The 141,265-nt window shown below is 39.0% G+C and overlaps 11 protein-coding genes, 6 non-coding genes and 1 pseudogene across 27 annotated transcripts; 9 read left to right on the forward strand and 9 right to left on the reverse strand.

The window, feature by feature from the left end:
- Window positions 1-2,705: 2,705 nt before the first annotated feature.
- LOC122666196 (maspardin-like) lies at window positions 2,706-13,361 on the reverse strand. Its single transcript, XM_043862342.1, has 8 exons — window positions 13,233-13,361; window positions 12,370-12,504; window positions 9,273-9,371; window positions 5,577-5,719; window positions 4,946-5,054; window positions 4,493-4,600; window positions 3,320-3,460; window positions 2,706-3,228 (listed from the first exon to the last, which is right to left on the reverse strand). Exons 1-8 carry the CDS (start codon window positions 13,302-13,304, stop codon window positions 2,803-2,805), a joined length of 1,233 nt encoding a protein of 410 aa, XP_043718277.1. The 5' UTR covers window positions 13,305-13,361; the 3' UTR covers window positions 2,706-2,802.
- A 3,804-nt stretch (window positions 13,362-17,165) lies between these two features.
- LOC122665346 (probable calcium-binding protein CML13) lies at window positions 17,166-18,022 on the reverse strand. The gene has a single exon (XM_043861467.1). The coding sequence runs from the start codon at window positions 17,885-17,887 to the stop codon at window positions 17,444-17,446; it is 444 nt and encodes a 147-aa protein (XP_043717402.1). The 5' UTR covers window positions 17,888-18,022; the 3' UTR covers window positions 17,166-17,443.
- A 4,587-nt stretch (window positions 18,023-22,609) lies between these two features.
- LOC122666197 (LRR receptor-like serine/threonine-protein kinase GSO2) lies at window positions 22,610-25,566 on the forward strand. The gene is made up of 5 exons (XM_043862343.1): window positions 22,610-23,129; window positions 23,479-23,739; window positions 23,833-24,705; window positions 24,859-25,347; window positions 25,385-25,566. Exons 1-4 carry the CDS (start codon window positions 22,700-22,702, stop codon window positions 25,338-25,340), a joined length of 2,046 nt encoding a protein of 681 aa, XP_043718278.1. The 5' UTR covers window positions 22,610-22,699; the 3' UTR covers window positions 25,341-25,347; window positions 25,385-25,566.
- A 3,128-nt stretch (window positions 25,567-28,694) lies between these two features.
- LOC122666198 (putative transferase At4g12130, mitochondrial) lies at window positions 28,695-34,642 on the reverse strand. Its single transcript, XM_043862344.1, has 5 exons — window positions 34,152-34,642; window positions 29,749-30,002; window positions 29,515-29,613; window positions 29,157-29,315; window positions 28,695-29,078 (listed from the first exon to the last, which is right to left on the reverse strand). The coding sequence occupies exons 1-5, from the start codon at window positions 34,628-34,630 to the stop codon at window positions 28,828-28,830; spliced, it is 1,242 nt and encodes a 413-aa protein (XP_043718279.1). The 5' UTR covers window positions 34,631-34,642; the 3' UTR covers window positions 28,695-28,827.
- A 3,243-nt stretch (window positions 34,643-37,885) lies between these two features.
- LOC122666475 lies at window positions 37,886-38,018 on the forward strand (annotated as a pseudogene).
- Window positions 38,019-38,650: 632 nt separating this feature from the next.
- On the forward strand, window positions 38,651-38,846 carry LOC122666340. The gene has a single exon (XR_006333533.1). It is a non-coding gene; the product is annotated as a U2 spliceosomal RNA (small nuclear RNA).
- A 2,324-nt stretch (window positions 38,847-41,170) lies between these two features.
- LOC122666464 lies at window positions 41,171-41,331 on the forward strand. The gene has a single exon (XR_006333649.1). It is a non-coding gene; the product is annotated as a U1 spliceosomal RNA (small nuclear RNA).
- Window positions 41,332-42,846: 1,515 nt separating this feature from the next.
- On the forward strand, window positions 42,847-43,042 carry LOC122666478. Its single transcript, XR_006333660.1, has one exon. It is a non-coding gene; the product is annotated as a U2 spliceosomal RNA (small nuclear RNA).
- A 1,361-nt stretch (window positions 43,043-44,403) lies between these two features.
- LOC122666467 lies at window positions 44,404-44,564 on the forward strand. The gene has a single exon (XR_006333652.1). It is a non-coding gene; the product is annotated as a U1 spliceosomal RNA (small nuclear RNA).
- Window positions 44,565-47,254: 2,690 nt separating this feature from the next.
- On the reverse strand, window positions 47,255-51,606 carry LOC122666199. 3 transcript variants are annotated; one of them, XM_043862345.1, is made up of 7 exons: window positions 51,540-51,606; window positions 50,791-51,251; window positions 50,523-50,701; window positions 50,364-50,444; window positions 50,089-50,164; window positions 49,908-50,000; window positions 47,255-47,503 (listed from the first exon to the last, which is right to left on the reverse strand). In XM_043862345.1, the coding sequence occupies exons 2-7, from the start codon at window positions 51,230-51,232 to the stop codon at window positions 47,328-47,330; spliced, it is 1,047 nt and encodes a 348-aa protein (XP_043718280.1). In that variant the 5' UTR covers window positions 51,233-51,251; window positions 51,540-51,606; the 3' UTR covers window positions 47,255-47,327. The 3 variants fall into 3 exon arrangements, with proteins under 3 accessions (XP_043718280.1, XP_043718281.1, XP_043718282.1); XM_043862346.1 differs by having other exon boundaries at window positions 50,523-50,686; window positions 51,540-51,590; XM_043862347.1 differs by having other exon boundaries at window positions 47,418-47,513; window positions 49,919-50,000.
- Window positions 51,607-53,270: 1,664 nt separating this feature from the next.
- Window positions 53,271-53,466, reverse strand: LOC122666481. The gene has a single exon (XR_006333664.1). It is a non-coding gene; the product is annotated as a U2 spliceosomal RNA (small nuclear RNA).
- A 2,576-nt stretch (window positions 53,467-56,042) lies between these two features.
- On the reverse strand, window positions 56,043-56,203 carry LOC122666463. Its single transcript, XR_006333648.1, has one exon. It is a non-coding gene; the product is annotated as a U1 spliceosomal RNA (small nuclear RNA).
- Window positions 56,204-58,117: 1,914 nt separating this feature from the next.
- LOC122666201 (probable protein S-acyltransferase 14) lies at window positions 58,118-66,783 on the reverse strand. Its single transcript, XM_043862348.1, has 8 exons — window positions 66,733-66,783; window positions 66,435-66,674; window positions 65,901-66,147; window positions 65,697-65,788; window positions 60,312-60,435; window positions 59,840-59,925; window positions 59,631-59,696; window positions 58,118-58,722 (listed from the first exon to the last, which is right to left on the reverse strand). The coding sequence occupies exons 2-8, from the start codon at window positions 66,642-66,644 to the stop codon at window positions 58,597-58,599; spliced, it is 951 nt and encodes a 316-aa protein (XP_043718283.1). The 5' UTR covers window positions 66,645-66,674; window positions 66,733-66,783; the 3' UTR covers window positions 58,118-58,596.
- Window positions 66,784-75,558: 8,775 nt separating this feature from the next.
- LOC122663935 (IRK-interacting protein) lies at window positions 75,559-77,504 on the forward strand. The gene is made up of 3 exons (XM_043859607.1): window positions 75,559-75,670; window positions 75,721-75,878; window positions 75,967-77,504. Exons 2-3 carry the CDS (start codon window positions 75,789-75,791, stop codon window positions 77,380-77,382), a joined length of 1,506 nt encoding a protein of 501 aa, XP_043715542.1. The 5' UTR covers window positions 75,559-75,670; window positions 75,721-75,788; the 3' UTR covers window positions 77,383-77,504.
- Window positions 76,254-95,246, reverse strand: LOC122663934 (deoxyribodipyrimidine photo-lyase). Of its 2 annotated transcripts, XR_006333248.1 has the most exons (10): window positions 94,801-95,246; window positions 94,377-94,717; window positions 94,038-94,278; window positions 93,704-93,861; window positions 93,545-93,581; window positions 92,969-93,027; window positions 90,280-90,361; window positions 90,112-90,183; window positions 89,770-90,018; window positions 76,254-76,265 (listed from the first exon to the last, which is right to left on the reverse strand). XR_006333248.1 is itself a non-coding variant. In XM_043859606.1 (9 exons), the coding sequence occupies exons 1-9, from the start codon at window positions 95,191-95,193 to the stop codon at window positions 89,827-89,829; spliced, it is 1,575 nt and encodes a 524-aa protein (XP_043715541.1). In that variant the 5' UTR covers window positions 95,194-95,246; the 3' UTR covers window positions 89,681-89,826. The 2 variants fall into 2 exon arrangements, 1 of the variants encoding a protein (XP_043715541.1); XM_043859606.1 differs by lacking the exon at window positions 76,254-76,265 and having other exon boundaries at window positions 89,681-90,018.
- LOC122663936 (hypersensitive-induced response protein 4) lies at window positions 82,072-87,931 on the forward strand. The gene is made up of 5 exons (XM_043859608.1): window positions 82,072-82,299; window positions 83,638-83,758; window positions 83,849-83,940; window positions 84,681-84,777; window positions 87,261-87,931. The coding sequence occupies exons 1-5, from the start codon at window positions 82,105-82,107 to the stop codon at window positions 87,626-87,628; spliced, it is 873 nt and encodes a 290-aa protein (XP_043715543.1). The 5' UTR covers window positions 82,072-82,104; the 3' UTR covers window positions 87,629-87,931.
- A 1,421-nt stretch (window positions 95,247-96,667) lies between the features above and the next one.
- LOC122664426 (heterogeneous nuclear ribonucleoprotein Q-like) lies at window positions 96,668-114,013 on the reverse strand. 8 transcript variants are annotated; one of them, XM_043860231.1, is made up of 12 exons: window positions 113,715-114,013; window positions 113,455-113,462; window positions 106,426-106,925; window positions 106,227-106,316; window positions 105,761-106,000; window positions 100,485-100,703; window positions 100,051-100,411; window positions 99,719-99,921; window positions 99,566-99,639; window positions 99,409-99,479; window positions 97,632-97,693; window positions 96,668-97,007 (listed from the first exon to the last, which is right to left on the reverse strand). In XM_043860231.1, the coding sequence occupies exons 1-12, from the start codon at window positions 113,909-113,911 to the stop codon at window positions 96,933-96,935; spliced, it is 2,100 nt and encodes a 699-aa protein (XP_043716166.1). In that variant the 5' UTR covers window positions 113,912-114,013; the 3' UTR covers window positions 96,668-96,932. The 8 variants fall into 8 exon arrangements, with proteins under 8 accessions (XP_043716166.1, XP_043716168.1, XP_043716167.1 ...); XM_043860233.1 differs by having other exon boundaries at window positions 96,668-97,004; window positions 99,430-99,479; window positions 100,048-100,411; window positions 113,715-114,012; XM_043860232.1 differs by having other exon boundaries at window positions 99,430-99,479; window positions 100,048-100,411; window positions 113,715-114,012.
- A 3,436-nt stretch (window positions 114,014-117,449) lies between these two features.
- LOC122664802 (transducin beta-like protein 2) lies at window positions 117,450-139,218 on the forward strand. Its single transcript, XM_043860783.1, has 10 exons — window positions 117,450-117,683; window positions 117,787-117,892; window positions 119,507-119,567; window positions 119,698-119,993; window positions 121,835-121,974; window positions 122,521-122,595; window positions 128,328-128,418; window positions 132,613-132,816; window positions 137,737-137,781; window positions 138,794-139,218. Exons 1-10 carry the CDS (start codon window positions 117,450-117,452, stop codon window positions 138,877-138,879), a joined length of 1,338 nt encoding a protein of 445 aa, XP_043716718.1. The 3' UTR covers window positions 138,880-139,218.
- Window positions 139,219-141,265: the final 2,047 nt, after the last annotated feature.

The raw sequence follows: 141,265 nt of genomic DNA on the forward strand, positions 1-141,265 counted from the left end.
TTCATTTGATCTAAATTTATACCATCTCGTCGAAATCAGGGATTTGTTCCCAACCAACTCGAGTTGGTGGTTTTGAGGCCCATAAATGTATTTTTTTCCCTCTGGTTTTTTCTATACAACCTTTTTTTTTTTTTACATTATAAACACAATGCGTGAACAATTTTCGAAAAAAAATAATACTTTTGGTTATTGACCCAAGTTTACTAGTATATGTTGAATGATCTTGTACAATGTACTAAGAACCATAGTTGTTAGGATGACACTTATTTATGCCAAATATCATTTAAGTAAATGATTTGCTATTTCATTTACTTAAGATATTATTCATAAATAAGCAAGCACCTCATATTTGAATAAAATGAAAGGGTAATAGTTAAAAATTAAATTTCAAAAAAGATAAAAAATAAACCCCCTAGTTCAAGAACAAAAATTGGATTTTCGACGGTAGGTGGAATTTTCAACTTTTAAATGCTAAGTTTTTTCTCAAATCTAAGAATTTCATAAATCTTAATATGATAAAACATCGATAAAAACCAAAAGTGTGATAAAACATTCATTTGTTTTGATATTTATAAAAATATTTTTCGTTCATAATGATTTTGATAGCATTCATGCACACCAAATAAGGTTTGCAGAAACATAACTCCTTCCATATAAATCAACTATCAAACAAATCTTTCCACTACGTCCATGCCACCCCCCTAAGGATGTCAAATTCCAGCCCAAGTGTTTTGGACCGATCGAAACCATTCAATTCCGTCTGAATGAACCCTTATGGGCTTGGTTTCATTTTGTGGTTTAATGGATTGAAAAGCCAATATTTTCTAACGTATATAACGTTTACCAGCCACAAATGGAATACCTAAATAAGTGTCCATTGTCTTTTGAGAGAGGAGGGCCCATTCCGACTAAACTGGGGCCCGAAACTGAAAAGGGGAAGTGTTTCCTGTGGGGGAGGGTGCCTCCCTTGTGAGGGGAGTGCATGCGGAAGAATCAAGGAGGGGGTTTTCACCTTTCATGGGGGGAGGGTGGTCATTTCTCCCCCCTCCATGTTTGGATGCAGCACACACGCTCGCACACAGAGTTCTTTTTTTTTTTTCTGGCAGAAAAGAAGGCTATGCATTCATGCGTGCCCAACGCCAAACAAAGGGAAACAAAATACATAAGATAGATAGAGAGCATGATAAACACGAGGTATGAATATACGGTATCCAAAACCAAGGAGTGGAAATTGACCCGGTCTCACATGCCATTGACCGGGTCATCCAGAGTAGGATGGATTATAACCATATCCCTAGAGAAAAAGCTGTAGACACAGCTAAAGATAAGCGCATGCACAAACGTGCCAATAGAAGGGGGCCCATACGTGCTGAACAGACCAAAAACACCAGATTTCCCACGTGTGTTGACATGCTGCCACAGTCTACTTTCAAACAGACTTGCTAGAAAGACAGAGTTCTGCTGGATCGATGAGTGGAGCTTCAATAGACAGTTAAAAAACCATCTGAAATGTTGCCACAGCCTACTTTCGAACAGATCTGTAAGGATCTGCTGGATCGGTGAGTGGAGATTCAGCCGGCGATAGGAGAGGTACGGTGAAGGTTGAACGGGGGCTAGAGTTTTTGAGTCGACGATAAACTCAGTGCCACCAGCACTAGGGTCAGCAACACCTGCAAATAGACAAACAAAGAAAACGGAAAAGACGGGGCGGTGATGAACCGTGAAGAAAGGGGTGGGTTCGTCGTCATCATCGTCGGTATCGTCACCAACGGTTCCAAGGATCATGGTGAATGGAGCAGAGAAGGAGAAGAGAAGTAGTACATGCACAAACGGCGGAGAAGAGGCACGCACAAACGACGGAGAAATGATACGCACAAACGGCGGAGAAACACAAGCACAAATAGCAGAGATGGGTAGAAACCAGATAAGAAACCAGGAACTCGCCGATGACAACGATCAAAGAGGTTTCGTGCAAGAAACCAGCTGGCGGCCAAACCTTTAATTCATAAAGAGATAAAAAAACAGGCATAGCAACAACAGGAAGTTAAGATCGTCGTCGTATTTTGACGGCGGCCAAGCCCCCAATGCTCTTTTTCAATACCTTTTACAAGTTACACCTTAGAGCAATTTAGATCCTTCATTGCCGAGCTGCCCGACAGGACCTACTGCCAAGACACAGCAAGAAGATAAATGACCGCCTTACCCCCACTCGGGCAAGGCGCTCGGGCAGGGATAAGGTGGTAAGTTACTGCCTTACTGTGTCTTGGCAGTAAGGTCCTACCGGGCAGCTCGGCAGTAGAGTATCAGGGTCCGGTTGAGAGAAGTGCTTTTTAATGGGTGTAACAGACGGAGTTCTTTTTATGAAAAAACGAGACCAAATTGGTAAAAGCCTGATAATGGCGTAATAATATCCCATTAATCCAACCTGCTAAAAGACTGAATCTCACAAACCGGGCTTTGTCATAATAGTTTGGTACTTTGCTTTCGATTTAGCCCATAACCAGGCCGAATCCAGTTCATCCTCCTCTAGAGTAATGGAGGTGTGCGAAGGTAGGCTCAAGCGTCTATTCTGCTCGTGAACGTAATGGTATAAGCCTGCCTGACTATGAGACCGACTGGTCAAACCTTATTTGAAAAATAGGACAAGCCAATCATTCCAATATGATCGTTGTGCAATCATCTCTGGAACTTAATACTGATAACCAGACTAAATTAAATTGTACAACAATTGCTTGCAAGAGAAAATGATCATGGTTGATGGTTTATAAGCACATATAAACTACGGAGTGCACGAGTCATATATTACACACATTGCCTGAACTTCCTACATTTTTTTTCAGCTAAATTACAATGCCCCATCACCACATTGAGATAAAGAAATGAAAATGCACAAGCAAGTTGGAGAATGGTATCAATGTCCAATCCATGTTGCTTATCCACAACTGTGAGAGCAAACAGGAGTGGTGTTAAATATTCATGATTCAGGATGCGAAATTTTGCATTGTTGAGGACCTGGTTATTCAAATCATGAGAATTTGTAGCATCAGAAGCTGGGGGTAAATTATCTTCTGTGGTAGGGTTTAAAGTACCTCCCCCGACATCCTTAGACGGGTCATCCGCATCTTCTCTTTCATCATTTTTGTTGCTGGGACTCCCTGCTCCACCATCCTTTGGAGTGCCTGGAACCAATTCTGGCCTTGCTTCAACTCCTACCCTCCGCAGATGCAGCTGTGATATTCCAGTTTCCAGTTGAGGAATACAGGAGCAATTGTCAAATATGAACCAGGGAGCAAATAATTGTAGCACTATTCTCCAGTACCTGAAGATGTAGATTGACTTCATCTGGGCGAGAAAGAAATGGGAAATCACCTCCAGTCTTGATGTATGCTTGCCTTGCCCCAGGGTACCTTTCACCCAGTTGATCTTTCAGTTGTTGAGGGGTGGCACAACAGTCATTCGTCTACAATCAGCAGCGAGTCATATTGAAACAATCAATAGGATTATCATCACAATATCTGCTCTTTTTATTCCAAAAAGCTTCCAAACAGGACGACATAATAAAATTGTTCTACAACAAAATAGGAAAAATAGTTTCAAGAATTAGAACTTATTGAAAGAAATTTGCTCAAAATTACTATGGCTTTTGAGCTTTGACTAGCACTAGCATAATAGCTACCAGAGACTTATAAATAGTACAAAACAATTATTGTTTGGTGAAGAAAATCTTACTAAAGTTTATAATCAATGAAGAAACAAAAGAAAAAATATTTAACTTGTCGAGATTCATAGATTCACAATACAATTAAATCCTGCATCTAGGAATAACTAATGCACCTCATATCAAACATTTTCATTTCTCTCAGAAAGTCTATAATCACTGCCCTTTTTTAACGTCTGTGAGAAAAATTCTAAGAGATTATGAACCCTAGTCATGATAAAACCAAATATTTTCTTCTCACAAGAGAGAATATGTAATTTATTGTACAATAAAGTGACTCTCAAAACCGTAGACTTATCCATCATCCAACAAATATATATTGAAATGTAAGCCGAACGAGCCACAAAAGTCCAGCTATGGCAGTCTAGATATTTTGCGGTTATGCCGCACCAAATACTTGTGAACCATCTCAAGGTCTAGCAGGGATTGCTTGGAATCATAATTATGGACAAATTTTGAGGCAATATCCATTGTAAGCCTGGATAAAACCAGACGAAACAACAGTGGTTATAGTTTATTGCATGTCAGCAAGGAAGGCAACCATAAGTTTGAGTTCTCCCAGCAGCCTTTTGATATTTGAAGAAATCTAAAAAGAAGTATGTATGAGCAAAAGCATACCCTTCTCTAATTGTCAATTATACAGTTCCATATATGAACTTCAGATTTTTTCTGTTGTTTTGTCAGAAATTTGAACAAAAAATATTTATTTGTTTCGCAAAGAGATGTGATTGATGAAATTGCAGATAGCATCCATGTGGGTTTCAGATTACATACATCCATTAGAGTGATAAATGAATCTGAAAGCAACAGAGGTTCAACTGATGCAGCATCTGCAGTCAATGTTAACCTTGAAGCTAGGTCTTCCCTTGATAGTGTCTCAACCTGTCAAGATATTCAAGTGCAGAAAAGTAAGGAATAAATGAGCTCTGGATACAATAAACAAGGATGCAACTTAATTTCTCCAAAGAAGTTAGACTTTCCAATATTAAGAGAAAACCAATGTTTTTTTTTTTTTGGATGAAAGAGAAAACCAATGTTAGTGCACAAGAATACAAAAAAGGCACCAGCTAATCCTCTCTGAACATGACTTGTATATAAATTTTAGAGTTACATTGAAAATAATTTGACAAGTAAGATTTTTAAAAAGTTGCTTCAGGAAGTTGATAAGGATTACTGACAAAAAATAGCTATAACTTGAAGACTAGCTTAGAATGCATTTGACATTACTTGGCTGACAACAAAGTCGACAGAGTCTGCAATAAATAGTTCATGTGGACCATTCTGAAGTCCCATTAAGACATGTCGCTTCAGCAAAAAAGAAGGTGCAAAGCTGACACTGCAAAGAAGACAACAGACAAATTAAACAACTTCTGTAAAATTGAAGAGGAAAAATGGAGAGATGATTCTTTAGAATAATTTGATGGCAAGGTATAAACCTCCTATACAATATACTTGAGGTAAGATTCTGGGAAATAACAGGAGAAAGTAATGCCAGGACAAATAGTTAATTCACTTCAGATCATAGAGAGCATACATTTCTTTCAGGGTTGTCAGAAGCCTGAAATTTAATTTTACAAATCAACCACAGCAAAATGCAATTCTAGAAGAATTTTAAAAAATCTCTATGGACAACTTTCTTTTTCGTTTTAAAGGAGAGGTAAAAGAGGGATCTAACCAATGTATTTCTTTGGATCACTTGCTATAAGAGGATTAAATCTGCCATGAATTTGATAATTCTGCTAATGAGAGGTGAAGGTTCAAATTCTTAGCATAGTGTAATAGCCATCATGCTTGCAGTGAGAACTAAATGGATGCGATACTATGCAAGAAAATTAACTATTAGAATTTAGAAGAATACATGGGAGCCCATGGCATAGAATCTGCAAAACCGCGTGTCTCCAAAAAAGAGTTTGAGAGTATCAATGATTTAACACGCCTTGGACGATGCTGAGCAAACAGTTGAGCTAGGAAGCCTCCCAATGATGTTCCGTAAAGATGTACCTGTTTAAATAAGATTGATCAGCTTTTCTAAGAAAATATCTGAGCTGTTGGGAACTAAAGCCATGGTAAATCAGCACAACTATGCAACAAAGTACCATTAATATCACTTATCCTATTACAAACTCTGTACATTCACTAATCTGCAAAGTCTAACTTCCTAACATCAAGATAACAAATTCTTTCCTGGTTCAATTTTTAATTCTCATAATCCACATTTAAGTATCACATAAAAGTCAAGTGGGTTGAAAGTTAAAAAGGTTAATGCGCTCATACAAAGGTTCCACCATCTATGGTTTTTGAACTGTTTTTTAAGGCAGACACCATGGACTGCAGGATGTTCAATATCGGCAGTTAGAACCTGAAATACAGTAGGGATCGTTACATTTACTTGATGTCAAGGGTTACTTTTTAGTAATTGATCAAGTAATTCTCTTTCCAAATGAAACTTTCTTCAAGATAATGTTTTAAACATGTGTTAAGAAAAATTCAACAATTAACAACTGACCTACTCAAAGTCTCAAAGTTACAGTGAACAGAACCAAGGTATAACATGACCTGATTTCCAAATAAACACTTAAGTGAGTCATGTAGAGCTCGTTGAGACCTTCAAAATGATACGTACTTCGACATATGTTCAGTTCTGGTCCAACCCTGACTGGGTGGTCATTTTTGGGTTTATAGGGGCATTTCTATACTTTTCTGGGTTAGGGTTTTTCTATATAGTGCCCTTATCTCGTTGAGAGAGGTGTGTGAGATTTGAGGGTTTTGTAGCCTACCTACTTGGGGGTGAACCACGTAAAATCCTTTGTTTTATGTGTTTTTATTTTGATCTTCTCTTTATCTCCATATTTCTTCTGCAAATCCCATTTTTGGGCGTTGTTTTTCTAACACACTGTCCTACCAATACAATTCATTATCAAAAAGGAACTTACTTACCAACGTAATGCACTAAGTCTTCAGCAAGACTTCTGAGTTCTACAGGTAGTATCATTAAAATGCTCATGCATCTGGTTATGCTCAAGTTGAAATTTTCATATTGATGAAATATTGTCCCAGAAAAGATAACTAGGATAAACTTCCATTAGAAAACTTTTGAACTAAAGGAAAACTTGGGAAGATATATAAGTTACAATTGAAAATTAAAGCAACTAAAAAAGGCATTGTTACATACTTAAGGAGTTAAAAGATTACAACCCCCCCCCCCCCCAACAAAAAAAAAAATCCCACAGCCAAAAAAAAAAGAAATAAAAGAGGAAAGCAAAGTTGTGAAGAACAAGTAGTATGAGATTATAGAAATAACCTAGGCACAACGAAACCGGAGAGAAGATAAAACCAGTACCATCTCAATTAATTCAGTTATATTCAATAGTAATACAATGCAAATAAATTAACATGACATGCTAAAATGAAGCAAACATGAAACACCATTTCCAACTTGCCATTTCTTTTACATTTATCTATATAGTTTAAACGATATCATATTTTTATTGAAATAACCATAGGAAAATTCTTAATTTTGTATGAATATTTCATATATGACATATATAGACCTGGTCACTGTATGGTGGCATATCCTCAAAAAAAGTTTCAAAGGAGACTGATAGATGGTGGGACAGCATACAGAAATAAGCACTGTATATTTTGTTGTCCTTTCTACAAGTTCCTGTAGGATATTATTATTATTTAGATACTTCCTGTATAAGATACATAATACCAAAGGCTCAGCCAAGGGCTTTAACATATGCATACCTTGTAATATTTTCTAACAATTTTAAGTGTTTTTGAATAAGTTTTTCTATATTTTGTTAAGCAAAATAAAAATATATTCATTTGAAATGACAGCACATGCACAAAGGGTGGATAGAACAATAATATAGTCCCCAGTTGTCAAGGCGATGCCTAGGCATCCAGGTGTCCAGGTGCCTTGGTCGCCTTGTTGTTGTTGCCTTCCAGGCCCTCTCCAATGCCTTGGGTCGCCCTAACGCCATGAAAACTATGCAAAAGTCTATGGACAAGAAAAGCTATAAAAGGAAACCAGACCCAAAAGTACAAATCCTAGAAACCCCCTTAGTCCTTGCAGGAAACCAGCTACTCATATGGTTCTTAAAGTCCTTGTTGCTGGAAGCCAGAAGCCAGAAGCCAGAAACCAGTAGTCTTGAAAATTATCAAAGACCACGCAGTACATTCTTTTGAGATTTTGAAGATCCTTTTTGTTTCTCTCAGACCACAGTGATCAACAAGTGGCAGCAGGACATATATTCCATGAAATACTCCCTCTACTGTTTAAACCATAACTCCTTTAGATAGTAATTAGGATGGAAATATTAAGTGGAGATGCTCGTAGAAAAGAAGCTTCCACAACAATACTCCAAACCTTCAAAGAACTAGTGCAAGTTAATAGCAGGAGGATAACATATCCAGCTCCACTCCCACAGAGGCTGCACCTGTTTGGGCTTGTTCATCCCTACTGATAGGTGATCTACTCATTTACTGTAAGGAATTCGTTTTCACAAACCCATTAAATTTTTCAATCAATTTCTCATCTTGTTGGGAACCTTCACCTTCATTTTCCAAATTTCAATGAACATGGAGGCCTGATCCAAAATCACCTATCCAGGTATTACTAGTTCATCCATAATGGTCAGCCGTTATGACTTACTCAGCAAAGATCAACACCAGAGAAACAGCGGCCCAATAAATTTCTCCTGCAAGGGTTTGCCTCAAAGTGTTTTGTCCTTTCTTGTACCCTCTGATGAGTGGAGCAAACATAGCTCTTTAAATGGGGGGGGGGGGGGTGCTCTTTTCTTTTATCTAATTCTTGGAAGTACGAACAAAAGTATAGACCTTTTGAAAAAGGAACTACTACTATTACTGTTTATTTTTCCTCTTTTCCAGTATGCTTAGTTTAGAAAAAAAAAAAAAAAAAAACAGCGTCCCAGTGCACGAGGCTCCCGCTACTGCAGGGTCTGGGAGGGGCAAACGTACGCAGCCTTACCCCTGCCTTGCAGGAGAGGCTGTTTTCAAGTTTTGAACCTGCAACCGAGAGGTTGCAATAACGCAACTTAACCGTTGCCCCAAGGCTCGCCCACTTCCAGTACACTTAGTTTCAAAGGCTAAAACTTCTTGGTGCTTCTGCTCCTTTATAAGCTATCAAACCTGCTCCATTTACTCATCATTGTTGGCTTTCACTTATATCCAGTTCTACCAAACCTATTCGAATTCATAAGTTACAAAATTTCTTTATCATAATGAATACTTTTGCCAGCGCATTCTGTTCTCCAAACTAGAGCACCAAGCGAATATCCATGGTAAGACAGAATCTTGAGGGTTTTTCCAAGTCACTGGAATTTCTAGTTGATCCTTAGTTGTTGTTGAGCCACATTTAAGTGCATGGATGAACCAAAAGATTTCTTCATTTTCATGAGCATAATTTCTTCTATAAATCAATAAGAAGCTCAACCATTATAACCATATGCGCACTTTGTATGAATGAAAACCGACTCTGAAGAACAAGATGCCTTGAGAAAAGTACAAAAGCCAACTAGTTTCTTACATGGTGAACATTGATAGAATCCAAAAACTTTTCAAATGCTAGAACCCACTCATTGTGATTCCATACGCACGGTATGTCAACAGAAACCACTCGATAACCCTGAAACAAATTCACAAAGGTCTCATTAATAAGTTAAAAAAAAAAGGGGTACATGATAGACCCGAACAAACCGCAACAAAAGTACACTTTAGTAACAGTCAAAAAATAATTGCTAACAACTGCTGAAAAATACACCGAGAACCTTCCCTGATTTTTACTTTTTTTTTTTTTTTTCCTTCCACCTGATTAGTGATATAATCCCCACCCAGACAAAAAGGAGAAAAAAAAAACAGGTACACATAAACAGAATCGGTGGGAATCGGCCAGATTGGTCACGTTCAGTTCTGATCTGAATCAGCAGATTCACCAATACAATTCCCGATTTTTAAAGCTGTGCATCGGTCATGTCCAATTCTGATCCAAATCTGCCGATTCTCGATTTTCAAAACCACACCCGACCTCGCCCCCTCTCTACTATCCACTATCCTTTTCTATCTCTCTCTCTCCATGTTACATAATTTATTCTGGAAATAGGCATACCAAACCTATTTCTCATTATATAATCTTTTATGTGAAATAGTAACCAAATAATTGTTATTTATGGCCCATAACTTATTCTCATAAATGATTTATCAGGAAAAGATCATAACTACAAATAAAAAGCATACCAAATAGAGCCTTAGTTAGAATAGAAGCTGTTTTAAGTCTTTTACGGGTCAATTAAGTAGCTATTTTGATTACGGGTTGGTTTAGGCTATTTCTCGTCATGTTAGGAGTCATATGTTGAGAGCCATGTAGCCAGCCATTCAGGCACACGAATTTATGAAATAAAGATATTCGATTTTCTGAATTTTGGCTGTTTTGTGTTCAGTGCTTACTGCTGTGGATATAGTGGTGTTACTTGGTGGATTCCAAGTGAAAACTAAGGTGGATTTTCTGAATTTCGGCTGTTATATGTTCAGTGCTTACTGCTGTGGAAATAGTGGTGTTACTTGGTGGATTCCAAGTGAAAACTAAGGTGGATTTCTAGTAGGTTTTAGTGGATTCCTAACCTGAGGTTTAGGTGGAATCCTAACATGTTATTCACTTTTCTCTCTATCCATTCTTCTATCTTTCAATTAAAGAACTCAGGTCAGATCTATCCCTATTCCGTTACTGCGATTTCTATACTATTCTTATTCCGGTTGTGAAATTACCATATTGCTGTTCAGAATTTCTGAACCTGTCACTCAATTACTGCAGTCTGATCTAGTTATCACAATTCCTTATTGCAGTAGGACTGTGCTAGAACTTACAATCGAGCCATCAGAATTTGATACTTTTCCATTAAAACAAATCATCGACTGGAGTTTGAGCTTGATCTGATCTTGTTTGACTAATCCCTAACACAGTAAGATTCTTCAGAAACCTACTGATCTTTTATCAGAATTTAATCAAATTTTGTACACACTTAAAAGGCTCTGTTATCTAAACATGTCAAACTAGGAGCATAACCCTTGTTGTACTCACGTATATCCACACCTAAACCACCAACAGGCCACCACCATGGACACAAGACTGACAATAGCAACAACCCAACAAGGCACCGACTGGGGCATATAGGTGTACCCATGATAATATTGTCAAAAAATAATTAAAAAAAGGAGAGGAGTAAATAAAGGGGCATAATCCAGTGGAAGTCCCATTTTTGCAGGTCCCAGGAAGGGTGCACTAGAGATGTTCCTAACCTTCAGCAACTTTTTCATGAAGTGATAGCTCTCAGACTCAAAACCCATCTTCATGCTGACAGCACAAGCTTTTACCATCACAAGAAGCGATGGCCCCTAAGAAATTTGCTGAAGAATTTAGGTAATGTGGTTCAACAAATCATGATACATTATAACTACCAAAACATAATATTTAAAGGCAATACAAATAATTTAGCTGTGCAAACAAACATTGAAACCCAAATAATTGATTACTCCAATACTATGTACAGAATTGTTTATATAAAGGGGGAGGATTCCTAAGCAGCCTGCTTGAAAAGGAATCTCCAGGCAGCACCTAAATATCTGCCATGTGGCAGTTCAGGTGGAGCCCAAAATGTGTGGATAGGTAGATCCCAAGGTCCCCAACATTATTTAACCCTATCCACCAAAAATAGAAAAACATTATTTGACCTTACTCTAAAGATCTTCACCTCATCAGAACCACTTCAAATAGCACAGCTCCCCTCCAGTTTTTCTCACCCCTCTGTCACAGGAATCATGAATAATATTTTTACTGTACAGGTTCAACAATCTCAATACTTCTTAAAGCTTAAAGAGAATATTCCTCCTAGTCAACCTTTCGTTGGAAAGTTCAATCAATCTGTCTCTCTCCTCCAATCTATGGAAAGGAAAATGACAAAGGCAGTAGTATTACCTCCAATTAAAATGGTAAATTCAATGCATACTTTATCTATGACGGGCAAATTTATATCCATCTTGTCTTCAACTTAAGATAGTACACCGTAGCCTTTAAAAGTGAGTAAAATCTGTACACTGAATCACTATGAGACTGCCAATATTTGTCGCTAGTACGTTCAACATTCATGCAACACACAAACAACGAGCTTCTTCAAGAAAGTTTTAAAATGCCAAGAATCTGATAGCAAGATAGATTGTCATCTCATTAAGAGCACTCTCACAGTTAAATAGAATCATTTTTTGGCTCCATTTTCAAATTGGTCAATGTATAATATGAAGAATTTGCCTATAATAAACAACAGTAAATACCGTAACTGAGATGCCGTACTACTCTTCAAAGTAATAGCTTCCTGATTTAGGTCATTCTTCAACCTCATAAAACAACATTCCTGAATGTTCAGCACCCAACATTTAATCGCTGTCATTTGAAATCAGGATGTTGAGTTACTTAGAGGAGTTGTACTACTCAGATGGGTTCTTAAACATGAAATATTTTAATTGGGAAATCATTCTAAGGCTCTTGCAGTGTGTATTTGGAAAACAACAAACTAAAAGAGGTATGAGCAGTATGCAACCGAAATATAAGAAGGTTACAACCTCAGATTCACTACCTTCATGGACAATGCCATTATCTGTTTGTAGTAGACGTCTGCGGTTCCTGCTGTACCGGGGATACAGATAAGTGGAGGCATCACCTTTGGCCCGAAGTCATAATACCGCCACCGTTTTGAGTTTTTTGTCCCAATCTACAAGAAACAAGAATTTATGGACAGGAGAACAATTAGGCATCAGAACTTCCAGCACAAGTACTCTTTCAAATTCAGCAATATCTTAGGACCGCGGGTGTGTTCTTCAAAAATCCAAAACTGTGTTGATCCCCAGTTGCAAGAGAGGAAAAATCAGTAAACAACATATAATATACAAGCCTCAACAACGAGGCCAGAAACCACTTATTTATTTATTTATTTTCTAAATAGTAACCATCATTTCAACAATTGTATCAACTGATATGCTGAAAAACCGAGTTAAAAAATTAAAATTGGGAAAGTATATGAAACTATGAATTTTAATTAGATATGAAAGACATTCAACAAACCGACTTGGAACTGGAAAGCAAACCCATTTGAAATTGGTGGCCTTTAGTGTTAACAAGATTATCAACAACGATGAATCATGAACCGAACAAGAGTAGTGTCCTTTTGAACGGGACGAAGCCAAAACAACATTTCAAAGTATGGTCGAAAGAGCAGATTTTTAGTACTAACACCAGTAGAATTAGATTTAAATGGAAAAGTTAAGTTCGAAACCCAATATATCAAATGATCAGAGAGATACATACAACAGTATTTTCAACGAAGACAGGGGACCAGCTTAATGGGAAGAGACAACCAATGACGATATGAAACTACAAAATTGCATAAACAATAAATAAGAATTGGGCGAGGAGAGATGTGAAGGAGAAGGAGAAACAAACTGTAATCTTTTGGAGCGGTACTTTAGACTTGAAGTGGATGTAATCTCCAGGCGCCGAAAAGACGCTTTTCATTGCTGCTCATGACCAATTTCGCCCATCATCACAAGAACACTGATTTAATCGATGGATTTGAGATCTCAACCAAAATTCAGTAATTTATTCCGTTGGACACGAAGATGACACATGACATCCATGGCTGACGGCCATTCTCCTCCTCCTCCATAGTCGTCACGTCAACACGAATTGGAAATTTGGAATTGCTCTTCCAAGTTCCAACAACTTGTCAACACAAGCACCACTTGGTTTATCGAACCAAACACATCCTAACGTGTAAATCCTCTTGGGCTAGACCCAAAGCGTGTCCAAACTCCTAACTCTATATTTTCCAATGAGTCCGATCAGTAAGTTTCCTAAAACAAATGGCTTCTGTGTTATTGGAATAGGGAGGAGCGTTTCCGATCCTGCACAATAGAGGGGGTGAGAATGAAATGATAGAGAAAAAAAATCTAACCACAAAGTCAAATCACTAACAGTGAAGGGATTCATTCTTCCTTCTCCACGGATGAAGGAAAACTCTTGCCACTTTTATTTTTTGTTCGAGGCCTTTGAACGGTGTACATAGGATATCGTGCAACATTGAGGGTATTTTTTATCATTCCAAAATGGTGGATAGATATTTATGGCCATTGATGGCTGTATGATCCCTTCACTGGCGCAGGCAAGGAAAACTCTCTATTGTAATGAGTTAAATCTAGAAAAGTTTGTCACTTGTCATTTTCAGTCTTCAAAAGAGAACATGTTCACTATCTAAGAGCGTGCCCCTACATCCAGACAAAGGGGTATACGAAATGACCACCACACCTTTCTTGCACATGCTCTTTCATTGGCCGGGCACTGGCACAAGAGCTGCACTCCCAGACAATTCATCCCCCACTCTAAAAACAAAGCCTCAAAATTGATTTAATAGCGACAAACGTTATATAAGGGAAAAGGTCCACATACCGCCCACATGTGAATTCTTTTGTAGGCCTTCTCACAAAAATGAGTACCCCACACATGTATTCTTTTAATTTTATTTTGGGAAATAGATCTCTGTCCGGGAGTGGCCTCCATCAACACTCCCATGAAGCTATCTGTTCTCTCCATATTAGAAGAGACTTCTACCCCCTTTGTTTTGGAGAGAGAGAGAGAGAGAGACACACATGGGAGTGCTGGGTCACATTCCCTGACAGAAAACTACTTCCCTTTTATTTTATAGATCCTACATGGTTGATATACCTTTTCAGAACATTAAATGGTGAAAAGTGCAGATTCCTTCCCACAGATGGCAGCAAGGGAAACCCTCTCCCAATTGTATATTTGTATATATGCCACAAGATTCTATATAACTCTATACAACTGAAATAACATTCTTACAAGGGAAAAAGATCTTTGTCCGGGAGTATGTCCTACGCCCAACACTCCCATGAGTCTATCTCTCTCTTCCCCATGTGAAAAGACACATCTACCCCCTTGTTTTAAAGAGGAGAGAGATAGACACATGGGAATGCTGGCATAGACCACACTCCTGGACAGAAAACTGCTTGCATTCTTTTTTTATCAATAACCCCAGCTTGTTTCAAATTGAAACTAGTGAGATAGACATAAGGTTTTCTATCACATGGATCCACTTACATTCATCGATGTGCAAGTGACAAGTGGTGCCCAAATCTGATGATGACACCTAGACCGGGTTCACCCATACACTAGATAGAAGAACCATAAAAATGAACCTGAGCCAAGAAACCAGGTACGCATGTCTGAATGTATTTGTGGAACCTGGGTTGCGCGCTCCATAATATGAGCTATTGTTATGGTATCTGATTGTAATGAATAATAGAAAACACAAAACCAGAATTTCTCAAGTTGGGCTTTGCTTAGGAGCTCAGGTATTCCAACCCAGTTACATTCATGAGGGAAGAAAATAAAGAGTAACAAGCTCTTATCTATAAATATGATATAATACTCGTATAAGCATATGTTTGTATTTCTTTTATGATATACCAATTTTCCAACGTTTTGTTCTGCCAAACTTTATTTAGACTTAAAACTCAAGGAGCCATTCGTTATTCATTGCAAAAGTTTTCTGGGTTCACTCACCTCTAAAGTTCTTTCTGGTCCGGGCCAAGCTGCCTCTATGCTCTGTATTGTTTTCAAGATTAATAGACTGAACTCTTTTTTCGCAGATAATCTTAATGGACGAATTTTCACCAGCCACATTTATGAGAATATCATCCAAATCTAATTACTGCTAGCAGAACAAATTAAGGGGAGTGGAACTTAGATCTGCAAATACGTTAAAAAAAGATCTAATAGCATATACAAACCATACCTTGCCCCAAAAAAAAAAAAAAGCATCTACAAACCACATAATATATATGAATGATAGAAGTGTGAATTAGAGAATCAAGATAAACTACACATACTAGTCTATTCGATCATCCATCCTGTGGATGGTTCTCAATTCCCTCCTCATGCAAGGGACAAACATTATACAACCACAACTCATCCACCATGTAGGCAAACAGAAACCCAAAGTTCTCTCACAAAGGCACATTAGGCATCCACTATTCCACTCAATGCAAAAGAAATCCGCCATTAAACACCCACTGTCATGAACTTCTTCCAAGTAATCCAACCTCCAAAGAGGTGGATGAGGTAACAGATTCCAGTGCTACAGTTGCAACTTTTTGTTTGGGTTGTGCTGATGGCTTTTGTGATACCAATACTTGATCCTTGGCTTCCTTGGTACAAAACTTTAAGCTTGTGACCATTGAGGCAACCAAAGGTATTGATTACAGTTGCAACTTTTGCTCCCCTAGAATTCATGTCTTTCCAATTTCTGTAACTGGCAGCAATTATGACACTAATCAAAAGAACATGTGATAAATCAGAGACTTCCCCTTCAGAAAGATCATAATTTCAATTCTTTTTTTTTAACTGCCGATGACACCCACCAATTTTCTATTCAATCTTTCCCCACTTGTTTCGGTTTGGCATCCTCTTCTCTCACATCATGCCTCCTTATTCTTGTTTCATGTACAAACCTCAAACTCATAGCCCACTTGCTAAAACAATGATTAAGAGCAAAGTAACAACAGTTCAAAGTATTTTTGGGCTAATCACTTTATTGAATCGAATACTGAAGGCCAAAAAAGAAAAAAAAATTCAGATCACTATCAATGCCCCCCCTGAACCCACAAGCAAAATAAATATCAAGGCTTTCATGACACGGAAAGAAATGAATTGGAAAAATCATTCACTTCCATAACACACAAAGCATGACAGAGGAAATCACCATTCACAACCTGTCGCTTCAAACAATGATATCAAAACTAATTAAGTTGATAAGGTGCACCATAAGCAAGACCTTGCCATTTTCACGATAAGCAACAGCAACCTGCTTCTGCAATTTCTTAAAAACTAAATAGCAGTAATTGGTGGATGAGGACTTTTGCCAACAAAAAGAAGTTCAAAACAGGATGGGGAAAAGACAAACATCTCACAGTAATCTGTGCCTTCAATATGGTTCCAGTACCATCTTGCTTTCTTCATTTTGATGTGCAAAAAACGAATATTTTTTGGACTTTGTTAGGGACCCTCTATCCCCCCCCCCCCGTTTTTTTTTTTTTTTTTTTTGGGGGGGGGGGGGGGGGGGGGGGGTGTTATCAAGCCACCCAAAGCTACCATGAACAAACCCACTTTAACAATCCATCAATAGAAGTTAGATGATACAGAGAACATAACAAAGAAAGAATAGTGGAAATGCATGCATGGAGTTACCAATCAGAGAAATTGTTTACAGCAAATGATAAACACAACCAAATCCATCAAAACAAGAGAACAGTGACTATAAGTATACACACAAAACAAACCCTCATAAAACGAAAGAGAAAAAAGTAAAATGCCTCAAATTTTTTCTGTTAATTGCCAATAGTTCAATCGCCAATTAACCATCCCCAAAAGAACCAGCAACAACATTTGCGATAGGGGGGAAAATCCGCAAACACCACCACTCCTATTAAAAATCATAAAGAAAGGAAGATACCCTAAGCCCGAACCAGAAAAAACATCACAAAAGAAAGCAGAGCTTACAGAATACAGACTACTTGCAGGAATTAATCGATTAGGGAGAAGATTTGTATATATCAACAGAAACAACATGCATTACATTATTTGGCGACCATGCGAACGATGAAGTCTTCGTATTTGATTCTACCATCGGATCCAACATCGACCTCACGAATCCACTCATCGAATTCGGCAGGGTCAAGCTTCTCGCCGATGCTGGTAAGGACGTGGCGGAGTTCGGAGACGGAGACGTAACCGGTGGAATCCTTGTCGAGTACCTTGAAAGCGTCACGGAGCTGGCGATCGAAAGGCTCGGGTTTCATGTGTTTCTTCATCAACTCGAGGAAGCGTGGGAAGTCGAAGGGGGAGGTGAGATTCTCCTGTGCGACGATCTCTTTGAGCTGCGCTTGTGTGGGGTTCCCACCGAGAGATCGCATCAGGATCCCAAGCTCCGATGCGGCGATACGACCATCACCGTCTGTGTCGAAGAGAGTAAATGCCTCCTTCATCGACGCCACTTGGTCATCGCTCAGATCCTTCCCCATGGTTGCTGCTCAATATCTGCTGAGGTGATTATCAGATCTCTTTCTCTCTCTCTCTCTCTCTCTCTCTCTGCTCTCGCAAAATCGCTGTTTTTGTTGAAGGAAATGAGATTTTGTGTTTTCTTGTTGGTTCGTTTGCATTTGTTTAGGATCGTTACTTTACTGTCTTAATGACTGTTCCCTTCCGTGGTTTGGAGCTAATTATCATTAATTAACAATGTAAATTAAGAACTCATTTATGCTCTCGGCTCAATTATCTATTTCCTCTTTCGAATTTTAAATTTTTTGTTTGGGGAGAACATGGTGACCAGGATTCATGGGCTGGTATTGGGCTTCCCACTCCCAGCCCAACTAGTAAATTACCCACCAGCTAGGAACCTAATGGGTTACTACTCTACACTTCCTCAGCCCATGGATAAAGGATTTAGAGTTTGGAAATGGGGAGAGGTTCGGCGGCCACCGCCAATTTTTTATTCTCAGTTTAACTCAGCCTGAGATCGGCAAGGTCGGATTAAAGTCCATCAAAATACATGTTCCTACATCCGAGGGGATTGCCGAGTCAACTAGAGTTCAGTCGGTAGTTATGGCCCATCCAATACAATCCTTCAACCCATGCCTCAACCTCACATGGACCTATTTGATTTAGAAGACTGGCTCAGCCCAGCCCAGCCCAGTTGAGCTCAGCTCAGCTTGGGCCCATAGAGAAAGCCCAAGTTTCAATATTGTCTTGCTTACAAACACAAATTTAAAGACCCAATAATAACACATAGCAAACATAGAATCACAGATTTACTTACTCAATGGCAAATGTGATATGTAGATAACTCTAATACATAAAACCTATCTTACATATGTATGTATGCTATTCTTCGGGTGGGTTTTGGGCCGGCCGGGCCGGGCCTAGCCTTGGTTCTTTCCATCGTGTGTATTTCCACGTATACGATGAAATCCCACATCGGTTTGTTTAGGTCATTAATTTCTTCATAAATTCTCTACAAATAATGGATTCAAATGTTGAGTTGGTCCCTCCAACAAAAACTTTTTACTTGTTCTTAAAGCAAGCAATAATGCAATATTAGAGGGAGAAACACTATAAGGACAAGTTTCAAGTATATTACTTGAAATGTCCCACATAGATTCAAACAAATGGAAATCTCTTTCTTTTGTGAGGACTGTACAAGCAATCAATCTGGAATAAAGCAACACTAAAAGATGAACACCATTTCCTTTTATTTTCCTTTTTGGTCCTAACACTCAAATTTCTTAAAACTTTTGGCAGCACCATGACTGGCCTATGTTGTGGGAAACCTTATTGGATGAGATCAAATTGTTTTGTTTTCTTCTTCTTTCTTTCTTTCTTCCTTTTTTCTTTTTTTTTTTTTTGTCTTTTTAACCCAAACTTCTCTGGGACCCGCAACAACCCCTAAAATTGTTTTGTTTTCTTTAATGGAGAAGTAGGTCCCAAATAACATGATAAACCTTTTGCATAAAGGTTCACAGAAAAGGGAAAGGAAGAGCACCCATGAGCTGTGCATTGCTTCACTTAACTTCAAGGCTGCCTTTCTTCACTTTTGTGAGTGCTAATCAAACCTCATGGCCTAAGAAAAATGAAGGAAAATTGCGTAGATCAGTTGCACACAAATGTGAACTTAATTTGTCTACTAGCACATTTCTTAGTATACCATTATACAGCTATCTCCGTTTAATGCCTTAAGGTTTTTTGTTGAACTCCCAAATTGTATTTTGCGCATTATCTCACTTTATTCAACAACTCATGCCCTTGTATTAGTGTGATGGGCAATATATAACTCAACATTAAATTTTGATAGAAGATGCATGAAACTATTAAGGATTACAACTTTAGGGTGCAAACATTGGATTCGTCATGTATGATTAAATGTTATTTTAAGGTAGTATACTGGTATGCCTTAAAGTGATTATAAAAGAATTGTGGAGATGCCTAATCCCTTTGTGAAGAGAACAGAAAGTGTCAAAAGGGATAAAAAAAAAAAACTATAAAAGAGAACAGATAGATCTTCTTACCACTTTATGGGTATGCTATATCTTTACATAGCACACCCATAAGGAGAGGTTGTGAATGAGAAGTGAGAGAACCTTATTCTTGCTTTTCAATGGCACATGTGATGGGAACCCTACATCTCTAATTTGCAAAGAGAAGAAGGATAAATACTTCTACAGTGAAGTTTAGAATTTATAATACTTCTGGTAGGGCATTGAGAGAGAGAGAGAATCCTATTCGTTGATGCCTTAAAAGGTGAACAGTGAAAGTAACATGGAAAGTGGTGATTTATGCTTTTTATGTAAAGAAATGGAAACTCACAAGGGGTTACCTTCATTGGTTAATGGAAAGTGATCTCCCCTAACATTTTCTGTTCATCACAGATAGATAAATAGATCGACAATTACATTACCCAAAATATTCCAATTTAAAGCACCTTGTCTCACTCAGATGGCTTGTTTATGGAGAAGAATTTTTTAAGCCCTTGGGAGAGAGAGAGAGAGAGGAATAGAAACTATGTCCACGTGGGTCGATCCCACAAAGACATAGGTCCCACTGCCATTAACTATTCTGGTGGAAGTTAAGATAGAGGGAGTACTTCCCTTTTAAGGGTTATAAGCATGAAGTATATGTGTTTTAAGGTATGTGAGAGAATGAGAGTAACTAACTAATATTCATTATCAAGAAGGACTTTGATGGATACTCATCATTCTCATCATGGCAAATAAGACACTTGAAATTTAGAGTCAAATGTTCAATCATATGGTATGGACTCTTTTATTTTATTTGTGGGGTGGGGGGTTAGGTGAGGTCCTCCAACCTTTGGTGCATTGTATTCTGTTTCTATTGTCTTTCTCTACCTATTTCTGCATTAAAAGTCCTTTTCATAGTTACATGTTTGAATTTTGCAGTTGCTGGTTATCTTTCTCAATCTAATTGTGCATTCCTTGACTGTGTGGGCTCTCTCTCTCTCTCTCTCTTGTTCACCCATCTAGAAAGGTGAGAGAGTCTTAAGGAGCAGCATCAGTTTTCAATGAAAGAGCATAAATTTCTTTGCTAAATGGACATGGACCACCTTCAAACCATTTGCTCCATTAGTCATTAGTTCAATTCTCCTTGAGGCCTACCTCTCCCCCCCCCCCCCCAAAAAAAAGGGGTTAACTGACCCATGATATAAGCAATAGTTTTGATGGGTTTCAACCCAAGTTTATGAAAATTGGAATCGGGAATCGAATCAGTCGGTGCATGTTTGCTGATTTTGTTTTAGTTTGAAAAAAAATAGTCTCAGAAACCATGGAGTTGGCCTCTCGAATTTGAAAACCCACTGATCCGATGAGAAAAGCCCTAGACTCGATTGAATCGAAATGTACATAATAGTCACATTCGATTCCAATCCAATTCCAAATTTTGAAACAGATCCTACACTTATAGCTCCGATATGGTTCATGTGTAGTTTCATTATTTATTGAGATAAACTGATAAATGAATATAGTTTTGAACCATAAAACATCCAAATAGTTTACTGATAGTTTGATATCATAGTCCGAGTCAATCTGGTTTGAGATGTATTTGGTATGTATTCTTGATCCATTTCATATTCTCAAACAATAAAAATAATTATTTTTATCACTTAAGAATACATAATTAACCTGAAATGCATTACAAGAATCTATACCAAACACAACATTAATATTTCTTGTATGTATACTGATGATACCATGTATCGGGCAAAGTGATGGATAAGAATGATTACTTGCTATTTTGTTGCCTAACCTACGACTTCCAAGCCTGTCCATTGAAAAAAAAAATTAAATCTCAACCTAACACGCCCAACACCCATTGTCCCTTCAAACAAACACGACCTTATTGGGGGAAAACACAATATTGCGCTTCCTGACAAGAATTGGTGCCATGTGGCACTCAGGACCACTCACGAAGGTATTTATTATTCCCCATTTTACCCCCGAACAATAACCAAATTCAAGAACGAGATAACGGAAATAAATTTGAAATTTGAAACTCTCTCGGTCTCTCAGCTTCTGATCCTGTAAGAAGCTGTGAAATAAATATACATTTCAAAACAACATATGAAATAAAAAATTTAACCCAAAAAAAATTCTGAAATAAAAAACAAATTTCTTCACGCGATAAATCGGCTAAAGTCCGGTACACTCACGAGAGTTTCAATAAATATGTCGCTTTGTGTAAAAAGTATAACATATATGTACCAGGCGTTGGGCCCTAAAAAAGATTAAAAAAGATTTTCCTTTTTACAGATCAAAGGGTGTTCTTGTAATAATACAAAAAACAAAGGATTAAGTTGCTAGGTTAGTCAGTAGGGGGGTGGGCGTTGAAATGGTCCTTTCATGTCAGAGATCAGAGTTGACAGAGATACAAGAAAAAGTAAAAAGCTTAGCTTTAAGGCACTTCGAATTCGAATTTAACCCTTCCAAGTCCCACCAAGGAATCTCTATACGACTTATAACGCAACCGTCTATCTTCGCCGTCAAGTGATCTATTAAACAGATCAGACGGCTATGCTTAACCAATACTGGGTCCCATCTCCGTTCCCATTTTAAGACTTCAAGTGTAGCAGAGATGATAGATTATGCTTTTTGTTTACTGTCCTCTTTTTAGTGCATCTCTGGTTCTCACTATCTCTACTTTGGTTCCATCTCCTCCCTCTTTGATCGGTAACTTCTGGTTCTCTGCAAGCCTTCGTCTCAAGATTCGAACTCTCGATGCCTGCTTAAGAGGAAGAGGGTCTCTGGGTTCGTTGGGCGGCGGGAACAAGGATGGGTGGTTATGCTTTTTTCTTCTCTCTTCTTGCTCTTTTTTCATTTTTTGGTCTGCAACTGGTTTACGGGAATGTGGAGCTGAGAGCGCTCATGGAGATGAAAGTGGCTCTGGACCCTGAAAACAAGTTCCTTTCTTCTTGGACTAGTGATGGTGATCCATGCAGTGGCTCGTTTGAAGGTGTTGCCTGTAACGATCATGGCAAAGTAGCTAATATCTCTTTGCAGGGGAAGGGTCTTTCTGGCAAGGTTCCTTCTGCTATTGCTGGCCTTAAATGCTTGTCTGGTCTCTACCTTCACTACAACTATTTGTCTGGAGAGATACCCAGAGAAATTTCAAATCTAACTGATCTCTCTGATCTGTATCTTAATGTCAATAACCTCTCTGGGAGCATTCCGCCTGAAATAGGAAACATGGCTAGTCTCCAAGGTTGGTTATATTCCAAAACTTTTTAGAAACAAATAGTCATTCTTTGCTCACTGATTTCATCTTTTCTTCAGTCTCAAATCCCGAGTTTGGAAGTCGGTTTGTAAGTTTTAGTTTTTTAGAACGATTAAGCCTCCATGGTTAGTTGCAGAGCTTAATGTAATGATTAGGAAGCTTCAGTCCTGCTAAAAGTCTAGTGCAGGCATGAAATGGAACAGTTATGAACTAACGATTGATGTTTTCGGTAGAAACTAGATGTCGAAAGCTTTGATCTTGCTTAGGAATTTCCGCTGACCTTCGTTTTTTCATGATATCATAAACTCTGATCACTATGGTTCTCTGGGTTTTGTAGTTCTTCAGCTTTGTTATAACCAGCTGACTGGGAGCATACCGACACAGTTAGGGTCTCTGAAGAAGCTAAGCGTTCTTGCTCTGCAAGATAATCGATTAACCGGTGCGATTCCTGCTAGCTTGGGAGAGCTGCAGACGCTAACAAGGTTGGACTTGAGCTATAATCACTTATTTGGTTCAATTCCGGCAAAACTAGCTGATGTTCCTCAACTGGAAGTTCTAGACGTTCGTAGCAATACTCTTTCGGGCAATGTTCCTCCTGGTAATGCTTTTCATCCTTCGTTTAGTTTCTCTCCTCTCTCTCTTGATTTGTCGCAAAGAACCTTTTTTTAACTTTCAGTTTCATGTTGTGAAGCTCTGAAGAAATTAAATGGAGGATTCCAGTACGGGAACAACTCGGACTTATGTGGAGTTGCTTTTTCTACTTTGAGAGCTTGCACCGCTACGGATCAGTTGAACCCTAACAGACCAGAACCCTTTGCATCTGGTACAAGTGGTATTGCAACAAAAGACATACCAGAGTCTGCAAATGTCCGAGTGCATTGCAACCAGACCGATTGCTCAAATCCATCAAGAAGCCCTCAAGTTGCAGTTGTTGTTGGAGTTGTTGCAATCACTGTTGCATTGACGGTTACCGGACTTCTGACTTTCTCGTGGTACCGTCGCCGGAAACAGAAGATCGGTAGTGCTTTTGATTCTTCAGAGGGTCGTCTTAGTACTGATCAGGCCAAAGAGATCCACAGGAAGAGTGCTTCTACACTCATCAGTCTTGAGTACTCCAATGGATGGGATCCATTGGCTGATGGACGGAATGTTAGTGGGTTCTCTCAGGAAGTTCTTAGGTTATTTAGGTTCAATCTGGAAGAGGTGGAATCTGCTACTCAGCATTTCTCAGAGGTGAATCTGTTGGGGAAGAGCAACTTCTCTGCTATCTACAAGGGGATTTTAAGAGATGGGTCTGTTGTTGCTATCAAGAGCATCAATAAGACTAGTTGTAAGACAGAGGAAGCTGATTTCTTGATGGGTTTGAACATATTAACCTCTTTGAGACACGAAAACCTTGTTGGGTTGAGAGGTTTTTGTTGTTCCAGAGGCAGGGGTGAGTGTTTCCTCATCTACGATTTTGTTCCTAATGGGAACTTGCTTCAGTATCTTGATGTGAAGGATGGCAACAGCCGGGTTCTTGAATGGTCAACCAGAGTTTTCATCATCAATGGCATTGCCAAAGGTTTATTTTCTGTTTGTAATGCATTTTATTATCATTGTCTTAGCTTTTTTCCTGGCTCAACATATATGTTTCAGAGTTCTGTTGCATGTTTTCAGATCTTCATAAGCTAGGGAAATCATTGGAACTGATTTTATTTCGTCTTTTCTTGAGCAGGTATTGAATATTTACACAGCAACAAACCTACCAAACCTGCTCTAGTTCACCAAAACATATCGGCAGAGAAGGTGCTCATTGACCAGCGATTCAAGCCTTTGATCTCGGACTCTGGACTGCACAAGCTCCTGGCTGATGACATTGTCTTCTCAGTACTCAAGGCCAGTGCTGCTATGGGATACCTAGCTCCAGAGTACACTAACACTGGCCGATTTACCGAGAAGAGTGATGTTTACGCATTTGGGGTAATCGTATTCCAGATCCTCGCTGGAAGAAGGATGATCACCCAGTCAATGCGAATTGGAGCTGAATCATGCAAGTTTGAAGAATTCATGGATAAGCATCTTGATGGGAAGTTCCTTGAAGCTGAGGCAGCTAAACTGACGAGAATAGCATTGACTTGCACACATGACTCACCTAACCATAGGCCCAACATGGAAACTGTGGTTCAAGAACTGAACAAATGCAGTAGCAGTTCTTGATAATCCATTCCATGGTTCTGATGATGATGATGACTTGTTAACTGTGGAGCCCTACTTGGCTGTGAAAATTTTTCAGAAAGGGGAGGTGTAAAGTGGAGAGATGGGGACATCACTCACTAACCAATGACCACTCATTGATGCTGAACCTTTTAGTTCTTGATTCTTCTGTGCTGTATCCGTCCCCTTCTTGAGGACTGAGGATTGTGAATGTTAATTTGTTTTTCTAGTCCTCGCAGCTTGAAGATGGATGTTGGGTGGAGGAACTTTTCTGTGCTTGTATTAATTGGATCTTTATGATCTGTGGAAACCTGGAACTCTAATGAAATTGTGTGTTCTTCATCTCTGCATTCAACTATTGTCCTAACAATGATGGGTTGTATTTTTTAGGTGAGAAGACTCTTAGACATAGGATTACAATGTTCCGTCAACCATGGAGTGGAATTTGACTAAATTGTCTTAGGGGTGTTGTTCTCTATGCCGTTAGGCATATGAGGGTGGGCGCAATGACCACCCTGCCCCTTGCACAGCCTGCCTATGTGTCTGGGTGCAGCCTGCATTGCGGCGTAAAGAACATTCTCCCATTACCTTATCCGTCACTACAGAGCCTTCTTAGCTAGAGAGTCAGCTATGTATATAGATTGGAACTTCCATTACTAATCCCCTTACCTTGCACTCAATGAGATAGGGCACTACGGAACCAAACAGTCTAGGTAAAAATAAATTAAAGGGATAATGTTTTCTGCATGGGGTGCAAGATGTGCATAGACACATGGGGGTGGGTAAAATGATCGGTTTGCCCCTCCCCCTGAATGTTCGAAATCCTGCTCTTATCCCGCCCGTATGAGCGTAGGCTGTGCCCATCCCTAAATGACATACATTACATTAGTGGGTACAGATGGTAAATGACAAAGAATGGCTTCAGCAAAGACGAAGAGGATAAATAAAAACCAAATCTGACTTCCTCTTCCTATGTGTTGTTGTCTTTAGAGTTGACTACTAGTGTTTGGATACATGAGTTTTCCCAGATGTGACTTCCTCTTCCTCTGTGTTGTCGTTAGAGTTGGCTTCTAGTGTTTGGATTCATAGTATTTAAAGATCTAACTCAACCTCATAGAATAAACGGTAAAAATATGAGACTATATAGATAAATAAATAAATAAATAACTGTAAATGGTGTATGAATGTTATTTGTTGTCTCTTCACCTATCTTTTGCCTTCGTCCTTCCTCTCTTCTTCTTTTGAGATTTGAGAGAGCAGGATTCTTAAAAATGGAATCGGATCGTCGATTCTGATAGAAATAATTAAAACTAACTGGATTGAATTTCTGATTATCATCGAATTCCCCATTTCAAAAAATTCGATTTTTCTTAGGTTCAGCCGTTCAGGTCGATTCTGGCCATTCTATTTCTATGGGGAATCGAAATTGGCCTAGGTTTATCAAAAAAAAAAAAAAAAAAAGGTTTAGGCCAATTCAATTGCCGATTCTATTTCCTCGAAATGTGTGCAAGAGAGAGAGAGACATGTGTACCAACCCAAATTCAAAAACAAGAAAAACCTTTTTGCAAAGGTTTAAAAAAGATAGATAAATGATACAGCCTGTGATTAGATTTGATTAGGTTTAACTGTTCTGCGCTTACACAACAAAAACGGGAAAAAGTTGTGTGTCTCGGAATGTAGTCTATCCCAGCATTCCTATGAGTCTATCTCTCTCCTCCTCATGTGAAAAAATATCTCTATCCACTTGTTTTAAGGAAGAAAGAGATAGACACATGAGAGTGTTGACGTAGGCCACTCCCGTACAGAAAATTGCTTTTCCAACAAAAAATGTCTTTGTGTGTGGAAAGACGGTTCAGTCCCAGTGAAATTGAAAATCATATTCAACTCTATGCTTCTGTGTTCGTTTTCATCCGTTAATGTGTTCATCAGTGTTATAGGACCGGTTAGCCTTCTCTTGTCCTAATAATATATTCCCATAATATATTGAAAGAAAAAACGTTATTTGATCACGCATAATATATGAACCTTGTGCCCAAACACAAGTTTGCATAAAATCATTGTCACACCTCATAGAATTTCGTAGGGACCATGCACCACACGTGAATAGATAATATGTTCATGAACTCTACACAAGTATCTGGGCCAATGAATGAATATACCTGAGTATCTACCTAAAGATAGAAATATTATCGAACGATGTCTTGTGAGAGGGCGGAAGAAACACCACCAAATAGAGATCTTTGTTCCCATATATTATGATGTGTTTGAGGTGGCTATGAGACATTAAAACAAATACAGAGTCACATACCTGCCTGTTTGTTAGTGAAGTGGATAACTATTGATGTCAGTTTCACACTAACTTTGTCCTAATCCCAAAGTTTCCAAGGTATGGTGTGATGCTTAATAAAGCTTTATGTGGACAGATATCTAATGTTTTACTTTTCTCCTTATCAACACGAACGTGGTATTATTCTCTGATTGTGGTGGAATTAACAATGACAGCTTGGCGTTGCAATATTACTGTGAGAATTGTGACATCACGACATCACGTATAGTTTCTTGATTTGAGGTTGGCTTTCTATTTACAAAAAGGGTAAAAATATAAAAAGGAATGAGACTTTAATTAGGTGAGTATATTTAAAAAATGCTAAAACCTAAAGGGATATTTGTGAACCTAAAGAGAAAGGAGATTATTTCAAGTTGGAATCAACGATTAGGGGCAAGGGCAACAGGAACATGGCTGCTACCTACCTATGTTCGGTTAAGACTTAAAATTGCTCATCCCTGCAACAGCCAAAAAATCAACCTACCTTAGGAAAAAAACCCTTTATAGTGCCCGAGTGCATTACAGTGGGCGTGAGAACTTGACATGTGAAAGTTGCGATATTCCATGGCAATGAACTCGAGAAAATAAGGAAAAAATTGCCTTGTATCGAATTCACACTGTTTGCGATCGATGTTCTTTCCAACTGACTCCAGAACTGAACACGACCAATTCTGATCCAATTCAAATCATAATCAATGGAGGTCAATCCTGTGTCCCATTTTGGATTTATAAACCTTGGCAAACAGACTTGATTGCATCATCTCCCACTTCTCTGAGCTTATTAAGGCAAAAGTTCTCGCTGATACAACATTTTAAAGCTAAAGTGGCAAAACATGTAAATTTATACGTTCTCAGTTTCTTCAGAAACCACTTTTATTTTTACCCCTGGATGGGGAAAGGGGGGGGGGGGGGGTGTGGGGATAATCTATTTTCCAAGCTGCAAAAACATGATCCAGATGAGTTCCCCGGTTCAATCGAATTTTCACCAATAAATTTATTGGTGACAAAGGGAGAATCTAAAACAGAGAGCATATAGAGATTGTTCTTTCTTTTGAGTCACTTGAGTATCAACTCTTTGGAAATCGAAGCCGTGAGCAGAAACATCAGCTATACACCTCGTCCAGTGGAAATTGCCTCCTGTAAATCAAGTTGCAGACTACAACCTTAGGCAACAGCACTATCCTGTTGAAGGTCCTGAAACCATTCGGCAGGCCACCATTCTGGTCGAATGACCTTAACATGCACATTTTCCTGAGTTTCAACAATCAGTTTGCCTGATCCTTTGAAGGTTTCCTCCAGCTTCAACAGTCCCAACCCCTCACACCCAAGTGCTGCTGTCACAGTCCCAACCTTTTTCTTAGTATCAGAAAAAACTATATTTGACCCTGGAACTGAATCAACCTTCTCCGATATTCCTGAACAAAACAAAGAAAGGGATTAGTTATACCAATGTGCTGGTCATCTTGAAATTAGCCAAAGATAGATATAAGTACCTTTTCCAGATTCATCAACAAAGCTTAAGGGAAGCACACGCTTACGAATAACACCACGATGGTGTGTACGGGCAATGAGTTCTTGGCCTACATAGCATCCCTTGTCGAAGCTGATTGCATTTAGTCCAGCAAAATTGTATTCAAGGGGAATAGCTTCACCTAGACAATAAAATATAGAAGTTCGGAATAATTAGAGTGGTACAACATTTAACAGTCCCCCAAATTCAAACAGATGAATGACGATTATGAACGCTTCTTACATTAGCAAGGACAATAACAATATTGACTATTTTCAACAAAATCAATTAATCAATGACCAATCAACACTATGGCAATCGGAAAGGTACACGTTACATACCTTTTGGAATCTCAGTTGAACCCTCTGCAACTCCTTTCTCATACCTCCATCGAAAGTAATTTTGCTCATCAATTTCTTTGTCAGACTCAACCAGTGGTGCTGCAAAGAACAGAAGTGCTGTTTAGAGCTAAACCAACTAAAAGCTTCACTAATGATTCCATGTTGTGAATAAACCTACTTCAGTGTTGTCGGACAGACATACACTACAAAGATGCAAAATGCTACTAAGCTTACGTATTGTATTGGATGGAAAGATCCCCCTGAAACCAAGACAATCCAGTCTAGGATCCTTGAACCATTGCCATCCAAGATTATTTCCCTGGGCAGCTGACATCCCAGCCTGATCAACTCCACCACCCCATCCAACAGATGCAGCATCAGGCTCTTCAACAGATGAGGATTTATCAGAAGCATCTCCACCAAAACGTTGCCAGCAACAAAAATTTTCAGCCACATTCTCAATCTCAACCTTAGACCTCACTCTGTATCTGTGTCATTGAAATAAAAACACATATAAAAGTGCTCAATCTATCAAGTCAAACAGAGAAAACTATTACTGATATTAATGGAGCAGAAGATAGCTATTGCTCGTATCTGAATAAAGCAAGTTTTAGTTCAACTGTTTCCAAGAAATGCTCACATCAATACAAGATATCAGTGGGACATTCTATTGCATGGATTACAATTTTTCATGGGCACTGGGACTGCTAATTCCATTTGTGCAAAGATATTTAGCCATCCCATGTTTCAACATATGTAGCAACACATAGTGAAGTCTAGAATCCTCCATTGGTTCCTGCTGTGTGAGCTATCAAATAATCAATACCATGATATGGGGACAAATTTAAGTTTAACCAAGAAAATTCACCATTTAAAATTCTTCCACTGGGTTTTTAAATAAGAATTTCAAAGTGCTCTTACCAGGTGAAAAGTAGTCAAAGAAAACTTAAACTCTTTTTTTATTTGTTTAGATAATTATCAGCAACACACACCATGCTTCAGCACAAGAGTGCACAAACGAAAGTTTGGAAAACATATTGGAAGAGTTACCTGCTGAATTGAAATAGATATATGGATAATTGGGCAATTATACAACTTCAAGGCATGCTTCCAACTATGCTTCAGTTGGATCCTTGATCCATAAAAAAGGGGGAGAGAGTGGGAAATAGTTACATTATTATTATTTTTTTAAAATAATGCAGTGCCTTCTTTATTGCTCATTCAGTACATCCAGCAAATATTGCAGGAATCCGATTAGTTTATATACACTGATCTATATTTAGAGCATGCTTGGCCAGCTTATTGGCCAGTCTGATAACAACCTATTAATGAACTTGCACTGAGCATGGCATATACCTTTGACAAAGGTATATGTACAAACCAGAGACTGAGACCCAAACTTCTAGGGTCTATCTGCAAACATGTTCCACCTTTAGTGGTCATACAGGCTCTGGTCCAGCCCAGAGTCCTCCAGCCTTGACTTCTCGAGTTTCACTTGCTCCATGTGGAACCTGCTGCCAAAATACATTGAGCATAACTATCTCCTGTTATGAACTTATGATTGCAACAGCAACTTAATCACCCCTCTTGAGTTACATCTACTGGCTGCAAGAATAAGGGGGTGGTTGATGCAATGGTAAAAAAAGAAGCAAGCGAACTCCAATCCTAATCATAATCGGACTTGCCATCAGTCCAAATTGTGGGGCCTAGGATTCAGTCAGTTATGTTTCATTTCCTTTCACTCCTAGAGTCGATATGATATTGATGAATATTTTTCTTTTGTTTTCAGAAGCAGAATTTTTTTCCCCTAGTAGTAGTAGGAGACTTCTATAGGCAGGGGAACTCGACCAGAACCCCTGCCCTTAACCCTAACTCGAAACTCTAGATCTCTTTTTTTTCTAATTTCCCAAAACCCAGAAACCCAAACCCTAATTCAATAACCATCTTTGTTTAAATACTCAATCTCCATAAAACATCTCAGGACCTTCACTGCAAGGCTTCCCCTCACTAACTGAACGGCTGAACCTAACCCTAACATCAAATCTTAGATTCCATTTAACCCTAACCATAATTTTCAAAATCCCCCTTGTTTGACCTAGCCGATTCCTCATATCCAGATCCTGGTTATTGGTTCTAGTTGGTAATTCAGGCATCTAGAATTACATTAGGGTGGGAGAGAGAGAGACTCAGGCTGGGCACAACACTGGCATTGCCAACTTTTACCTAAAATGTAAAATACAAGAACAAAGAAGCTATTGGCAATACATAGATTATTTGTGAACTTTAAGACGAATATACAAGCCAACAAGACTAAATAACGGTTGAGACCTGATTGAAATTCAAAGAGTACTTGTGTCCAATTTAAAAACTGCAGGGCGATTGCACTAGGATAAAGAAGTGTGTTGAATCAACAGAACCATATGTACTCTTGTGAGCATTTGATGATTACTTTATTCATTGTCTAAACAACAAATTATTCCTCCGTATTATTGGCCAATTTCATCTAACACTTGTGTTTCAAATAATGTGTTTCCTTGCATGCTCATATCACTCTTATTCAAAATTGAAGTAACACATCAGTAGTCAACTATTTCCATTTAGAGGGGGAAAAAGACTCTCAAACAGATAAATTTCATAAAGAAAATAATGGAGAAGAACATCAATGGTTGATGGGATATCCTCTTCTCAATTTTTTCTCACATTCATCACGCCCTAATAAGTTCAAGAACTATACCTAAGTAGAAGTAAGGTATTATATAAGTAGACCATTGCCTAGAAATAACCATTGAGGGTAGGGGTGTCAACGGGCCGGTTTCGGTTTGGGCTTTTCGGTTTTGGTGTGACTTTTATAGAAACCGAAACCAAACCATTAAGAAATGTTCGGTTTCGGTGCGGTTTCGGTTTATGATAACGTCTTGATATCGGTTTGGATTCGGTTTGGTACCGGTTTTATATAACTAGTAAGGTCCGGTTAGTGCTAATTTTTCTTCTCTTTCTCTTTTAAGTACATAAAATATTTCAAATACAATGCATCTTTCTATCCTATGTCCTATGGCCTATGGATACAATTGGTTGGGTAATCACTAACAAAGGATATGAGATAAAGTGAGAAACTATCACAACACATTTAGGGGGCCTAGGCATTTACTGATTTATTCATTTATCGGGTTAGGTCGGTTCGGTTTGGGTTCGGGCCTAACAGTTCAGGCTACCGATGCACCGTCGGGCTAGCCCAAACCGAACCAAACCGTTTGCCTCTCTGGATCCACAAACCGAACCCGAACCATTAAGAGTTCAGTCCGGTGTGGTCCGGGCTCATTCGGGCTGGTTCGGGCTGGTTTCATCGGTTCAGGTTGGGTATTGACACCCCTAATTGAGGGTGCTTAGCCCCTTTCATCACGCCAAGAAGTTTAGCCATGCTGACCATGACACCAAGAAGGTTGGCATGCTGAGGGAAGCAAGTTTTCCTTTGTATCCCTGTTGAACCCAAGACCACTGGCTAATGGCCTGCAGTCGCCCCCTATTTGCCCATCCTCACTGTTAGAGAGAGTGAAGGGGGAGAAAATACCATCTTAAAACAGAGGAGTGAAGAATTTGAGAGTCAGAGATAGAAGGGCAGAGGTGGACTAGCATTGACCTAATGAAGCTTTAGAGTTTAGAATATTCTGGCTTGTGTATGCTCATAGGGTAGAAACCAGAAGTGGACGGACAATTTCCAAGGAGGTGCAAAGCGACAATGTTGATTGTATTTAGGGAGAAGGGAAGGGTGTAGAATTTGAAGGGGCAGTTGTGAGGTATGAAGTATTTGAGGAACAGGGATGGGTGAAGAATTCAGTGCGGGAGTACCTTGGGCTTTATCCATGCTGCCATTTGGTTGCAAGGAAAGCCAAGTTGGCAAGCTCTAGTGAAAGCCTTACATGCAACAGTATATATGACAAATGAATAAAATACTCAACTTTCATTTGAATAATATCAGAGTTCTCTTCCAAACAAAAATCACCATTTAGAGGACTTCATTTGTAATAGGTGAAAGCTAATGGCACTGCTACAACCATATTTAAATCACTTAAACTTGAATGGTAAGAGTGAGATATGCTATGAAAGAAAACATATAGTGAAAATTAATGAGACTATTTAAGTATGTAGAAGGCATAACCCTGAAAGTGTTGAACCTGGTTGAAGTTTTTGCAGTTCAGAGACACTATGTTTCGGACTGATGTCAAAGTTTAGGGTGGAAATTTGGTTGTTCTATTATCTGAGCTTAAGACAATTAACAATGCCATTCATATCCCACTCCTTCATTTAATAATGACATACACCTTTTCCTACATGCTAATCAGTACACAACCACCCTAATTATAGGCCTCATAACTCTCAATTGGTCTCCAAGGTGGATATATTCCAGTTTGTCCGACTCCGTGATCATCTCAGGTAATTAGAATTTTGTGGTATTCTCTACAAGAAAGCACCGGATCTCAAAATTACAGAAGACAACAACTTTATTAACAAACAAAGCATAACAGTGAAAGAAACAATTCCATCTATATTTCAACAAAAAAGAAGTCAGTAACCATTGTGTGCCCAGCAACAATCGACTTCAAAAGCAGTTTAATTGAGCAACAAAAAATAGAACTTACTTCTTGAAGCACTGCAGGAGCTCATCCAAGATAGCAGCATCAACATCTGCTAACAACTCGAATTCCTCACTGGGGTCTGAACCGGGTCCAGAACCTGTTCTATTAAGCTTGTCAGCAGGGCGTGGAGGCCGATAGAGGAAAAGGTCATAAAGGAATCTCCCCTGAGGAGTCAGCAATGCAGCATAGAGCGGCGGAGCAGACACAGTGGAAAGATTGGGTGTAGGCAACGTAGACGTTTTCTCTTTGTGGGCTTCATCGAATCGGGTGACATCGTTAGTCAAAAGGCCTTGTAGAAACTTTATGGTATCGGGGCCACGGAACCTAATCACGGACCGACTCTTGAGAAGAGAAGCCACAGGACCGACGTCATCGAGTTGGGTTTGCCGGCAAGGGAAAAGCTTCGCGGATGAGTAATGGAGGCTCCTGCTACTGTTGACGGTTCTGAGAATTCTAAAAGATGGCTTGAAAAGATGCATCATTCTCTGCCGATTTTGCAAGACTTGACAGTATTTCCCGTCCAATACTCGCTAATCGCTATGCAGGTCCAGAATCTATACGGAACCGATCAAGGTAACGTGGCAGCAGAGACGCGACGGCTGTGCCCACGTGGCTTGACCATATAAATGTTCATTTTGTCTCCATGTCGTCGAATGATCTGGTGGCGCCACGAAACTCAAACTTGGGAAAGTTATGTTGCTGATGTATAGATTCCTTGGTGAGCAGCCACAAACAACAATCTGGAAATTTTTTGCAGAGAGAAGCCATCGGCGGTTCTTGGCAAAATCATGCTTCACTACGGTGGAAATTAACTGATATTGAGGTGATTCTCGATCTACTTCCTTCATCAGAGTCGACTCATTCTCTTCCAGATTCTTCACCGAGAACTGCTATCGCTCCCAAGTAGGATAAAGAGAAAGGGCCAGCAAAACCTAACTCAAGCAATAGAAGAGAGGTGAATGACAGAGAAGCCACCAAACTAAAGAAAAAGCAAAGGACCGATTAAGGAAAAATAAAGCTAATAAAATAAGAAATCATCAAGACAAAGATGTTTTAATGACATAAAGTGTATGGATTGTCATTTTAACAGAAACAGTTTTCTCTTCTAATTCTATCAAATTACATAAAATCTCATCCCTTGGCATAATTTTCATAACACAAATGAATGAGAAAATTTCACTAATTTCAACATGTCCAAAATAATTCCAATACTAAACATAATGTTCTTACACATCAAAAAAACTATTGATTAATTTTCATTCAATTGGAGTCATGTTTCTTGATAAAGCCAACTCGTTTGCAATGTACTTTCGAAATTCATCCATCTCTCTTGCCCTATTTCGTTGGCATGTCACACCTTGAATAAAAACTTAAGTCACTACCTGCATTAACAAAGACAAGGGGTATTACTCACTTTGATTGAACTAGAATATAATAGTGATGTGTATGCCTCTTATTGTGTATGCATGTACGGTTTGTTTTTTTATATATAATATGCATTCTTATAAGAATTACCAATAATAGCTTCAGCCTTCCCATAGTTCCCAACCCAGTGCATCTCTCCCTCTGCCACTACATCACCAAACACCCAAAACACAAACAATGAGCGAAAGAAAGCCTCTTCACCTGTGATTGAGCTCCTCTCCTTGGACCCTTTTTAACACCAAAACCAAAACTTCTCTCTCGCTCTCTCTCTCAAGAAGGAACATGAAGGTTTGACAAGCTTTTTGTCCACGTTTTCTACCCAAATAAAAAGAACAAAAAAAAAAAAAATCAAGAACCAAGCAAAAGAAGTCAGGGAAGGCAAAGGGAGTTGGGCTTCAGCATCAAATGCTGCTTCTCTCTTCCACCATACCTAGCCAGAAACCCATAGTTGCTCTTCAGCTAGACAACCCTTTCACAGATTAGCTAGATTTGCGCAGGCAAGCAAGCAACCTCTGTCCTGCCCTTAATTTCTACTTTAAGAAAAGATTTTTTTTTGATGAATTCCAACCAAAAAAGAGGAGGGGGGGGGGGGAAAGAGGGGAACAAAAAAACACAAGCAACCTCTGTCCTGCCCTTAATTTCTACTTTAAAAAGAGTTTACTTTTTTGTTTAGGAGCTTTCTCTCTTTTTTTTAACACCAGGCCAAGCTTCGGTTGAGCCATGGGAATCCGGGGCTGGACCTGGGTTTTATGAGCAGAGGTTAATGAGAAGAGACAGATAAACTCTTATCCAATGTGCAGCACATATACGAAATGCAATTAAATCAGTTGAGCACATTGATTTAAGATCCCTTGAAGTCGTGGAAGAGTTTTAATTGAAATCTGCCAACTCGGCTAAGAAACAGGTGAGCCTCACAGAATGGATCCAACCAGAAATCTGATCAAAGAACTCCACCTTATCACCCTCATGGATAAAAAGCACAGAAATTTGTCCAAGACAAAAGCTGGGCTTAAAACTAGATTTGTGAAAACTTCTTTATCAAATACACACAGGATATGGTGGTAGTATATCTTCATTACAGAAACTGAAGTTATCAATCGATAAATTATATGTGTCAGGTGTGTGTCTCTGTGTCTGAGAGAGAGAGAGGATTGAAGGTCCTCTTGGGCTGGAAGTGGTTCTTGTCGCCCAAGGTGGTTCACATTCAAATACAGAGGAGGATTCTCAAAGAGAGATCAATTTCGTTTTTTTTTTTTTTTAATGACATAAAGTGTAATCACACAAACCACACACCAATCCCAAAAGGTTAACCGTTTCAATTTCGTTTTTGTGATCTAAGGTTTTAAACCCTAGATCTCAAAAAGAAGAAGAGGAAGAAGAAGAGAAATAACAGTAGAAGTACAGATGAAGAAGAAGAAGAAGAAAGGAAAGGAAACATTACCTGAGTTGAAGTAGATGCAGATGATCCAACCTTTGATAAATCAGAGCTTTTCCCTTCGTTCGAACAGAGGCAGAAACGATGGAGAGAAGAGGGCTGGCAGTGTTCTTCGTTTGAGAGATGGAGAGGGTAAAGCCGTTTTAGGTTTTGTTATGTTTTGAGGAAAAATTTCAAAAAATGCCCTTCTAACTTAAGTCGTCATAATGCTACCCGACTTTTCATAAAACCAATTCTTAGAATTGGAAAACTCCATTTTGGTGTTTCTCAGAAGCTTGTCAGAATTCATTATATCACTCGATCCGTTTCAAAGAATCACATAAATGGATCGGATAAATCATATAGAATTTGATTCAATTCTGCCCCCAGAATCAGAAAAAACGCCAAAATTCATTTTTTGAAAGATTACCAAACATACCCTTAGCTTTCTTGAGAGAGGGGATTAAAAAAACAATTTGACTCATCCACTTCCGCTTGCCCCTACTGTCGCGTGCACCCCACACACAAGCAAGGCGGAATGTACCGTCTTACCTCTGCCTGAAAGCCTTGCCCGAGCGGACGTAAGGCGATACTTTCCTCCGTGCTTGTGTGTGAGGGGGCATAGCAGTACTGGGTAGGTGGAAGTAGAGGAGTCAGATCCTTAAAAAAAAGTGTCATCGGACATCGATAGCTTTGTAGGTGGAAGTTATGTCCTCCGTCTCAAGAGTGGTGAGCTCACATGTGGCCAAAGATGTGGGATTTTTATCGGCTGTTGTACTCATCGTGGGGTGCTGTAGGTGCCATATATGCCTTGGTTTTTTTAGTCTCACATCGATAATCTCACAATGAAATGAAGGAAGAGAAGCATATAAATAAGGAGAGGCTAGAGGGTTGAAACATACTTACCTGGACGGGGTTTATGGGTGATCAAGAAGGCCCATTGCCTAGGTTGGTGACCTCCATTGCACTTGGGAGGGGTGCCCGCCTAACATCTGCCCAAGCGGGAGAGTGTACGTCATAATTTGTGCCCCTACCATTTCTATAAATTAAATTTTCGTACTTATCTTTCACAAAAATGTAAATTGAAAATACAATTTACGGAGTTACTTAATTCATCCTGAACTCATACCAATTAGCAGCTTTCATGAATTTTTTTTTTATCTCAGAAAGCTTTATTCTTCTTGTTTAAGCTCCATATGTCAAGAACCCAAGTGGTTTTTTGGTTCCTCAACTGTCTTTGTTGTGTTAATCTTGCTTCTTGAGCATCGCCAGTTAACCTCTCTGTTCCTTTTACCAACAGATTTTCCGATCTTTTCCATTTTTCATTGGTTCTACCACTCCCCTTCGTTATTCTAGCCATTAATGAACTTGTTTTCCCTGCCTCAAGACTTCCTTTACATCATTTTATTTTGTTTATTGTACACCGCTACTTAAAACTGGGTTTTCCGCCATCGCTCCCTGCCGATTCTCCTATTCTATTCTATGCCAAACGAATGAAAACAAGCCATGTGACAGGGATTGGGCGCATGCACTCGCTTTCAGTAGCAAGTGAGAATGCATAAACAGGGCAAGTGAATACTGACTTTTAGTCCCACATCGGTTAGAGTAGAAAGAGGGATGGCAGGAGAGGTTATAAACCTAAAACAGAGACAAGGTTTGAAGCGTACCTTTCTCGGCCTTTTGGCTAAGGTCAAGTGTAGTGTCTGTTCTTATCAGTTTAATATCTGATACGTGGGTTATCGACCTACATGATATTAAATTAATTTTTCTTGCGAGAGAGCCCTTTACCGTAGCTTGCTACTGGGGTTCTTAAGAGTAGCCTATGCATTGCACTACTGCACGGGCTTGGCGCAACCCACCAATTCTAGTTAAAGTTTTACATATCAACGGTCGGATCAACTGCTCTAATCTTCAATTAGAAGTTTGTTTCACTAGAGTCCCCATTAAAAATAGAAATTTACAAAGTGAATGGTATAGAAGCAGAGTTATGCCAAGTATACATAAGTCACATGTCGGATCAATGGGACTTAAATTTTTTGAACAAGTAGACCTTAGGTCACATGTAAAGTTTCACATTGCTTCTTCTGTATTTCCTTCTTTTAGTCTCTCACAAGGTTTGAAAGGTTAAACTCTCGTTGCGTTTTGTAAAGCAAAGTAGTGGAAAATGTTTAATCTCTCACATTGTATCTCGAAAAATATAGAATGTTTTTTAGAAGAAAGACTCCATGTGCTCTTTGTCTCTGGGGTTCATTTTCACACACACACGAGTGCATCGAGTCAGGTCATGGTGCAAGGCTTTGGATAGGTTTTTCTTGATATTGGCTTTAGTGTGTTGAGCGTTGGCCAAAGTGTGTTCAAGGTTGGGATTTGTCAGGAATCTTACCGATATACATTACACTCCGTTCAACACTGAACGGATTTTTCCGGCTTCAGCTGAGCGTCGTCTGTGATCTTTTGCTATATGCTGTCCAAATACTTTGGACGCCAATAATGACTAGTTTTTGTATCTTCTCTCTTAAACAAATGTTTTCAAGGGACATATTTGCTTTATAAATAGAGGACGTTCCTATTAATCATTCATTCCAAGTGTTCTATTACCTCTCAGTGTTTTGATTTTGCCTATTGTTTTAAGAGTTCGTGTTCCATTCCGTTGATTGATTAAGTACAACCTAAAAGTGTCTTAATGTGGCTCAATAAATGAGTGCAACAACTACTGAAGGACTGAAGGGATTGTTTCATCCTAGGATTGATTCACAAGAACCCTATTGCACCATAAGGGGTGAATACATTCTTAATGATAGTGGTTGGTGGCACGACTCACCCCCATCACTTTGATATCATTTGGAGCATGTCGCATTATGAAGTTGATGTCCAAGTTTGAGTGCATAACAAGTGGAGCCTTCTCATTCATTTCCTCAGTGAGTGTTTTAACTATTAAGAGAGGGATAGGCACGCAACCGTGTGCCGCATGCTAGCTGGCGACACCAATAGGGGAGTAGGAAGAGGAATCATACAAGAGGGCAGAAGGTCATTTCAAAGGGGAAAAAAAAGAAAAATACAGTACCCTCTAACGTGTGGCATGAGGGTGGTGTGCCCAACCTTTTCCTTTAACCATTTAAGATTAGTCCTCTATTGTTCTAGGCTCTCAAACCATTATAGCTTACTACAAGTAGACACTTAAATTTGAAATGTATTAACTATCCCATTGTCAAAATTACTACATCATCATTCCACATGACACAATATCAAGATCAAACTCTGTTCAAATAAGAAAGAGAGAGTGAGAGTTTACTTCACCAATAAAGAATCTCTTATATACGAAATATTGGTGAGCATTAAAGTTTAAAATCAGGATCGGATTGGCCAGATTGGTTGACGCGAACCGATTCCGGCCTATCTGGCTTGGCCGATCCCTATATGGAAACTAGAGCTACGGCAGTTTTATACTCATTCTGGTCAATTCCGGACCAATTCTATTTTGTTTTCGGCCAATTCGGACAGATTTCGTCCGATTCCAGCCGATTGGATCCCCAATTCCGTTTTTGAAACACCATGGTTAAAATCTTACCTATATTTTGTGAAAATAAAGGCTCAAAAAACAGTTGGAACAGACCACAAGACAGAGAAGAAGACAAGCTTAGGCCTCAAATCTCTTTCCTCTGAGATGATGTACGTGATCCTATAAACATGCTCTTTCACCTGTGCACTTATTTACTGTAACAACCCAGCGGGTCCTTTTGATGCCAGTGGCAGCACTACTGTTGCCACCAATTTTGGACATTGCAGATATCTAAGTTAATTACTACCAGACCCCGCTGGCAACTGAATCTTCTTCGACCCAATTCTCCACCAGGACGAGCCTTCGCTAAAACATCGTTGGTCAGAACAACAGCTCTGCCTTTTCGCTCTAAAAGACACCTTCATGGTCTTCAAATTTTCAATCGATGAGCAAAAAATCCACTTTTTTTATAGTCTTAATATGCTTATGCTAAAGTGCAGCGCAAGAAGCTGACCAGGGCTCACATGTGCAACCAACCATTAAATTTACTGGCGCTAATAGGAAACAGATCGAGACCAAAGAGGTATCAAGCGAGGCTTGTCTTTTCTAGTCCCACATCGGTGAGCTCATGAAGGAATGAAGGAAGAGAAGCATATAAATAAGGAGAGCCTAGAGAGTTGAAACATACTTACCTGGACGGGGTTTATGGGTGATCAAGAAGGCCCATTGCCTAGGTTGGTGACCTTCATTGCACTTGGAAGGGGTGCCCGCCTAACATCTCCCCAAGTGGGAGAGTGTACGTCATAATTTGTGGCAGAGGGGGTACGCGTTCGCGCGGCCCCTACCAATTTTCTAACAATTAAAATTTTCTGAGCTATAGCCAATATGAAAGAGTTACTGCACTCTCTTGGGTAAACCTCCAGTGCATTTTTCTTCTGCACTTGTTGAGTACTTAATGAGCCTGGATTATGGTTTCCAGTGCATTGACAGTCTTCTTGTGAGTCTCAGGTCTACTGTTTTTGCTTTCTTTTTCATGTCAATCTTAAACACACACTACTTTTTCTGGAGAATTTTTGTAAATCTAAACTAGTTATCAATGGAAAGAAGTGGTAATAATTCTGACTACTGTGCCTGTTTATCAACAACAAAAAGAATCTGATTTGGTGTTGTGTGGGTTCCTTTGTGTATGCTGAAATTTTGGTCCATGAACAATGTTCAGTTCTTGTCAACATTATTGAAATGGGAATACTGGAATAGCTCAGATGCCATATCTCTTCACTGGGTTGGAACATTGTAATTTAAGAGATTTGAATGCATGTGTGAATTACTGAACAACATGCTTGGACAGTAGTACATTTAAGAAGGCTATGATCTTCCCATTAAATCCTCTTGTTTCCATTAAAGAGCTGCTAATCATGAATTTTATTATCTAAGAAAGCTTAATTCTTCCTGTGTATGCCCTCCTCCATGCCTGAGCCTCACCTTTTATCCTTTTCCCTACTAATGTTCCTGTCACCATACTGTCCTGATCTAACTCTCATATCTTTTCATTGGTTCTACTACTCTCTTTATCTTTTTTGATCTATAAACATCACTTCCTTTGTTATTCTAACCATTAATGACTTGTTTTCCCTGCCTCAGACTTCCTTCCCTTTCTTCTGTGGTTTCCCTTGGAGGCACATCATTTTGTTATGTTTTTGTTTTTTTAACACTCCTGCTATGCACTGGTTTTCTGCCATCGCTGCCTCCCTAGCCTTCCCATTCTAAGCCTAATAAAAGTTAATTTAGATTTAAGTGTGATATGCATAAAAATGACGCACCTATGGTTGTTCAACATGTGGCTTGAGGTCTAGTCAAAGAGGAATATTAAAGTGAGTATTGCTGTCACCCATCTAAGCATAAGCCATGGGGTCATATAATCGCCGTTGTGACAAGGGACCTTCTATGGAGGATATTTACTTTACTTCCTATATATATATATATATATATATGAGGGCAGTGTACAAGGTAACCGGAGGCTTAATGTCATTTATTATTCTCACCTGACTACTCATTCAGTTCCCAAACTCTTTTACTGATGTAGCTTGGATTACTGATTTCAGCATCATAAAGTCCACCTCGGAGTCGGCTTCGATCCTCTCTATTGCTCCATATTTACCTTGTGGTGTGCAATTCTATGGGTTTGTTTTGGGGCATCAATTGATCAAAGGGAGGCACAAACGTATAGCCAGTCATTTGCAATAATCATGTGATGCACAAACAAGAGAAATGAAAACTGATATAGTCCCACATTGGCTAGAGAGGGAAAAGGCATTGCAGGAGACTTCTTATAAAAATAAATCAGAGACATTTCTCAAAGCATACCTTTCTCGGCCTTTTGGCTAAGATCAAGTGTAGTATCTGTTCTTATCAGTTTAATATCTGATACGTGGATCATTGATCCACATGATATTAAATTAATTTCTTTAGGGAGAGAACCCATAACAGTAGCTTGCTACTGGGGTTCTCAAGTGTCGCCCTTGCGTTGCACTACTGCAAGGGCCTGGCACAACCCACCAATACAAGTTAAAGCTTCTTTAGGATTATCATCCCCTAAAACAAAGATCAATTATCATCTAATTTCTCACTTTTACCTGTAAACACACAACCCACCAATACAAGTTAAAGCTTCTTTAGGATTATCATCCCCTAAAACAAAGATCAATTATCATCTAATTTCTCACTTTTACCTGTAAACAACTATCCCTGTGAAAAAAAAAAAATTTACCCACGAGTTCAATACATCCTAATCAATAGATCTCTATCCCAAAAAAAAAATGTACGGTCTTGCCCGTGTTACAAAAGTAGATGGCTAAAGTAAATTTGATGTCCTTAACTCACATGTAAAATTTAAGTCCAAATAGAGTTCACCAAGTGATAAAATAGATAAGTCTTATCAAAAAAAAAAAAGTGATAAAATAGATAGAAAATCTGAAGGATAAAGTTTTCCTGCATCCGAGCATGGTTCACCCACCATCCTAGGGTTTTAGTATGTTCCAAAACACCCTCTAAATACCCATTGCTGCCCTCTTCCACTTCTCGATGAATGGGTTTCCATTCACTGTAGATGAAGGGAAACTCGTTCCTATGTAAAATTTATACCAATACACTGGAGATTTGTTGATGTAGACTCTTCAATTTGAAAGGGTGACTAATCCAAGGCATGTACTAGCTATCCCATGGTCAAAATTGTCATACTATCATCCCACATGGCAGAATACCAAGTCCAAACTGTTCAAATGAAAGACAGTTCACTTCACCAATGAAGAATCTCTTCTAAACGAAATCTTGGTGAACATGAAGTTTTAAAAATGGATGGGGCCGATCCGCCGATTCAAGTAAAAATTGGCCGAGGCAGATCCCGATTCTAACCAATCTGTCTCTACTGATCCCTATATGAAAACTAAGGTTAGGGCAATTTTGTACAAATTTTGGTTGATTCCAACCCAAACCCACATCGATCGATCCGGCTACTTGATTTCAATCTTTACATCCTTGGGTGAAGATTCACACTAGCCACTAGACTTAAGGCCTCAAATCTCTTTTTTCCGAGGAGATGTGATCCTATTAACATGTTCTTCACCCATGCGCTATTGGTACCACCACCACCACTGTAGACACCAACCTAAGCCAACGCAGACCCAGCCGATAGGGGCAGCGACTGAGTCTTCGACCCACTTCTCCACCATGACACTTTGCGGAATGCATCATATAGCCCAGAAGAACAGCTCGTCCATGCTTTGCACTGCTTGTAAGAGCTCACATTAGGCCAAAGAGATGTGTATGCCGCCTGTCTTTTTTTAGTCCCACATCGATAAGATCATGAAAGAATGAAGGAAGAGAAGCATATAAAAAAGGAGAGGCTAGAAGGTTGAAACATACTTACCTGGACGGGGTTTATGGGTGATCAAGCAGGCCCATTGCCTAGGTTGGTGACCTCCATTGCACTTGGGAGGGGTGCCCGCCTAACATCTCCCCAAGTGGGAGAGTGTACGTCATAATTTGTGGCAGCGGGGGTACGCGTTCGCGCGGCCCCTACCATTTTCATAAATTAAGATTTTCTGTTCTTTTAAAGTCTTAGTCCTGAGCTAGTTTATCAAAAATAGAGGGTAAGATTTCTGCACTACGTGTGTATGGTGCTGTGTGGGTTCTATTTTGTATGCTGGAATTTCAGACATTCAGGTGTATGATCCATGGTCATTTCATGTCATCATTGTTGAGGTAGGAACAGTTAAGAAAGAAGACTAGGACCTTACTATTGAATCATGATGTTTTCTTTCAAGAGCTTCTGTTGCTGCCGAGATCCGCAAGGTGAACCTGCACATCGGAAAGTTCAAAGACAAACAAAGAGCTAACCGGAGTGGGCACCGGGAGGAGGGGGGGATTCTCCGATACCTAAGTCAGACTTTGAAGAAACAACAGTTATGGAGTGAAGATAGAAAGAGCAGTAGGCTGAAGATCGAATGGTTTCACATTGTGTCCTTCGGTCACTAGTTCTATTTATGTCTCCAAGAAGGAATGTCCTGAATCCGCGTAAGCCTCAGATCCAAGTGATCCTGGGCTTACGTTAGATGCGACCTTCTTGAGTAGGAACTGTTTAACCGATTTGCAAGTGGCGTAGTGGGGAATCTCAATTTGAGTGACCCTGTGGGATGTCCTGGTTACAAGTTCGGTTTGGGGAATCTTGGCCTTAACGGCCTTCTCGTGCTCTTGAACCGATTACAAGTGGAGTTGCTCACGCGGTTTCAAGCTTGGACTCCCAACACCTTTCATCTGGTTACCGAAGAGCTGGATTCTCTTATCTGAGAAAGCTTAATTCTTACTGTGTATGCCATCCACCATGTCTGAGCCTCAGCTTCTTCCCTGTATGTCAAGAACCCAAATGTTTCTTTTGGTTCCTCATCACCAGTTAACCTCTTTGATCCTTTTACTTACTGATGTTCCTGTCACCATGCTGTTCCTGTTCCTGTTCCCAATCCCATATCTTTTCATTGGTTCTACCCCCCCCCCCCCCCTTTGTTACTCTAACCATTCACGACTGCTCTGTTTTCCCTTCTCTCTTCTGTGGTTTCCTTGGGAACACATCAAATTTTTTTTGGGGTGTTTTTTTAACATCGCTGCTGCTATACACTGGTTTTCCACTAGCGCTCCCTCGCCTTCTTTAAGTCTCATAACAAAAAATCAGATTTAAATGAATGACAAAGAGAAACTTGGAAAACAAAACATGTTATGGGTCTGTTTGAGGGCATCAATGAGAGGCACAGTTGCTCTTGCAATAGTCTTGTGAGAATGGACCCATAACAGTAGCTTGCTACTGGGGTTCTCAAGCGTCGTCTATGTGTTGCACTTCTGCAAGGGCCTGGCGCAATCCACCAATAGTTGTAGATCCTTCAACAATATCGAATAGTTTAACATTTTAGTTGCATTTTTGCAGACCAAAAAGCCATTATTGTTACTCTGGATTATTAAACCTATCACCCACATGGATTCAACAATATCTTATGGGACAGAATTTGTTGTGATGGTTCTAACTATCTGATCTAAGGATTTCTTCCTCCTCTAAAATCAGTTGTTAAGACCATGCCAGCAGCAAGTAGCTAGACCACTCCGGCAGTCCGGCGATGGTGCCAAGCCCAGCTGAGTGACTTTGAGGGCAATTATTAATCCAACAACTACATCGACTGGAAATTATTAATCGTGATAATGTTTTCAAAACTTAATGTGAATCAACTAAATATCTTTTCTCCTCACATACTGCTCGAAATATTCATGTGTTTAAAGGGTCTAAGATCCTGGTTAAAGCTTCCATGAAATTAGTAACCCTTGAAAAGTTGAAGGGGAGATATGTCCCGCAATGGGTAACACAACTTCTACAAACTGGATTAGTCTGAATCTGGACTTAAGACCAGGGGTGTAAATGAATAGCCGAAATCTGTTTCTGCATCCCTGTCCGTATTTATTTAGCACTATCCGAATCTGTCCGAAAGCTAAACGAATGCAAATACAGATATGCCATAGCTATCCGAAAAACTATAAATGAATAAAATATCCAATCCGTATCCGTGTCCGTATCCGTTTAGCACTATCTGAATCCATCCGATAACTACTCGGTTGCGGATGCAAATGCGGATATAACACTATCCAAGCCGAATCCAATCCATTTACAGCCCGACGTAAGATTAGATCAGCCTCAGCCTGAATTTCAGATTTATAAGCCAATGAATAGCATGACAAAATGAAGGTTTGAAACTCGAACTAAAGGAAATGCATAACAATAATCTATCCAATTGTCTCAATTGCTACATCTACATTCCTCGAGGCATAATCTCATCTCAAGGTCTACTCGTTCAAATGAGAGTACTCCATAGAAGCATTCATGGGCTACTGCCTACTGGGATAGGTTGTCAAAACCTAAAACAAACCGGCCAAATCAACTGAACCCAACCAAGAAAACCAAAATGAACCAAAACGATTTCCTAGCATGCCGCCTTTGGTTTGGGATTATTATGGCACTGGTTAAAAACCAGACCAAAACTGAAACCCGAACCAAAACCAATAAAAACCAAAAAACCCAAATGACCGCATCTTCCCTTTCCCTTGGCATCTGGGCCAGCTTACCGACAAGTACCAACTTAAAATTGCAACAAACCAACACGAACATATTTGACTGATATTGTTCTACATGTCTTCAGACTCATACCCCTTCACGTACATCAGGACATCCCAGTATATAACAATGAAATTAAAAGCTGGAAATTTACTAGCAACTACAATCCTGAAACTTCTGAGAGGAATTCCTGCTTTAATCTATATTAATCCTGGTAAATGGCTTAGCCCTTCTCTTGGAGGTGCTTGTCCTGACCCCGCCACTGCCGCCACCGAATCTCATCCTCTCAGAACCCTGAGGTAGCTGCTGCCCAGTTGATGGAAGAGCCCATCCACCATTTGTTGCCTGGCCTTGTCCACTGCTGCTAGCCCCTATTTTGTCATTGTACAACCAACAACAAGAACAAAAAAGCAATCAGTCTAATAAATAAAAAATAGAAAACAGGCCACACATTTAAAAACTACATGTTCACAACATTCATGTCTCATATAATTGCAGCATTTGCAAGGAAACAATAAAAACCATGGAAGTAATCCAACTTTTGCCAGTCCACCGAAAAATTGTGGATGCAAAAGCACTTTAGGGTATCAAACCCTTAGGGGGGGGGGGGGGGAGGGGGGGGAATAGATTACACAGGAGTGTGCTGAAGTGTTTTCACATGTGCAAGCCATATTGAAAAAGCTCAGCAGCAGAGAAAGCCATATGATAATACCAATACATACATTTACTCCGCAGTTTGCTTGGAACTCGATAGCTGGCAAAAGATTTAATACATTCCTAGTCCATTTAATGTAGGGCTGAATTGAAGACAACCAGTGCCAATAAGGCTTTTCTACCCCAATCCTTAACTAAGTAACCTAAACAGACTAGGAACTGAAATAACAAAGAAATAAAGACAATAACTTAACTTGTCCCGTATGTCTATCCAATACTCATATTATAGGCCCATTAAAGTGACCCATTACAATGAAAACCCATGGGATCAAAGACCCAACACATACATAACTCAACCCAAAGCATATTTCCACTAAATAAGTCCATTTAGACCAACTTAAACACTTAAACACAAGAGAACTAACTTATAACATTAAAAAAATAAAATTAAGAACAGAATTAAAAGAGTAGGCACACTAGGCCATGCTAGGCTGGCCTCTTTTGGATCTCCAGCGATAGACCAGCAGATCTGCATCACCATTAATTTCTGATTCAATCTTTCCATGTCTACTCATCCATCTTAACTACACCCATGTCATAGTTCATACATGTTCTGTTTCTTGATTGCCCACATTCTGCTCCATCAAACAATGACTCACTATCCTTGTAATCGTCTTACGAAAATTCATCCCTAGAAGCACCTCTAAAATGCTTATCCACTGCCCACTATAGTCCCATGGGACAGTATGTCTTTCTCTCCTACCTAATATACAATGGAACTGTTAACAACATGAATGGCTAATTTGGGCTGAAGTAGGTCATCAATCTCACTACTCCCCCATGTATATTCCTACTTCTATCATATTTGTACTCCAAATATATTCAGTTCAGCTAAACCTTAAAACATACTTCCAAAGTATAAACTCAGCATCCCCCTTTTTTTCATGTTAATTAATAATATAAGACCATCTGCAACCATCATATACTACAGGGTTCAAAATCAGGTTTAAATACTTTGAAGGGGGTATTTGCAAGACATTTTCATCGGAAACTACCGGAACCTGTGCTTAAAGTTTGTTTCCATATTGTAGTTTGTCCTCTTGTGAAGTTTAAATAATGTAAATTCTCTAATTAAAAACATTTTGCCTTGCCTTCCAAAAACTCACAATAATACTAATTAAAAAGGGGGGTAATCTATCCAAAGTTCCAAACAATAAATTAAGGAGCAAGGAAAAACAAGAAAAGCAATGTGAGACAACTTCAACTCTGGATAGCTAAAGCAAGAGTTATGGCCTTAATCATAGCCCACTCAAAAGGAATGAAGACTTATCTCTCCACCAGAGACAGATGGTCCAATACCAACATCTATCCCCTTACATATTTTTACCTAGCAAAGTATCTTTCTAACACTCATATCTCATCCAGTGCTCACCAGATGATTTTCCCAGTACCCAATCATGCTATCTTTATAAGTCAATAAAGAATATCTGATAGTTCTCTTGTTATACATTTCTTATTGCCAAGCATATTTTCAGTCATAAGGTAATGATAATATAGAAATATCTCATATCTGAGGTAAGATGAAGGACTAAACATTTGGAGGATGGAATAAGGAGCATATATAAATCCTATTTATTGTCAGGCTCCTCCTCAGCGAACAAAATTTAGGAGGATGAAAAGAATCAGCTAATCTTTACAAAATTGGCCTTTTTCTTTTTGGACTTCTCCACTGCATTCTTTTTAAGTATCCAAAATCTACTAGAAAGCAATTAGCTTGTTCTTCTATGGGATTTATAACTCTCTTTTTGGCACATTCAGAATATTGCTATTGTGTCATTGTTCATTGATAATAAAGATAACTATTAATTCCATCAAAGTTATTGGCAACAGAGAACTATTTAGTATGCCCTTATGCTATCAGGTCAACCTACTCCAACCCACCAGTTGAATTAGGTTTAATTGACAATGCCCCATCCCATTTCATGGTTCAGGTGGTCTTAAACATTGAAAACATTAATGCAACCTTTCTAAAGCATGCGGTGGTATCCAAGCCAGCTTGGCTGTTACCAACAAAGAAATAAGAGTGGAACTCATCAGATTTTGAGGCCAAACAAAATTTACCTATGTCCCCGTGCATATTCGATCTCTCATTCCATCCAGGCAAGTGCTTTCTAGCATTCCCTCTCCAAGCTTCCTCAAATCCCACAAGCTCATCTGAAATAACCCATTTGAGCATCAAATCACTTTAAGCACAGATATTATTAACCTGTAGGAATCATTTACATGGATGACAGGATTATACCTTCATTCAGATTGTGTAAGGTCTGCATGGTATCCACCTTACCATCAGAATTAAGCTTCCTCGTAATTGAATGACCCTACAGAAATAATACAACCATAGAATTTCAACCAACAATTGCAATACTGCATACATGAAGATTAGCTGTGTTGCGGTTCCAAAAATATAGAGCACAGATGCTCAACATACTCGCACATAGATGGGACGCATAAATAAGGAAATGAATAACAAATATTAAGACAAACCAAAAATAAAAAACAGAGAACTATTGGAAGTACCTTATCGTGAAGTCCCCTAGATATCCTGTGTTTTGCTTGACTTCTTGTTGTATCTGCTTCTTTGCTTTCTTCTATCATCACCTGATCCAAAGAACCAGAATATAAGTACCTCAATAAAAATGCAGGGTGATTTGAAACCTCAACCAGAAATACTCTTACTCCATCACTGCCAGTCCTCCTGGTTTTAGACGAAGTATAATATGGCCCATCAGCACCACCATAAGTAACAGTAGTGCTCTGAAAGCTGAAACTACGAGCCTGAGGTTGAGTTCTATCAAACCTGTTATAGTCATTCCTGTACTGCATATGTTTGCTCCTTCTCCCTGCACATAAACCCAGTTAGGATATTCCTCAAAAGATGACAAACACTGTGAGCTAACAAGAATATCACACATAACCACCAATGCTTTCCACAAGGGAAAAATACCTTCAGCTTCGTCATCGGGGTCCTCAACATATGGGTCTTTACTCGACCTAGAATGCTTCCTTGGATTATCTTTCTTCTTCTCAGAAGCTTTCTCTTTTGCTTCCTCTCCTTCTACCTCCTCATCATCAGAGTTTAACTCCTTGATAATTGGCCCTTTTGATTTATTGACTTGCGGTGGTTCATGCTCGATAAGCCCAGATGTAGGAGAATCTCCAAAGACGCTACCTCCTGAACCAAACATACTGGGACCAAACATACTGGGGCCAAACATGCTGGGCCCAAACATGCCACCAAATGGACGACTAAAGAAAGGATCATCAAATGGGTCTCTTCCCCCAAAAAAGCTAGATATTAGACTCCCATGGCCACCGAAGCCGCCAAACCCAGAGAAAGGATCCCCGAAATCAAAGAAATTATCTCTAACCCCTCTTCCCCTTTGCATTTTCCGGGTAGTAACCCCTGAAAATAGAAAACAAGAAAACCAATTAAGCAAACTGCATATGTATACCCAACACTAGCACCAAACCCTCTGCAAAAAAAATGAACAATTTCATAAAATGTGATCATAGTTAAAAAACGCCATTATCAATTGTGTATTATTAGAAACTATAACAATACAATCAAGGAAATTCTTTCAAGATCCATGTATTGCCAGAGGAGTAGGAACCAAAATTTCAGGATTATCTAAACCACGGATTCTGAAGAAGCTACGAATGATCAAAAGTAAAACGATAATATACCTTTCCGAATTCCGAGAGGGAAATGCAGATGATTTAGAGACGGGAAATGAGGGATACAATTGAAGGAATAAAAAACCCTTCTCGTCGCGAACCGCTATCTTTTGTCGGGATTGACTCGCAGACGCGAGGGCTTATTAAAAAGCTTTCGATCATGAACCGGTCAATTTATACCGGAGAGAAATAAGAAAAAGAGTTTAGAAGCATCGAACCTTCTAGCACACAGAAGAGGATCCATAGAAGATTGAGTGGATCCAGATCAGGTTCTCATACGAGTGGGCGTGCCCTGCAAGCCCATTGTAATGACCTAGTCATGTATTAAAACTTTGGGCAAGAGATTTCTACTTGGTGGCATGGTCTCTATACAAGCATTTAGACCAATGGGTGAGCACACCACACAAGCGTCTAGACCAATAGATGAGCACATATGGGTATCTACCTAGGGGGTATTGGCGTCCGCTCATGGTGCTCTATGAGATGGCGTAGGAAACACCACCTAGAAGAGATCTTTTTCCCTAAAATTTAACAGACCTATATATTCATAAGGAGATGGGTTGCTAGATGTCCAACTTTTTCCCACCAATGAGGGTGGGTGATCAAATGGTCAAGTAGGAGCGTTTAATGAGGAGAAAGAGTGCGTGGATCCATAGATGGGATGTGAGAAGGCATGTACAAAAATTTGTAACGTTGTTGAGCTTCTTTTTCCCTAAAATTGTAATGCTTTGTGAATTGTTTGAAAATCAATTGGATCATATTTGGAAAACCAGGTGTTTTGATTTAATTCCCTCTTTCCAAAACCTAGTGAACCAGGTGAGTCATTTTTTCTTTCACATCTTTGAGTGAGGAGAAAGTGGCTATGGTTGCTTCAGAATTGAGAAAAAGGGACTGATATTGAAGAGAACGAACAAAAATTCTAGGGTTTTGTTTAATTGTGACCATAACTTATGGTCTATAAATAGTATGTGGCTTGATATAGAAAAAAATCAGACTCAGTGAGTTTCACATGATTCGAACAAAAACACCAAGTCAATGAAAATTAGATTGACTTGGACTTGGTCTAGTCATTTTTGAACCTAGGTGAATCTTCATGACTCTTGAGCAGGTTTCAGGTTTTTTTTTTTTTTACTTGACTCAGGTGACTCACTCGACTCAACTTGCTTTTCCCACTATGATTTGGATTAGTTGAATAATGGTTTGAAAAGAAAAAAAGAAAGCTCCATACATGGTAAGTGACATGATTCGGGCAAAAGCATCAAATCAATGAAAATTTAGATTGACTTGGACTTGGTCTAGTTACTTTTTGAACCTAGGTGAATCTTCATGATTCTTGATCAGGTTTCATGTGTTTTTTACTCGACGCAACCTGACTCAACATGCTTTTCCCACTATGTTTTGAATTAGTTGAATGATGGCTAGAAAAAAAAAAAAAAAAACCTCCATACATGGTAAGTGATACATTTGCAATTTGATGTATATGTTGTCTTAACTTCATTCCAATCTTGTCCATCTAGCTAAGAAGTAGATGGCACGTAGAAGAATGATTCTCATGATTTCCAAACCCCAAAAACACAAATAACAACAACCCTCAATTAGAATTGTTTTTATCTTTTAAGACCTCCATTAGAAAATATGTGTCCACAAGATGATGCGAAAACAAATTATTTGGATACAATTAGAAGGATACAATTTCCATTTTTGTTAATAATAGACAATAAATTGATCGTAACAATTTAACTAGTATTGGTGGGTTGCGCCAGGCCCGTGCAGTAGTGCAACGCATGGTCGACGCTTGAGAACCCCAATAGCAAGCTACTGTACTGGGCTCTCTCCCAAGAAAAATTAATTTAATATCATGTGGGCCGATGACCCACGTATCAGATATTAAACTGATAAGAACAGATACTACACTTGATCTTAGCCAAAAGGCCGAGAAAGGTATGCTTATGACATTGTCTCTGGTTTAGTTTTATAGCCACTCTCCTGCCATCCGACTTTCTACTCTAACTGGGACTAAAAGTCAGTATTCACTTCCCCTATTTATGCACTCACATGACTATTGCAAGTGGTTCCTACGCGACTGTGCATCCCCTTGATGGCCCCCCCTTCCCCCCAAACTCATAACATGGGTTGTTTTCCATGTTTCTCTGCATCATTCACTTTAGAGAGACCACAGAAGTAAGGAAAGGAAAGGAAGCCTGAGGCATGAAAAACAAGAAAGTCATGAATGGCTGGAATAAGGAAGGGAGTGGTAGAACAAAAGATAAAGATATGGGAGTGGGAAAATAGACAAAGAGGTTAACTGGCTATGCTCAAGAAGTAAGATCAGCACAACGGAGACAGTTGAGGAAGCAAAAGAAACATTTGGGTTTGTTGCGTGTGAAAACCTCCGTCGCCCGGTTTACCCACAGATGAGCCTGCAAAAAATCGAGTGAGCGCAAGAGAGTCGGTGTGGCTCCGGCCTAGGACTCTTCGACGCACAAGTCAGGTCTCCAGTGCAACAGCGTAACAGCTAGTAAAAAGTGAGATGAGCAACAGAGCTCCATACCTGAGTATTTATAGAGTGTGGGTGAGGCGGTTGGGAGAGTCCTAGTACGGTAGGAGTCCTTCTTTAGTAAGGCTCTTCTAAGCGGAGTGGAGAGTTATTTTCGAGGTCGGACTCTCTCTTTAAGGTAAGAGTCCATGTCAAAGCGTGACTCCGTATCGCGTTGGGGATTGTGGCTCGATCCTTATCTCGCGATTCCAGAATGGTGCTGACGTGGCCCCGCGATTTTCGACGGGCCGTTAAGATAGCTTCGGTGGAGGGCTCGGCCTCATTGGTCGGCCTCAAAGCTTGGCCCTGGGGTGGCCATGGCCTCGATGCTCGGCCTCGGCCTCGGCCTACTGATGTGAGGTCAGCCCTGGGGCCCTTGGCTGACCTGGGTGGCACTCCGCGGCGCAGGTGCTCAGCACACAGGAGACGGAGTGTCAAATCTGTCGGTGGTCAGGTCGGCCCAGCTCCGCACGGCTCGATTCGATTATCGGACTGTCCTCTGCTCGGCCACGTGGCAGCTTTCGATTGGTGAGATGGTTTTATGCGCTTATCAGGGTTCTTGACATATATGAAGCTTACAAGGAATAAGGTGAGGCCCAGGCATGGTGGAGGGCATACAAAGGAAGAATTAAGCTTTCTCAGATAAAGAATTCATGATAGCAGGCAGCTCTTAATTGGAACAAGAGGATTCAATAGGAAGGTCATATAGACTTCTTATTGTACTGTCCAAGCATGATGTTCAGTAATTCACACTTGCATTCAGATATCTCTTAAATTACAACATTGCGACCCAATGAAGAGAAATGAAAACTGAGCTCTTCCCAACTTCAATAACGATGACAAGGAATGAACATTGATCATGGACCAAAATTCCTGCTTACACAATGGAAACCCACACTAAACCATACATAGATAATTATAGTTTAGAAATCAGATTCTTTTTGCTTTTGATAAATTGGCACAGAAGTCTGATTTATTAAATAAGACTTCTTTCTTGTATACACATTTGGAGAAGAAAAAAAAATCTAATAACAGATCAGACATGGAAGAATCACATTTTGTTGCTTGAATTTGGGATCTATCATTAAGGCAAAATCAGTTTTATTGCAAAGGAAATTCTCAAGAATAATTACAGTGTTTCTCTTCAAGATTCCACTTGCGAAGAAGTAACTAGTTCTACTGAGACTCACAAGAACACTGTCAATGAATTTGAATTTGAATTTAAATTTGAATTTGAAATCATAATCCAGGCACATAACTATTCTACAACAAACGCAAAAGAAGAGACCAGAAAAGCAGAATCTCTATAAAAAATTACTCAGAAACATTGACTTTCACATATTTGGTGAGATAATTGATACAGTACTCACCTCAGGAAAGCATAAACAAAAATAAAAAATTGTAAGCGAAATCCCCAATTTTATTAAGGCCATTTTTTATAGCTATGCTCTAAGCTTTTGGGATACGGATTAAATCCCTTTTCAACTCGGTGACCCTTTTCTTACAAGAAGCCTTAGATTTACCCCTTCACTAGAGCTATTTTCATTCTTAATCTCAACACTTACCACGAACATTCCAGTTGCTTCAAAAACTGGGCCGGAAAAACTATTTTCTACACTAACCACGAACGGAAAAGCTATTTTCAACACTAACCACGAACGTTCCAGTTGCTTCAAAAACTGAGCCGGAAAAACTATTTTCAACACTAGCCACGGACATTCCAGTTGCTTCAAAAATTGAGCCGAATATGCTTCATTGCTAGAGATCAGATCGATGGGCCAAGGACAGGTTACGGAGATAACCAGGCGAGGAATTTGAGAGTTTGTGTCTCGGAAAAGAAAAGGATGGGAGAATAAAAAACTATAAACGACAGTTATGAAAAAGAATTCAACATCTCTTTCATGACTGAATGATCACCAAAAGAATATGCATCAGAGAACCTCTATGGAGGCTGAAGCAGAGAAAAACTTTGGTTTGATAACTTGGCAGGGGCCGCGCGAACGCGTACCCCCTCTACCACAAATTATGACGTACACTCTCCCACTTGGGGAGATGTTAGGCGGGCACCCCTCCCAAGTGCAATGGAGGTCACCAACCTAGGCAATGGGCCTTATTGATCACCCATAAACCCCGTCCAGGTAAGTATGTTTCCACTTTCTATCCTCTCCATATTTATATGCTTCTCTTCCTTCATTCCTTCTTGAGCTCACCGATGTGGGACTAAAAAAAGACAGACATACACACCACACACCTCTTTGGCCTCCTCATGTGAGCTCTGGTCAGCTAGCTTCTTTTGTGTTAATCGATTGGAGAAATTGGAAGACCATAAAGAGATCTTTCAAGCAGGTGTGAAAAGCATGACAGAGTTGTTGTTGTGGGTTATGACTTATGATGCATTCAGCAAAGGATCATGGTGGAGAAGTGGGTCAAAGACTCACTTGCTGTCTATGGGCGTGGTCTGCTAGTAACTCAGATATCTTCAATGACCAAGGTCGTCGGTGGCAATAGTGTTGGTGCTGCTGCTTGTGCGAATGGCGTGAAAAGGAGTCTATGGGTTGTTAAGAGTAAGCAAGTGAACAGGTGAAGAGCATGTTTATAGGATCACATGATTCACATCTCCTCGAAGGAAAGAGATTGAGGCATAGTCTTGTCTTCGCTCATTCTTTGTGCTCTGCTTCGACTGTTTTTGAGGTTTTACTCGACAAAAATAGGTCAAATATATTTGTAAGGAGGAAAAATGATCACCCCGCCCACATGAAGGGCAGAAATCTCGCCCATATGAAGTCGATGTGTGTGTTCTCATTGGTCCAAACACAGGCGTAAGGGTCACATTCTCCCACAAAGAACATCAACCCTATTTATAATGTACACAGGTGTGGATGAGAATAGTGACTTAGCATGTTACAATGTGCGTTCAAAGAGTATGTTGTGATTGCTATGCATTCTTAGAACGCATTATGAGTGTAGAATGCATTAGGAAATGACAAAAACGTTGTTTGGTATGCATTCTCACTCTAAATTCTTAGAATGAGGTCAAGAACGGGGCCTTGTTCTGGAATGCACCAAAAGGCCCATTGCACGTTCTCAATCGTACATTTGAATAAAAGAGCATTGTTTATCTACTTTCATGTACCAATTTGTTGGGTATTTGATCGATACGCCAAAAACTCCGAAGCTGATGGAACGCATTAAATCAAGCTCTATAACCTATCTCATACTAGACTGGTCCAATCTAGTGCACATACACTAGACCGGGCCCCATTAGGCACATAACACAATTACTTCGGTCATGAGTTCATTTTGACATCTAGAGAAGGCTGCGAGCTAGAAACCCTCTCTGGAATGGCAGCCAAATCTTTGCTATGACGTAGCAACCTCACAGACACTCTTTTGAAACCCGCTATCCTTCCCTCCCTCCCACCCACATCGGTCTGGCCTTTATTTTGTGTGGGATTACACAGAAAGCTTTTCCATCTTAGATTCCATTTGGATGTCAAAAAAAGAAAAAGGAAATAATGAGACAAAAATCATGATAATGCAATGATTGATTTGTGTACATTTTGTATGCATCATCATGTAGTGACTTAGTCATGTGCTAAATTTTATAAGGGCATATGTTTTCTGTACCACAGCGCAGCCTGCTCCCAAACACATGGGCCTGCCATTTAGGGAGGCAAGGTGGTCATTTCGACTATCCCCATCTTGCGCCCCAATACAGAGAACATTTGGCCATTTAATAAACCCCTCCATTTAAGAAAAAAGATGCCTGTGTTCCTGTGCACACCCTCACATCCCGCCTGTGAACCCAACAATCTCTCTCCTCACTAAATGTTCCTATTGGACAATCCAATCCACCCACCCCCTCATTGGTAGGAAACTGCACTCTGAGGTTGTAGCGATCCCTCTCCTTATTACTAAATGCTTTGAAAATTGTCTGATAATCAATTCCTATTTGGAATAGTTGAATAATACCGTTAAGCTGGAACAAGTTCCAAATTTCAGTCCAGCAGGTACAGAATAAAGACCATGTCAATGGCTGTGCACCATGTTAAAAAGCTGCCAAATAAAGTCTCTGGCTTGTGTGTTCTATTATATCCAAGTGGTATAATGAACCTTGTGTGTACACTGAAATTTCCTTCATCATCTTCCTGATAATAGACACGGTCCTCGGTCCACTCCATACTGGACCAATCCAGCCATCGAGTGTAACCCTTCTTTTATGATTCAACAGTATCCCATACAAAACATGAAATAAAGATATTGTCACAGAAAAACCATCCCCCCCCCCCCCCTCCCCCTCCTGCACAATTCCCTACTTTGAGTTGTTCTTCACAATGAGACCAGAAATCCTCTGTGCTACTCGTCTTGATGATGCAAAGTACAGATTGTCTGAGGATTGACATAATCAGGTCCACACTTGCATCATGCCTCATCTCTGTTTGCAAGAAGTAGCTAGCAACATGTTTGTGGGGGGCACAGAATCTTTTTTCACAACAAAAAAGAGAAGCAGAATTTCACAACTCAGGCCGTTCATGGTTCTTAGAACACCTGGGCATCCAGATCAGGCTTTGACGGATATTCAAGTCCCTGAAGTGCTGGCATCCGTCTTAGATCCTCTTCTGAATATGCAGGGATAAACCAGTATTTCTTGTCTATCCCAAACACCTGACATGCAAAAAACCAATCATAAATCAATTCATTTGTTTTTTTCCAGTAATGAGACTGTATATTTCTTGCATCATAACCTAACTAGGTCAGTCAATATACTGTAGGTTAACTACCAAGTACCAAAGGAAGGGAAATACATCATAGGTCTCACATATGAAATTAAATCACATATAGGTATAATACCGCAATACAGGATCAACAATCAGTGCCCTACCTAACCCCCTCCTCCTTCATGCACATAACATGCATGCCTTGTCTCCAGATGGATAAATTGACGAACTCCATCCTAAGGAATCTCTTCATATAAAAATCAATGAGTTCGTACACAAACCATTCTGTGCCAGTTGCTGTTACCATTTTCCCAGGCAGTTTTTTCATCTTTTCCCTCTATTGCTGCACATGAGCCAGGTTATCCACAGAGATAGGGACTGCATACCTAGCATTCCAGGATAGTTACCCTGGGGGACGGTTATAATCTAATGGTCTAGCAACAGTATTTTCTACTTTCATCTTATCAAAGTTTTGCATATGAACAGCAAAACATGAACATCTTTATATCTCGGTAACTTGTAAGGCTTTCTTACCACCAAAAAACTAAAACCCCGAATGAGAACTTGATTTTCCATCAATGAGGAACCACTCAATACAAAATCATCAAAAATCTGGCAGTGAGGACAACATGCTAGTCCAGCCTTTGTCATGAATTTGAGAAAACTAGCTAATTAATCTATCAATCAATTATTGTACCAACTTTGATCAGTTCATTAAAAAAACAAGCTTAGATAATCAATTGATCATTCACTTTTGTTGAGATTAACCAAGGATTATCAAGTTCAATTACCAATCAATTTAAATTTCCGGCTCCCACATCTAAAAGAAAGATCTCAATTCATGACTTCACTAACCTGCTCAAAATTCTTTCTTCGACCAAGGTCATACCGCCACTTAGGACTGGTTTTCTTCTCATAAGCCTGAAGACAAGAAAATAAAACCATCAGCTACTTTGCCCACCACTTAGCAACCATGAGGTTGCATGTTGAGTCCTGCGCACATCAATAACTATAATTAAATAGAAATGAAGCAACCTGAATTAGGAGCCATGAAAGACGTTTACCTCAATGGTAGTCGTATTACCAACAACCAATGATATGTGCATGATCAGAAAGCCCATAACACTCAATGCGAATGCTAAGTTCAAAACTGGATGATAGAGCAAGAACAGGTCAAAGATAAGCTAGGGAAGCAGGCACAAAAATAAGTTAGAAAAGTATTTAAAAAGGGGGTTTTCTTACACACCCCTTAAGGTGTCAAATAATTTATAACCTTAATTTTTTTTGCCGATTTAGTACAACATATTTTTTTCCAATGAGGGTAAGTCCGTCATTTCATGTGTGCTTGAAAAATATACAAAGACACTAACAACTTTTGATAATGACATAATGATAAATCACGTTCAAATTATTTAGAAACCTTTTTAAACTTTTGGGAATAAAACAAGGGGCAATCAAAAGAAGGTTACAAGTTTTAAATACACCTATAGAGGTGTCATTTAGACAGTCTCTTAAAAAAAACTCCTCAGACCTTACCAAATGTAAGAAAAGTTGTTGCTAGTGTTCCTGGTGTTCCAGGTATCTCTCCATCACTGAAAAATGCTATGAAATGCGGCAATAGTGATAAAGTTACCAGAGTTGTTTCAAGAAATGTGTAGAACTGCATGAGATTGAGTAAAGTAAGGACAAAATAAGGGCTTTTAGTACATGTTGACTAGATATCCAAAAAACATTAATAATAAGTCCTCCAAATTATTGTACAAATAATTCAAAACTGTAGTACATAAAACAGTATAATGTGCATCATTACTTAGAATAAATGAACATATGAGAGATAAATAAGTGTCCAGACAAGCATACTGATATTGCACATACACGTCAATGTCCAATCAACCAAAAATACAGATACTTTTCACCGATCCACGTAAATAATTTGGATGAATTTAAGTCGGAACACATTCCATCAGCTTATCAACCATACAACAAACCATATGTAGAAGAACTACAGGAGGAAGCTGACTAATTCTTATCCAAATTATGCTCCAAAAGGGCAAGTACCAATAAAACATGTCAACAACTTCATAGAAAGACCAATTAGACAGCACATTTGTGGATTCCCTTGTTCAGAACTTAAAGGGCACAAAGCAAGCAAAAGTCAATCAGAGACTTTACAATCTTGGAGAAAAATTATAGGGTGTCCGGCTATTGAAAACACCATTAAGAATCAGAAAAGGAAATAGAATACTAATGAAGGCAGAAAGAAGAGAGATGAGTAAGAAGATCATCATGGGTTTAAAACATGAACCTTGCTCCAAACAATATCTCATTAATATTTAATTATGTCCACTTTTGTGGCTTACAGCTCTAAATACTCACTAAAGACCCAACTCAGACTCTGAAGACTTTAACTCCAAGCCAAAGTCAAATGAGGACTCAACCAAGTAAATTAAAACTCCTAGCATGACTCAAAACAAGAAATTTACAAAAAAAAAAATTAATAATAATAAAAATGGACTCGCAATAAATAATAAAATTTGAGCAGAAAATGAGATTCATAAAATATGGTGGATTTTCTATCTATTTACTAAAAGAGTAAAATTCTTAATATATAAAAGTAATATCAAAGTTAGTAAAAGCCTTAATCAACACAGAACCCTAAATAAACCCTAAAAAGATCCAAAATGAATAGTTGTGTCCAATTGATTTCAACACCAACAATATGCCACAATATTGCACAACGTCTACATTTTATTTGTTCGCATCATCAGCAACAATTTTATCTATGAAGATGGTATTAAGCAACAATGCATATTTATTTCATCTACAGAAACCTGATCCTATTTGGTCCCCACCAACCTAACGTTGAGCTATTTGATCTACACCAACCTTATGTTGTCTAGTTCACAACAACCTTATGTTGTCTGGTTCGCAGCAACCTGATATTGTCTGGTCCTCAGCAACCTAATACTAATTTATTTGGTTTACAATGACCTTATGTTGTCTGGTTCACAGCCAACCTGATGCTGCTACTTGGTTCGCAGTAACTTATATTGCACTTTTGTTAGCCTTCTTTTGAGAAGATCTTATGATGCAGTTATTGTATGCTAGACTTTTGTCTGTCTTTTATGAGCAGATTAATAGTTACTATCTGGCTCCCTTGAGAAGAGCATATGATGTAGCCGTTGGATGATGCACTTTTATCATTCATTGTGAAGATTACTATCTACTACCAGCCTTATATTTGAGAAGTGCTTTTGATGTTGTTGTTGATGTTATGAAATTATGGATTGCGATTTGTGTTCATTAGCGCTTATTATGCTCGTTCGTTGTTGATTGGATTTATTCAACACGGAGATTATTGTCTACTGATGCTACTGATAATTTGTGTGCTTGAATGGGAGTAAGAAGTCTTAACTTGCTCCAAACTTATCTTACAAAGAAACAACCATGGTATTTATAGACTACCCATGGACTTAAAACATTTTGAAGTCCAAACAGACTCAAGAGACTTTCAATTCCGAAAGACAAAGATAGCTGTATCTAGAGACAAAGATAGCTGTACGCAGACAGCCACATACACAAAAGTAAAACACATAGCACACCTCACTCAATAAAGCAGATATTGCTACATGAATGAAGTTCTCTCAGTTCTCCCTGACATCTATGACTACTATAAATGTTCAAGACTAGTGCTGCTTTTAATATCTCTTTTTGGTGTTCCAAGTTGGAGCCTTTTTGATATACATGTACTCCAGCTTGAGGGGGAGTGTAAAGATGTGTTAGGAGTTGAGTCGCGATAGGGGAACTGTCCCCGTCGTGGACTAAGTTGAGTCTGACTTTACTTTATATTAGTTTCCTTTTTAGTTTGTAATTAGGTGTTGTGTTCCTACTAGGAATACAATTGCTGTTGGACAGATTATATAAGTGAAGGCAGACTACGGTGGAAAGACACACGAAATCCAACATTCCAACGTGGGTTTAGGTGTCTCCCTCCCATTGTTCTCTTTCTCTTCTCTCCTCTCTCTCTCTTCCACTTGCAGGTACTGGTTCTAGGTTCTGGGTTCATCACATGGTATCAGAGCTGTAACCAGTACCTGTTTCCCTCCATGATTGCCATTTTAGGAGTTGTTGTGGGTTTCTGGTCTGAAGAAGGAAACCCTAGTTCATAGAAGAAGAAGAACTAGGGTATCATACACTGATTTGTTTGAAGATCATACCTGTTGCTACTGCAACTGCTGAAATGATCATCAATTTGCTGCTATCGATGGAGTCGATTTATTGATGGCGTTTTATTGCAAAAGACACCTCTTGTTTACTGCTACTGCTACAGTTATATGGTATCGATGTGCTGCTGCTTGGGTTTGCCACTGTTGATTGCTAAATATGGTTCTCTAGTTGCTCCTTCTATCGTGATTTCTTGCTGCTACAATTTTCATATGCTTCTTGACCATTTCCATACGTATCTAGTGTATCTTGTGTCTCTCCAATATGATACGATACATCTCTTAAACCTTTGTTAAGAATTTTTTGTTCATGTTTAAGTGTGGTATCCTGTAACTCATGGAGAGTTTTACTTCGTAATAGTTTATTTTGTTTTATAAATAGAAGAAAGGGAGGACACCTCTATCGGTTTTGGTGATTGAAAGAATGGCTCTTGTGAGAGTTTGTGCTCCTATGCTGAAGTAGTGGCAACTCTATTGTGGTGAAGCAATAGGTTATTGGGCGGTTAAGCCCTCTTCATTGGCCTATGGCGGTGAAGCCTGGTCAATCTTCTTCCTCCTAATTTTTTCTTCTTTTATTCATTCTCAGTCCAGCGAAGGATCAGCATTCATCTATCATTGTCGCAGGTCATTAAAAAGGTATTGTCGGTCATGTTTTGATGCTTGATTAACTTGTTTCTGTGCTTCAAAATCCTGCCCTTTTCTTGAGTTTTCTAGCCCAACTAAGTGACTGTGATAGGTGTTCTGGACAGCAACAAATTTTAATCTTCAGTCTCTGATTCTGGAACATCTAACCTTCAGATTAATCTGAGATTTTTGTATGTTATTCCTTCCCTAGTCTGCCTTCTTCGATCCAAATATGAAGACTATCAGATGGCTGAATTGCAAGTTATATTAAATCTCTTCTAATTCTAATTTCTGTTACACTAGTTTCTAATATCTGTTTCCGTTTGTTTCTCCCAATTCCCCCATTGATATAATCTGTAAATCTGAGCATTCAATCAGCATATCAGGACTTCCATTCTATGGGAATTTAAGGTTCATCCAATGGTTTAATTTAAGGTTATTAGTCATTTCCTTATCTATCCAAATATTCTGCTATTTTGATTTATCAGTAATCTGATCTCAGGTTTTGCTAGGTTTTCTGTCTCCGTTTCTAATCTCAACTCAGTTACTATTTCTAAATCTAATTTTACTTTTGGAAAGTTCCTTAAATCTGGATTCCGATTCCGGCTTCCTATTTCTGAGTTTCTAACTTTGGGTTGCTATTTTCAGAATTTACTCTTTTGGAAGTTTTTATTTATCATTGCCATATCTCCAGATCCATCTCTTGGATCTTGGCCAAACTTTGAAGGATTATTCCTCTCCTATATAGTGCTACTCGACCAGGTTTTCAGTCCATCTCGAGTTACTAAAATCTCACTATTCTGGTCCTAAGGTTGTGTCCTGCGAACCTTACCTGTGGTTTGCAGTTGAACCTTCTTTTAGGTTAACCAGAGTGCATTAATGTGTCTCCGGATGTCAGAAAAATAGAATGGGAGTTCATGGTGAAACATGAGCCTTATAACACAATCCTTGTGCGGGCAACCGGAGAGAAGAAAGTTTATGTAAAATATCATGACCAATTAATAAATCCTTTCCTAGAAGTGTAGAGACAAAAACTTTTCTTGTATAGTTAAATTGGGGAAAAGGTGAACTAAGATTGGCTTACTAATCAGAGTTCTGAGTTTGGTGTCAAAGCACTACCTTTATGAATTTGCCAAACATGATACTTCCTATAAATAACAAAAATTGCATATGATTATATTCTCTCCACCCCCCCCCCCCCACACACCAAAAAGGGGTACCCAAAAACATCAAAACCAACCAGTCGTCACAAAACCCAACCCAGCAATGACAACAATCCACTTCCCAAGCAATGTCCTCTATTTCACAATTGACCCAAAATCTCTAAAACCCACCAACAAAAGGTTAAATTTCAAACCAAAAATAATATTAAAAAAAAAATTGGTCGGTATACAGTTCATAAACACCTAGCAGCATCTCAGCCAAGTCAATAATATCCAGTACATTTGGACCTTCACAAATTGGAAACTAACCACCCATATAACACCACTAAGTATGACTTTTCACCACCTGGGTTCCCTGTGTCTGCCACATTTCCCATAATCGCAGGGGGGGGGGGAATAATTGGTATCATGTCTTCCTCTACTTCTAAACCAAATGGACCTGAAATTATGGTGAAAACTAGCCTGTCCCTATGCTACTATACACTTGTAACTACAGTGATACCAAATTATATGACATTAGAGGTATACATGGTTAACACATAACAAACATCAATATGAATATTTTCTTTCTGGCATTAGATAATTCAATAATGTATAAATATTTCCACACAAAGGAATAACATACACCAGTAAAACTAAGCCAAAAACAATTATGGCCATCAACAATACATTTATAAAAAAAAAAACCTTAAAATGACAGCCCCAGGAGGCAAAAGATATCATACGTGCAAGAAATAATACAACATTTAAGATTTCGGAACAATGAATGAAGCTAAGCTCTAGGCCAATCCTACATGGGGAATATCCCCTTGTATGGTGTAATTTTTTTATGCAACAACAGGTTTCGAGCTTTACATAGATGTGACCTGCTGATAAAAAGACTTCAGACTAGTGCAGGGAAGGTAACATACCAAGAAGAGAAGGAAATATTTATAATTTAGAGCCCCTACGCAGTTGACAACCCAGACACAATGGTGGTCCATTTTCAAAACACACCTCCCACCTGAAACCCAAAAAACAGACAGAAGCCAAAAATTAAGAATGTTCTTGAAAACAAAAGCAATTAAGCCTCGGACAAAAATTTCCATGAATGACGAAGGTAATAAGGAGCTTACAAACAGAACAGTGATGACAACGAGCTGGTTTAAGCTGGTTGCACTTGCGGCAATACCGGACTGTCGGATTCACTGGATCAGCCAGCATCGCTGACTGCTGCACACCTATGCCTGTGCCACCATATTCCGAACCTGTTAATGGATCACTCTCTCCTCTTTCCTCATCCATAACAGGCCTCCAATTTGGTGGAACAGAACCTGGATCCGTTATAACTACAGAAAAGTAGCTCCATAGAAGCATCCCCAACTGCAGAGTCAAAAGAACTCCTTAAAACCCTTATGTGGAACATTAAAGACAAAATGATCAGCTATCAATCTTTCATTGCTCTGAGCTAAAAGTTTTAAATTTACACAATTCCAAGTTTTTATGTACTTATAACAAAAAGGCCTTCAAAATCAATCAATCAACAAGCACGATTCAACAACGAATAATTGATTGAACAAATCTAAGTTACGAATCAAGCCCTTCTTTTGTTTTTGTCTCCTTCATTTGACTTCTAAAAATCATCAAGAAATAGGAAATAAGGAGCTTACCAGACCATGAAACAAGAGCAAGACAGCAAAGGCGTTGGCAGAAGCAAGACCACCATCGTACAAAGCAGGACCGTAGTTTGTAAGGACAACAGCATAATAAGTGACGCCAACGATTCCGAGGACTAACAAGATCATTATGGAGCCAAGACCACGCAGGGCTGTACAGAACTTGAACACATTCCAAGCCATTACAGCTCCGGATCTGTGCATACTGAACACGAACCCAACTAGTTCTTCTTTCTTTTAATTTATAAGATGAAGATAAAGAATCTCAAAATGGAGAAGAGGGCTTTATCACCCTTTTGCTTTCCCTTTCACTGTATCTTTCCTATCTATCTACACATCCCCATCAAACCCGTCAAACCCTCGACGGGCTTTGATAAAGATTGGATCATCTGCTCTTAATTTTCGAGACTATGCCTAGAATCGAGAAAGAAACGGAGATTGTGAAGAAGATGCAAAGAAAATAAACAGAAACTGAAAAGGGAAAAAATATAATTTTGATGAGAAGAAGATATTTGGGAGAATCTGGAAACTGAGAAAAATGGTGTGAAAAAAGAAACGGAAAAGTAGTTGGGAATGGTGTTGTTATATATAAAGATTATAAATAATAACAGAAAACAAAAAAGTGTGTAAAGTATGAACCAAATCACCATTAACAAATGGAAGTCAGAAATGTTTCTGTTTCGTCCAAATTCGTAAAAGGTTTTCTTCGAAGAAAGTAGAAATTAGAAGGTCGACCTCTCCCGGTCTCCCCTGCTACAGTTCTTCGAGGGAGGTGAATGTTCACGTACGTGAGCGTATGTGAACGACTCACACCCTTTCAGATAGAATATTTTCACAGAATAGATTCCATCTAAACGGCTGTGAGTTGTTCAAGTACGCTCACGTACGTGAACAGTCCCTGCACACCAGTTCTACTAGTCTTCCACTCTTTTCACGCGGTGCGTGTGGGCCGGGCTGCAAGTATTGGACTGGGCTTTTTACAACTTTAGTGTATCGATCTAATTTTGATTGGGCTGAATCGGCTTTTGTCAGCTAATGGGCCAACTCAAAATTAAATCATTAAAAAAGATTCGATCAATTTTGACATTGGTCTGGTTTTTTAACAATTATCGGGTACGGTCTGATTTCGATTTTACATGTATATTATATAAATAAGTCAATCAATGGGAAATTTCTAGTTTTTTTGTGTTTAGTTTTTGGGATTATTATCGGCCGGTCTCAGTTTTTGTCGGGTTCGGTCTAGGTTGAAGACAAGAAGACCATGAGGTTTTGGTTCGAGTGAGTCATCCATATTCTTGTAGTTGACTCAAGTTGAGCCATTTAACTTGACATTTATCCAAGTTAAGCCGCATTATTCAATAGTTTAACTAAAATATAGGGCAAGAAAAATAATATGGAGAGGGGAAAATTATTTTTAAAAAAATAGAAAAATATCTAAGTGGTTGTGGGAGATGGTCCCTACTCCCTTACATTAGTAGATAAATTAGAAGGAATGATACTTACATAAAAAGAGCGTACTTAATGCACAAGGCTACTGCAACTGCAGGGTTTGGGGAGGGTCAGAATAATACTTACATAAATTAATATTAAATATCAATGTATTTAAATTAAAAAGCGATAGTCTAAATGACACCTCTATAGGTGTATTTAGATCTTGACACCCTTTGATTGCCTGTTGTCTTAAAAAAACAAAGAACAATATTTACAAATAATTTGAAGATAGATTTATTGTTATGTTATTATAAAAATATATTAAAAAAGTAAAATTACAAATTAATCAAGGTATGACAATAGAAGTGCCATTCAGACACTCCCATAATATTATTCTCCACGTTTGTCTTGATTTTTATCACCCTAATTCAGTAATTAACTATGAATGGCCCCTAACTGGCCCCACCAGGAACCTATTGAATATCTCCAATTGTCATTATCGAATCCTATTTTGACATTTAGGTGATCTCTTAGGTGATAATTTGAAATGAAGGTTCTTAATCCTTTTAGGGTCATGAGTCATGGCTGTTCTAGGCTTTTAGTATTCATTTGTGGTACTTGATGCAAGCTAATGTCAAAATGCATCTAATGCGGATACTGAGGTGCAGTTGGATTATCAAATCTTAATACATCAGCTGACCAATCATACATTCTGGCATTCGGTGCTTATGCTGCCAAAAGACAAATGAATCTATGGAAAAAAGTTTCATGTGGGGACAGTGTATTGCCCATGCATAGACACAATGGGGGACCAAATGACCGCCCTGCCTCCAATGAAAGACTGAAATCTCGCACCCATGATGCTCCAATGCACCTTCTCATTGACCCCCATGGGTGCATAGGGGCCATGCTCCCCCACAGAGAACGCTCACCCTTGAGTTATATGCATTTGTAGCGCTACAGAATCCTAGGGCTATATTTGGCTATAAGGGAAATTAAAGGGAAGGGAAGTGAAATTTTTTTTACCATTACTACATATGGTAAGAAATCTAACTAATTTAAACAACCATGTAAAGTAATGAATACAAAAATTGAAAATTTTCACTTCCCTCCCCTTTAATTTCCCTTGCAACCTAACGAAGCCTAGAGAGGTTTTTTATGGGAGGGAGGGGCATTGGAAGTGTAATACTACAGTTAAAGAAGAAAACCCTCAAGTTTTCAAAATAACATCTGCATACCAACAATATAGTCGTATAGTGTTAAAATACTCTATAAGAATGTCAAAACCAAATCGAAACCGTTTACTAAAAAAGAATTGAACCATTTAAACTGAAATCGTAAAACCATTTAATAAATGTTCGGCTTTTATTTCAAATTTGAGACCATTTAGTTAAACGAATTAAACCAACGATAAACCAATTAAAACCGAATAATTGTAAGTTAGGTCATTCATGGTTAAAAAAATCAACTATGATAAGAAACAACAAATCCCACTAAATATATATATATATATAACAATAACTAATTCAATTAAATGTTATTGTATGATTACATTTTCTTTAAAAAAAAAAGAATCCTACTAAGAATTTAAAAGATATTCAATTATTTTAAATAAAAAAATTAAAACATATAAACAATTATAATCTTATGATTATTAGGGGGAAGTTTTCATGCATGGCCGTGTAAGCATGCATAGTCGTATCCTCTCTCACAAAGAGTTGGAAAAGTCATAAACCCTCACCCATTAATTAATGCCTTAAAACTCCCACCCTCTCACATTCACGGCTTACACAGCCGTGTATGAAAACTTTCCCCTAGTTATTATAAAAAAATATATAACAATAACTAATTCAATTCAATATTAATTTTACATTCATTTGAATAAAAAATTAAAACATAAACAATTATAGCCTTAGAATTATTATAATAAAATATATAACAATAATCAATTCAATTTAATGTTAAATTTACATTCATTTCAATATAAAATTAAAAGAGAAAGAAGGCATTTGAATAAAGAATTCAAAAAAAAAAAACCTGTTTAGAACCATTTAGAAAGTTTAAAGCTGCTTAAAACCGAAAACCATTTAAACCGAAACCGAACCTTTTAACACCCTTATTTGTAAGTGGAAAATGTTAATATTTGTCATTTGTATAAGGGTTTCTAATGAGTTTTAATTTATATGGGCTTTGATCAATGTTAATATTTGTCATTTGTATAAGGGTTTCTAATGAGTTTTGGTTTATATCGGCTCTGATCCATGGGCTTGGGAACTTTGGGCTTTAATCAACTCAAGGACTAGGATTGCTGAATAGGCAAAATCCTTGGGCCCGAACCAGCCCAATATATCCATTTAAGGATGTTGCTAAGACCACAAAGTTCTTGATCGATAATCAATATCACTTCCAATTCGCTGTCCGCTCCAATTTCCCCAAATTCCTTACATAGGTGCAGAAATGACCACCCTACCCCACCTTGGGCAACGTGTTCGGGCAAGGGGTAGGGTGGTCATTTTGCCTCCTATGTGAGGAATTGGAGCAGGCAACGAATTGGAGGGGATAACGATGCCTTGATCGACGCTGCTCTCAAGGAAGTATCTCAATCTAGGTACGTACTTAATACATTGATGTATGAATAAACTAGATTGCATAAAAAATCGTTTTTGCATTGAACCAAAGCCAGGAAAGGATTCTACAAGATTAAAAGGATCTATTAAACACCTCAAAACATTTTTTGACTGATAAGAATTTTTTGGGAGGTAGCATTTTGGATCATTTGAGTTAGGTAAACGGAACCTAGCCGGGTAAAGCAAGAGCCTAGTGTCACGGTGTTGCAGAGTTTCTGTTCCCCCAATCCCATATTGACCATGATTAAGATCATATTCATTCTGGTACCGTAGCAGGTAACTTGATGGGAAAAGAGAAATCACCTTGAGCTTTGTTGATTTACTATGTGATGATTTTATTGAAAAAGATCAAAATCACGGTATTTATTTCACTCAAGATTTGTAAGCTGCATATTTGCAGCTATAGTAAAGGAGAAGAGTGATTGAATGGCAAGGACCAATATCACACAATCAAGATGTCATAAGTTCAACTCTTTTGGGGCTTAACTATCTAGTTAAAAAAGATAAAATTGATGCACTCAGATAAATGGCAAAAGCAACACAATAAATATATATACAAGTAGATCGAAAAGAAGCAATAAGATTCATATCATAAATTGCTTCACCCAGTTAAAAGCTCCCATGTGTCTATATCTCTCCTCTTCAAAACAAGGGAGCAGAGGTTGTTCTTTCATATGGGGAGGAGAGCGATAGACTCATGGGAATGTTGACGTAGGCCACACTCTCAAAGACTTCCCCATTTGGGGTTTTCAAAATCTTGGATCGAAGCGACAAAGGGAAATCCTAATATGGATCAATAGTAGTATATTTTGTCAGGTAATGATGTATTCATGTTGGTTTGTTTGATCACCTACTGAAGACTACATCCATCATGAAAAAATAAATTTTTTTGCTGAAATTATAGGGTTTAGCACACTGCCTTAGAAATTGAGATTTTTCCATGTATATATATTGTGATGTAAAATCTTGTCTATTTGCCAATTAATTGTTAATACAAACTAAAGAGATGACCTAATCATCATTAACAATTCAACACCTATCACATGGTAATATATAGATTAGAGATCCCACATAATCTCATTAATAAGCCCAAAATAGGAGAAAGTTGGCTCAAACTTTTATTCAAAATTGTACCCAAAAAAAAAAAACTCAAAGGGAGGCAAACAATTTGTGAATATGAGAGATTTGGCTCCTCTCCTATGAGCCCAATGGGTGCCCAGTGAGGTATCTAATGGTTGGGCTGTTGGGCGTGCGTGTGTGGTTGCGTGCGCCCAACAGCCCAAGTGTTGCATTACCTCATTGGGCTCGTAGGAGAGGAGCCCGATTCCAATATGAGGCTGAAATTTTTTATCCATGAGTTAGGTGTTGGATCGCATGTGGTATGTCGTCAAGGGCTACACATTACTATATATGATTTACATTTTTTTTGTGGTAAATATTAGAAATGGTTTACATAAACATCAAAATAAGCACATTAATTATATTGGAGCAAAATAAATAATTTAATTAAGATAAAAAATCTATGTTTGGAGTCACCTGGCAAACGATGTGATATGTTTCAATTATTGGATAGGTATGGTTTCTTAAGGATCAATCATGTGTCAAATTTGGTAGATTAACTCAACCATATAATCATTATTCTTATTGATATTTTAATTTTACTCATATAATTTCATTTATGAGTCTATTTAATCATTAATTTGACCTTTCTTAGCTATTTACTACTAACCTTCGATTAAAAAAAAAAAATTCACTATATTTATGACTTAGATTAAAATGAAACTTCATAGATAGACAGGGGAAGGTGGAATAGATCTATCCATAGCCCTAATTTGAGTGTGAACTAATTTTTCATTTCACATTAATTATAGAAGGTCGTTTTGCCAAGTCCAATACAAAGCTGCTTGTGCTATCAGTTCTAGTGGTAGTTTGGTGTGAACAAATCAAATGGTTGATTCGGATTGTATCGGCCGAGTAAACTTTATATTGCTAGTAGGGATGTAAATGGATAATCGAAATCCGAATCTGAATCCGCATCCGCATCCGTTTAGGGATATCCGTATTCGTTTAGAGATATCCAAAAAATAATCTGAATACTTCGATTAAAATTCGTCTGAAATTTTTTTTTGAATATTTAATAATAAAAAATTAAATAAATAATGATTTTGAGGGTTTTTGAAGATTCAACGGGTTCTTGAATATGATGAAAAAAGAATCATGATCTAAGATATATGGATTGAGAGTGAATTGTATCCGCTAGGGGGAGGAAGGTCCAGGTTACACAAGGCAGAAATGTAAACGGATGGTCGAAAATCCGAATTCGATCCACATCTGAATCCGTTTAGAGATATCCGTAATCGGCCAAGGAATATCCAGCTCCGATCACATCCGATCCGTTTATATCCCTAATTGCCAGTGTGTTATCTTGAGTTGACTCAGCAATCCCCAAAATTCAGTTTTATTCTAGCCCTAGTTTGGTTGCCAAACAGGGCCGATCCAGGTAAACAGCGGGGGTTCTGACTCAGCTCAGGAAGTCACGAGTCACGACACGACGTACCCGCATGCACACTGGCTTCCTTGGTCCGTTTGGTAGTGGCGTTCGTATGCAATCGTAGGTGTACAAATCGCTAGTACTTGGCCTACCCTTCATCCCCCAAGTGGTGAACGTCCGTTTAAAACTAAGCAGGAGGAGAAATTGCAGGCGAGGGCGACGTCAGATGCAGGAAGACCATGGCAGCTGTGCAGGGAACGAACGAACGCTGTGGACCTGTGTGTGCTACAAGAACAGGACAGTTGTGGAGGAAACAATAGCACGTGAGCCAGAAAGAGAGACGACACGAGAATCACTCTCTCTCTCGCCAGCCGTTACACTATTGACTTCACACGTTGATGCTGGGGACCGCACACCTTCTTCCTTCCTCACATTTATTGATTTCACGTGTCAGGCGATGAGGCCCGGCCCTCTTTCTCTCTTTCTTTTTCTCTATGACTCTCTGCTGGCAGGGTTCCTTCCTTCAAGTCTTTCTTCCTCCATAAATGATTCAATGCCAATCCCTACCTAAGTCATCCGTGAAATAAATGGGTTAGTTGATATTTAAGGAGAGCATTTAAGACTCCCAAAATAATACACGCGAAGTATCTTGGACCTCGCCTCTCAGTCTCTGCGCTGAGGTGCTTCAGCCGTTTCAGCCCCATCAGTAGTCAGTACTTAGTAATAACTGCTCGTTCTCTCAGAGACAAACAAACAAACACACATTTACTCTCCCTCACTTTCTACTTTCACATTAAAACCATTTAAGCTACTGGAACCGTTCAGACGACCTCACTCCGAGATGAGATTCAGGGCTTCTTGATTTGTTTCTTGAATTCTTCAACCCAAAAGAATAAAGAAAGAGAGAGAGAGAGAGAGAGAGAGAGAGATTTATTTCACTCCTTTTGGTGGGGTTTAAGCATCCGATCATTTGGCACCATTCCAAATGCTTCTTTTGCTGGGAAAAATAACATCCCCTAAATAATACTGTTCCACGTTCCGTTCTTTCTTTTGCAGGAAATTTTGTGCTACATGTTTTTACTCGGATTGAACAGTCTTGTGAGTTGTGACATATCCTTTCATCATATCCCTGTTGCTTACCTAACTACCATAAATGGTTTCGGTAAATACAATATTACATAAAGGAGATATTTTAAATTGCAAATTATTTTGCTTAAATACACCTTAATCCATGAAAATTGAAGCAAGACTCACTATTTTGCTACATAGGCGCGGTACATTGCCTTTATCGTCCATATTCAGACACAAGAGCATACAAAATGACCACCACACCCCATGAAAAGATTGAAAATTTCAAAGATGCGGTGGTTAGGGGATGCGTACTGCACGTACCCAGGTAACATTCTCTTTTCCATTTTTAATATCTTCCTTCTTTTTCTTCTCAGATTGGGAAGGAGTGAGACTATAGTTGATTGTTTCACAGGAATATTAATTAAATTGTGGTTGACTAAACTTATAGTTTATGAATAATATATGTCATAATAATAATAATAATAATAAAAACCAAACTAGATGAGTTTTATGGATCAGGTTCATCTCCTGCGATTCCAACGCCCAAGGAAGCATTCAACAGGGTTGGGTTGCTAGGTGTACAGGGACGTGTGTCTACGTGGGGCCTAGCACATGGTGTGGCGTGCCCAACAACCTAGTATTGTTGGATGTCCTCCTGAATTTTTCTCCTCTCAGGTTCCCTACCCGATCAGGTTCGTAGGTTCCTCTCATAGGGAGGGCGGAAATGACGACCTCACCCCACCCGGATAGTGTGTTCGGGCAGGGGATGAGGTCGTCATTTCCATCCCTTATGAGAGGAACCTACGAACCTGACCGGACAAGGAACCTGAGAAGAATTAAGTCAATGTCTCCTTAGGTATTCCTTGGGCGATGCGCTTGCAGAAGAGGAGCTCAAGAGTTTTACATGACTAGAACAAAAACATTGAATCAACAAAAATTCGGATTGATTTAAACCTGGTTTAACCTTTTCTAAACCTAAGCGAGTTTTTATAACTCCTAACTAGGTTTCATATTTATTTGATTCGAATGACTCATCCAAGTCAAAACCTAGTCTTTTAATTATTAAAAATATTTATTTTTGTTAAATATCACTTCCTTTTAAAAAGATTCTTAACGTTGAAAATTTCATTTTTAAGAACAAACAAGAATGTCAATTTATAAAATAAGGTTGTCATTAACTGGAGCGGTGGAATGTTACCTACCTGGCTACCTATCTTGTGAGTTGGGTTGTAGACCCACAAGACCCAACCATTCCTCTCTCTCGCTCTCTCTCTCTCTCTCTCACTCACGTTGGGTTGGGCCCTTGCACGTTTTGCACCATTGACCCACACAAGTAACGGCAAAGGATGGACAAGCTGGGCCACCACTACCCTCTTCTACTCTTGTTCTCATTTCACTCACTCATAAATTCTAATAAAACAAGGAATGCCTGAATTCATCATCTCTGTCATCTTCTCAAAGCTATCCCATTTTATCTCAGTGAGAGAGAGAGAGATCCCTTTCCTCCATTTAAATCTGGATAGAACTTAGAACCTCTCTGCTCTCGCCTCTTCTCTGGGTGTGGGTTGGGTGGGAAGTAACCGCAATTACAAGCCGACGAAATCCAACCCATTCAATCCAATACCTTTCGTAAGGACCAAAAAAGGAGAAAAAAGCACATATATATTAACAGAGATTGTTCAGTTCTAAGAGTGGCTGAGAAAACCAAAGGGGATAGTTATAATCACCATGGCTGTGGTTTCTTCTTTTTCCCCTTCCTCTTCGAAAGCTTCATGTTCGCCTCCTCCACCTCCTCCTCAATCTCCTTTCTGTTCTCCTGTAAGTATTCAGCCATCATCAATATATATAATTTTATAATTATATATTTCTTTTTCTCTTGATAACTTGCGTTTATAATCGGTTACAGATTAGAGAAAACGAGAGAGAGAACGAAGACGACGATGAAGAACAGCACAACATCAGAAGAACTCCAAATCCAGCATCTCGTGACGGTTTAAGCATCGCATCAAATCACCACCACAACCCAACGCCTCTCCATGCTTCCGCCACCGCCAAACCCAAATCCTCCACCCGAAAACGGTCAGAATCTACCGACGACGACGATCGTGGTGTTTCTTGTAACAAGTGCCGTCCCACCTCACGCGAGAAGATCTCCGTTGTCCCCCTCGACATCAATGGTCACTCCAATGCTAGTCCTAACGGCATCTTCAAGTCTTTATTGTTATCCCTCACAAAGAAAAGCCCTAAAACATCATCATCGTCTGTTCCGTCATCCACCTCCGCCAGAGAAGAACAGTGGAAGCTCGCCGTCGCCGAACTCTCTCACAAGCTCATCCAGACCACACGAAAGAGAGATGAAGCTATTCTCGAAGCTTCCAGGCTCAAGCATTCCATGGCAGAGCTAGAGAAAAAACTCAACAAACTCGAGATCTACTGCCACAACCTGAAATCGGGACTCGAGGTATGCAGCAATTCGCCACTCAAAACATCCAAAGATTTCGGTTTCAGCCCTGGAACAATGGTGGATCTCAAAGGAATCGAACACCAAGATAAGATCATCGAATCGTTCCTGAACTCGGTGGCGGAAGCGCGGACTTCAGTCCGTGTTCTGAGCCGGTCCCTATCGCTCCAACTGAGACAGATGGGCGTCAAGGTCTACGAGCGGATCTCATCGCTCCTCCAACCCTACGAAGTGAAGATTTGGTTCGCCAAGAACCCAAGAAGCTTGATGTTCTACTTGGAAGCGTTGCTGAACCGTACCTTTTACGAAGAATTCGAGTCCATCGGGTTCCAGAAAGGTGGGTCGGATCAGATACTAAACCCGATTGAGAGATGCGAAGCGAATTTCGCTTCATTCCAACTTCTACGAGGGCTTAGCTGGGAAGAAGTGCTGAACAAAGGAACGAAGCACTTCAGTGAAGAGTTCAGTCGGTTCTGTGATAGGAAGATGAGCGATATAGTAGCAATGTTGGGGTGGAACAGAGCATGGCCTGAGCCGCTGTTGCAGGCCTTCTTCGTTGCGGCTAAAAGTGTTTGGTTGGTGCATCTCTTAGCCTTCTCTGTACATCCAAGCCTGCCTATATTCAGGGTGGATAAAGGGTTGAGGTTCGATGGGGTTTACATGGAAGACATGAGTGCAGATAAGGCTCAGAAACTGGTACCAACCACGGTTCGGATCATGGTCGCACCTGGCTTTTACGTTTACAGTAATGTGATTAAGTGTAAGGTCCTTTGCAGGTACCAAAGTAGTAGTAGTAGTAGTAGTAGTAGTAGTAATAGAAATGGAAATCAGGGTTTATTATCATCACCATATGAAGTATAATTGTTAATTTTTAAGATGTATAGAGAAGGGATTGGTGTTCCTGGGGATCTGTTCATCATCTGGTTCGAGTTTTGGGTTCTGTTTCTGTGTTAAAAGTAAGAGATTGGTGTTATATTCTTGTCTTCTTTCAATTTGTTTTGTTGTAGTTGTTTGTTTGTTCTCTGAGAAATGATTCGAAACTTGAAAGTGAAACCATAGTGGATGGATGATTATGAATCTGAACTCTAACGGGTCGTCCTGTGAATGTTGGATGTCTGGAAGTGTAAGAAGATAGGATCGAGAAATAATTCGTGTGTAAAATGTACAAAAGATGATGATCAGTCTCAACTGTGCTTGGGGGACCTGCTATCACTATCGTTTTGTTGACCCATATTCATGGGAGAATGAATCTTCGTTCTGTGATGGTCAGACGCCACATGGGAAGGCGGAGTTTGCGAATTGGTGATGATAAGAGTAAAAACCAGAGAAGCTGTTGGGTTGGGTCCATCGATTTCTTTCGTCTCCATTGTCTTGGAGAAAGAGCTCTAATTTGAGAAGGAGAGATCGTCAATGGTTAATCATGAGAAATGGAAGAGCCCCATCATACATGCGCTCGCATGGCTCGCATCGTCTCTTGACTATTGAAGACAAGTAGACAACAGTCGAATATGACGATGAAAAAGACAAAGGCAAAATACAATGCAGATCATGGTTTGAGGTATCGATGGCGTATCTGTCGATACTTAACGGTTTTACTATTCATCGATCCGATAGTATGCCAATATCATATCAACAGTGCGGATAAAGGGTAAAATAGTCTTCCATAAAAAAAGGGTAAAATAGTCAAAATTCCTACTTTTAAAGAGAAATCAAAGATAAATTTATTCGATATGACCAAATCCATATCGGTATCATATCAGTATATCAATTTTGCAGGTGATCGATACCATGGTGCAGATTGAGTGAAGACATGAGTCGACCATTTTTTTTTTTTTTTCGTTGTATGAAGATGAGACTGACAGAGAGTCCAGATCCACTCTTGTGCATGTAATCACACCACCTCAGCTCACACTGTTCATGGGTTGTAGGGACCACTTTTGGGGGAGGGGGGGAGGGGTGGATAGTGTGAGATGGCCAAATGTTTGGCAGGGGTGAGTGAGTAAATAGACTGATCCTAACTTGTAACCGACTAGAGGTGTGGAGTCTGTGGACTGTGTGGATAATAACGAGGTCACCTTCACACCCATCCGGAAAAAGGAGAAACCTTGCTTTTTTTTTCCCAAGCCGGTATGCTGTGGAAAAAGATCTTGTTAGCTAAAACAAGGGTAAGGTAATCATTTCATAGATAGGTCCCATCTAGGCCCCACATGTGAAATGATCACCTCCCCTTGTATTTGGGGTGGTTTTCGTGCTGCACCTATGTAGCTCCCATCACGGTTGCACAAGAGCCAAGTCTGTATGCTGTCGGTGTCCCACAACTCCAATTTCAGTACTACTAGAGCCATTGTGGATGACTTCTTGTGTTTAGTTTCATTGTTGTAAGTTTTCACTTTTTAGCTAGTTCCTCAAATAGGTAGCCTCATTTCCTTGATAAAGGTTCTTATACTTTGTATTTTCACATGTTTTGTCGGTAGATCCAACCTCTTTTCTAGTTTTTTTTTTTTTTTGGGAGGAGTTTCTCCTTCTAAGGTTTCACTATCATTTTTTTTTCCTCCTCAAATCACAGATCTAGTTCATATTATTTCTTGTTTTGTATTCGATTAATAAGTAGGAACATCACTATTCTTATAAGTTATGATTATTTTAATGAATGTTCTTAAGTTAGCATTCCCAAATGAATCTTTCAATTAACAGCCAAATCTTTGGTAAAATAGCATATGAGAAAAGTGTTACCAGTCAAAGACTACAAAAATAAAAGATTTGACCTTAGTTCTCGAGACCTTAAGTTTTAAGAATTATGTAATATATAAGGTTAGGATGTGGATTTGTTTCAATTCCAACGTTTCCTAAATAATTTGTCGGTTCTCGAACCATTGAGATCGAGACCTATATCTTAATTGGTAGATTTGGAATTGGACCAATAACTTAGCGGTAGGTCTAGAATCAAACCAATAAGCTATTGGGTGGGTCGGTTTCGGTCCGGATCTCAGTTATGACCCAAAATTGACACCCTTAGGTGCATCTAATTGTCATCAAGGTGATGAAGTGAGGAGTTGCGACCTTCTTTTGATTGCCCTTGTCTTGATCCCAAACATTATTTAAGTTAGAAGTAAAAAAAAAAATTAAAAGAAATTAAAGTTAATTATCATTATGTCATTTTCAAAAGCAGTCATTATCCATGTGAAATAACAAAATTTGCTTTTATTGGAAAAAAAAGTTTGTAATGCTTAAAAGGTTAAAAAAAAATAAAAATTACAACTTCTTTTTCACCAACTTTGATTAAAACAATTCTTTTTTTTATTTATTTCATTCAATAAATTTGTGATCATAAATAGCATGAGGAACAACAAATTTTTATCCTCTCAAGTGCTGTGCTTTAAAGTGCATCAAATGATGCACCTTTAAAGTGCATTGGATTTTTATCCTCTTAAGTATGATGGCTACCGGCCAATGCACTTTAAAGATGCACTGGGTAGTGCACCTCACTTGAGAGGATGAAAATTCGAAACAACTCATGTGATCTCAAAAGTAATCAGCATGACCATTGATCACATCTACCCCTTCATTCAGATGTTGTGAAAACGTATATAATGGCTAGTAAGAGATAAAAAAAATTTCTATGAAAGACTTCCCTATGTTGTCGGTGTAAAAGGAATTTCCCACGTCACATCAATGACAACGACATAATGGTATTGTTAGTAAAGAGCCCACAATGGTCTATACGGAGAGAGAAAATGAATTAAAAAAATCGTATGAGAGCATATGTTATGGGGATTTTTTTTTTCTAAAGTAGAGTCGTGCAATGGTTATCTTCCTACCTTTGATTATTGAATCTTGATGTCCTTTCCAATATGGCATAAGTGGTTTATGTGGATGGTTATTTTTATCAAGTTCCTAACCTAAAAGCAAGTGAGGAATAAAGAAGAATGGTGTTTGTAATTGGCGATTTTTAACGATCCAAATAACACCATTATAATAAGAATATTAACATGATTAGATGATAACATGGATAAGTACCGGTCTTAACAAAACTACCAGGTGGGGGTAGGGGGACTCCAATACAGAGAAACTTTTTCAACCAAATGCATTTCTAGATGGTTTAAATCTCCGCTACAATTTTTTTTCTTTATTATGGGAGAGGGTTGGGCGTATTGCTAGTTTTCCTAAAGCTAGTGGTTGTGCTCAATAGAGAACGTGAGAAGGGGAGGGCAGGAGGTCATTTTCCATATGGATGGGAAAGAGACAAGAGTCAGGTTGGGAACAGCTTCAAATGTCTCATTGTTGCATTTCATCTCAACACCCAATGGGCATTTATGTCACATAGCAAGTCAGGTAGGACCTAAATTTCAATTATAGGAATAGGTCCCAACCTCTCCATTGTTTAAATACTGTCATTTTCACATTTGTACCCGAAAATAGCATGACAATGACATAATGATAAGTTATTTTTTAAAATCATTTTATATCTTAAACATAAATAACTTTTGAGAATAAAACAAATGAACAATTAAAAAAATGTGTCAAGTTCTGAATACACCTATTGAAGTGTCATTTTGACAATCTCACAAATAAAAGATCTTTAAAACTTAACGGGAGAGGTCTTGCATATGCTTTGGAAATTGAAAACTTCATAGATAAGGAATGTATTTTAATATAATTAAAATAAAATATATTATCAAGGGAAACTAATCCTTCTACACATAGATGGCTCATATAGTAAAAGGAATGTTGGATAATTTCAACGTGGGAGAAGGTTCTTTGAGCAAATAGGGTACTCTCCCCCTTTGCACATACATATTATGAGTTATTCACTTATCGAAAAATAAAAAAATAAGATGCGAGGAGGCACAGCGTATACATAAGGGCATCAAATGTCAAAACCAATACCAATATGATTCTCTACTCTTCCCTCTTGGGTCGTCATCCCACTCCCACTTCCAGTGACAAAGATATAATTTTCTTTCCATTTTGGCACACTTGAAAGTACATAACAAAATTAAATAACATTTAAATTTGGAATTTTCTTATTGACTTCATACCTCAAATGATAAGAAGTCTACTTTCCAAGTTATTTTTTAAAACCCTATTTTATGATTGACTTAAGAAACTATAGAAAATAAGACAATAGGACAATAGGTAATTACAAATTTATAAGAAGATGCCTACAGAGGTGTTTTATAACAATTCAGGGGTAAGGCGATCATTGCGTGCATGGTTGTATTATACCGCTCAGGCCGCTACGGCAGCTGCGTCATAGAAGAGCTGGATCCATTTTATAATCCCGGAATGAAAAGATATTTATGGAGGCGGTGATCAGAAATATATGATGAACCATTTCCTACCATCCGATTGAATTAAGATTTGACACTTGACTATAATAGTGGGTCTCGTCTTTCTATACAATAATTTTCCAATACCAATTACCCGCGTGGCCGAGACTGGAGAGTCTAAACGGAAAAGCTGAACGGTGGTTGTTATTTTGTGAGGACTTCCGTCGAAAGAACGCGAATCAATCCAAACGAAAGAATTAAAAAAAACGCAAATTAAAGAGAGCGAGAGAGATTAGCAGAAGCAGAAGCAGCGATGGGAAATACCTTCTGTGGGTTGTGTACATGTATAGACCAAGCCAGCATAGGGGTGGTGGAAAGATGGGGTCGATTCGAGAAATTAGCGGAACCTGGTTTCCATTTCTTCAATCCTTTGGCCGGTCAATGGCTTGCCGGTGTTCTCTCAACCAGGATCAACTCTCTTGATGTCCGTATCGAGACCAAAACCAAGGTTCCCTTCCTTCTCTTCCTACTATTTCATTTCTGGACTCGGTTTCTTGTTCTTGTTTGTGAGCTTATTTTAGTACGTTTAATGGTAGAAGAGCAATCAAGGAGGATTGTGGTTATGGTTATGGTCATGGCACGTTACGTTACTCTTCAATCTATTCGCTAGGTTTTCCTCTTTCCCATATTCATCTGTTTTATGATCAACTGGGAAATTGATATATTATGCAGTTGGGTTTAATCTTTGTGTTATCAATTTTATCTGAAAAACAGAGAGAATAGCATAAATAGATAAAGAATTCCTATAAAATTATGGATAGGTTGAGTGTAGATATCATCCCGATGAACTGTAGCTTTCAGATTGCTCTGTATGGTTATTGCTATTGTGCTGTTGGAATCCAATGCCCTCGAACTATGAGGTTTAAAATCTGCGCTTAGTAGCTAGAATTTTGTATTCTTACCTAAAGTTGTTTATGCCTCGTCGCTGTACGACTCAGATACCCATGAATCACCATCGAATTCACCTTCTGACTGTCGGTTTTGAGGAGTTTGAACTCCAATGATCCAAATGTTGTTATATGATCCAAATTGTACAAGAATAATGTTAGGCATGGTCGTTCATTTTTCAATGAAAATATCTGTATGAGCCTCACTTGTCCTTTTGAAGATTATTTTGCTGATGATGATTCATGCATAGGTTGTGTCATCCAATTGTCCAGCATACCAAAGCTGTGCAACAAGGGCCACCTGTTTAACTGAGATTCAGAATGGTCAATTCATTTATCAAATGGCATTATACATGAGGAAAAATTGTAACATCTTCAATGTCTTTAACCTCCTGGTGGTCATCCATATGCTCTTTGTTTTTTCTTTTAAATATTAAATCGGGGTGAAGTGCGGAACAAAGAGGCTCGAAACCAAGACCTCTTGGGAGATGGGCTCAACAGCACCATGCTCCTACCAACTGCGTTAAGCAGTTGTCCACACATGCTCTTTGTATAATTATAGCATACATTAGCTAATCTTAATAGATTGATATATAGTTTAGAAAACGTGGTTGAGCAGTTGTAAGTATTGCCGAGAAAGGAGGTGGTTCTGAATTAATCCTGTCCCCAAAATAACGAGTGAAGAAAGTTAACAAAATGACAGGTTTGGCTGCACAGCTCACAAATTAGCAATTAATGGAATTTCACTATCAACCCGGATTTTGTGTGATTGGTGTAATTTTCATAAGAACCAATCACATATGAACATTACTTTCAAGGTGAAGCACTTCCATGGTTTCCTGGATCGCTGGATCAACTAGTAGTATGAATGCCATAACCTTGTCTGCTGCATTTTATAGGACAATGTCTTTGTGCAACTCCTTTGCTCGATTCAATACCGAATAGTCAAAGGGAATGCTGATGATGCATTCTATGAATTGCAAAACCCTCAAGAACAGATTCAAGCTTATGTTTTTGATGGTAACTTTCCAAGTTCTAGGAAACATCCTTTGTTATCATGGAATATCATCTGCTAATTCTTGTTCTAATGCTTATGTCTTGTAATCTCAGTGGTGCGAGCTCATGTACCAAAAATGACGTTGGATGAGCTCTTTGAACAAAAGGGTGATGTTGCCCAAGCTGTATTGGAAGAACTGGAAAAGGTAACTGAATGCATTTTTTGCGAATAGCTCTAATTGTTTAATATGTTCCATGCTTGTTAGGAATTGCCACATATAATTGTGAACTTGATTTTGTTATTTCATTATTTACACTTGATTTCACTGATCAGATTGAGTAGCTTTTCATTTTCCATAGTCCCTTAGTTTCAAATTCGTTTGGTCTTGCTTCCATGCAGTACTTACCCAAGATATGCTTACCATGTCCTTTTGTAGAATTGGACTTCTTTATTCTGTTGTCTTTGGTTGCCACATGATAAATAGTTCATGGGAATACAAAAAAGAGAAGTGGTTTAAGATTGGCCTGTTTCTAACATGCAGCAACCTGTCAAAGCTTGTATTCAGTTTGACCTTGCATCTGTAATAGGAGATTCAACTTCCTCGTTTAATATGTTTGATATTTCATTTTTTCCATCTGATATGAATATAATATGGGTTCAAACCGTCTATTTTTCTCTGCCTTAAATTTGTCTAGTTCTAGCACACAATTCTAACTTTGGTAGTTTGATTGCGGATTTATTCACAGTGCATTCTCACAATATTAATGATTAGCTTTTAACCCAGCACTTATCCAAAAGAGGTTTTCCTTATATTTTGAGTTTAGTTCATTTTCCATGTTGAGGAGAATGGACTCATTTTGTACTTGCGTTGCGGAGCTATACTGAATCAGCACATTTGGTATTAGAATATCTGAATTTTCTATCGAATGTTTGAATTATGATCAGGTGATGGGAGCATATGGATATAACATAGAACAGATACTAATGGTTGACATAATACCTGATGCCTCAGTCCGCAAAGCCATGAACGAGATAAATGCAGGTCAAAAACTTCTCATCTTCAGTTCCATTGTTGTGTTTAAAAGTTATTCTACGAGTGGCATCAGGTGATACCATTCTTGTTTCATATTTCCCCTGGATTTAAATTTTGATTTAGAAAGCCTGAAGCAATGTTTGTAACAAGGGACTGGGTATCTGGTCATTCTGGCCCGGTGGTCAGCAATCCGAATGTCTAATTGCCCAGCCCAATAGTTGCTCAGGAAAACATCCAAAGACCTTTTGACCCTTCATCAGAAAAGGTCACCAGTCTGATTGATCCATCATTCTAATAGCCCTTCTAAACATTTGTATGGAGTCACAGTTTTAGATATAAGCATTAAGGGGCGATGATCTCTGCACCGCAGCGCAGGGTGCGGCCAGACACACAGGATGGGGCGGTTATTTCACCCCCCCCATGTGTCTGGGCGCAGGGTGCAGTGAACATTTTCCCGAGTATTAATTGTGAATTTTTTGTTTATTTACTTTGTGTTAGATATAATTGTCTAAGGAATGCCTCTTGATTGATTTCTGTATGTTTGGAATGGAATCCTCAAATATAACTTGCCACTCAGTCCTCATGTCTGAAATTGATGATCAATAAAGTCAAAATAATACTTTTTTTATAAACTCCACCAATGTGTGTGATTTTTCTTGACAAGCAGGTCCAAAATGTTTTCTGGACAAGCACCTGTTTTTGCCACGTGGCGAAGTCAGAAGGGGGTTGAAATTTTGTGGACAGGTAGTCCGAAGGCCCCCTGCTCACATGTCAAGTTTCAGCCCATACAGAGTCCAATCCAGACCATTATCTACATATCCAGCTGTCATAATTGCCAAATCACCCTTACATACAGAAAAACTAGTTGTTCTTATCTACAGTCTACGGACCATGGTTGTCAAGGCGTCACCTAGGTTTCCAGGCTCTTTCTTGGGTCCAAGGCGACAACATGCCTTATTGACACTTTACGAGTTTACTTTGATTTATGTTTATTGTTTTGTTTTTTGATGAGCTGACTTGGGAGTTGCCCCGATCAATGACAAGCTCCGAGAGAGTCGTTTGAGGTAGTTTGGTCATGTTTAACGGAGGCCTAGGGATGCCCCAGTAAGGAGTGATATGATCCCGATTGAAGGAGCTAAAAGACTGTATCAAATACTTGGCAAAATCTGAAATTGAAGACGGGATATGATAGCAAATTATATTGACAGATTTCTGAAGTCAGAATTGAAATCAGCTACATACAACTCTCAAAATCAAGCAATCCTATTAAGAATAGGACTGCAGTAATTAACCAACAGATTATGAGAGACAATAATGTTGAGAAGAGAAATCAGAAATCAGAACAAAGATCAGACTAGAGACTCACCTTCGAATTCAGCAATCCTAGTAGTGAGAGGATTAGAAAATCGCAGGTAGTTTAATGGCAGACTTACAGAAAATATAGCAGCAGAGCAGTACCTTAAAGAAAGGGTAATATAGGTGGTGGCACCTGGGCTTCCCGCCACAAGGTTTTGGCTGGATCATACACCAGTCAAACCTTGACTTCACACAAGGAGAACTCTCTCATGCCAGAGGAACAGAACTCAGTTTTCAGCAGCAAAAATCATGGGTGAAAACTCCCCCCACGCTGTATATTTATTAAATTAAAAGCCATAAATTAGAAGTAGAGTTGGGCTGGGAAACTCCCCAGCCAACTCCCAGTACAACTTAGCATTCCTTTTTAAAGTCCAACTAGCTTGAATCGAGTTTAAAAAGGTTGTGGACCCAACTTAAAACAATAAAAAAACATAAGGATCTCACTTAAATTTGGACCAATCAAGCTGTCTGTTCAACTGAGCCAAACTCAAAACAAAACAAAAACCACTTAAAACCAGAAAATAAAAGGACTAGACACAAATGGGCTATGTTAGGCCTGGCCCTTCTTGGATCTCCTGCAGTAGTTCTTCAGTTCTACATCACGGGGGGAATCAAGACTTGTCCAGGCCCCCCCTATACACAGACACTCGCCACCCCAATTCCTGAAAGAAAAAACTGGCAAGAGAAGGTAGACCTTACTTCTTACAACAAAACCTATCCTCTCTGAAGATTAAACAGCTGCACCTAGTGCAGAAAGGATCGCTATGGAAATTCAAGAGAAATCTGATATCTGAGGAATTCTTCCCCATGACACATTGCATTGATAGTTGTTCACCAATGCACGGGCAACTTGGTCACCTACTCAATTATTGTTGTTAACGGAAATTTGAAGTTGTGATTTATGCATCTATTTATCTGATACTTAGACACAAACATGAAGTATCATTTGGTGGCTTCTGTATTTTTTCGAATTTACAGTAGAGTAGTAGTTATTCCTTGTGCACATCTAAAATCTGTAATGCTGCTGAAGTCCAATATTGTTGGACGATCATGACAGGCAGTCATTTGTTTTTCCCTGTTGAGTTCCTCTGGTCCTCCTCTATAACTAACCATGACACCATTATTACATGTTGCAGCACAAAGGCTTCAGCTTGCTAGCGTCTACAAAGGAGAGGCAGAGAAGGTGCTCCTAGTGAAGAGAGCCGAAGCAGAGGCAGAGGCCAAGTACCTTGGTGGGGTAGGTGTGGCCAGGCAGCGGCAAGCAATCACAGAAGGTCTAAGAGAGAACATCTTGAACTTTTCCCACAAGGTGGAGGGCGCCTCCGCAAAGGAGGTTATGGATCTTATCATGATCACCCAGTACTTTGACACAATCAAGGACCTTGGGAACTCGTCAAAGAACACCACAGTGTTCATACCACATGGCCCTGGTCATATCAGGGATATTGGTGATCAGATACGCAATGGGATGATGGAGGCTGCCAGTGCTAAGGTTGACGAGTAATCTGCTTCTCTGTTAGGTCTGACTTGAAAGTTTCTCATATTTCTTGTTACCATACCCATTATGAGTATACAAGTACAAGTTTGTTCCAAATATCAGTAACCAAAGAACATAGAGAAAAATTTGGACAGTATCGAAACTTTCCCTCGGGGTTGTGTTGCATCGGTATCTGTTTTCAGATTTTCCTTTTTCCCTTTTTATATATAGTACGTGTAAATGTGTTAACAATTTCTGTACAACTCTAGCGCCTAAGACTAGTAAATGTTCCTTCGTTTTTGAATGGAGGATTTGTTGCAGCCCTATTCTGTATGATATTTTTCCCTCTTGTGAATCTTTCATATGATTTATAATAATGTTCTTTTATTTGAAGTAGATCACTGGATCATGCACATCCATATTTGTCTGTATGATTTTACAGTTCCAACTAGAAAATTTTTCCAGAGATTATAGTTTTTAGCATTATAGAGCTACATTACAACAACAACTGAGGGTTACAAATGGCATATCCTGTCACGAGAGGGACCCTAACTGGATCGCGACCATAGTGACAAATATGAGAAGTTGGACGATAGAGTTAAGGTGCTACATCCTGTTTCATCACCAAAGCTGGATCAGTGGTTCTGCACTTTTAAATCGAACGTCATATTCTGAGTGAAATGCTGTTAGTCCTTTCAGCTGTAATGGTTGCGAAATCTTCTGTTTTCATAAAGAATATGAATACCAATGGATTCATGAATCTTGGTCTCATGCAGGGGATGATTGTTTCACCAGGCTTGGTTTCTGGACAACCATCATCCTAGGAGTAAATGAAGTGTTCAGATTCTGAACCCATTTGGTAAGCTCTGTAAAAGGACGAGTTTTTTCTGGATGATATTTTCTGGACAATCATCCCTGCATGAAACCAAGCCTAGATTGCTTTTTGTATTATAAGATGATGAGGTGTTCAACTTGAACCTAGACATGAATCAGTAGCGCCCTTTTAGGCCTGTAGGAAATTCCTACAAAGAGCATACCCATACCCAGCTTCCTTTTTCTACTATTCCTGTTCTCTACTAAGCCAACCAAGCTCTGGTCCATTTCAAATGTTCACTGACCACCTGGACTAATGAACAAGCATTTCTTAGATATCTCCACTTTGATACGTCTCTGAACCAACATCTTCCCAACAATTCGATAACAGGTAAAAGTATCCATTTTGCCCTTAGATGAATCGGGCAATGAAGTTGGGTGAGCCTTGGCGCAATGGTTAAGTTGCGCTATTGCAATCATTAGTTTGCGGGTTCCAAACATGCAAATAACCTCTAGAGCAGGGGTAAAGCTGCATACAATTGCCCCTTCCAGACCCTGCAGTAGCAGGAGCCTCGTGCACTGGATGGACGCTCTTATGAAGCGAGCAACAAAGCTAACCCTAGGACAGTGACAAGTGGCTCAACATTTATGAAATCACCCTTTGATAACCTTGAATCTATATTTAGCATCAGGAGCTTAGGCAGTACGAGTCAGCTTGTATTGAGTTTTTATAACACTTGAAAAGGAACCCAAGAAAATAGGGACTAAGGCTCACCCTTAATACCATTCTCTCTTGGAAGAGATTTTGTTTTCTACCTATTCTTCTACCCCACCACCTTTTCTTTCTCTCTTCCTCTGCTTTAAGACAAACTTCGTTTCAAGATCCCACGCAAGCCGAATATAGTTTCATGATTCCAGATACTATGCTGCTAGAAAATCCCAGTACACAATCAAAAGATAGTCTAAGTCAAACCACGAGTATTTGAACATCCATTTTCAGAGGAACTTACATACATCAGTACTGAAACTATTGGTAGAGAGTCTGACAGTTCACAGTAAAAAGTATTTACACTATATGGAGAATATTTCATTTAGATACTGGTGATCACTTAATTAACTACTAATTCTACATTTAGTTATCAGTGATGAATTTGAAGAATCATAATTCAAACCTACTCAGCCTGCATTGGATACCACTCAGCCAACAGAATGAGGTTAAGGAAAAAGAGAAATTGGATACCACTCAGCCTGTATGTACTACCTAGACTTGTTATCGATTCCAGGATACCTTCTTAGTTCTTACAACCTAAAAGTGGTTAGTTGATCACATCCTCTATCCAAAAGACCTTCTGGACTCCTTAATTTTGGTCAATTTTTAGCATCCCTTTAGGGATCTTTGTTTTAAATCCACTCTAGGGTTCCAACTTTGAACTCCGAGGTTCCTTTGCAGCAGATATACTTGCCAAGCTTTCTGCCTTCCTCTTCTTAGTTTCGCCAACTAACTTTTTAACATATGCAATGTAGCAATCGACATCAAACTTCCTCTTGCAGCCTGCATAATTCATGTAGCGTATTTTCCCAAATATTGGTCGTTCTCGCCAACCCTGGACAGCCAGTGAATGCGACTTGAGTTAAATGTAGCGAAAGAGAATGCATACAGATATTTGGCAGGATGATGGGGGGGGGGGGGGAAGAACCTGATCATGAACTCCACAAATAGACCACATGCAACCAACATATCCATTTGGATCCCTTCCATCTATTTCATACTGCAAGGATTGATTGTATAAGTAAGATATATAGACACATTTTGGGGATATACAGTACCATCTTCTACTAATGCACTACAGGGTTGTAAACAATACCTTGTCATTTAGATATATTGCCACTGAAAGAGCTTCAGCTGGTCCACTAGTCCATTCAAGAATCTTCTTTGCCCAATACATCCTATTCCAAAACCCTCATTTCCATCAGCATTTAGCTCATCATAATGGAAAGAATACCATGTCACAAAAAAAATAAAAGCCTAAATACAGTGTGATACACAAAAACCTGTCATATAATCACTTTCCACTCTAAACAAATCAAATAATGTATTACAGTGTGATACGCAAAAAAATGCTACTTCATTTTGAAGTGGCACTCTCCAATTAATTCAATGGATGAAAGGATTGCTACTTGGAACCTAACACATGTTGCTTACCAGAGAAAGGTGGTTAAAGATGACAAGGTTGATATATAGATGAATGAAACCTACTTCGGATTTCCAATATAAGAAAGAGCAACATCATACAACGAACTAATGGCAAAACAACCAATGCTTTCCAAGATTGAATAATGGAATTGTACCACTAAAGATAAAAGGTAGCAGTATACTTGTCATGAACACCAGGTCAATTAAAAATTTAGAAGTCAGCTGCCTCAATTGAAGTTGAGGATGACTTTACCCAATGAACTTGCAGTCACTTTTCTACTTGAAAAGACCATGAAGTGCATTAACATTAGTTGAATGGGAATAATTTGTGTAATTAATTAAAAATTTGTTGGGAGTCACAATAGTGTGTCGGTGATACCATAGCTTGGACTGCAGGACCATTTAAGCTGAACTCTTGATAACATGAGCAACGTCTGTATTTTCTTAAAGGATGATATAGACCAGTTCTGGTGATTGGATGGATTCGCATTGTGGTGGATTAGTTCATGTTTTAACAGTAAATCTCATCTATTCTGCGCTGGTCCAATGCTGTTTTTTAACTTTTTTAGAAGAGATCTTTAGCGTTGTTTTATTCAACATGATCTTACATAACAATGGAGATCTTTTATATCTACCTGGAAAAATAAAAGAGAAGAGAGTTCTTTCTTTCCATTTTGAAGCATTTTTAAACAGGGTACTCGTAAGGAAACCAAGAGAAAATATAACATGAATCAATTAGTTAATTACATGTTAGCATAATGCGAATTCAGATTCATATAAGATAATATTACTACAGAATATGAAAAATACAAATGTCATTTGTCAGAAATGAAATATATTTCTTAACCTAAAGTTGGGTGAGGGTGAAGTCATGAAGAAGTTCAGCTTAGAGTGAACTTGGAGCGGTGCCATGGGTCATAATAAAAGCATTAGATGAATCCCCTTGTGCTAATTACTATCCTTAATGTTATGTTATGTAATTTTCTACCAAAATAATTAAATGCAATATACACTGTAAAATTATGAGACGTCACATGGTTGTATATATTTTTTTTTAATGAGTTAATACTAAAATTCTCATACAAAATTCCTATAACAATAGCATTTAACAGATATGTCTATCACAAAGGTAAAAGAATAAAATTAAAAAAATAAATAAATCAAGCTACATGCCTTAAGAGTTAGTAAGTTGGGAAAAGGTTCACTACTATTTCAATAATTTCAATTAGTGCTTTAATTTTGGCATGTTGGCCAATCGTTAATTGAATTTATAGCACTACTGAACTTGCAAGAATGCCCTCTTTCTCTTGTCCCACCTTGCACGGGTGGATGGACCTAGAATAGAATTCCTAGAAATAGTAGGAGTGACTAAAATAAGAGCCTTCTAAACAAACAGAGCAGGACTAGGAGGAAAAAAAAAGAGGAAACCTAATATTACTTACTAATGGCTGGAAAATGACTACAGTTAAAGACAATGAAATCAGCATATGTGACATTTCAAAGAATTAGATCACAATATGTCGTAACATCACCGTAATTTGTTGTGAAAACTATAGGCGAGAAGATATTTCCAAGTACTTTGTTGTGAAAATGACTATAGACAATGAAATCAGCATATGTGACATTTCAAAGAATTAGATCACAATATGTCGTAACATCATAGTAATTTGTTGTGAAAACTCTAGGCAAGAAGATATTTCCAAGTACTCAACAGCTTGCAAACTGCAAAGTGACACCATGTAAGAAGGTACCACTGCTCCATGTAGAAACTTGGTTCTATCCAGCTTTCCTATGGAGCAAAATGTGTCTAAATAAGTGGAAACCAATCAACTGAGTTACTTACATGAGTCGATACAGGAAAAACACTGATTAAGAAAAGGATCATAAAACCCTTCATATCACAAAATTAGAGATGCATACATATCTGGACTACATCACATCTAAACATGCCGTTCACTTTCTATTTCTTTTTCCCTTTTCTGTTGTGACTCATTTTTATAGTATTTATTTCATGAGAGATCAAATGCCACTTGCCACACTTCTAATAGTTAGAGACTTCTGTTAAATTAGGATATGTTAGAACATAAAAAAAAGGATATCACTAAGAGTCGCAAATACAACAGGGAACAAGAAAAACAATATTCTAGAAGTATCCATGTGGTATCCACTCTTTGTATCAGAATCCTTTCTTGTCAGTACAGTTAATCTAAGCATGTTGAATCACCTATCTGATATGTGCCATGGGATTACAAACCAGAAGGTCAATATGATCACCCAAAAGGAAAAAAGCAGAATATTGACGTCCTTGGAGGGGTGGGAGGAGGTAGTATAGAGAAAATGAACCATCCAAGAGGTTATACCTCATGAAACCATGCATCTTTCCATGGTGTACCATCTCCAATTGAGAAGCATTCCACAGCTGTAAAATGCAAATATGACTCGGATTAAAAAAAAGGAAAACAGAGCAAGAGAGAGATAGAGAAGTAATAAAAAAATGGTTGATCAACCCAAAGACATATGATGCAGTTCATTACATACAAGGAATAGCAAGCCACTGGAAAATCCAAACATAACTTTTCTAAGTACAGGTTCAAGGAAATGAATTTCTGGACATACACAATATCTTAAAAACATAAAGCAAATTCTCAGATTTGATGAAACTTCCACACACACACACACACATCATTGTTTTAGAACTTGGATTGAAATGGACTGAGTCGGCTCAGAATCGACCGAGACCAATTCTGATTAAACCTGATTCTATGCACATTGAGTCCAGCCGAGTTAGCCCGAGTCAGTGTTAGTCCAGAGTCCAGACGATTCTGGGAAGATTTGATTCGTAATTGAATTGAAATCAATGGAGACCAATCCCATAAGGATTCTGAGTTTTAAAACCTTCACACACACACACACACACAAGGAAGGAAATATCTTACAGGGTCAGCAGTTTTAGCCTTCTCCAATTGCTCCTTTCTGCAAATTTCAAAACCATTTCAGAGTTTTAACAAGCTTATTTTGCCCAAAACAATCACCCGACAGTAAACTTGCAATATTCATTCAATGTTCACCAAAATAATCGAAGTAACCAAGCTCACGTATAAACATTCTCTCTCTTATCACCGGCATGCTCTGCCAAAGTGTTACGAGCCCATTGCCATGCACCCTCTAGGGAGTCGTACCGAGGCTGATAAAAGCAGTAGTTATCGGCAAGTTCCCTTCGCACAATCAACTCCTCCAAAAATGCATCCACCGACTTCAACAGTTTTCAAGATTATGTATAAGATTCAATAATTCAATAAAAAACATACAAATGAAATCCATTTTCCTCCCGAACAATTAGGCTACTAAATCAATTAATTGATCTTACAGCATAAAACCATTCTCAAATCTGCAAAATAACTGTCAAAAGAAGCACTTAACATCACAAACCTGAGGATGCAGCTTCCTGAAGGTTCGTGCCTCCAAAGCACACCTTTGTGCTGATATCTGCCCAAAATGCAAGTAAGGTGAGAGACCAGAGAGCCCCTTCAGCTTCAAAGGGTTATTCCTATCAGTAGCATAGTTCTTCAACCTGGTTGTCAAGAACCCATTTTTGCTTCCAAGGAGCAATTCCGAGGCTGCATCTTCCCCTGAAACACACCATTCCAGTTCTGGCACCTCAGCCCCCTTCCTGATTACAACACAGTAGGTTTTATAATTCAATTCAATTCTTCAGAAAAATTGTTTGGGGGGGGGGGGGGGAGAGAGGAATAGAGAGAAGCGGCCAACCTCAAAACATCGGCAATGAGGTCCTCCCAGTTAACTACTTGATTGGTAGACACCCATTTTCTAGTCGGTGACTGCAGCGCGGGGAAATCAACCAGATACTCAGGAAGCAGTTTATTAATCTTGCTCCTTATAGTCTTGGCACTATACTCCAATTTCTGCGATGCAACCCAAACAGGTACTACATTGTGAGCATCCACTTCGTGCACAGCCACTGAATCACCCACACTCTTGCACATTTCCTCTTTCCATTTCCGAACTTCGCGAAGAGGCGAGAAGTCCGTGACCAAAAGAGAAGCTCCACATTCTCGCACAAAATCAGGAATAGTTTCAACTGCTTCCCCCTAATCAAACCAGAGTCAAGAGAGTTTAGAAACAAATGAGTATGAAATTTTGCAAAACGATGTACAAGAGACAATAAAGATACCTGAAACAAGAAGAATGGGATTCCGAAGGTTTCGTCGAGATTGCGTTGAAGCTGGCGCAGTCCTCTTAACATGAACCCAAGTTGTCGAGCTTTGGCGCCTAAGAACTGATCAAACAGGTTGAAGGCCACAGCGACAGGAACGTTGGACTTGTTCGCTTGATCAATGGCATGAATCAATGCCCAGTTATCTCTCATCCGTTGGTCCCTGAACATCCAGTAGATTACAGGACCCACGTTTCTTCCGGGTAGTTTAACCCCCTCCTTGAGCACTCGAACCCTTCCAGCCTGTGATCCGTCGATTGCTGATAACTTATGGGCCATGGAAGAGCAGTGAAGAAGGCGAAGAGAAGAAGCTACGGAATGATTCAGTATTGATGGGTTCCTCAAACACATACAAAATCTGAAGAAGGAGAGAGCGGAGCAGCAATTGAGAGAGAAAGAGGGAAAACAAAAAAGCGAGGGAACTGAGGGCTGTTAATTCATGGTTTGAATGCTTACACGTCGACTGTCGACGTGTACTAGATTTCAGCCGGTAATTTCTTGACCGTTGACCTTATTTTCCTGAATCCCGATGGTCGATGTTTGGTGACTCGAAGTGAATCACATTGGAGAGTGGACGGTTGGGCCGGTTGGTACTGAAACTCTCGCTTAACAGGACCAAATCAAATTTTCAGGACAAGCCAGCTATTCTCTAACAATAAAAGAGTGGCACAGGTTGCTGTGATGTGCAAGGGTTAAGGATGATACGATTCCTCCCTATAGAGTTAATAAATATCATAGTCATCATCCTATCCGTTGTGACCCTGAAACGGCCTTTAGTTAGACCGATTCCCTGGGCCGTCAAAAGTCAATAAGATACTAGCCGAAGCAGGTAACTTGTGCACGATCGAACCATCGCGAAAGCGATTCATTCGAGCCTTCTTGTTGTATAGTCCCAGGCTTGTGGTTTGATCTGAGTTTATGCGGATCCAGATGATATGTTTAAAGCTTCTTTGTTTGGGTTGGCGCTCCCTAAATGATGAGTAACTTGATCCTTTATACCATTCACACATACAAGGAAAAAACTTCCCCAACTGCCAGAACGCAATTTTGTGTGGTGTGCATCCTATGTGGCTTACGCCAGCACTCCCATGAATCTCTCTCTCTCTTCCCCATATGAAAAGACACCTCTACCCCATTGTTTTGAGGAGAGAGATAGAGACATGGAAATGCTGGCAGGAGTGATACCTATGCAAATAACACTTTTTTCTAGACAACCATTGGTGTGACATACAAAATCCTTCCCACACTGGCAATGTAGAAGACCCACTCCAAAAAATTCATTAATGAATATTTTTTTTCCTATGGATTTGAGAAGAAAGAACCAAAGACTGGATTATTCACTGTTCAAGCTACCCGCATCCATCGTTTTCTTGAGAACAGTACAATTTCAAAATTTTGATAAAAATTCAATTTTTTTTATGGGGAAAATTAGATCACAGGCTTACAGCTCACACACACAGCACTCCAACCCTAGCACAACCAAACCCATCACCCCCTCCAAAAGTCGGGAATTCCACCTTTTATGGGGGGGTGGAATGGTAATTTCACCCCATCCTGTGTCAGGAGCCATGCTCCCGTACAGTCTCCTTTTTCCCCATAAGATAAAAAGGAAAATAAGAAACACATGTATGATCCCCGAGTGATATAGGTTGAACAAAAATCAGTCATTCAAAGTGGCAACAGAAGCATCTTCATCAAAACTGGATATTGAGTTTAGAAATTTCGTTTACCTCCTCTGCTCTGCATACGCATTTTGGTGGTTTTGGTTGGGGGGTGGGGGGAGGAGCTAAAATGCTGTTGGATAATTCCAGCAATATAAATTGGAATCAAGATTAAGCCACTACAGGAATTTCTTGATGCATGTTAGATGACAATTACCAATTCCACCACTGCAAGAAAACTGTACACCTACCAATTTCTTATACTAAAATCTTCCCACGGAAAAAAAATTTCAGACAATAAATCCAGGAAAATTGGCAGGAGCCCTCAACTCTCTTTTCCTTCCAAGGCATGATACCCAACATGTTGAACAAATCCTCAAGACATTGCAGCATTACAGTACAACAAAATAATTGGTAGATCTTGCTCTTTCAGTAGTAAGCCCGCCGAGGTGGGTATGCTGCACTGCTAGGGTACACATAACTGCCACTGGTACGACCACCCTGCTTGTTAAATTTGTTGGGGGGGGGGGGGGCAGAAGAACTTAGTACAAGCCACACAAAATAATCCATGAACTAGTACGATGCATTGAGAATCATGCAGCCATGGGAGAAAAGTTAAATGTCATTTATCATGAGCCAATTTTTTTCAGATCCCACAAGTCATCAAGCAAAACTAACCATGTGGTTGTAAACATCTATTACTCATTCTCGCACAAGAACTTTAAGTCTACAACCAATTTTATCCAGTAAATTTATTCTAGTGAATTTGGTACCCTTTCCTACTATGGTTTTCTTCTATTTTCTCTTCTTTCCTTGCCTTACAAACATAGCCTCAATGTTTCACCCAAAACACGCATCTCATATTCTCATGTGGCTCACAAGTTTGGAAAGTTGCCAGAAATTACCCCCAAAAAAATAATATTTGGTAGCTTTAAATTGTGGCACTTCAGTACTTTTACTTGACACTGGAATCACTCTTGAGCCACATTATGTTTTCAGGACTAAAACTTGGCTGCTGACAACATGGGGATTCAATATCATATTGACCATCATGTATGTGTTAGAGAGAGAATAACACATGATGATATATGTGCGTTAAGAGAGAGAGAAAGAGAGAGAAAGAGAGACCTCGTATCCACCATAGTTTGCATAATTGTGAACATAAGGTTGGACCACAGATCCTGGAGCAACTGCACAAAAGGAGCAAAGCTTATCACAAGACAAGACCAAATTTTCAACCAAGACTGGTGTAGCATCAGGAAACTAACCCTAGGACTAACATCATGAATTTAGGCTACATTAAATTTTCAGAAATGAAAAGTTATCCAATGGAAACAAAAGAAAAAGTGAAACCATGGTTAATTCTCCACAAGGAAACTCTTATTCCCCGTCTCCTTTTTACAATGCTTCCCTTTGGAGACTGCCACAGTTGGAGAAACAAACATAGCCTTCGTTCATTCACGGAAAAATGCTGAGAAATAATCAGCAACTGAAATAAGTCATCATCCAAGAATGGAATATCAGAAGAAACCTCTCCACCCAGGCACCCATTGAAATAGAAGGAAAACTGCCTCCAATTCAATAAGTAACAAAAGTAATTTACCCAAGCTAGAAGCTGCTAGTAATGCATCCAAGTTCATTGGGAAATTTGTGAGCAGCAAGGCAAAGAAGCAATAATTTTGTGCATCATCTAATTGCTTTTCACAGTTAAGAGTGATAGTATTGTCGGAATGACTCATCTCCAGATTCATAAGGATTTATGTGCTTATGAAATATCAAGAGTGCAATACAACAACAACAACAACAACAACAACTACTACTCAGCCTTATCCCAACTACATCGGGTCGGCTACATGGATCCTTGCCCTCCAATCAGCTCTATTCGAGGTCAATCTTCTTAAAGGCCCAAGTTATGCATGTCTGTCCTCACCACTTCTCCTAGGGTCATTTTAGGTCTGCCTCTTAGTTCCTTCAATCTGAATCAAATCACTCTTCCATACTACAGCATCCAAAGGCCTCCATTGAACATGGCCATGCCACCTCAAACGTCGTTCTCATAGGCCGTAACTTATCATATATCAGAACTACTCCCAAATCAGCTCTAATAGGATCATTCCTTACTTTATCCGTACTTGTTTTGCCACTCATCCATCTCAACATCCTCATCTCCACTACAATGAGTTTATCTATACGGTGCTTCTTAACTACCCAAGATTCCATACCATACATCATGGTCGGTCGTATGACTATCCTATAAAATTTTCCTTTTAAGTTTTAAATGAATACATCGACCATACAACACTCCAGATGCACCTCTCCACCTCATCCATCCTATTTTAGTTTTCTGTGAAACATCATCATCTTCTATATCACCTTCTTTATTTACGAGTGAACTCAAGTACCTAAAACAATCACTTTGTGGAATCTCCCTCTCATCAATTTTCACCACCTCATTATCCATCCTAGTGAAACTAAAGTTACACACCGTATATTTCGTCTTCGTTCTACTTATCTTGAAACCTTTTTTATTCCTAAAGTTGATCTCCATAACTACAACTCAGCATTAATCCACGCTATTGTCTCGTCCACCAAAACCAATATCATCAACAAAAAGCATACACCAAGGAAACTCATTTTGAATGTTTGTAGTTATCATCCATGATAAGCGCAAACAAATAAGAGCTTGAAGTGTAATTGGGAATTTACTACCTTACCTCCCACAATTCTAACTCTACTCACCACATCATCATGCATATCTTTAATTATGTTCACATATTTACTTGAAACACTTCTCTAGTACTTGCTAGATTAACTCTCTAGGGACTCTATCAGTCACAGTGGAATGAGTCCATGAAAATGACAACTAGTATCAGAAAAGACCTGAAATATCAGTTGCAAAAATTACCTCCACCAAAAGCAGCATTACCTCCCCCAAAAGCAGTACCACTGCTCCCTTGAACATCATATCCAGCAGGTCTGTTCACAAAGCAAACCATTAAGTACCATTAAAAGGATAAAATTTGAAACATAAAATTGAGTTGTGAAGCCTGCACGGGGTAAACCTTCTCATGCCATAACCATATGCATCCCGGCTTTGTTTGTTAGCAGCAGGTTCAAGGTATCCAGCATGAGGTTCCTGAAATTTATCATTATGCAATCAAATAAACAATCAACTCGGAACTAGATACCCAAGAGCAAACAGAAACTGGATTTACCATATCTGAGTACGGACGCTTAGATCCAGAAGCAGCACCATACAGTTGGCCTTGGTACCTAGATGAAGATGCAGCATACCCCTGCGCATAAGTATTCCCATAAGTGGTAGAAGCTGCACCGTAGTTTGGCCTTGGCTTCCCAGATTGAGGTTTGTTCCTTCGACTCCCAAAACTATTGTTTGGTGGCCTACCATGCATATTGCCTACAGATTTGAAGGTAAAACATCACTATTGAGTACCTTATGTAACAGAATATCTTCTGAAGCAGAATATGAGGGTCACAAAACTATATAAACACGAAACATTATGGTATAAATTTGAGCAAATACCACGTGCTTTCTTCGATGACCGGTCATTGTAACCAGTGTCCATGTCTCTCCTACCACGTTTCTCACCTTTAGGAGGTTGTCTGTTCCTCTGCTGATTTGTTCTTTCTGACCTGGATGGTACCCCACTACCCTGACTTCGATCTAGACTGCCCTGAGTTTTAGATGGTTTACCTCCCTTCGCGTTTTTAAGCTTGGGAAGAGTCTTCTTCCCCTTCCCTCCACCCCCTTTGGACTTGGCATTACCTTTCATTTTTGACGGGCCAGTTTCTTCAGTCTTTTCACCCTCTTCAACCTTGAAACCACCTCGAGCCCCCTGCTTCGCAAGCCGGCCCTTATTTTGAGGCTTTGCTAGGTTTGCTTTGACCTAAGACAGAAAGTCACTGTTAAGATTATGCTACTTAACATTCAACATATACTTTAGGTCCAAGCCATAGTACCTTGACATCACCCTCAACAACCTGAGCATTATTGATACCCTCCACGCAAGCTACTGCACTTTCTCGAGAAGTGAATGTTACAAAACCAAAGTCTTTCCATTTTTTACCAAGATTCCGAGATAATTGAACTTTTTCTATTTCACCATACTGTTTGCAGAGTTCCTTCACCTTCTCTTCATCCCAAGAATCAGTCAGACCCTCGATGAATACAGTTTTAACCTGCAACAGGACAAAAGACAACCGTTGTTGCTTGGAATTGTCTAAAAGAAATTATGCTGCAAAACAAAGCATTTGAAGCACCTTGTTCAGCATATGCAAAGAAATATTGAGCATTTTGTATTTACCACAGAAGACTCCTCGCATGTATTCCATGGTTGATAAAAGCATCCCATGAATTAATTGCCAAATGTCAAACCAAAAGAATGGCATTTTGCCTATACTGCATAATTTTTTTTAACCCATCCAACATTCCTAACCACAAGAAATAATGACTTCTCTTATAGACCCTTCAGCTACCTTCTACGAAAAAATACTAAGCAGTCAACAATTTAGTGGTTGAATAGATGGGTCTGAGATCAGCATTTCAGATCATTTACCTTTAATTTCAAAAGGCTGCCTAGAACACATTCTGGTTCATATGAAAATGTAGCCAAGGGAACTGGGAAGAAAACTTCTTTCTTTTAACAATTATGAAACCTTTATTGAACTAAAAAAACAATTAAGCAACATAAAATCAAGGGGAAGCACCTACAGAAAACATGGAGGAAAAGAGAGAAAGGGGGGGGGGGGGAACAAAGAGAGAAAATAAAGCAATGAGGCAAGGTCCACTGACCCACCATCCAGGCACCCACAAACCCAGCTTTAAAAGAGAAGCCCAGCCAAAATCTCACAAAGACAACAAACCAACCTGAGGCAAAGCCACGACATACCCTAGAAACCCAAACAGAACCGGTGCAACCTGAGTTTTTGGTCTAATAAGGGCCGGTGATGATTTATTTAGACATTTAGGGTTAATAATGTAATTTTATTTTACTTCATTGAGAGATAGGTACATAGGGGTTTTGCTTTGAGTTGTTAGTTTCTTAGTTTGTTTTAGTATCCAAGTTAGAATTAATTTCTATTTTCTAGTGGAGTCTTTTACTAATTTATATGCATGTAATCCCACCGATTGAGTAGAATGACTGGAATATTGAATGAAATTACAGTTTTGAAGAGTGGTACTGTGTTAGTGAGCGACTTCTCCCTTCTCTCTCCCTCTTAGTCCTACTCTCTATCTTCTCTCACCCATTAAACCCTAGCTTCTTCCTTTTTAATACCTTCTATTACCATCACAGGCATTGGAGTTGCAGACCAGCAGGTTATCTCTTCTTCTCCAATCACACTTTCTTCCCAGCGCCCAGCAGTATTACAGTCCCTCAAGTTTGAGGTCATCTCCATCATCCCTTTTCCTGTCCTTCTACATTCTACAGCTTTGGGAAATCAATCCTTATCTCTGAGCGACTCTATCTACAAAACCATAGGCTGAGACCTGGCTGGAATTGAGAGTTTCAAACTGAAACTCCACCCTGTTCTCTCTCTCATTGCCATATTCAATTTCAGGTGGCTGTTTTGATCTTCCAGGTTCCTCATTCGATTGATACTTGTTTGGGTTTTGGAGATCGTTGGATTACCTTCTTAACCCTCAATTCTCAGATCAATTGGTGTCTTCTAGAGGGAGTTCTCTCATCTAAACGAGCTCCCGGTTTTCTGCCTTGCTTTGGTCAAGAGGTTGAAGACAACCTCATCAACATAAATTAACCCCCCCTCTTATCCCTTCTTTCCCAAAATACCCTTCCTTCTTATTTTTAATTCTGCTCTGTCCATAATCTATGTTAATACCTAGTCTGTTTGGTCGAGGGCTGGTGGAGAAGAGAGGAAAATCTGAGAAGAAATCGTTGCAGGGAGGGAAGAAATCGCACAAAAAGAAGAAGAGGGGGGGGGGGGGGGGGAAGAAAACCCGCACAGCCTGCAGGCTACTCAAACCACAACTCAACTACTCCATTCTATTCAATCTGTCCAATACGTTGTCTACAAGCATATAAATAATAAAAGAAACAGACTTCAATAAAGGAAACAACTATACTAGGACTCTTACCAATTTAAAACTTGCTAAAACTATTCCTACGTATCCTACCCAAATTAAAGATCTCCTTACATAATTATCCCGATAATAAAATCCTAAATATCTACCAGAATAAAACCCATATTTGGACCCGGTTCTCGGTCTAGGTTCCCAAACGGGTTTGGGTCGGTCCAAGATAGTGCATCTGCATCAATTCCCCCGGTGTTGAGAAAAACTCGCCCATGAGTTTTGTAAAATGAGAGAATCAGCACCACTCGATCAACATCTACAAACATCGAAGTTGATGTGGCGATAATCCAGTGCATCTCATGATCAACTGTCACAATCTTCTGATGGTCGTTAGCAAACAACATCTCTTCGATGGGAATCTGAACGTGGGATTTCACAACTGAAATCAGACTGCCGATCGATTCTTCAACTGCAACCTTGATCGGACCACTTAATTTAGCTTGATCGTCATGTTTGTTGGCCACCTCTAATCCGCTTTCGAAAGATTCTATCATACTTGACAACGTATCATAGACGCGGTTATTATTATTGGCAAGCTACCGAAAATCAGTCTTCAAACTAAAAAATTCTAGTTGCAATTTAGAGAACCCATCTCTAGTCGAAAGGAGCAAATCGTATCGATCAACCTCCATGATGTGGTGGGTTTATGATAACAATGGCACAACTGTAATTTATTGGACTGCAAACTAAAGAGAAGAAAAGAAGTGTGGTGTAATGTTTGGATGGGGGCTGGAGAGATGTAAACTTGAAATGAAATTAAAAGGACAACGTTGAATAAAAATGAATGGAAAGGGTAATTCTGGAAAATAAGAGTATGACATAAAAATAAAAAAAAAGATTAAAAAAAAGGATTTAAAAGGAGGCAATACAGGGAAAGTGGGGGTTTAGAAACGAACTTATCGCATTAAAGGCAGAAGACGTGATGAACTAAGTCTTCAACCAGCGAACAAAAAATTAACGAATGGAGTTCGAGTAGGAGTCAATCTACCTTAAGCGAGATTGGCGGTGGAAATTCAGGAGGTGGGAATCCAGGAGCGACCAGGTAAGCTTCTCTTCTGGCTCTCCTTCTCTATTCTCTATTTTTTTTTTTTGGTTGCTGGCAGAACCCAAGGGGATTCGATCGAAGAAGACCGGTGCAACTAGAAAGGGACTGTGGTGGAATCAGGGAGGGGCTTCGATTTTCTGCTGAAACCAAAGGGAGGATTGGGGCAGGGTTTTCGTTCGAATCCTCTGTTGTCAACAGTGTAGAATCTTTTTTTTTTAATGGAACTGCTGTGGGGAGGGAAACTGGGAATCGAAAGGATGAGCTGGGGTAAGGTTTCAGAGGGGGTTGCTGCAGGAAGGGGTGGTTAGGGTTTGATTCGACTTCTGTTTCAACAGAATCATTTTTTTTAAAACTTTTGCTGGTCGTATGACAGAACTGAAACGGGTAAGAAGGAATAGGGAAGAAGAAAAAGAATGGGATGAAAGAGATTAAAAGGGAAGGAGATGGATCATTCGGCTCTGATACCGAATTGGTGGAGGGCCAGTGGAGGACAGAAGAAAATCTGAGAAGAACTCGCACAAGAAGAAGAGGGGGAGGGGGAGAAAACCTGCACACAGCCTGCAGGCTACTCAAACCACAACTCAACTATTCCATTCTATTCAATCTGTCCAATACGTTGGTTACAAGCATATAAATAATAAAAGAAACAGACTTCAATAAGGAAACTATACTAGGACTCTTGACAATTTAAACTTGCTAAAACTATTCCTATGTATCCTACCCAAATTAAAGATCTACTTGCATAATTGTCCTAATAATAAAATCCTAAATATCTACCAAAATAAAACCCATATTTGGACCCAGTTCTCGGTCTGGGTTCCCAAACGAGTTTGGGTCGGTCCAAGGTAGTGCACCTGCATCACTGTCCCAGCCTTTAATCAGTAATTTGGTAATTCCTATCCTATCTCTTCCCTCTTTATCTACCTAAGTAACCCTCAAATATTCTGTTTATTTACAAATATGTCATTCCTCTTTAAAGCTCGGAATCTTGTTGATTGGGTGGGCATAAGCGATCCAAACCAGGGTTTTAGTAGATATCCCAAGAAACCACAAACTTCTCCTCCCAAAAATCCTACTTCTCCACCACAGACCATCGCAGCAAAAAGTTCCACTGACAAGGCTTAAGACTTCAGATGCAGATCAAATCGATGGAAGATGCTCTGCTGGTGGTGGTTTTCAGATTTAAAAATCAGAGGAAGGTGGACATCGATGGATAACACAAGGCTATTTGCATTTTGGTCCTTTGTTTTAGTAGTTAGCAATGGGAAGAACTGAAGAAGATAGGGGAATAAAGAAAGAAGAAGGGAGAGAAAAGTTAGGGAAGAAGAAGACAGCCAGTGGGGGCTGAAAGAGGAGAGAGAAGATCGTGATGGGGGGGGAAGAGGAGAGGCTATCTCTTTCAAACAACTATTTCAATCTAATCCTCAAATCAGCTGCCTTTAGCCATAGGCATACATACAATAAAAAGACTAAGATTGACCCAATATCTCAACCGCAAACTGTATGGGAGGTTTCCTAAACTGATAAACGTCCTAATCAATTAAGGAAACTGGAATAAAATGACTGGACATAGCTGTAAACCACTTAACTGCAATAAAATAAAATAAATTTGAAATCCTTACACTATCCCACGATTAGCTTACAGATAAAGTTCTTAAAAACTTGGAAATCTGGATTTGCAAGCTACCAATGGGCCCCACAAGACTTCTATTAAGTTAAATACTATCTTACAGGAACTACACTACTAGGACCATTCAGATCTAAGACCCAAATTGAAAGATCAAACCATTTCAAAGTGTTGAGATCATGCTCCTCCATTGACTTCTCTCTATAATCCTCAACTTTCACACGACATGCAGGTCCAATTGTATTAGTATCGCTTCCTGCCCTAGGGTGCAGGCTTATCAACCCCATTTGAAATCTCAACCAGTTGCTTATAATGAAATTAATATTTGGTTCTCTTTAAGGTGTATACTTGTAACAAAATAATATCCCTACATAAATTAGAGAAACAAAATAATGTCCCTACATAAATTAGAGAAGTATGTAAGAATGTAAACTCATGAACTGACATAGAGCCCAGAGAACTATATTCCAAACCTGTGAAAGAGCTTCCTCACTGGGACGAATTGAAGACTGTGCAAAAGCAACTTTAGCACTTCTATCGCAGCCAAAGACAGCATCTGGCTTCCTTAGCCGCTGAAAAGCTGCCATTGCATCAGAGTGGGTACTAAGCTCCAGAAGAGCAAAACCTCTGCTCTTGCCTTCATTCTTGGGATCATTTGGTAGATAGATCTCCTCAATTTGTTCAATTCCTAAGCTTTTCAGGGTCTCAAGTACCTTGTACCCAGGCAAAAGCAAAACAGCATTAGATTATTTAGATCATGAACACAAGATGGTAACAGGAGCATCACCTGCAGTGACAATATGGAAAGTTGGAAACAAAAGTAACATGTTGTGATCTACGGTAGGGACTGCTCATATGCAGTTATCTATACCACCTGCATGCATTCCAAAAGGTGGCACAAGTACAAAGCACAAAAAACCACAACAGATTGAATCGTACTTGCTCTTTTGTCCATGTCTTGCAAATATTGCCCATATAAAGCGTATCATTGTCCTGACTCGGAGATATACCAACTCGCTTGCCTCTCACCTGACAATAACAATAACGACAGATGATCAGAGTTGGATGGACACACAAAAGCAAGTGTGCATGTAGGAGGGAGAGACAGAGAGAGAGCTCAAAGATCAAAAGATACAACCTCAATCCCATCCTTCAATTCGACAAGGACCTTTTTGGCTTGCTCAGCAGTAACATACCGAATAAATGCAAAACCTTTGCTTTTCTGTGTAGTTTGATGCTTTACTATCCTTGCCGACTGAATTTCCCCAAACTCCCCGAAGATTTTAATTAAATCTTCTTCAACTGCCTCCTTGTCCAGTCCTCCAACAAATATTTCAAACTCCTTTTCTTTTTTCCTGTCTGTGAGAGGAGCTTCCATATATACAGAAGGGTCTTCTTCCTCTTCATTATCTTCCTCATCACTTCCACTCTTATCAGCCTCTTCATCCTTACTAGCAGTTTCATTGGCATCAGCATTATTAGCTCCATCCCCACCTCTTTCGGTATCTTCAACCTCTCCACCTACTTTGCTATCATCAACTTCCCTACCTCCTTTGGAAACTTCAACTTCGCTACTTCCTTTGGTGTCTTCAACTTCGGCAGCTGCAGTCTCTTCTTTAGCTACATCGTGTTTGGCACCTGAAACAATCAAGTCATATTCACATCAACATACCTTTGTATCATGGAACCAACGGAAATGATTTCTAGAGGATGAGGAGACATAGAGCAAAACAACAAAAAACATATCACTTTGTTCACAAAGTGCATGTTTACCTAAGCTCCTTGGGCTTCCGCTTCTCAGATTCTGAAAAGCCAGCTTCTCATCTTGAGAAGCTCAAAAAGATGAGAAGCTCAAAAGTCCAAAACACAGATCCTTTGAGAGGATGGCATTCAGAATCTTTTCCTCCAAAAGCTGAGAAGCCCTAAAAGTAAATCCCCCCCCCTCACCAGTCACCACCACCCAAAAATGCTTCTGGGTTTCTGCTTCTCCGCCAGAAATGGAATGCGAGAAGCTTAGCCCTGAATTTCTTTTTACTGGAACAGCAGTTGTATTCTCATAAATTTTCAATTTGGTTAAAAGTGTCAGGTTGGTTCCTTTCTGTTTCTCACCAAAGCAATTTAAGTAATCATCGTAGTATCGTACTCATTAGTCAATATATGAACACGGGCTATCAAATGAGCTGGAACACCAGCACCTGATAAAAAGCGAAGTAATTGTTGATTTCTCAGTTTTGGATTGGAAGAAAGTTCAATCTTTGGTAGGGGAACTCCAGCAATGTTACCCTAGTAATTCATTTTCTTACTGCTAATGTAGTTTATAATTCTTCTTTAACTAATTGTCTTTTTCTTCTATAAATATTCCTGTTCCTAGTCTACATTCTCAACTGGTTGTGTAGTTCATGAAGTAGTGTTCAAAACTGTTCTCCTTGCCATTTCCAATGTTTTTCTGTTTCTACAACAACTTTGATTTTTTATTCTTCTACTCTCCACTCTTATTAATTCCAGTTTTCTACAAACTACAGAACTCCCTTATCTGGTCAATATTTTATCGTCACCCTCTCCCTCTAAACCCTCATTTCAAAAGGCAGATATGGAAGTTGCATTAAATGATTGAGAGCAAATTAAAAAACAAATACTATTGTATCAAAATCAAGCTTGGATTCATGCCAAGAAGATGAAGATTTCAGAATTTTTATCAACTTAGAGAAGGCTAAAGTGACCTTCCGTTTTGGGTCTTGAAAAAGAAAAACGCTTGGGCTGAATAGAGTAGTGTAATTAAGGATATGCAATGGAGTTTTAACTGGAGTTAGAACTACTGGGGGAAAGAAACAGGTGATTTCACAATCACAGTTGGTTGATACTAGAGGTAAGTTTTGAGCATAAATTTGGTTAAAGGATGAGCAAACTAAACATGAATAGTACACGTATATGAATATGAATCTAGTGAGATTAAAGAAGAAGTAAATGCCAAGTTAGAATTCCGGTGTAATGCTTTCAAATCAAAACAGAGCTACACAGAATACATGTAGTGAAATGCCAGCAAAAAAGGGCAAGGGACCGCAGAACATGTTCTGCATAAAATTAGGGTGGAGTGGATTAAGTGGAACACATCTCATCTCATCTTAAAGTAAATTTTCACATAATTCACAAATAATTCATGTGTACACAGCATTTTTTCCAAGAAAAAATGTAGTATGTACTTTATCGCATATTTTTTAATATACAGAATATTTCGCATATTCCCTCACATCAGGGGTATCAATGATTGGAATCCTCACGTGAGAGAACTAGGAAAGTTTTATTTGCCAAAATTTTCAACACATTTTTCACTGATTAATCTTTACAAAAAACCACTCATACGGTCTTAGCCGAACATATCCAAAACCATATTTTCCCTATCCTTGGAGGCTTGGACACACTATGCCTCATCTCATCAAAACTAAAGGATACAATTCTTTTTTATGCTGAATGTTAGGCAACAAGAATCAACATTAATATATATATATATATATATATATATATATATATATATATATATGAAATTAATTCAGATGGCTATGTTTAGATAATGCAGGTGCACATCCATGGCTGGACCAACATAACCCAGTCTAGAAACCCGGGCCATGAAGAACCGGGTCCAAGCATGGGTTCTAGTCTATTAGGGATATTTAGGGGTTTAAGGAGATATTTTTTTCAAATGGTATTTATTTTGTTTTATTCCTATTAGCAGTCAATAGGCTGGATTGGATTTTGCTTATAACTCTACCATTATTTTAGAATTTTTCTTTCTTTTTCTGTTATATATGTAAACAGGTCCATCGAGAATTTCAGTCTTGAGAATTGAATGAATTTTTTTAGTTTATGCTGTATCTTGTGAGAGTCAGAGGTGGTTGAACTGCTGGTTCTTCTTTCTCTCTCTCTGCTCTTGATCTCTTCTCATTTCAGATCAACTTACTTCCTCCTTTTATTCTTCTTGAACAAAGTTTATTGCTGGTTTGGTCTTCAAAGCTGGCAACAATTGATGAACTTGTAGCAGATACTCTTTAATGAGAATCGATTGAAATATAAACAAAAAAGGACAGGATTGTATCGAGTATCCCACTCTCTCCCAAGTCTCTCACCCACAGCCTCTCACTGTATTTTGGTCTCTCACCAATGTAACTAATAAGGTAACAAAAACTGACTCATGATAGACTCTAACTAAACTAATGAAGCAAATCCCGTTTTCCTACTTTCTACCCATATTTTAGGCTCATTAAATTGGCCAATTACAAAGTAAACATATGAGATCAAATGTCCAACACCTACATAACCAAACCCAAAGCTTATTTTCAATAAAAAAAGCCCTTTAGGTTACTTATCTGCATCAATTTGGGTGTTAGTCCCTCTACCTTATGTGACTCTAACCCAGGTCCTTGTCCCCTAAAACCAATTATGTTGAGAGGTAATTACCCGAAATCAAATCTGACTCCTTAACCTCAGCCAGGCTCCATTTCAGGAATATTTATTTGATTTTTAGATTGTTGATTCTTGTGTTGGTTGGTTGGATTCATGAAGGTTGAGAACATAGTAGTCAAGGCAGCAAGGCGACCCAAGGCGGAGGAGGGGTGCCTAAGCTCTTAGGCGCCCAAGAGTTATTTTTCATTTCCCTTCTTTTCTAACATTATTTAGTATGCTACAATATCTACCTTATATCATCAAAAATCAACATTAAGCCATACCAAGTCATCAAAAATCAACGTTAAGCCACATCAAGTCATCAAAAATCAACGTTAAGTCACATCAAGTCATCAAAAATCAACATAAAACTAGAAGGCAGCAGAATTGAAGAAGCAAGCTATTGGAAGTTTGAAACAATTAAAACATACATTTGGTTCATAATGTTCTTGGAATTGGTCATTGTTCTAGTATAGCTAGTCTCACTCTCACATTTGGTTTATACCAAGGTACTAAAACTCGGGTCTCGGGACCAACTCGACTCTTGGAAAAACCGAGACGAGTCGAGATCTCGCCGAGTTGGTGCATTTTTTTTTTTTCCAACTTGAAGCCTGAACTTTGGGTCAACCCGAGATCCAAGATATGTCGAATTTTGTCCAATTAGGTAAGGTATTTAAGTGGTAGGTGGGTTAAAATAATGGGTCGAAACCGAGATCCGAGATCTCGCCGAGATCTCACCGAGATATTGCACTTTTCAGTTTCGGATGCCATCTCGACTCGGTATTACAAAAAACCGAGAATCTCAACGAGATCTTGCGAAATTTCGGAATATGGTTTATACTATTCCTAGAATATATAATCTTATCTATAAGTAATTATACTGCTCCCGATTTAGAGAAATGTTCTTGTTCTCTAAAAAGTTTGACTGGTCAAACGATTTTATTTTTACATTAGACTTTTTTCATTAGGTAGAGCACAAAACCAGCTTTCCAACAAATCCAAGATTGATTAAATCTTATTTATATTGAAGGAGTTATGTTTTAGTCAAACCTTATTTGGTGTACGCAAATACTATCAAAATCGCTCTGCATGAAAATATTTTTTTTAGATATCAAAACAAATGAATATTTTACCACTCTTTTGATTTTTAGCAATGTTTTACCATATTAAGATTTATGAACTTTTTTAGATTTGAAAAAACCCCAACATTAGAAATTTGAAAATTTCACCTACTGCAAAAAATCGAGTTTTTGTCTTTGAATTGGGGATTAACTTTTTAACCTTTTGGAATTTTATTTTTTAACTATTTTAATAGATTCAAATAGGGGGATAATTGTTTATTTATAAATAATACCTTAAGTAAATGGAATAACAAATATAAAAACATTTACTTAAATGATATTTGGCATTAATAAGGGCCAAACTTGGTTCAATACAACTAAGGTGATAGTCTCCTTGACCCCAACAGATCCAGGTGGATGCCTATGCGGTGCCTAGGCAACGTCTTGACAACTATGTGATGCAGATTCATCATCAAATAGGGCTTGTTTCATTGGGAATAAGTGTAGGGCTGCGATATATATATGTTGGGCCTTTGTTCCCAAGGGTTTTCTATGTATTAGGCCACTTTAGTGGGCCTGAAATAGGGGTATATAGGTTGCATACGGGATTAGCCCAATACTTAGTTTTTATTTTGTGTTTTTAATTGAACCGATTTAAATTGGTTGCATCCAATTGGTTCAATTGGTCTAATTTAAGTGAAGTGATCCTATTGGCTAAGAGGTTCTTATATCCTATTGGCTAGTAGGGAATCTTCTTTTATTTTAAGTAGTTTTAAGTTGTTTTTAAGTCATTAGGACTCTATTTTGAGTCTATTTGAGTTTCCTAGTCAGTTTAAGTTGCCTAATAGGTTAGGGATAAGGTTAGGCCATTCCTTTTTAGTGTCTACGTCTATTTTTGAGTCTTCTATATAAGTTTGTAAGGGAGGCCAGCATTGGACACGAATTTGATTAATGAAAAGCTTTTGTTTGCTGCCATAGCTGCTGCTCTGCTCTGTTGAGTGAACCTTGTGAGTAATATCTAGGCTACCTTGTGGGTAATATCAAGGTGAAGGGATTGGTGGACTCCGATCGACTCCTTGCATCTTGTAGATCGGGAGGTCCTTCTTCTAGTTCTTCAAAGCTGCTACCATTGAAGATTTAATCTTTCAAGTAAGTAGTTTATTAATTCAGCATTTAACCTTCTTCTTCTAATCCTCTAACCTAAGCTCCATCCACTCCTATTATCACCCCTTCCATTAATCCATAGATCCATTAGAACCCTAAAACCCTAAATCCAATTCTGCCCTAAATTGCAGAATTTTGTAACTCATCCAAACCCTAACTTCTTTATACCAAAATAACCCCCTAGACCTGCCCATTAATACCCTATAAACCTCTTTCCTAAAATCTGCCCCTGAACCCTAGATCTCACAAACAGTCCATTTTCATAAGGCATCCTACCCAAAACCCTAGAATTCCAACCTCAACCAAATTTGATCCAACTTATACCATTAGACTCATAAAATTCTGCACATCATTACCAAATAAAACCCTAAGTCGAAACCCTAACCATAACCCTAATTCTGCCCTAATTAGCCTAAGCTGTCCCAATCGGCCAGCCTTGTTAAGAGATCCTATTACCCTGGTTCCTAGTGGGATTACTCCTACCTAGGACTACATTACTATGGCTGAGAGTTTGGAACTTAATCCTAAAATCTCAGTTGGAACAGTCTCATATTCAGTGTATTGCCAATGTTTGCAATATAGAAGTGTTTAGTTCTTTCAGTATGTGTATCACCCACCCATCTACTCCAAGCATTATCACATGTTCTAAGTGTAACAGACAAGCCAGTTACAAGAGTATTTCACTTGTAATAAGTATGCTTGAGCTAAATTTAATTATTTCAAATATTTCACCACATCGGGTCTGTCATGTAATAAGTATGCTTGAGCTGAATTCAATTATTTCAAATATATTCTATATACACCCTTTATACAGAAAAATGACCTTTTTTGTTTCTTGCTTGCAACATAAAAGGGGAGTGGTTCTCTCCACAGTCAAATATGCATAATCCCCCCCCCCCCCCCCAACATCTGCCTACCTTATTTCTATTCTTTTAAATCTTTTCCTGAGCAAGCCCCTCAGTGTATCCACACATACAACACCATGTACAAGAACTTACCCTATGAAATGTGCCACTAAAAAGGTGGAGCCCTACCAGTAAGTGTGATACAAAGAAAATGTGACGGACCAACTTGAGGGAAAAAAAAACAATCAGTTGAATTCGTAGTTGGGATATTAATCGTAAAAAATTATAATCAAGAAGGCAAATTCATAATTGGGAGTTTAAATGTTCAAGCTAAATTCAGTTACTCCAATTCTATCCAACGGGCACACCTTTCCTATACATAGAATAATTTTGTTCTCTCCCGCTTGCCGTGTAAACTAAAATTTTATCAAAGTGGAAGAGGACGAGCCCCTAGCAATAAATGTGGTACAATAAAATAAACTTTTTTTTTTGGAGGGGGAGGGGGTGTGGGGGGGTTGGTTTAGTGCTACAAAGAACAATACATCAGGTCAATTTCAGAAGTGAAACTATAACAAACCAGCAGTCATAAAAACCATAATATGGAGATCAAATGTAGGTCTGTAACAAGAAATAAAAAGATATTGCTTCTTTTGTCGGTACCTTCATCGCTTGGTTTTTTATTATCTTTGTCTAGATCTATCTGAGCAGCACCATTCTCCTTGTCTTCGTCATTCCTCTCCCCTGCGTCCTCCTTGTCTTCCGTGACATTAGAAGCATTCAAAATAAGAGAATCCCCAGACACCACTTCTGAAATATTCTCCTCGACCACCACCGCAGTCAAAGACGTCTCTCCTGCCATAACAACCTTGTCCTCAGTCCTCAAAACCTCATCTCCTTCTTGAATCTCCGCCTTCAATAACCTTTCTTCTTGAGAAACTTCCTTCTCTTCTACTTCTACAATCTTCGTCTCCTTGACAACGCCCAACTGAACCTCCGATTCGGAAGCTTTGTTTTCGTCGGATACAATCCCCAGTGGTGATGTTGCTGTAGCCTTCTTCCCCCTTGGTCCCCTCTTTGCAGCTGGAGAACCCTTTTTATTCGATGCTCGAGGAGGCATTATTCCCTCTTCAAAGAACTAGGGCTATCGGTAAACCTTGCAGACACTAGGGTTTTGCAACGAAATGAAGAAGGATTTCGTGAAAAGCAGTCTGCAAGCTCCAGAGTAGGGCGAAGACAAGACCGGAGAGGCGGGTGAGAGAGCGTCAGAGACACAATAACAGTAGGGAAAATTGAGGCTCCGTTTGGTTGGCTTGGAGATTGGGTGGGAAGTGGAGAAGTTTTAAGGTAGCGACAGTTAAACGAAGAAGGGGAAAGGTTCTCTGAGACCAGCGGGTAGGGTACACACTCACTTTTTTCTCTCTATTTCTCTTTGCTCCTTACATGAAATGACCACTATGCCTCCTTGCTTTGTATGAAATCCTTTTTATACTGCTTGCTCAGACAACCCTTTCCACGAAGAAAAGTTCCATGCAAAAAATATATACACCGGCAGTGTGTGTACCGCGTTAGTTTGTGTGAAGTCTATAAATCATATTCGTAAATAAATCATGATATTTCTACCCAAAAAAACATGAATCGAGATATCAGCAGAGAGCACTTTCTATTCTACATTGTCCTGCTTCCGCTATCCAAGGCGAGGCGCTAGAAATGCTGCTAGACAAGGAAGGTCTGAGTTACGTGGACAAACTTAAGTGCTCAACATAAGGTTGATAGAGAAAGTTCCCACCGATTGTATTGGTGAATCTAAGTATTGCAAAAACCATGGTGATCCTTCTTTGGCGTCCACGCTAGTGTTGAATAATTCGATTGTGATAGCCATTGTCGAAAAAGATGATTTTACAAGTGTTCACGATTCAATTGTGGGACAGCTAGTGCAAGGAGAATTACTTTCATCATAGTGACATCAACGGACACAGAAGCAATGAAGACCAATGGAGACTGCCATGGTTGGAGAGATTATCATTTTTTCGATGAAACACGTGGTGGTTTCGTATTGGAGGTGGAGGGCATTTCGTTTCAACCATCACACTTGATTTCTTTGAGTAACAATCCATTTACAATGACAAAAAATTCCTCTTACCAGGCGTCTACTCACCTCACTGTCTATCAGTGTTTACTTGTGACACCCAATAACATCTCCTCAAATAATGCAATTCAATACGAGAATAAATGCATTTAATTTCATGTAGCTAGACTTCCTTATTTCTCGTGAGTTACAAGATTAGGAGTTATAATTAATATTTGATCACTTTTGATTAGTAGTATTTTGTGTCGGTAATATATTACCACAACTATGTATATGTATTAAATTTACTTTAGATGCGGTAATAATTGGTTTTCGAAGCTTGGCCTCATGCCTATACTCGAGTTCCTTCCTGCACAATTGGGTGCTCGAGATGGATCCGACTCCTCTTCAATGAGCGTGCCAACCTAATGAGCATATGACGGCTGGGCTGGGTGGCACACATCCCTAAGCCCATGTTAGGTGTGTGCCAGGCAGCCCAATCGTCGAATGCCTCATTGGGCAGATGCCTCAAACGATAGGAGCCCAACGCGGTCGAGACACCCCCCACACTTCCCCAATCCCACCTCAGGGCTCAGGGTCTCCATAGTGGTGGACACTAGACCTACATTGGCAAAAAAGAAAAAAGAAAGAACAAAAAAAGAAGGGAAATTTTCATGGACACCCCCTGTAAGTATCCAATATATCATGGACATGCCAAACTTTGAAAAAATATCACAAACTACCCTTACTTTATGTTTTTATTTCAACTTAGTCCACTCCGTTAGGTCTGTGCAGTTAAGTTGCTGCTAGTTTTTTTATAATGACAAAATTACCCTTACCACAGGGTGAACTTCCTATAATGCCCTTAAGGGTAAAACCCAAAGTGAAATGTCATATTTCAAGCTATTGAAGGAGAGATTGAGCACCTGTAAATCTCCTAGAGATGAAATGCAGGTGGCAATCCCTCCAACAATGGAGTTATTTGCAAGATTGAGGACTGTGAGCGAATCAACTGAAGTAGAGAAGCAAGGAATCCCTGAAACAAAAAAAATAAAAGAGCTGAAATTGTATCTGGCGGAAGTCACTAGATCTGATTTGAACTTGGGTATGGAACTCACGATAGAAGAGGATTTAGGAGTCAAGATTTGAGAGGGGAGACTCTATGGTTTTAAGTTGTCTTCAAAGGGGCTTCCTTCTCTCCAAATCTCAGATGCACCAAGGAATTCAAACTCTCTGAGTAGGTCTGCAAGTACCATCCAGAAATAGGACTGGGAATGAAGCTTTGTGATTAAAAGAAACTAGGAAGAAGGGCAAGAAATAAGAAGCAACGTAAAGGGAGTAAGAGAGAGAGGGAGAGATTGATAAAAATGAAACCTCGACGGACAAGATTATTTTGTCCTCATATCTCTAAATCTGTTCTGTTTCTATCAGCCAAAAACCAAAAGCCCGAAAATGGAAACTGCCCTTGGGTTTCTGCCTTCCCTTGTTTTTTCTCAAACATAAAACAAAATTTCCTATAAATCCCCAATAAAACTCCCTCTGATTTGAAAGGAAACCAAAAACCCTCTCAAAACCATCTCCCTTTCTTTATGTATGTATTATCTATCTCTAGATTCATTCAAGAATACAATTTTTTTAGCTCCCATCCGCATTACAGGAGAAGGAATTGGGGGCTTTTGGCATGGTGAGATAGGGGAGCATGGTGGGGAAAAAGAGAACGATAGTAATGTTAACAAAGGGGTTTCTTTTATTGCTATGATTCGTTTCTATTTGAGGAAATATAGTGTTTATGAGATTTGAATCACTACTCACATCCTCTGGGATACGTTTGTGGAACGGAGGGTATAGTGAGTGAGGGTTGCAGAACTAAGGGCATGGATGGGGTGGGGTTGCAAGGGGTGTAGGTCTGGGCGGCGATTACAGCGGTAGATTATTGCGGAGGTTGGGGTTCGCAAAGGGGGCTGGTGGTTGTACAGGTGGTGGTGGTGGTGACGGATGAGTCTCAGTTGAAAATGAGAAGAAGAAGAATAAAGAGTAGGTGGGTCCCACTTATTTGATTAAAAAAATGTTAATGGGGAAGATGATGGAATTATGAGAGTATTTTTATTATATTACTAAAGGGGTAAAATGGACATTTTAATTTGGATGCTAACTATGCTTAACGTCAGGGGGAAGATTGCCATTTTCACCAAGTTTGACAAGTCCGTGATGTATTGAATACTTAGAGGGGGTGTCCGTGAAATTTCCCCCCAAAACAAAAGGACACTTGTGGTCTGGGCTACAAAGACCGAACCCATTAGGGCCGTCCCGATTACCCAGCACCGTCCCGATTTAAACCCTTGTTCTATATGCATCTTGATTCCTGATTCCCGCGAGGAATTGCTGAGAGGCGATAGGACTGCCATAGTTGCCACCTGTTAAATCTTCTCCATTTCTTGTAGTTTAGATGAAACCAGCGGGGCGATTTTTGCCATAGGTGGTAAGGTGTAAAGCGAGTTCTTACATAACCGAAGCTTCCCAATATCTGCGTGATCCCATTAGTCGACTGAAGTCATTATTTTCGGTGATTTATCAACAGAGGGAAAAAAAAATGGAGCCTCATTCGACCTTTCAAGGGTTTTCAGTCCTTCCGATCTCTATACTTTCGATTCTTGTCGGAGGTATACTCGTTTTTCTTCTATTCAGTGATTATTTTCGTAGGAAGAGATCCGAAGTTCAAACTATTGCGAATCCTGAAGTGAACACAATTAAGAAACCTTTGAAGCATTCGCAGCCAACCTCGAAGAAATCACATGCGAAATCTCACTCGCACGCATCTGAAAAGGTTAATTATGGTTACTGGGTTGTAGAATTGTAGGTAATATTGCATAGCTATTGTTTTTTATTTTTGGTCGTACCTAAAATTGAAATTCCTGCAACATTTTTAGGATCAAGTGAAACGGCACCATCCTTTGGATATAAATACTTTGAAAGGTCACGGGGATGCAGTCACGGCTCTCTGTTTCTCGTTTGACGGTCGGAATCTGGCAACAGGTTGGAATTAAGTCTTACTTATATATCTATATTAATTTTATATCTGCGGTTACTAGATTTTAAGGAATTGACGCTGTTCTTGACCTTCAAAGCTATAAAAATCTTTTTCATAGACGAAGACATTTGCAGTTATAACCTTAACGCATTTAACTAGTTGAGTTACACTATGTAATTGCAACAATGATGTACTCACATGGTTAGGGATCTTATGCTCTCCCAACTCGTTTATCTCGTAAAATGAAAATACAAACCACAACCCCAGCTGAAAAGGAGCACCAAAAGAAAAGAAAAAAAATAAAATAAAATAAAAAGAGAAGGAAACATAATTCCTCCTAAAAACAAAGAGCCTCTCAGTGCACTAGGCTCTCGCAACTGCAGGGTCTGGGAGGGGCAAATGTACGCAGCCTTAACCCTGCTTCATGGAGAGGCTGTTTCCATGTTTTGAACCCGCAACTTGATGGTTGCAATAGCGCAACTTAACCCTTGCGACAAGGCTCCTTGAACAGCCTGTCAAGGTGGCCAGACCTTGGTAAAGGTATGTGCCAATCCAATCATTGGAAGGATTGGATAGTCTATGTACTGTCTGCTTGTAAAATTTCAGGAATGATTTCAGTGAGTCCCACCCCCCTCCAACAATACATTGGCCTTTCCCCCTGTATTTTTAGCCATCCATTTTAAAAAAATAATTGACTTTTTTGCTTTTTTCATTTTTAATGGCCATCCAAAGCTCTATGTTGGCATCTTGCCAAATATAAAAAAGGGGCGTACCCAGCGCACGAGGCTCCCGCCACTGTGGGGTCTAGGGAGGGTCATAATGTGCGCAGCTGTACCCCCGCTTTGTAGAGAGGCTGTTTCCAGAGACTCGAACCCGTGACCACTTGGTCACAATGGAGCAACCTTACTGTTGCACAATCTTACCAAATATGTTATGGATTAAACTAGACACATGAGCATATGCCATAAATCGTCTTATTTTGTAATATTAATACCTAAGAAATCTTATCTTGTAGCATTATAACACCACTATCTATGAGAAGGCAAATCAATGCCCATAATTGTCAGATGTCGTTTGTCAACTGACTTTAAGTAGTTAGGATAAGGCTTTTTTGAGTTGAAAGTTGAGAGTAGAGATGAAGTGACAAACTTGAACTATTATATATGTCACGGAGTACCTATTTCATTTGAAATAGATATATGATCATGCCAAGCTTGTTCCCGACTGTCATTTTGGGTAGGAGACAACTCAATTAGTAAATGTATGTGTATGCTCTTTTGTTGCACTTTGGTGAATTGATATGTTTGATAGGTATGTATTATGGTGTCCAGAAAAATGTTAGTGTATTTATATTACATCATATAAACAAGGTTAGGATTGCCAAGTAGTCTGCACATGTGCATGTGTCTGCGGGTGTATGTGTATTTATGTTTCTTCTTTTCTTATTTAAAATAGTTACATGTTGGTGAGGGGCTATTTTGGCATGTTAAGTACTTCACTTAATGCTTCAGCTGCAGACCCCTGCCCGGCAAATCGCCTAGGGTTGCCTACGTTTGACGCTGACTTTTATTCAGAATCTATATCTTCAAACATCCTATGACGTTGGTTGTTTCTTACAGTTTGTGCAGATGGACTGCTCCGGGTATTTAAATTGGATGATGCTTCCAGTAAAAGCTTCAAGTATGACAATTCTGGACACTTTGTGCTATATTATTATTCCAATTTAATTACTGATTGCCTGCACCTGCATATTGACGTGTAAGATATATTTCCTGCTTCATGATCATATCCTTTCTTGACTCCTTTGCAGGTTTTTGAGAATCAACTTGCCTGCTGGAAATCATCCAACAGCAGTTGCCTTTTCTGATGGGGAATCAGCTATAGTTGTGGCTACACAGGCTTTTTCTGGTTCTTCTTTATACATGTATGGAGAAGCAAATACAAGAGCTGACAATGAAACTAAGCAGCAACCCAAGCTTCCTCTCCCAGAAATCAAATGGGAACACCACAAAGTCCATGACAAAAGGGCCATCCTGACTCTGGTTGGAACGACTGCAACTTATGGTAGTGCTGATGGGAGTACTGTTATTGCTTCATGTTCTGAAGGTATGGATTGATCATCGTACACAACTCATTTTAGTTTCTGTTTCTAGACCTAAATATCATCTTCATGGGATTCTAACTGTTCTATTTATGGACTTCCCAATTCCCATTTAAACATGTAGAGCTTGGCGGAGTTCTTTCCTTTGTTGGGTATTTGGTTGTGTAGCAGGACCTTGGATCTAAGTTATTTTTATCATCACTTTCAACGTCTTCACTGTCAACTTATTTGTTTTTGTTAGAATCAATATGGCACAGTCACAAATGCTTTACTTGTTAAGACTTTGAATGAAAATCGAATGAAATTATATGTCACATGGGCATAACTGCAGTATTTTTTTTTTTACAATTCCATCATACTTGCTTTGCTTGTTGCTTTGGAAATTTATTCATCTATTCACTTTTTATTAACTGTTCATATGATATCGCCACCATGCAAGGAAAAATCCTTGTATTTTCAGTTTTTGCAACAAAATTAACCAAAAGCTGCCCAAGTTCAAACATGAACTAATTTTCATACCTTTATATTTCCATATGGAAGCCATGGATTGGGCTGAAAGTTTCTAACTGTTGATAATGATGTGGACAGCATATGTATAAAATTTGAATGTCAATGAAACTTTCATATGCAGATTTGGGGGTTGTGTTAAGAAACCTCTCAACATGGAGTCATGACAATAAGTTTTTCCCTTATTATTATTTTGTTTATTTTTTGCATGTGGTCAGAGGATAGTGTGCATGCAATTTTGAGAACTTTTGGGTGTGATGCAGATAAAACACAAATGGGCTTATTTTAGTAGAAATAAGCCTCAGATTGGGTCTATACATGTTGGGCCTTTAATCCAATAAGTTTTCTTTGTAATAGACCACTTTAATGGCCTAAATTAGGGGGTAAGAGGTAGGAATACGGGATTTATTTTATTAGGTTAGTTTAAGTTGTTTTATTTAAGTTAAAGACCTTTACCTTGTGTAAAGGGTTTCCTTTTAAGCGTCCTTTTTTTTTTTCAAGTTTCCTATTGGCTATGTAAGTTTGGTAAGGTAAGTTTCTTTATGTAGCTAGGAAGTCTTTTCTGTTAAATAAACTAATTGTAGGTTATTGCTGATCCAACAATTTTGATGAATGAGAATTAGCTTTGCCTCTTTTGCTGCTGAGAAAGTAGGCCGTTGTGAGATTCAGTGAGGAGTGAGAAACTCTTGTGATTAAGGAGATTCTGATCTAGACCTGTTGGTGGGAAATCAAAGGTCATGTCCCTTTTTCTATGTTCTGTTTTTTCCCCCTCAAAGTCTGGGCTCCATCAGAAAATGTTAACTCTGACTTGACCTAATTACTAGGTTAGGGTTTTCTTGAGATCCTGTTAAAGGGGTGTAAAATCTGAACCTATGGTTCAGCCTACCTATGCCCCACCAGGGTTATCATTTATGTGAGGAATGACACTCCTCCCTCTTTTGATTATAGAGAAATTATTAGGCTCTGTAATGTGGGTCTTCTTTGCTGTTCTCCTTCTGAAATTTCTACTGTGAAGTAAATGAGCATATCCTCGGGGCTATGTATTTCCCTCTCCTCCGTTGTCTTCTTTACCAATTGTTTCTCCTTCACCATCATCATCATCTTCTACTTCAAATACACTAAGGGCCTGACATGGATTGGGTTGAGAAATTTGGCCCATAATGGAAACTGCGAACAATTGATTTGCAGCAACAATCTCTTGTGACACATAACTACAACATAGTTCTCCTTGGATAGCTGAGAATGAATTTTATAATTAAACTAGAGGGAAGTATAGAACATTGTGGGGCTTTAAATGTTTGTTTTCATGTGCCCTTATTATCCGTCTGTTATGTTTCAGGTACTGATATAATCCTTTGGAATGGGAAAAGTGGGAAGATCTTAGGGAATGTTGACACAAATCAGCTCAAAAACAACATGGCTACTATTTCTCCAAATGGCCGTTTTATTGCTGCTGCAGCATTTACTGCTGATGTGAAGGTGAGGTACCCTGCAATATTTGTATGAGTAAATACCACATCCATGATGGAAAGGTATTTTTGTAGTAGTGGTTTTTTTATATTTGAGTTCTAGACTTCTATAGCTTTGTTCAAGGTTCTTATCCGGAGGTTCTTTCCTGGTTTCTGTTTCTGATCATTTATGTTATTCCTTGTAGATCCAGTAATTATGGATGGTTTTCCAGTTTCTTTTAAATATTTATGCCATTGCACATATTTAAATGGACAGAGCATGCAGATAGCTTATTTCTATGTTGTTGAGCATGCAGATACTTTATTTCAATTGTTAGTATTGTACATGTCAACATCAGGCAATTGTTGCTGAGCTGATAACTCTACACTTGCCAATGATCCTATTCTGCTTATATTGTTGCCTAATTACATGATCTGGGGATACTAAATACAACGAATTTTAAGATCCCCCCCCCCCCCCCATTTTTAATGTATGTCTGTAAATTCACTGGAGTATGGTCCTAAAGTGTGCGCAATACGGTTAAACTTACTGTTCTTTTCTGATTTATGTTGGCAGGTGTGGGAGATTGTTTATTCCAAGGATGGTTCGGTGAAGGGAGTTTCAAAAGTTATGCAACTCAAGGGGCATAAGGTCAAGTGTTTCATTTTTCACCTTGTATATTTTCTTATGAAACTTTTATTCTTATCTTCATAAATTTCTCTCTAAATTAAGATCTGCATATATTATTTAATGTCATGAGATTCATTGCAAACTTTTCATCGTACTGTCTCCCTCTGTCCGTTTGTCAGTGACTGCCTCTCTGTCTCTGTAATCCATCTCCAGGTCACAAACCGTTTTTGGGTCGCTATGGGCCCACAAAAATAGAGAATTCTCAAATAGGAGAATGAGTGGCGAACTGGCAGTTTTATAATTTCTAGAACAGTTCAGCCCCTCAAGGGTAAAGTAATCCAATGAAAGTAATGCAGATCCATGGTTCAAAAACCCTAATTGGATTGCTTATGGGCCCACCTGAATAATAGAAGGCTCAAATAAAAGGGTTGATGGCAAAATCCGTAAATAAATTGAAGTTTATAACCATGATGGCAATATTGTAAATAATGGGAAACTAAGAAGTAGGATAACACATATGATGGTTAAAGGGTATACCACTACGGGTAAATAAGAACATGGGGGATTAAAGGACTAAGGGGAGGGCATTATTGGAAAGTAGGGCAATAAAAATAAGATAAAGGAGAATTGTGGAATGAGGGTGAAGGTTGTCTTCAACCTTTGGCCTAACAGAACATGGCGGAAACTCAGCAGCACTTTGAGTGAGAATTTCACGAAATAAACTCGACCTGAAATTCCAAGCAAGGTTTCGTAACACCTAGGCCTCTCAAAATCATCCAATCACAGCCCTAAACAGTACATGTAAAAGAGGGTTTAAGACCTGCAACTAGGCTTGGCGGTAATTACAAGTTCAGATCTGATTTTGCCTACGGAACTCATAACCTAGGTAGTATTTAGCACCAGAAAGCTAAACCGATGAAGCTCTACCAGGTTTGCAAAGGTTGGGACTGAGTACTCCATTAGAACAGCCTACGAACACGAAACCAGGTGAACAGAATATGTAATATATAAAGTGGGATTAAATAAAAGGTAACAGTAGAAAGAGGAGATAAGATGAAGGAGTAGAAGAGGGGCTCACACGAGCAGTCAAACCACAAGGGGTTTCAACCAAAGGAATTAATTCATTCTTCAAAATCTGATCCTCGTTGATTACAAGCTAGTATTTAAAGAAAATAAAACTCCTAATCATAATCTAAAATTGAAATAAATTCCTAATGCAATTCTATCACTAATTAATCTATTAAAATTAAAATAGAAGATTACAAGATAAATCCCAACTAATAAAAACCCTTATAAATAAATAAAGGGAAATTATCAGCGCCACCCCCTCAGGTTTGCCATTATTTTAAGGCACCCACACGAAGTATGGAAATATCTACTGTTACCCAGATTTTAACGGGGTTAACCACTTAACCTATGAAATGCAATTTACTAAGTTACCCTCTTTCCATTTCTAGGGTTCCGATATACCTTTCCCTTCGTCGTAACAATGGGATTGGTAGCCATTACTGATCCCGGCGAAATGTTTCAGATGAGTTTTGAAGACTTCCAGAGGCAGACGTCCTTGATGACGTGCTGTACTCTGTTATGGAAGGAACTTTCTGATCATTTTTCTTCGTTAGAACAAGATCTACAGAAGAAATCTGAAGCGTTGAAGAAGAAAATCCAAAGCCTAGACCACAAAACCAAGGAATACCTTAGATGTTTTGGAAAGTGTGAGTTTCCATCGATGGAAATGTGGAACAGGCACTGGTTGAAGTTGAAGAATGCAAGGAGGCAGCACTGAAGACATTTCTGAAAAGGGGTGAAGAAGAATTTGATGATAGTGAAGAAGGTATGCTGTTAAAGTTGAGTTCTTTTTGTTCCAAGATGAATTCTGAATGATTTTGGAAGTTTGTGACTGCAACGAAGAAAGAATTGGAAATACTTTGTGCTCAGATTCCATAGGCTTGGTTCTCGATGGAGCCTAGGTAGTGCTTGGTTCCCGCCTGGAGGCAGATGTATTGGAGATTGGGGGAATTGGGGTTCACTGCTCGGAGAATGTTGCGTAACATAGCGCCGTTGATCTTGCAGTTAGCAGATTCAGTACCTCGATCGGCCCAGGTGACGTAGAAGATGTGGGTGACATTGGTGAGAGGGGAGAGCTTGGTGAGGGTTTCGTCGGCGTTGGAAACATCACATGGGATGTACTCGACGGGGTAGTTGGTGTTCCAGGAGCGGCGGGGGGTGACAGGCTACGCCGTAAACCTTCCTGGGACCACCAGGGGTGTCAGGGAGGAGAAGAATCTCAGCCAGGCTGTTGTCAACAATGCCAGTGATGCCGATGACCAGACCCACGCTCTCGTAGAGTCCCTTTGGATGATCTTCATCGTCATCAGACCTCCTCTGTTCTAACAACCAATTTGGAATTCTATTCCGAAGATCAGAACTTATAAATTTCAACCAAGCAAAGCAATTCTTTAATTTATAACTAGATTAGTATCATCATCAAAACCAGAATCATCGAATAGTTAGAGAGATCAACAATATAGAAGAAAGAGGGGGGAGAAGGAAATGAAAGAAAACGGAATTACCTTAACAACGCCGATCGCTCCTGCCCACCACCAACTCATATTCTGTTCTTCCTTGCTGAAATGCCAATGATTATATTCTGTTCCTCCTTTTCTTCCTTCATTGTTTATGGTACAAGTGAGAGTGGGGAATGGGGAAGGAGGGATGGAATTGATGGAGTTGCAGTGGGGAGAGTTGAACGTGGAGCTTGAAGACATGGTTCTCCTCAGTTGAGGTATTCGATTGAGGAAGGAGGGGTATTTGGTTCTTTTAATTGGAAGGGTAGAATAGGTACTTCATGTCATAACCAGGGTAGTATTGTCTTTAAGAAAAAATTAACCTGCTGACATCACTACTTAACAGTTAAAAGGTTAACCCCGTTAGAATCTGGTTAAGGTTGATATTTGCATACTTAGTGTGGGTGCATTAAAATAATGGCGGCATATCTCAGGGGGTGGCGCTGATAATTTCCCATAAATAAACTAAATATCCCACTGATCCCGAAGACCCAATTGAACCCAGTTTGTCTTGGTTTGGGTTCTCAGACGCGTTTGGCCTGGCCCATGGAACAGCTCCTGTATCAGAAAGCTACTGAACCCTAAGACCCAATTGAACCCAGTTTGTCTTGGTTTGGATTCTCAGACGGGTTTGGCCCGGCCCATGGAACAGCTCCTGTATCAGAAAGGATCAAACTTTAAAAGGAATTTGAAAAGAAGGGGTTTTCTGGTGTTTAAATTGAGTAGGGACAAAACAGAATTAAAGTTCATGAATCAAGGGATTTTGAGTAATATAGGAAAAAGGGTCTTAATTGTAAATAAGAAGACTTGTCTTCTTCAACCTTACGACATGAACAGTAACCAATGACACCTAGTTCACACTTCAACCTGAGATTGTGGGGATAAGATCCTCGTCTCTAGTCCTCCCAAATAGGACAACTGTACGGTTGGAACGACAAGCAACAAAGGAACTGGAATGGACCGAACTTAGGTCTGATCGGTAAGCCTTGAACCAGGTTTGATTCTCGGTTGGTATCTCACTGTAGAGTTATCCTTTTGACACCAAAATTTACAGGATGACTCGTCTAAGGATTTGTGAACAATGAACCAAACAACTCACAACAAGCACCATCAAAATACTGAGAAATCGAAAATTCGATGAAGACATCAGGTCACACAGGCACACTCGAAACAAAACTCAACTTCATTCAACTCTAATCTGTATTCCTCAATGGGTTCTTGCATGTATAAGGAAAAAGAAAAGACTCCTAATCAAATCCTAAAGCAAAGACAGAATTTGAAAGTGACTTAAAACTCATCCTCTTAAAGCTACTATCGCTATCTACCTTCTATAAAATAATTCAAATTACTTAAATAAACCCGAATTGATACCTTATATCTTTCTAGACTAAAACCAGATTTGGACCTTGTTCATCTTGGTCTGGACCTCCAAAAGGGTTCGTGCTGGTCTAAAAAGACATTACTACATCACTCTGTCTCTCACTTTCTCACCATGTGCAGTCAAGGATAGTTCTGTTAGCTTTCAGCCTTCAACAAAGAAGTATTATTTATTGAACTAATTGATTTGAAAATATTATTGAACTGATGAAGCACACATTGTTGCCAACTCTGACTTTATATGTCAAAATTTCATGATGGTCAAGGCCTTGATGCCCAAGGTGACCAATCACCTTATGTATCAAGGTGGCCAGACCCTGAACCATGAAGGAAATATAATGTAGAAGGGGTTCAGCTAAGAACCATTCTACAGTAGGATTGTGGACAGGTTACAGCAGAACTTCATAATTACAATAAAACCAGAATTAGTAACTTAGGAGGTAGAGATCAAACCAGCCTGTAGAACAGTGTCAAACTTAGGTCGAATGGAGCATGGGCTGAGTAGGTCTTGTGCTCCAATTTTCGTCCAATTCTGATGGTCAGAAGTGGAGATCTGAGTTGATCTTGAAAATAGAAGGTAAAACTCAGAATTAGAAGGTAAGTGCTGTAGAACAATCCAGCCAGTAGAATAGGCCAAAATTGGGATCGAATGTAGCCTTTGATGATGTGATTCAGCCCTCCAAATCTCAATTGATTTCAGTGGCTGGTTGGGGAGATATCCAAGCTTGAAATCTGCAGCAGAATCTGGGCAGAACAGCAGAGCCGCAGGGCATTTCCCTTCGAATTGATGCAGCAACAACAGATCTGATCTTGATTGGGACTTGATTCTGATCTTCCAGAGGTCTAAGGTCTTCACAGCACTTGCAGCAATCTCAGGGAAGCAGCAGGTTAAGGGAAGCGAGTGGGATAAGAAGAGAAGATAGGAGAAGAAAAGAAAAGGGATAAGGAGATTCAGCTCTCACCAGTCAGGTTATGTCAGCCCTAAAGTTTTGGCTCTCTCAGCCAGGCCTCTAGCCCTTCAAGTCACTCACATGGACAAGAGAATATTCATGCTTCAAAGCAAAAGTTTCATTCACTTAGTAAAATCGTCGGGATGCCTTTATGGGCAGTACATTAAATAAACTCTAAAACTGAGTCCAAAATAGAAACAAATAAAAATAGCAAGTCTCTTATAATAGCTGAGACTTGGGTTACAAGTAATGGGACCAAAATAGAAAGCAACTCTAAAAGCAACTAAAATAGAAACTCTATTTTAGAAACAAATAACTTCTTTGTCTAATAAAAGTAACCAAAAAGGAAACTAAGATCTACTAACAATAAACCTAATAAAGTAAACAACTTGCTGCCCAAGGAAAACAAGTAAATAGAAACTAACTACACTAAACTAAATAAGAAACTAAAATAGGAGAATATGCACCCAAATTACTGTTCACGCGAACAATAATTCGTGAACAGTATTTTCTGACTTTTATTTTGTCCTCTTCTTCAAGCTTTGATCTGGATCAAAATATGTCTGGAATTTGGCATGCATATCTAGAATATGGTGCTCACCTTGGATGCCTCGGCTCACCTTGTTGCACTGATAATGATGGTCAGATTTGTAAATATTATTTTTCTCCATTAGTGTTTTTTGCGGTCTTGTTTTTGACTTCTAGAGTTATCTTACCCCTTTTTAGGAAATATCTAATTACATCCCCCCCTTCCTCAAAAGGAAAAAAACCCTTCCAAAGATTTTTGGCGTGGTACTCTTTTGGATCTGAATCTGCATGTTGCATTCATTCATTTATTTATTTTTGGATTGGTGATCAGAGTGCAGTAACGTGGTTATGCTTTGCTCCAAATTCAGAACAAATCATCACGGCATCTAAGGATGGTTCAATAAGAATATGGAATATCAATGGTATGCTTTATTTGATATATATTTTAATTCTTTTCATGTCACCATGACACTGATAATTTTGCTAATTTTAATTTTGTTTAATAAACATTATTAATTATTACTTGCTCATTTGTTTGTAATGTTTGTGAAAGACTGTTCTTCTTATTTGTCCCCTTTTTCATGGATATACTAATGCTTTGTGTTTGGTGATGATTACACTGATCAACTTTTTTATATATGATATTGACATCGTTCAAGATCTTGGTTTCCCAAGTTTCCGAGACGAAACCTATATATACTACTGTATCGACCAGGTTTCGACACATTTTGACAATATTTCGGAAATTTTGATAATTTTGACCAGTTTTGACAAAAAGAGACCAAGCTTCAACCAATCTTAACCAATTTCAACCAGTTCCGATAGTTTCGACCAGTTTTGACCAGCCCATGACATGTAGAGTTTTGCCCAAAAAATACCAGGTTTCGACTGAAACCTGGGAAATCTCGGTTTCTTGGCTAGTTGAAACTGGCCTTGGCACCGAGTTCTTGAACCTTGGATATTGATACGAATCAAAAGATTCAAAACACTTAGAAGTTTCAGTTCATTATGCACTTTTACCTTTATTTTCTTGTTTTATGAAGAAAGGCTATTTTTTTTGGATGGTTGAAGAAAGGCTATTTTGATGCTTTGAACTTAAATGTTTTATTTGGGTTCTAAGTTTAAGTCGAGGCAGACTTGGGGCCTATTTGGTATGGATTCTCGGAAAGATGTTTTAGATTGATTTCTGAGTGAGAAAGAGCAAATCTTCAATCAGAAAAAAGAAGAAAAATATATAAAAGATTCTGATCTGATGGTTTCTAATTACTTAAGAAGATTCTAAATTCTAATCTAATGGGTAGTGAGAGCCATCTTGCTGATTGCTTTTCAATCATTCATGGCTCTGCAGTAGAGAGGGAGAGTGCAATCGGAGAGGGGAAGAACCGAAATTTGACATAAAAATGCACCAACTCGGCCAAGACACCGAGACAACTCGGTTTTTTGGCTGACCAAAACCAGCCAAGATACCGAGACCTCAAACAGTCAAACCTTGGTGATCTTCTAGAAGAAGTTTGGTTCTAGTTGCAGAATTGAAGATCTTACTTACCTGTTAATGGCTATGACTTAAAATAGAAACAAAAACAAGAAACCAGAAGTAGTAGAGGAACAAGAGCACAAGAACAATCCACTCAGGGTTCACAAATGTCTATCGGATCAACACCGATTCCTTCTTCCTCGATCAAAAAGGAGTTCTTCACATGGAAGACAAGTTGCAGCAGCAGCAGTTCTGATTTTTTTTTTTCTCTAAAATTCGTGTACAATGCTAAGCCCCCTTACAAACTTATATAGAAGACTCAAAATAAACTCCTTCACTAAAAAAGAAAGGCCTAACCAATTCTTAACTAATAAGGTATCCTAAATTGAGTAGGAAAGTGAAATAATAAAAGAACCAAACTCAAAATAGGACTGGATTTATAGAACCCTAATCCAGCCCCACTAAAACACTTAATAACAATTGAATCCAAAATAACTTAAAAATAAGCTAAGTATAAGAAACTAACTCCTAATAAAAGCAATCCCGTATTCAGCCTTAATATCCATAGTTAGGCCCATTAAAGTGGCCTATGACATTGAAAACCCATGGGATCAAAGCCTCAATATGTATAGAACCCAACCCAAGGCTTATTTCCACTAAAATAAGCCCACTTTTACTGATTTATCTGCATCATAGGGATCAGGTCATAACGTAGTTCCAATTGGAGGATCTATGGTCTTTGAATATCTATTTTTGGCAAACAGAGTCCGATACAATTGACTGTATGTCGATCGAATTCCTATGGGAAAAGATTCTGTTTTGGGGCCGGAGAGCAGCCAATGGAATATGCTGAACTCAGAATGCTTAGTATGATGTGCCACACCTCCCCGGGGTTTGAGGTACAACAGGGAGCATCCTCGTCAGAAGGAAATAATTTTATACTATTTTTGGAAATTTGGCGGTTACAATGACGTAAAGTATAATACTGAGCGTTTTGAAAGCCCCAATAAGGACGCATAATGGTTGAAAAGGGGATTCCATTATGATGGCTAAAGAGGAGACATTTAAAAAATATATATTTAAGGGGAGTTCGCCATTACAACAGCATATGAGGATATTTTGGAAAAGAAATTGAAATAACTGAAAACCAAACCAGCCTGGAGAATGTAACCAAACTTAGGCCGATTGGTGCTTGTATGGAAGAGAAGCACTGCTGAAAATCTCACTTGATTCTGATGGTTGAATTGAAAGATATGGCATCAACACCAAAATAGAAACTCATACCCTGCAGGCCAACCCAGCCAACAGTTGGGGCTCAAGTTTGGATCGTGTAAGCCTCCTGTAAGTGTGGATCAATCCTCAAAATAATGCTGGGAACAGGCCTTCAAGTTATGGTGGTTCGATTGGGGCTGCTGGAAGCAGGAGCAGCAGGGCCAGCAGCAGGCCAGCAGCTAGGTGATTCGATCCTCCTTGCTGAAGAACAGCAGCAGCAGCAGTACTGGAGCAGTAGCTGTAGCACTCGAATGGTCCTCTCAATGGTTGGGGCAGTCACAATATCACAGCAGCACTCAGGGATCGATGGAGAGACAGAGGAGGTGGAGAAGATAGACAATAGAAGGTAGGGGGTAGGGGGAATGGCTCTCTCAGCCTGGGTCTCTCACCCACAGCTATCTCAGCTGTTGCAGCACAGGGGAAACTCCCATACTCGATGGCTAAATTGGCCAGAAGATTCTTTTCTCTAAAAATTCTGTTATTTCATTAAGATGTGATGCCTTTTAATAGCTTAGGCAAGCTTACAATAGAATAAAAACTTTCCAAAAATAAGAACTAATCTAAAATAGAAACTTAGTAAAATAGAAATTTTATAAATCCTAACTAAATAGAAGTTAACTAAATTAAAACTACTTGGCTTTATAATTTAGCTACAAATTAGAAACTAATAAATATATAAACTACTAAATAGAAACTACTGAGTGCACCAATCCCAGCTGACTGGTCAAAGGAGGATTCTCTCAAAATCGTGGAGCATCTTTGACTGTTCAAGGGGGATCCTTATCACAATCGTGGAATATAATGTATCCCTGCTTGGCTGGCTCGAGTTGGTCCTGCAGGGCTGACTCGAGCTGGTCCATCTCTGGCCATAAAGGGGCCTGGTCTTTTGTCTCTTCCTCTGGCCAGAATCTACATCAGGAAGGAGGAAGAAATTACCGGCCCTTGGCTCCTTCTCTTCAGTTCTGCAGAATTCTGGCACCTTTTGGACTTTCTTGGCAGAATTTTGACTCTAGGGGTATTTTTTATATTTCTAGGGATTTTCTCTGGATTTTCCCTTTGTAATTTGCGCTGGCGAAATATCCTATTTTTCGCTGCCAAAATACCTCAATGGCTAAATACCTCTTTTTCGCTGGTGAAATACCCATTTTTGGTTGGCGAAAATGGTTGCTGGTGAAATACCCCTTTTTTTGTTGGCGGAAAAGGTATTTTTGCTGGCGAAAGAGCCTGAAATCCGCACCGTTGTTGGGAAAAGTGAGCAATACCTCCTTTAGCATTGGTTGAAGAGTCTTTTAAGATGACAAAATTCAGTGTATACGACACCAACAAGGAATATGTTGGATTCTCCTGCTGATTTCACTAGAGCATAGTTGTCACGATGTCTAGGCGACCCTTGGCGTTGGGAGGAGTGAAAAAAAATCAAGGTGACAACAACAAGGTGTCCTTCCTGCAAAGGGCGCCTAATTATTTCTGTTTGGCTTTGAGGCAATTGGTGGATCTGCCACCCCCTCTTTTTTGGTGTTTGACAATGGGTCATCCTAGGTTTTGGATTGTATTGTGGCAACGTTACTTGGTTTCACGTAGGCAATTCCACAATCTGCTTGACAGGTTAAGATGTGATGGCAAAAGTAACTTTGAAATACACATTTGGATTTAGCATGAATCTGGTTGTGGCAAGAAAATTTTATTTCCGATGGCCCCTATGTTCTTTGCATGTTTTGTCACTACGGATTTCCCATTGTGAACAAAATTTGTTCTATTGCATTATCTATTGTGATTGAACTAGATACAATGATGTTGTAATGTTTATGTTTATAAAAGTAATTAGGTCACTTCTGTTGTGCTGATTTTTTTTTAAAATCTATTTGGGAAGTTCGGTATCATCTTGACGAGGACCCAAAGACTTTGAAGGTCTTCCCGATTCCCCTTCGTGATTCAAAAGGCTCCGCTTTGCACTATGATCGTCTCAGTCTTTCACCCGATGGAAGGATATTGGCAGCCACACATGGTTCAACATTGCAGTGGTTGTGTGCAGAAACTGGGAAGGTGTTGGATACAGCTGATAAAGCACATGAAGGTATGCTTAAGTTTTGTTCTCTTTTTATCATCCTACATTAAGAGGTAATTATGTTCTCTTTTTATCATCCTACATTAAGAGGTAATTATGTTTCTCATCATGTGACTTTCCATCATGTTTCTAAATCTCGGTTTCCCAAGAAACCGAGACGAAACTTGATACGAGTCAGGTTTCGACCATATTTCACACATTTTGGTTGTTTTGACAAGAAAATACCAATTTTCGATCAATTTTGACTAGTTTCAATAGTTTCGACAAGTTTTGACAGCACATGACATGTCGAGTTTTGCCCAGAAAAGTACCAGGATTTGACCTGGTTTCGGTTGAAACTTGGGAAATTTCGGTTTCCTGGCTGGTCGAAACCGGCCTTGAAACCGAGATTTAGAACCTTGCTTTCTATGTAGTTCTGAATGTTGAAGGGAAACATCCCCCCCCCCCTCCACAAAAAAACAAAACAGAAAAAAAAAAAAAAACAAAAACTTCCATGAAGATCCTTTATGCTTTGCCTCCCCCCCCCCCCCCAACCTTACTCTCTCTCTCCCGCACAGACATAAACCCACGCACCCATTGCCGACACCATACATCACACACTTGCAAACACTTACTCACTATTGTTGTTCTTGTTGGACATAAACAACCATTCTTACAGTTTGAATCTTGACACCTGAACTTGTGGTTGTGAGGCAATTTTATGTATTTATGATGGCCGGCTGGCCGCTGTGATCAGAATTACTTTTTAATATTTTATTGGCCTCATAGACCAGACCAAAATCTTATTAATGCTCATACTCAAAATTTCCACATGGTGTAATGTATATTTCATGGTGTGTTTGCCTGTAATATGGTTTTTGTTGCTCTTTTATGGTGTTTAATCTGTGTGTGTGTGTTGGCTGTATCCGTTAGTATCTTCGAGAGATCCCATAAATCCACAGCCAAGATCTTATTAATGCCCATACTCAAAATTTCCACATGGTGTAATGTATATTTCATGTTGTGTTTGCCTGTAATATGGTGTTTGTTGCTCTTTTATGGTGTTTAATCTGTGTGTGTGTGTTGGCTGTATCCGTTAGTATCTTCAAGAGATCCCATAAATCCACAGCCAAAAAGTTCCAAGTCTTCATGTGATTTATGTGACTCAACCAGGCATTTGGCATTCCTGATCTGTTTTTTGCAAGTGAAGTTTAAAAGATGGAAAATTCAGTATTGTGGAACTGCTGATATGATTGGAATGGTTGGATCAGTCTTCTTTGAGATGTACTACAAGTTAAAACCTAGCTGAAACATAATTCTTGGTACCTGAAAAGGAAGACATGAGAAACCACTGATTTGAACAATGCTGAAAAGTATAAACAATTGAAACAATCTAAATGGTTGGTTTGCTTTTTGGTACGGATTCTAGGAGTAGAAGCCAGGAGTACCCATGATAGGAGCTGAGGGGTGTTTGCACCTTGGGTTCTAGCGCCCATCAAAGGCAATTCAAGAATCTGGCTGGAATCTCCTTGCAAATCCTTTTCCAACCTCAAAAGCAGGATTCTAGAATCTCATAATCCAAGAATCTGAGAAGCAGCAGCTTCTGGTTTTATGTAACAAATGACAGTAACGCTGAAAGCTTTCAAAACTGCTGAGCTTTAATGGATAGGGGTCAAAACTGACTTAGTACTGATGGGAAGGTTAACAGTGGGCTGTAGAGTGGTTGACACTGGGTAATAACATGATCACACCATAATGACCATATTTTGTGACAATGTTGAAAGGACTTCAGATGAAATTTTTGGTGTCAAGCATAGTTATCAAGGTGACGCCATGGCGTCCAGGCTCCTTGGATGCCTAGGCGGGTGCCTTGCCTCCATGGCAGTGTCGCCATGATTTTTTGACCCTCTAAAACGCCATAGTCGCCTTCCCTCCTTGATAACTATGGTGTCAAGCAAGAGGATCAGTTGGTGGTCAAACTTTTGAACCACTAGGTTTCTGCACCGTAACACCTCTTTGGCGGAGTTGGTTTTGGACCATGTTTCTTATGTTTGTGCAGTGATAGAGTGAAAGTCTACCATCCTTATTGATATTTTTCTGATACGGATCCGGGGTTCGAAAATCCAGCTGGGATCGCTTATGGGCCCACCCGATTAACAAATAGCTCAAATCTAATAACTAGTGGCAATCTGGTAATATACCAGAAATTTCAAGGTCTGAGTTCTGGTTCTTTTATCAAGATGAGGAAACTAATGGGGACAAAGACCTGGGATCAGAATCAACCTGAAGAAGCGAACTATTCCCTGAAATATTGAGTTGAGCTGAGTCACATTAGGCTAACTCCAGCAAACTCAAGCAAACTTAAAGATATCGCCAGTACAATAACCCAGAAGAAATATCAGAAATAATATCAGCTGAAGAAGAGGTAAAGAGAGGTGAGAGAGGTTTAGAGAGAAGAAGAACCGAAGAGTAGGGGGGGGGTATCGCTGGGAGAAGAAGATAATAGAGAGAGGGGAGGGAGATCGCACGCCACACAGGCGTCACACCACGTAACTCAATTTTTTCAATTCATTCTCTAATCTAAATCTTTTGTTGGTTACATAGTATAAATAATAAGGAATTTAAAAGACTAATACTTTAACTCTAAAACTGAAATTGGAATTCAAAACTAACTTGCCTTTTCCTACATATCCTGCCCAAATTGAAAGATCTCCTTACATAATTATCCCAATAAAGTAAATAAAAATCCTAAATATCCTACTAGGAAAAAGACCCAAATTGGACCCGGTTCATCTCCATCTGGGTACCCAAATGGGTTTGGATCGGTCCAAGGTAGTGGACCTGCATCAATTCCCCCAGTGTTGAGATGTAGAACGGTAGAAATAAAAACACGTGAACGGGGGGCTATTGGCTCTTTGTCTGCAACTTGAAGAAAATCCACAACATGAAGCTGTGGAGTTGCATCCATGTTTGGAAAATCGTGGGGAAGAACGTACTCATGATGGGGAATAATTTTCACTTCATTGACTTAGGTCATGATTTGCTCCATAATGTTCTCGCTGAGTGGTCTTCCTTTTGTGGAAAATCATTCCACTTATACCACTTCTAAGTGCGAGCATGTCCAAAAAGCATACACTTGGTAGCATGTGGAGGTAATTTATCAATACCAGGACGAAGGTTGTGAACAAAACATATACGACCAAACACCCATGGAGGTAAACCAAACAAAGAATCTTTTGGAAAAACCACACAAAATGGAGATTGGTTATTAAGAACAACAAAAGGCATGCGATTTATTAAATAGCAAGCAATAAAAACTGCATCACTCCGTAAACATTTGGGAACATTAAGGAACGGGCTACCTATATCAAGTGCTGGTTTTTCCATTTTGCTATAAGTGCAACTAGCCTGATGTATGATACTATGGTCAGTACAAAAGTTTAGTATTTCACGTTGGGTATATTTGATGGCATTGTCTGAACAAAAAACCTTAATTGACACACTGAACTGAATCTTTATTTCAGAAAACATTTTGTAAAGGTAGATAAAAATTCAGAACGTTCCTTTAACAGAAATAACCATGTCATTCGAGAATGATTGTCAACAAAAATAACAAAATAAATGAAACCTAACCGACTCTTGATACGACACTAACCCCACACATCTGAGTGAACTAAATAAAACTAAGAAAGACTGCGACGAGCATCACGAGATGGGAATGAGGTACAGTGATGCTTTCCAAGCTCACATGCTTCACCCTCGAGACGAGAAATATTCTTGCATCTGGTACCCATTTGTTGAAGCTTGGAAAAGAAAGATGTCCCAACCAGTAATGCCACTGAAGAGGAGATGACACACTAGAGGAAGCAAAAGCAACTGTAGTTTAGGGCTGACCTTTAAATCCCCAAAAGTATGCCCTGATTTGAAGGTCAGATCTATAATAGCTGGAGAATTAAATCTAAAAAAAAAAAAAAGCTGGAGAATTAAATCTGTCCAGAAAAGGGGTTAAAACAGGGTATCGCCAGACTGCTTGAGAGCATTGAGTAGGACTCCAGAATATTGAATATAGCTTGTGGCTTGATGTAGAATAATTTAAAAAATCAAACCTGTCCAAAAAACTGAGTACTGCCATGCTATAGGTAATAAAGACCAGAGTTCTCCTTGATTATTGCATGGATCCTTTGATATAAAGGCAGATATAGATAGTAAAGACATAGAGACCTTAGTTCATCTTCGTATAATCAGCAACTAAGGCCTCATATAGTAGGTAGGACAGCGTAGGTGCTGCAACCAGAAAAAAACCCTTAACAGACTATCAAACCAGAATCTGAGTGGTGAGGGACTGGTTACTAATGCTCTGATACCCCATAGTTATTATGGCGACCAAGGCGGTGAAGAGGGTCCAAAAGTCAAAGGTGACACCAACAAGGAGGACCAAGGCGCCCGCCTAGGCGACCAAGGAGCCTGGACGCCTAGGCGACGCCTTGATAACTATGTGATACCCTGTAATAATACCAGAAATAAAGAAACCAGCAATAGAGAGAAGAAGATGACGAGGAGAAGAGAATAAACCGAGACAGGGGGAAAGGCCTGAGAAATGATAATGTTAGAGTACACTCTCGTGGACTGGCGATATATTTATATAGCTAACAACCGACTCTTAGTCGGATGGGATGTCTATTAAGAGTCAAAGACCAATTACAATGACCAATCATAATCATAATAAAAGTAAATAATTATCTAACCTAATCACAATATGAAACACCTAAAGACATAACAACTAACTACAACTTAGACATGAACCCATGGAACACCTGTGGACCACAGCCTTGTGATACACTTTTAACTTATATGTTTTAGTGGATGTTGTACTTGAAATATTGCATGGTGATACCTCTTTCAGTTAATATTTTCTCTGCTAGTTTGTATTAATTCTTTCGTATCATGCAGGTGATATTACAGGCATTGCATGGGCACCTCGGAATATTCCAATGGGTAATTATCTTATTCCCTTAGAAAAGTCATCTTTAAATTTCTTTTGAATCTTCCTGATATTTAGATCCTTTAGCTGATCCAATTAACTCAGCGTGAGTAACTTATCAGGTGGGATTTTGATAAATTCTCACTGTTAGGATCCAACTGTAAAGGATGCCAAGTGTTGATCCTGTCCTGGAATGGGCTTATCCTTCCCTGGACCTATTTATGTTATCCATTGGGTTAGATTTTGCAAGGTGCGACAGCTCTGAGGCTGACCTGGAGTTTTCTTGTCGAAAACAATGTCAACTAATGTATTTCATTTTTTAGAAAGTCAACAAAATATATTAGCTATCAGAAGTGAGGTTTCAAAAAATTGGAATCAGCTTGGGTTAATCGGCCGATTAGGATTGGAAACCATGGAGGACGATCCCAAATTCAAACAAGGAAAACTGATTTAGCCGATGATGCATTTTTTGCCAATATCTCCTTCATTTGGCTGCTAAAAATGCAGAAATTGAAGGAGTCGATGTTTTGACTCGATCTACAAGATTCTGGGGCTAAAAACTCCAAAAATCTGAGCTCTGTATCCCTCATCTTCATCTTACTTTCTGAGTGATGCCGCTGATTCCAGCCAATTTGACCCAGAATAGGATTAGAGTACATGGCTGCTGATCCATGGGCCCATGCTGCATTCTGAATCCTTGATTGAACTTGATACCTGGATGATTATGATTGCCTAATTGGTTAAAATTTTCTTCTCCTCTTCCTGCAGCATGTAACTTTCTGGTACAATCCATCAGTGGTCATTCTCTAACTTTGCCTTCTGTACCTCTATGCTCTCTTGGATTGATCTTGGTGTCAAATTACAATGGGTACCTTATCTTCTAATTAGTACACAGTTCTGAACTCTGGAGTCAGATCTAAGTGTCTAACTTAGTGATTTGCAATTCGACCGAGAACTGCCCTCTGCTATTCAATTTCTATGCCACGTCTGATTTTGATGACCTCACACCAGCTTGTTCTTTTACAGGGGGTGAACTTGTCACTGTTTTAGGCACTGCTGGTGCTGACAAGAAAGTGAAGCTTTGGGTGGCTCCATCTGTCCATCCGTCTTAAGAGATCTATGAATGCATCACAATCAACGATCAACAAAATGGTAGAGTCAATCAGATTTTGTCATAGAAGTGCCGATAAATATGCTACATGGGATTTTGGCCTAATCTCACCTGAGATTCGACAGTTCTAACCAGTATTTCATGCTTAAACTGCTTACCTCTTGTGGGAAGTAAAATACAGTTCCTGTGGGGCAAGATAGATATGTGAGTGAACAGATTTCCTCAACTGCACATTCTCATTGGAGAGTTTTGATGATTTGAGAAGGCTCAGATACTGTAGATAATTGTATGCAACTACAGTACTAAATAAAACGTGGAGGATGAAAAAGCTTTTGTTATTCTGAAAATTAACCCCTGAAGCTAGATGTCTCTGGTGGAGCCTTTCCGAATGCTAAATTATCCTAGTTACCTTCTTCTATTGGTTGCAAATATGCAAAATCCATTAAGATTTGATCAATCAAGAGGCAATGCTTTGTCTTCGTTAATTAGATGATTCTAGCAGTTTATTTATATTTTCTGTTAGAACTCTAATGAATTGGGCAGGTAAGGACCATGTTACACTTCAGGGAATCAAAGAAAAAAAGGTGGTTAGTTTTCCATTGTAAACCAAGGCGATTCAGCTTTCCAACTCTCTTCATCGCACTACTCGTGCTTGACTAGAATTTCTGTCATTGGGGAGCCTGTACTTGCTATTAGGTTTCTTCCATTCACGGAGAGTTGTTTTTTTACGCCTCAGAGGCAATGGCTTCCACCAATACGACGCCCTTATTCAAGGGTAGGGTGGATCATCCTTTATTATTCTAATAGCCAAGAGAGTTTCTTTGGCTGTGCAGATACACCAGTGAAGCCATGCTCACCATGCTGTACCATTACAGCTTGCTGACTGGTTCATTGCTCTTTCTTTGCTAGAATAAAAAAATTATGGAAGATGCAGATGATTTATAGTTAATGAAGCTTCTGTTGAATTAGATTTTATTTTTCTTTCTCGATGAAGGATATCTGCTAAGATTTCGTAGTTCTTCCTCCCTTCTTCAGCTGTTAGAGCATGATATCTAAATTGCACTATTTTTGTGTTTACCTCGAACACAGCATACATGAGTGCAATTTGACTGGGAGAAGAAACTTCTGATTTCGAACTCTTGATGTCTAATAGATTATGCCTTGGCTTTCACATGTAAGGCTTTTGGCAACTTACTTGGGTCAGCCTGTAGCCCAACCGCTTCTACCCAAATTCGAGTAAACCATGTTTTGTCTTTTTCCTCCACCGTTTGACCTAAAATAAAGGTATGAATTTTTATGAACCAAAGTCCCAAACCTAAAAGAAGAGTGCCCTACTGAGAACCTAAATACAAAAGAAGTGCCCTACTGATAAACCAATGTAGAGATCTCTACCCAAGGTCAAATGGTTCCGTTCAACGGTCACCCAAACTCATTGTCAGCCCCAAAAGGATGTTTTGGGGGGGGGGGGGGGGGGCTGTGGTGTTGTTTCATAGTCTCCTGGGTAGGCAACACCAAATTGCCTCTTGCCAGCTGAAAAGAATCAAAGAATTCCTCTTTTTAACACAATTAAGGCAATAAGTGTCTAAAACTATTTCAAATTTGAAACCCAAAAACAATCCTAGGTTCTTGGTATAGAATTGCAGTTAATGATACAAGTAGAGAACAGAGAAGGTAGCTTAGAATTTTAAGTTGGCGATCACCATATTTCTTCTTAAGTAGACCTACTAGTTGGGACTTGGGAGAGGTGCCCCTTAAAGCAGGTTTTAGGGCCCTGACTTTCCGTAACATGCGAGGACTGTTTGGTGACTTGGTGTTGGATATCACCTTATCTCAGGAGCCCAAAATATTGTCTAAAACTTTTAATCTATTGAATAGGCCGACAGATATAATTTTGAGCATCAATTAGAATCCCATGTCTCGATTCAAGGTGCCCCAAGTGTTGGGGGTGAATGTGCAATCATGAGGAAGAAACCAAGCAAATAATCTTACACATCAATGAATTTAATCCACATCCATCAGATAGAAGCAGAGATTTTCCAGGTTTAAGTGATCTCCCCTTGTTTGTATCTTGTTTTTCCTATAAGAAGTTAAGAATCCAAAAACCCTAATCTCTACACAATTACAATTCTACCCTCATACATGTAATGGACTCAAAATTCGATCTAATTATAAATAGAAACCCAATACACCCATTCCCAATGTAAGGGGGTGTTCACCTGATGAGATATTCACGTTGATAAACCATGTCCAGTTAAGGGAAAACTTCTAGTCCTATGGCTTTGAGTCTCAAACCAAATTAGTTAAAACCTTGCCTAGAAGTAGTGGGCGTTGGGCTCCTCTCTATCGCGACAGGGAATGTAGCGTACCATCCAATGGCCCACAGTGCT

The sequence above is a fragment of the Telopea speciosissima genome, chromosome 6 (assembly GCF_018873765.1).
Source record: "Telopea speciosissima isolate NSW1024214 ecotype Mountain lineage chromosome 6, Tspe_v1, whole genome shotgun sequence".
Classification (NCBI taxonomy): Eukaryota; Viridiplantae; Streptophyta; class Magnoliopsida; order Proteales; family Proteaceae; genus Telopea; species Telopea speciosissima.

Coding starts and splice junctions, on each gene's coding strand:
- LOC122666198 (XM_043862344.1), bottom strand. CDS start 34,630: ATGATGCATCTTTTCAAGCCATCTTTTAGAATTCTCAGAACCGTCAAC. Junction 29,614..29,748: donor CTTTCCATCCAATACAATAC/GTAAGCTTAGTA, acceptor TGTTCTTTGCAG/CACCACTGGTTGAGTCTGAC. Junction 29,079..29,156: donor TGTTGATGAATCTGGAAAAG/GTACTTATATCT, acceptor TGTTTTGTTCAG/GAATATCGGAGAAGGTTGAT.
- LOC122664426 (XM_043860228.1), bottom strand. CDS start 113,911: ATGCCTCCTCGAGCATCGAATAAAAAGGGTTCTCCAGCTGCAAAGAGG. Junction 106,001..106,226: donor AGACATGGACAAAAGAGCAA/GTACGATTCAAT, acceptor CCTGGGTACAAG/GTACTTGAGACCCTGAAAAG. Junction 100,412..100,484: donor TTGTTGAGGGTGATGTCAAG/GTACTATGGCTT, acceptor TTTCTGTCTTAG/GTCAAAGCAAACCTAGCAAA.
- LOC122664802 (XM_043860783.1), top strand. CDS start 117,450: ATGGAGCCTCATTCGACCTTTCAAGGGTTTTCAGTCCTTCCGATCTCT. Junction 117,684..117,786: donor ACTCGCACGCATCTGAAAAG/GTTAATTATGGT, acceptor CAACATTTTTAG/GATCAAGTGAAACGGCACCA. Junction 117,893..119,506: donor CGGTCGGAATCTGGCAACAG/GTTGGAATTAAG, acceptor TGTTTCTTACAG/TTTGTGCAGATGGACTGCTC.
- LOC122666201 (XM_043862348.1), bottom strand. CDS start 66,644: ATGCACAGATCCGGAGCTGTAATGGCTTGGAATGTGTTCAAGTTCTGT. Junction 65,789..65,900: donor TTGTCATCACTGTTCTGTTT/GTAAGCTCCTTA, acceptor TTTGGGTTTCAG/GTGGGAGGTGTGTTTTGAAA. Junction 59,926..60,311: donor AACAACTTTTCTTACATTTG/GTAAGGTCTGAG, acceptor TCTATCATCCAG/TTTTGAACTTAGCATTCGCA.
- LOC122666196 (XM_043862342.1), bottom strand. CDS start 13,304: ATGAAAAGCGTCTTTTCGGCGCCTGGAGATTACATCCACTTCAAGTCT. Junction 12,505..13,232: donor TACCGCTCCAAAAGATTACA/GTTTGTTTCTCC, acceptor TGTTTCTTGTAG/ATTGGGACAAAAAACTCAAA. Junction 3,229..3,319: donor AAGTCAATCTACATCTTCAG/GTACTGGAGAAT, acceptor GGAATATCACAG/CTGCATCTGCGGAGGGTAGG.
- LOC122665346 (XM_043861467.1), bottom strand. CDS start 17,887: ATGGGGAAGGATCTGAGCGATGACCAAGTGGCGTCGATGAAGGAGGCA.
- LOC122666199 (XM_043862345.1), bottom strand. CDS start 51,232: ATGCAAAGGGGAAGAGGGGTTAGAGATAATTTCTTTGATTTCGGGGAT. Junction 50,702..50,790: donor CCCCGATGACGAAGCTGAAG/GTATTTTTCCCT, acceptor GAATATCCTAAC/TGGGTTTATGTGCAGGGAGA. Junction 50,001..50,088: donor CTTACACAATCTGAATGAAG/GTATAATCCTGT, acceptor GGGTTATTTCAG/ATGAGCTTGTGGGATTTGAG.
- LOC122663934 (XM_043859606.1), bottom strand. CDS start 95,193: ATGTGTTTGAGGAACCCATCAATACTGAATCATTCCGTAGCTTCTTCT. Junction 94,279..94,376: donor CTCATTGCCGATGTTTTGAG/GTTGGCCGCTTC, acceptor TGTTGTAATCAG/GAAGGGGGCTGAGGTGCCAG. Junction 90,184..90,279: donor CAATATATCTAAATGACAAG/GTATTGTTTACA, acceptor CAATCCTTGCAG/TATGAAATAGATGGAAGGGA.
- LOC122663936 (XM_043859608.1), top strand. CDS start 82,105: ATGGGAAATACCTTCTGTGGGTTGTGTACATGTATAGACCAAGCCAGC. Junction 82,300..83,637: donor GTATCGAGACCAAAACCAAG/GTTCCCTTCCTT, acceptor TGCATTTTATAG/GACAATGTCTTTGTGCAACT. Junction 83,941..84,680: donor TATTGGAAGAACTGGAAAAG/GTAACTGAATGC, acceptor AATTATGATCAG/GTGATGGGAGCATATGGATA.
- LOC122666197 (XM_043862343.1), top strand. CDS start 22,700: ATGGGTGGTTATGCTTTTTTCTTCTCTCTTCTTGCTCTTTTTTCATTT. Junction 23,740..23,832: donor TTCGGGCAATGTTCCTCCTG/GTAATGCTTTTC, acceptor CATGTTGTGAAG/CTCTGAAGAAATTAAATGGA. Junction 24,706..24,858: donor CATCAATGGCATTGCCAAAG/GTTTATTTTCTG, acceptor TTTCTTGAGCAG/GTATTGAATATTTACACAGC.
- LOC122663935 (XM_043859607.1), top strand. CDS start 75,789: ATGGCTGTGGTTTCTTCTTTTTCCCCTTCCTCTTCGAAAGCTTCATGT. Junction 75,879..75,966: donor AATCTCCTTTCTGTTCTCCT/GTAAGTATTCAG, acceptor AATCGGTTACAG/ATTAGAGAAAACGAGAGAGA.